Raw genomic sequence first — 144,179 nt, 5'->3', positions numbered from 1 at the left:
GACTTCGTTAAAAAAATTAATATAATTCTTATAACGTTAAAAAGATTAATATAATTTTTATAACGTTAAAAATAATATAATTTTTATTACGTTAAAAAGATTAATATAATTTTTATAACGTTAAAAATATTAATATAATTTTTATAACGTTAAAAATATTAATATAATTTTTATAACGCTAAAAAATTGATATTATTTTTACTATAGTAAGAAATACTATTATTTTTACTACGTTAAAAATGTTACTATTATTTTTACTACGTTAAAAATTTACTATTATTTTTACTACGATAAAAAAAATATACATGAGTGAAGCAAATTTAATATTGCTTATTTTTTTTAATAAATAAAAAGAAAATCATGCCATGGTATTGTATAATTTTACCTTTAAAAAATAAGCATTGGGGAAGCAAATAAAAAAATGATTATTTTTTTAATAAATAAAAGAAAAAGAAATTTTTTTATATAATATTTTCTTTCCTTACTTAATTATAAAAAAAATTTCGTTTTTAAAATCCTTAATTAATGTTTAATAATTGTAGTTGTATTATTGAAAATTTATTAACATCATTTAGCTCAAGTAATTTTGATGCAAAAAAATTGATTATTGAAAAAGGAAGACCAAAACTAATTTTATAAAACTTAAAAAAAGAAATCAAAACTTGCATCCATAATTTTTCTATCGATAAATATGAAAAATATTAATGGCTCACTAGATGTAAATTTTCTAATTCTCTATATTGTTGGTCATGCCTATTATTCCCAAAGGAAAAATATGTTTGGAATGATAAAGGATTTTCGGATATGAATAATTTTTCAAAGGCAGTTAAACGGCAAAGTATCAACCGCTCATTTGCAGTCGATGATTATATTAAAAACATTCGGCCAAAATCGTATTGAAAATATGATAAATTCGATGCGCAAAATATCAATCGAACAGCATAATTCTAAAGTCAAATCAAATAGAGAAATATTGAAAATATTGATCAACTAACTCTATGTTTTCTTGGAATTCAGGAGCTCGTATTCCATGGTGATGATGAAGAGGAAATTATATTGTATTAATTTATTTGCTCGCGGAAGAAAATTTACTATTAAAACATCATTTAGAAATAGTGCAGTTTTTATTGGACTATCAAGCAATATTCAAAAGATTTGATTAATTCTATTTCATATGTCTTACACCAAAAAATATTAAATTCGCCGAATTGTTAGATATTAGTAAATTCCAAATAATCAATTACCCAAAATATTTATTAGATAATTTAAATGACACTTATTCTCAATTTTTCGACTTACACAAGCTGGAAATCTAATTAAAGGTAGTGTTTTGGGATGTTCAATTTAGAAAGAAAAATAATGTTAATGAAATACTTGAATTTTTAATATGCACCAATTTGATGAAAAGTTTTAAAGTTTTTTAAATTATGCAAATTCATCTTAACTTTGGCTTCAACAACAGCATGTGCAGAACGGAGTTTTCTTTAAAAAGAATCAAATCTTATTGCAGAAACAGGATGACCCAAAATCAATTATCGAATCTATCTTTGATTTCGATTGAAAAAAAATTATTAAAAAATTTAAAATCTAGCGATAACTTTTATAATGCAGTACTTGATCATTTTACTCAAAAACGAATACCACTTATTTGTAAATCTTAATATTATTATGGTTTGAGTTTGACTAAAATAAAAATAAAATTTTTTTTTTGATTCCTTCCCTAATAGTAAACTTGACGCTTCGTCACTGCATTTGATTGATAAGTGTCAGTCATATTTTTTATAAACTTTAGTATATTGCCATTTTACAATATTTATTAAATATTTTAAGCTTATAAATTATAATGCCTAGAGAAAAATTAAATCCAATATATAAATTATTTATATATAGTATTATAAATGACACATCAAAATGTAATATTACTGATTGTCAAATAAATATGAAAGGCCATCATCATGGAGCAAATCTTGAGCGTCACATAAAAAGAAACCACCTAGAATTGATAAAATTAACAAAATACCACAATAAAAGTATAATAAAATAAAAATGTTTAAGATGTCATCAAGCCAACAGACGATGGAAGAAGTATTACGGAACAAACAATATCAGTAAAACTAAAGTAAAAAATAATAATCGATGCGTGAACTGAGTTGGTCACTTTAATGGCAGACCATTCAAATTAATCGATGATAGAGGTTTTAAAAAAATCTTGATCCTATATTAGAAGGCATGGGTAATATTAAAATTAATTTTCAAAATATTAAATCTAATATTGCAGAATAGCCTTAAATATTCAACAAAATATAATCAAAAAAATAAATAAGTTATTTTCTCTAAAAATTGACTATATTACTCGTCTAGACTAGTCCATTATTGGGATTAATCTTCAGTACATTCAAAAAGCAAAAATTGTTCTGATAACACTAGCAATGAAAGAAATTTTTGAATGGCCAACTGCAGAAAATTTAAAACTCATTTCAATTAAATTAATAAATGATTATGAAATCCAAAAACATCACATATATAAACTATAACAATTTAAAATGAGGCAAATCTTATTAAGATGGTAAATATTTATTGGAGGATAATGATGATGATCAAATGTCTGAAAATGATGAAGAAGAAATGCTAAATGTAGAAAATTTGAATGTTTCTACTAGTTTCACAGTACCTGATGAATTAACAATCAATCTTAATGATTCTCAATATAATATTATATAAGATGTGTTTCTCATACCTTACAACTAAAGGTAGATCATGCATTAAAATATTGCTCAGTTTCTAATATTATTATTAAAGCTACTACTGCCTGCAAGAAGCTAAAGACAAAATCGATATCAATCATACTAAAAAAAATTAAACTTAAAAAGACCTATATTGGATTGTCACAGATGGTTATCAACTTAGACATTCTAAAGAGATTGAATGAATTAAAAAATGTGAGGAATTATCAGTATCATACAGTGAACTTTATTTTACAGTTTGGGAATGGTAAGCAATAGGGTTGTTAAATATCCTAAAACCAATTAAAGTAGTTATCAAGAACATACAACTTGAGCAGCTAACTGTAGGGGGTTTTAATGGCATATGGCTAAATTTCCTTCACCCTTTGCTGGTTTAATAATAGATGGTATGAATTTTAGAAAGAAACAATTTTTAACAATGCCTTTTTGTCATGCCTACAGCATCTACAAGACAGGATTTTCACTGGATGCAAAGCCCCTCTAAAAATTCCTGCCGCCTTCTGCGGCGGTGTCTCTCTATTATTATTTTCACCTTTTTAATTTATTGATACACATTTCAGAGAATTAATAAAGGATAACTTAAATTTATCTATCTCTACTACCAACTATTAATATTTTGTGAATATAAAGAATTTATTTTTTAGATAATAAATTCAATTAAAACCTACATTATTTACAATGAATTAATTATTATGGCATTATGAGCTTGCTAAAATATCTAAACCTTTTAAATTACATTACAAAGGATAGCAGATAGTTTTATTTGGAAAACAATGTGTATGATTGTTTGCAATATATAGATTTGGTCGATGAATTGTATTATAATAATTCTATAATAAAAGTATTAAATTTTATAGCAATAAATTTTGTCCTATTTGATCTCAAAATTTAATAGATAACCCCCCAAAAAATTTATCATACCCCCATTAAAGCAGCCTACCCCCTCAAAAAAATAGGATGCAAACTGTTCCTACCTCTCCCGCTCATGTAGACGCTGCATGCCTATATCTAGATTTAAGGTATGTTTTAAAAATATTATATTATATAAATTTAATTGATAATTTTATTTTACTTTATATTTTCTTTTATCTATTCATAAAAAATAATATATTTTTAATTTTTATTATATAGATATAAAGTGCTTCTGAATGAAGAAGGAAAAACCGGCTAGAGAGCATGTTATTAAAATATGGCAGATTGGAGGATTCTGGTAAGATGAATCAACGCCTGTTAATGTATCATTTGAAGAAGATCTAGTAGATACTCTTCTTAAAAAAAACCTGTTACAAAAATAGGAGAATATTAGAAATATTTAATTAATTTTCTAAAGAACCTAGGTTTAATAAAAATATTTTAGACTATTGGAGAAATCAGAGTATCGATACCCAGAATTATGTAAAATGTCTGATATCATATTGATAGTGCCAGCTACCCAAGTTAATGTGGAAAGATGTTTTTCCATAATTAAAATTATACTATCTCCATATAGATGTAATTTGAGTGACGAATCTTGAAAAATATTAATGGTGTGGCTTAATAAAAAATTTTTAAGTAAATAAAGTTAAATGTTGTTCATGTTAAAATTAATGATTGATATTTATTTGTTATATATTTTTTTTTCTTTTTAGCTTTCACCTTTTTTTAGTGGCAAGCTCTTTCAACATCTCTTTCCACTTTCTGATATTCATGCTATCTCTTTTTATCTAAATTATATTTCTGATATCCCACCAGAGTATTCTTATCGATTCCATTGTAAACTTGATATCCCACTGGAGTATCAATCTCGACAAATCTCCCACCAGAGTATCGCTATCAAGGCCATTGTATCTTGATCTAACACCAGATTATCAATATAGCCAGATATCCCACTGGAGTATTCTTAGTGATTCTATTGTAAGCTTGATCTCCCACCGGAGTATCACTATCAAGTCTATTGTAGATTATGGCCCACGAGGTCACCATTATCCCAAAGCTGGTCAAGAGATTGCTATCATCCTTGAATGGCCCACGAGGTCACTATTATCTTAGAGCTGGCCATCTTCCATTTGGTTTATTGGACAAATATCCTAGCACCTGGCTGTCTAAGCCTGTAGGTGACTAGGGTGGCATTTCTAAGCTCAGAAATTCATCTTATCATATGTCTTTACACATCAATCATCGAAGAAAAACCTAAAAATTTTTACAGCTCATTATCAAGATTGAACCTGGTACCTCCAGCTTCAAGTATACATCATAAACTCACTAGGCCACTCCACCGATTATTTGTTATATTTATAGATTAATTATTTTTATATAATCTGCAATTAATAAAAATATGTCTTTTATTTTAATGATGAAATAAAAAAAAATATTCTTCCCTTTATGAATATGTGTTGAAACCGGTTTTTAGAAGTTCAAACTGAACCGATATTTTTATTTTTTACTAATTAAACCTGAACTGTTATTTTATCCTAACCTGAACCGATATTCGTTTTGGTTTGGATCCCTGATTATTTGTCCTCTAGTTGATTTGAATTCACGACTCAAATCGACTAACAACTTTGAGTTGGGGATCAAAATTATTTATCAAATAAAAATGGCCCAATTTCTTCCTTATTAAACCTTAATATGAAGCATTATATCATGGCATCAAAATCACTAAGAAATTATTAACAAAGTAATAGAAAAAAATACTTTTAAAAATATTATGTAAGAAAATGGGTATATCTATCGTCTTTAAAGAATTATATAAATGCTATTTAGCAGCACTTATCATTAGGATATCAAAATAGGATGTGAACCCTGACCCTCGTATTTTGGCTGAACCCGGACCCTTTTAAAAAGTGGAGGGTCCAAGGGTTCAGGGTGCTAAAAATTTTTAACTTAAAATTTTTTTTTTAAAATTAATATAAAAATATAATTTTTAAAAAATAATATAAAATTTTTATAATTTTATTAATTTTTAAAAAAATAATATAAAATTTTTATAATTTTATTAATTTTTAAAAAAATAATATAAAATTTTTATAATTTTATTAATTTTTTTCGTGGAATCTCCCTAAAAAATAGTCACTTTAAAACTATAATTGATAAAGCAAGGGATGTTGTAAAATATTTAAGAACTCCCACAATTGTTAGAATATTAAAATCCATGAAAAGGTAAATGGCAATTTTAGATGATTGCACAACACGTTGGTCCTCTATATGTATGATGCTAGAGCGATTATTAAGTTTGAAAGATTTCTGTAATGATTTTATCATAGGAGCATGTGAAATCATTTTGTCAGAAGATGATTGGAATAGTGTGCTGGTTACTTTAAAAATAACAACATTAAGAGTGCAAGCAGAACAATTATGTTTATCGGATTTTTATGGCATATGGTTAAGATGTCGATTAGAGTTAGGGAGATTAACAAGTTCTTTTTCAAATGAAGTATTAGAAAATATGAAAATAAGAGAGCAACAATATTTACAAAATAGTGTTGTATATGCTTCTATATATTTAGACCCGCGATATAAGGTTTTATTAAATAGTGAGCAAAAACAAATGGCTATAAACCATCTTGAAGATTTATGGCTTACCCAAAAACTCTATTATTTACAATACATTGGTGGTTACAACAATATCTACTGGTTGTAGCGATAACAATGATAATGATGATCTGGAAATTTTAATATTAGATAGAGAAAAAAAAATTAAATTATCATCTGATAGAAAGGAGCAAAAAATATTATTGTATCTTTAATAGAAAAGTTCTCGGAAGTTATGAGAATAAATAGAGATGCAAACATTTTAAAATTCTGGGAGGAAAATTCTTCAATATATCCAGAATTATATACCTTTTCAATCGTCATGGCTGTACCGGCGACACAAGTACAATAATTTATGTATTATAAAAATGACTATCTATTTTAGGTAAGCGTAGAACGTGGATTTTCATTGTTGACTAATTTACGTGGAAATCTGAAGGATGATATTTTAGAAGATATCATGATTGTGCGATTAAATATAATATTTAAAATATAAATTATCTCATTTCGAATTATAAATGTGCAATATATCCAGAATTATATACCTTTTCAATCGTCATGGCTGTACCGGCGACACAAGTACAATAATTTATGTATTATAAAAATGACTCTATTTTAGGTAAGCGTAGAACGTGGATTTTCATTGTTGACTAATTTACGTGGAAATCTGAAGGATGATATTTTAGAAGATATCATGATTGTGCGATTAAATATAATATTTAAAATATAAATTATCTCATTTCGAATTATAAATGTGTATATATTGAAGTATAATAAAAAATGAATGAAAAAAAGTCTTATTTTGAGTCATTATTTTTATGTTTCCTCTGAACCCGGGTCCTTTTTAAATTTATTACCAGACCCGAATCCGGACTCTTTTTTTTGTCGAAGGGTTCACATCCCTGGTTCTTGTGAAGATTCTTTCTCTACACTCAAGAGGCTCTTGTTGAGCACTGGAGGAATGAAAGAAGGAAAAAAGTTTGAGATAAGGCCATGGCCAGGTTCATTTTATTTTTAAAACTTATTTCTGTTTAGCCCAGGCTAAACAGATTTTGAACTAGGATATTTTTTGTTTGTTTTAAATGTACATATATTCATTGTGTACATTTTTTGGTACAAATAAATCAAATTGCTAAACTATGTAAATCTTAATAGCATCTTTCTTCTTGTGCTGCTTAGATGAATCTATCTAGGTGGCATTTAGAAAATAAGATGAACCAGAACACAGCCTAATGGCTTATGAAAAAAGTAAAAAACCAAAATTATTTAATTCATTTAATTAACATCTGCCTATTATATTATAATATTATTTTGGATGCTCATAATTGTTTGAATTTATAAATTTTCAATAAAAATGGGCAAAAATATTTCCATGATAATCTGACTATTTGTTATTCAAAAAAATATTTGCTACCCCAAATAAACAGCAAGCCACATTAACTGAAAATTTTTCAATAAAAGTGGGCAAAAATATTTATATGATTATCTGACTATTATATTTCAAAAAAAACTAGATATGCTTCTTTTTTTAAAATTTCTAGGAACTAGAGCTTTTTTTTTTAATCGAAAACCAGAATCTTTTATAATCCAGGTTCCAAACTTTAGTTACAAGATAATTCTGAAAAAAAGTAAAAAAAAATTTTTTATTTACTCCTGCTGGTTAGGTTTTGGTATATTTTTATACTTAGAATTTCAGGGTCAAGAAATGCATCTGAGATTGTATATTTACAAAAACATTTAATTTTTCAAAATAGTATTGACAAAACAAAGCTAAAATTGATACTCAGCTAATAAGAATATATATACATACCTTCATTGTATAAATAGTATTTGATAAAATGTATTTTCAAACAATAAATAGTTTATAGAACTTAAATATAAGTGTTTTTAATTATAATAAATTCAAAACTAAGGTGGTAAAATAATTATTTTTTTATAATTAGCCAGGGATCCTCAAATATTGATAAATCAAAATATTTTGCTTCTATATTCTTAAGTGTATTATTATTATGTAGGTCAGTTGTTTTGATTCTTTTGTTAGACCCTTTATTAAAATGGTTATAATCAGAATATATGTGGAAATTGTTATAATTTTTTAAAGGATACTGTGTTGGATAATTCGGAGTTAAAGGATAAGTTGTATATGTTTGGTAAGGAATTACCTATAATATATAAATATATAATAAAAAATTATGTAAATATTACCAAATTAGGTGCAATATAATTAATCGGTATTAAACTAGAGTTACCAATAGTATTATTAGTAGATGCTTTAATATTATTATAAGCATTGTAAAATGTATTAGACATTATCGGTGAAGAATAAATATTTGGATCAGATTTCCACACCTGATTGGTCAAAATATTAAAAATGGCGTAAATTTCAAAAAAGATTTTATAAATTTTTTTAAATATTTTTATTATTATTATTATTAATTTAATGATAATTGGCAAATATACATTTTAAATTCTTATTTATAAATTTTTTCTATTTATAAATTATCCAAAATATTATTTTATTATTGTTATTGACTATTACAAACAATTTGGACATTTATTTTTTCTTTAATTTTTAAATTTGTCTAAAAATTTGTAGGACTTAAAATTTTTTCGTTTATTTTTATTATAGCTAAACTACTTAAATTTCTTTATTATTCTAAAAGGAAATCGTAAAAAAAATGAATAAAAATCTCATTCCCCGTCATTTTTTAGGGCCTTCTACTAGTATAAGTATATTGTAAAACCACTTCGAAACTCTATAAACTATTTTTATTGTATACCAAACATCACCTGATAAAATCTAAAAGAACAAAATAATAATAATTGTACTCACTCTTTTATGCGAAAATCAATTGATAAAATATCCATAAATGTCACTTATATAACAACAGATACAACACGCCCCCCTTTCTTGAGAAATCAAATTGGGGTAAAAAATACATTTTACGCATATATATAAAATCAAAGTAAATGTCTACATATATTCTAAAAAATGATAAAAAAGAAAGGTAAAAATTATTATTTATTTTCAATAAATATTCTTTTTTTTTTCAGGAAGTTGTATATTTTTTCTTTGACCATACATAATTTTCATTGAGCTGTTGATACTCATTTTTTTTGACCATACGTAATAGTTGTCATTGCGCTGTTGATTATCATTGAATCTTAATGGCTAATGTGTTATAGCTTGATTGATCCATTGCATCATTGGCTAGTCATGATCATTCTATTTAAGCTAGGTATCATTTACCCAGCATCATTGTAATTTATTGGACAGAATATTACTGTTGATTATTATTAAATTTTAATGGTTACAGTGTCATAGATTTATTGCATTATTGTAGTTCATTGTGACTACACAGAATAAGTAAGTATAATTTTTTTTTAAATTACATTCAAAATGTAATCATTTTTCATTCCTTTTACATTATCCCAAATATATTTCTTCCCTATCAATCATAATCCTAAATTTTAAATATTAAACTGATCCAAATTGACAAAATTTTATTAATTACATCCAAAATGTAATCATTATTCATTCCTTTTACATTATCCCAAATATATTTCCTCCCCATCAATTCCTAATTTTCAAATATTAAACACAAAATTTCTGATCCCAATTAACAAAATTTTATTATATGATGAACTACACTACTTTTCCCTGGATCTTAAATATCAAAGCCAATTTTCTTCATTTCATTTATATAACTTTCAAAATTTAACACAAAATATTCTATTATTAAATAATGGCTATCTCCATTATTATAAATCCACATTTATATTCATAAAATCAATAATATTTTTATCAATTTACCTTTACACATTAATTCTCTATTTAAAAACAAACTATTTATGACCCATTCTTGATTATCAATCCATCTTTAACATATGTTATTTAATATATGGAATTACATATTTTTATTTCATCACCTAATCTCTTTCTTTTATTTCATTTATCAGTTTTTAAAATATTATTTACATATTTCATATGTATAATTTTCTTTTCACCATTTTTTATAAAAATATCAATATTATCATATTCCTTTTTTATAGTATATTTCAAAAAAAATTTATTCATGTCAATTATAATCCAAAATTTAAATATTAAGCAATCTTTTCTGCCCTGCATATCTTGAGGTCTGATTTTCCTATGACGGAATACCTATAACGCCATTCAATGGGTTTAAAGGTTAACAAAATAAAACTTACTATCAAAACACTGGGTTTAAAAACTAAAATCAAAATATTTTACCCATACCATATCCAATGGTACAAAGAAAATCATTACCATATCCAATGGTACAAAGAAAATCATTACCATATCCAATGGTACAAAGAAAATCATTACCATATCCAATGGTTCCAAAAAAATTTTTAACATCATTTAAAAAAAATTCTTTTAAACCCATGTTATTTTTAATTCACTCAATTAAGACAATTGAAAACCTTTTATACCCATACTTTACTTTCAATCTCATCATTTATTTGCTAAATATTAATTTTAAATAACTTATGATTTTTTTTAAAATAAATTATATTATAGAATTATAAACATATATAAATTTGCAAAAATTGCAAATCACATAATTAATTTTTATATTCTTTTCATCATATATAAATAAAAAAAAATTTCCAGACCTCAGATTTACCATTGTCATTTTCTCTTACTTCACAAGATCTGCTAATTTAAAATAATCGGGTTCGGGCCGGGGTTTTTGGACCTTGCACACCTCTCTTTCTTTCTAATTGGAATAAAATTTTCTTTTAAATTTAATATTAACTTTACTTTCATAATTCTTTCATCTTCAACCTTAACTTTACTTTCTTAATTCTTTCAACTATATAAACTATTCATATATATGAATGGGATATGGAATCATGTGAGATTCGGAATCTTGAATCCTTACGTTTTATTTGAGTTTTTTTTTAAATAATTTTTTTAAAAATTTCAAAAAAATTCCGAATCCCCATGAAAAAAAAATTCCGAATCCCCATGAAAAATAAAATAAACTTTTTCTTCACTTTTTTTCAGGGATGTGAACCCTTCGACAAAAAAAAAGGGTCCAGGTCCGGGTTAAAGTACTACAGGAATAAAATTTGAAAGGGCCCTGGTCCGGGTTCAGGGAACATAAAAATAATGACTCAAAATAAAAATAAAAATTTCAATATATACATATTCATAATTTACCAGAGTTGTTAAAGAATCTAGATACAAAGTATCTAGATATAAAAATGTGGTATCTGTATCAAGATAGATTTTTGATTAAAGTATCTGTATCTAGATATTATTTTAGAGGTATCTGTATATGTTTTTAGATACTTTTTAAGACACATTTTTATATACTTCTATTTAACGCTTTTTTATATTATAAATAAAAATACTTGAATGTAAAATTTATTTTATTTCATATGAGCATATAACTTAATATTAATATATATATTAAAAAATTATATATATATGTAAAATATTAAAACTTATATATAAAAAAGAATATAATATTAATTTAATATTATGTCCGAGTTATCAATAACAACTGATATTACAATCCATCTCAAGGAATTTACCATTTTTAATTGCAATAAAATTGGTATTTTATTTTATTTTATTTTATTATATTCTATTATATTAATTATTATATTAATTTTTAAGATTAATATTGATGAAATGACGACATTCTTCCATGGCCAATTTATAGATCACATTTTAAAATAATAACACAAAATAAAGAAAACAAATTTCTGTTAGTAAAATGTTTGCCATATCTACCAAAAAATATGCAAATTTTAGTTAGCATTACCTCAACTTGCAACATTGTAAAACATTTAAGGGTATAGATACTAAATAAATGTTTACAATTTTAATTTTAAATTTTAGAGAAAACATCAAACACTCTTAATCCAAATAAAAAACGGGAAGGAGAAAAAAATCTATTAAAGAAAATATTGGACTAGGCTCATCTTCCATTGATTTTTTTTCCAAGGGACCTCAGACTTTAACCCAAACCACTTTAGATGATTTAATAACTGATTTTATTATAGATAGCCTTCAGCCATTTTCAATTGTTCAAAATCCTTCATTTATAAAAATGATCAAAACATTAGCTCCACAAAAAAAAATAATTTGCCTACAGACAGTGGCTGTTACTGAAATCTAATAATTATTTATAATCATTTAATCATATATTATATTATTTTATTAATGATATATAATAATTATTTATATTAATCATATATTATATTATATTAATATCTAATAATCATTATTTTAGTTATATTTTGATAAATGTGATATCGAGTCAATAAATTTTTTAGATCATTTAATGAATTTTCACAATAGAATCCTAATTTAGGTTATTCAAACCTTATCTAAGAGTATAATAAAAAATGTATCTGTACATAGATATATTTTAAATTTATCTGCATCAAGATAACTTTTTAGAAGCTGTATCTGTATCTAGATAAATTTTTGTATCTGTATCTAGATCATTTATAAAGTATCTTTTAACAACTCTGTAATTTACAAATAAAAATTTAAAAATAAAATAATTTTATTCTCGCACAATCATAATATCTTCTAAAATATCATCCTTGAGATTTCCACGTAAAGTAGACTATATATATTAAAGATGAAAATTCACGTTCTACCCTTACCTAAAATAGATAGTTATCTTTATAAAATTATTGTACTTGTGTTGACGGTACAGCCATGAAGATTCTAGATAAGTTATATAATTCTGGATATATTGAAGAATTTTCTTCCCAGAATTTTAAAATATTTATATCATTATTTATTCTCCTAACTTCTGAGAACTTTATTAATAATGATGCAATAGGCATTTTTTGATCTTCCATTCTATCTAATGATAATTTAATTATTTTTTCTCTATCTAAAAGTAAAATTTTAAGATCATCAATGTTGCAATAATAATTATTATCAATATATTGTAAATAATGGAGTTTTGCTTATGCCATAAATCCTTAAGATGGTCTAGCCAGTTTTTGCTCAATACTCAATAAAACTTGATATCGAGGGTCTAAATATATAGAAGCATATAAAACATGCAATATTGTTGCTCTCAAATTTCCATGTTTTCTAATATTTCGTATAAAAAGGACTCTGTTTGTATTGTGCGCAATGACATATATGTCATAGATTGTGCGTTAAATTGTTTTACTTAATTTATAATTTAATTTTATAAGTAGTTTTATAATTAAATTTTACTTTTATAAAAAAATTAAAGATATTCACTTTATATTATATTTGATATATTATATTATTTAGTAATTTTATGGATCTATTAATAGTAGTGCTGTAAACATTTTTAAAAAAATCAAACGCGTTCGCGTTCAACGTTCATTGACAAAAATCGAAGGCGTTCACGTTCACGTTCACGTTCAAATTCCAAAAAAGGAACGCGTTCAAGTTCATGAACGCGTTCATACGTTCAAAATTTTATGATAAATTTTTTTTAAATTTAATTTGATATAAATAAATGCCTTATATTTTTCAACACAATATATTAGCCATGATAAAAAATAATAGTTTTATTTTGATAATATAATTATAAATACAATATAATAGAGCGATAAAAAAATAAATTTATAAAAAATTTTTCTTATTAATTTTTAATAATAATTGCTTTTCAAAATTTTCATCTGATAGGCATGAACGCTTGTCAGTTAATACAGCGTTAGCTATACTAAAAACTCGCTTAACAGGGGCAGATGAAGGGATTGCGGTGTTATACTTGATAAATAATTCTTTTAAAAGGGGGAATTTATTAAAAACATTTAATGTTTTATCCATTGTTTCAAAAAATTGAGCTATGTTATCATCCTCCAATCTGCCCTCTTCTTCCTCGTCAAAAAAAAAGGATACCTCGGAATTGATTTTAAAACAGTGAAATATTTTTGATATTTGGGCCATGGTAATTCTAATTCATCTAATATTGAATTTTGATTTTCAGAATCCGATGATGAAATATTTATATCCATGCAAATGCTAATCTATTAAATTAAAATATAAAATATTCAAATTAATAAACTTTAATCTTATCTTCTCTAGCAGTAGCACTATGGTACGTTAATTGCAATATGAAAGAGGAAAAAGTAAAAAGTAAAAACAGCTGATTAAAAAATATAAGACTTTTTTGTTAAAAAATTGGATTAAATATTAATTTTTCAAATAAATAAAAATATAAGACTTTTTTGTTAAAAAATGGGGATTAATATTAATTTTTCAAATAAATAAAAATAAAAAGTGTTTTTAAAATTGAACGAACGTAAAATTGAACGCGTTCATCAAAGAAAAGGAACGCGTTCACGTTCAAAGTTCGTCAAAAAAAAGGAACGCCGTTCATCACCTTTTTTCAAAAAAACGAACATCGTTCACTAAAGCGTTCATTTTGAACGCGTTCGTTTCACTAATTAATAGTAATCATAATAAATATCACTTTTGTCTTAAAATTTATCTCTAGTTTATATTTCATTTCTTAAAAAACATTTTTGTTTCATTTTTTTTATATATAAATATGAATTATAGCCAATAGTTTTAGTTTAAAAAAATATTAACTTTTACATTATTTCTTTCAAATTATTCTTTAAGATATATGCATACATTTTTGGGGAACAGGAGGTAGGGAGAGGACTAAGGAGGATATATTTATTAGCTTAAAATTATTCACAAAAAGTGATATATTTCTGAAGGAGGAGGGGTTCTTCTTGCACCCCCTCCCATTTGGATTATTACGCAAGAGGCTAAGACTGCATTCAAAGTGGAGACGGATCCGTTTTTTACATCCGTTCCGTCAAAAGTCAATCTCATTAAAAATGATATATATGTTCAAAGTGCGTCCGTTCCGATACCTTCCGTCTTAAAAACGGATCCGGCAAATTTTGAAGTCAAAACATTTTGACTTTTTGATCCGGCAAATTTTATAGAGCGTTATAACGTTACTTATAATTTTTTAAAAATGAAAATCAATATATATCATTTTTAATGAGATTAACTTTTGACGGAACGGATGTAAAAACGGATCCGTCTCCCCTTTGAATGCAGCCTACGTCAACTGCTAATTTATTTTTAGCCCTCTTTCTAAATTTTGAAAAAGGACTGAGCTCCTCAATCAAAAATTTTTAATATATTTTCTTAAAAGTTAAAACCGCTAAATTTGAATCTTTCTCGCTGTTGTAAAAATAAAATTTTATATATAGTCAAAAATAAGATTATTTTTTTCATATTTTTTATTACCACTTAAAAAAGAAAAGTAATTTTATTTTGTTTTTTATTATCAATGAAAAAAATTTTTAATTTATCTTATTAATAAATTTTTTTTCAAGTTTATAAAAGGTAAAATATTTTTCGGAAATAAAATATAAAAGGTAAATAAGAACGATACTAGCTGGAGAGAAAAATATAATAAAAATCTATTGTGAATCCGGTTTAAAATTTTTAACTTTATTTCAGTAGTGTTAACCACGAGGGCGATGGAACCCTAGTCCATTGAAATGTCCTATAAAATATAAATTATTGGCACATAATATTTTAGACATCAAATTTTCTTTAGAAAAATTGTAACCCACGCCTTTCGCTTCTGCCTTATTTATAGTATAGAATGAGGTTTGCCACTAGCAAGTAGCGATGATAATAAATAGCCCCACTTAAACAGGGTTTGAACTGATGATAATAAGCTAAACCAAATTTTTTAGCCAAAACATTAATTTTAGTCTCGACCAAATGTAGGATCAGCGTCTACATGACAGGATTTTCACTGGATGAAAACCCCCTTCAAAAACCTTTACCTACCCCCCTAAAAAATCACCACCACCTTCGGCGGAGATGTCTCTTTATCATTATTTTCACCTATTTATTTATTGATACTCTTTTCAAATAATTTATAAAGGATAAATTAAATTAATCGATCTCTACTACCAACTATCGTGTGAATATAAAGAATTTATTTTTTAGATAATAAATTTAATTAAAACCTCCATTATTTACAATGAATTAATTATTATGGCATTATGAGCTTGCTGAAATATCTAAACCTTTTAAATTATATTTAAAAGGATAGTTTATTTGGAAAACAATGTGTATGATTGTTTTCAATATATAGATTTGGTCGATGAATTGTATTATAATAATACTATAATAAAAGTATTAATTTTTACAGCAATAAACTTTGTCTTATTTCATTTCAAAATTTAATAGATAACCCCCCAAAAAAATTTATTCCTACCCCCATTAAAGCAGCTTACCCCCTACCCCCTCAAAAAAAATAGGATGCAAACTGTTCCTACCCCTCCCGCTTATGTAGACGCTGTGTAGGATAACTCAATCTTGAAAAAAATATACTCCTGCTACAAGGCTTACTAAATTTTTTCGTCTGTTATGATTGATTGGATTTTACAAAGTTAAAGGCAAGAAATGGCCCAATTTAATAAAGATTTATGAATGTTTAAATAAAAATTTGGTATTTTGTAATAGGTTGATTGTTAGGTTAATATTAATCAATCTACTTTGAAAGAAATAATAAATTAGGATATTTTCTTTAATAAGTTCTTCGGCTTACTTTTGCCAATGCACTATTTTTATTTTAATATTTTAAAAAATTAAATCATGAGGTACATGCTCACGTAAGAATATTTAAATATCATGTAGAAAAATATTTTAATTGGTTCAAGAACCAAGATGCTCTATTAGAAGATGCAAATCATGAGAATATGCCAAAGATTCAAATCTTTTTATCATATGAATTTGATCATGATAGATATTCTAGCAGTAAACAATTTGTGACCTTCGATTTAGGAGTCGATTTCAGATATATATCAAAGTAAGGAAAACAAATCATCGTCGGCCAGATAGAATTTTTTTTTAAAAAAAATACAACCTAAAGAAAATGAAAAAATGAATGATTTCAGGGAAAATTTTTAATTCATATTCTTCATGAAACATCAACAAAAAAAACAATTTTCAACCCAATCGGCTTAGCTTTTTCTAAAACCTTTACTAGAGTTTGCATATATTGTAATTAAAAAAAAGTTTAGCCTCTAACTTTAAAGAGCGGCTGTAATACATACCTCTTAAGGTCGGAAAAATGGGGCATTTTGGGAAAAACGCTCTCCCTTTAATTTTAAATATCTATGAATATAAATGAGCTAGAAGCGTCATCTAAATTTTTTATATAACCTAATGGTAGACCTTTAATATATTGTTAAAAAATTTATTATCAAGGTTATCCGGAATTTCCTTCCGTTCAACATCAATTATTACATATTACTATTTATAGTAAAAACATTCCAATAATTATTAAGAGAACCCAGTTTAGTAAAACCCATAATGGTTTCCACATTTTTCTTCAGCACCCATAAATCCAGGAAAAAAGTTACATCGTTAAAATTCACCCCCAATTTGGCCTTTCCCAAAACGGCAACTTCCGACCCATCAAATTGCCTCAATCACATGTTCTCACTTTCAATAATACCCTTCGGCCAAAAATTATAAAAATTTCCTTGGGACATTATAGAGATGCTCGCTCCTGTGTCGAACAGCATCTCTATGTTCCTATGGTCAATCTTCAAATTAACCCTAGGACACATACATTCTCCATTTAATCTCTCCGTCATTAAAATTTCATATGTTTTAATCGGAGGGCCATTGTTCATTCTATCTAAAATAACAATTTCATTAGTATCCACATTATCACCTAAAATCAACTCGGAATTTAGAGGTCTTTTACTGACAACCATGTTTCTTTTACCAAGATCCCTGGGACATTTTTCCCAACTAAAATTCCTGACATATCTTCTAAGGGAACAACGGACAATATTCCTCGGATACTGTTCCCACTTGAACCGATTACGCTTCCTTCCATGGGAGTTAAGAGGATGACTACCCCTTTTCATTTTATCACTACCATTATCACAATTTACATTATCATATGTTTGGTTATAACGATTTCTCGGGGTCCCAACCCCTATATGATTAACTCTGCAATCATATAGTCAATGCAAATTTTGAGACATTTCAATACAGTACATGGCCACGTGTCCCGGCCTTTGACACTTAAAACATAATCAAAATCTGTCTACACTGACCATTTTTACATTCGCATTTCCTATTTTAGATCTTTTTAACGGAAATCCCTCTTTAAATCTCTGCTCTGGGACCACGCAAGTATCTCTCTTGTGTCCCCTCCAATCACAACGGTTGCAAATAATAATTTCCCCAAATTTTTTATTCCCTAACAAGCCATTATTCTCCTTGTAACCACTCCCTTTATTATTATCATTTTGGCCACATGTATGACTTCACTGGATTTTTGCTCATCCTCATCAACGCATTGATGATTTCCTTCATCTCCCTTACTTCCTGGAGGATCCTACCTGACCTCTCCAAACCATTCCCAGCCCTAATTTCGTTTAAAACATCTTTTAGATTACTTTCCAAGTCTGCTATTTTCTTTACATAAACACCCGACACCAAAGTGTCCTTCTTCAAATTACAATATATTTCTGCCAGTACCGCGGTACCCCTTTTCATCAAAAATTTTAATATAATTATCAATACATACATTATTACCAATATCCCAATGTCGAATAATTAACTAAATCCAATTCATTAAAGTTTTTATACAAAACTTTATAACCTAAATCCTTATATAAGAAAATTTTATCAAGAAAACTATGCTCCCCACCATGCCTAAAATAATAAACCATTTGCTCATAAATTTTAAATTAATATCGCGACTCAATTAATCAAAATTAATTAAACGCTTATATGAAAATAAGAATATACAGGGTATGTATTACTACCAAAAAAAAATTCACGATAAAATACGTATCCAAGATTAGTACTTTGTCAAAAATTATACAAGATATAGTATGTATCAAAAAAAATTTTGTTTTACCTTTTAAAACCGAATAACTCCAAACCTTCAGATCTGCGTCACGAGCGCCACTGTAACAACCCTTACTTACCAAATCTTTATTCTCACTCTGCAATACACAAACTTTTATCGAAGAGAGATTTTTTATTTCTAACAAAAAATTACAATCTATTTTTTAAAGAAAATCTTTTCCAAATATATATATATATATATATAATATAACAATGATTTTACAATTCATAAAAAAAAATTCATTATTACTAAAAGAATTTAATAATTTCTAACAAATTTTTTTAAATAATTTTTAAAGGATTTTAATCATAATCTCAAGAATTTTATAATTTTTCAAGAATTTTATAATAATCATGTTCTTTTCAATTTTTATTTAAAAAAAAATACAAAACATTACTTGTTATACAAATTTAATTATTATCCAATCAACCTTATTTAAATCGGTTGATTGGCATTACATAATATAATATATTAATATATATATAAATACGACAGAGATATGGCATTTTAATCATGTCAATTCAAAATTCGTGATAAATATTTGATAAATCATTGTATAATTTAAGCTAAAATCTTTTAAATATTTTATGTATAAGAGACCTGCAATATGAAATTATAGCATCATTAAATGAATTAAAAGATTCTAAAGACAAAACACCTTTTCCATTGCCGATGGATTATTAACAAAAATTAAGGATGAAAATTTCATATAAAGTCTATTTATTTTTCGGTCCACTTTTGCCCGGGTTTCGGTTTAGTTTCATTAGCCAAGAAAATATTTTTATACGATAGGAGGTTAATTTTAATAAAAAAAACTTATTATTATTATTTAAAATGTATGAAGTTGGTTACCAAGGATGGTATCAAAAAATAAGCTCTGGAACAAATAAAAAATTTATTTTTATTAGATTGTATAAAATATAATAAAATCCTTGTATAAACTTAATATGTTTATAAATTAATTCAATTTTCTAGAAATTTTTGAATTATAGTCATTAGTTTTATTAAAAATCATTATCTCTTACCATCTTCCCAGAACGTCACTAGGAAAGGGCGTGGAGGGGCTCGGGCCCCCTGAAAAATTTGAATATCCCCCTGATCTAAAAATAATTTTTTTTAATAGCCTCCTCAATGATTTCTTTATAAATTTTTATCAAGTATTATATATAGGTTTGATTTTATTATTTGAAAATTAATAAGTCTATCTAAGTTTTTATTAAATGAGTGCTATTTTAATTAAATTAATATAATATTAATTATATTATTATAATGTCAGCTTGCGCAATCAAATTCTGTGTTAAAAATGGAATATCAATCATAATGTCTAAATATTGTCTAAATATCATTTTAGCATTAAGGATTGAAGCTTAATTGATTTTTATTTAAATTATTTTATAACCATAATAAATATAATCATTTATTAATTGAAAATTAACAAATTAAATATTGAAATTAGCCGAGTTCAAAATAACTTCAACAATATTATTTATTTTAAATTTAATTACCATACCTCTTACTAAAAATCAATGATATAATATCATTGCTAAAAATATAAGTATATTAATTAAATGATCTTTTACTCATTCATTACAACATTAAAAAACAATTTCAGGGTTCTAGGTGGCGGAATTCACCTAAATAAACAGGTAAATAAACCATATTTATATATATATTATTTTTAATTAAAAATTAATAAATAAAACAAAGCAATGTTTTTGTTGTAATTTAAGGATCAGATTGGCCAGGTTTAATAAATATGAGTTGAATTTTTAGAATAAGGATTTTTGTAGGATAATTTTTATTGGAATTATTACTATTTTTAAATTAATTATAAAGTTGATAAATAATTTAAGAATAAATTTTTCAAAATTAAATTTTTCAAAAATAAATATATAAAATGTCGACTTTCTGAGAGAGTAAGCGATTGTAATATTGATATAATTAGTTTGGCTGTGGTGTTAATATTAAAAGAAATATGAAGGATATATGATTATAATAATTGTTACTAAAAATGAATATATTTTAATTGTTACGTAGTTAACATAAAAAAATGAAATTTTTTTTAGTAATTTGTGAACGAATTTTAGCCCTATTTATAAAAGAAAATATAAAACATTTTTTTTAATGGTTATGTAGTGAAAATTAAAATAAATAATTTTGTTCGAATGATTACTGAGGTAATATAAAGAAATTAAGAATGTTGGGATATATAGTTATAATAGAATTAATGAAATTATTATTATTGTAAAATGAATTTTAACCTTATTTTAAAGGAGGTTGTAAGCAATTAAATTTTAGTATCTGAACTAAAAGTATAAAGAAATTTAAATTTTGAAGGCGTATTTGATTCATAAAACATATTGGTAATTTAAAAGGTTGCGCAAAGAAAAAAAATTTAAGAATGTTTTGAAATAAAGTTTGATGAAAAATTTTGAAAGTTTACTTATAATTTTAGTAGATTAGTTAAAAATTGTTTAAGCGAAAACTTAATACTATTGCATATCTGTAATAGTGTTTATAGGTCATATATTGTTGTAAATTCAGCGTCTTATAAATCAATCAGACCATGTCTATGAATTCATGATTAGCTAATTTTACTATTTCATCATTATCAAGAGATTAAAAATATGACAAATGTGGTCAGGTTAATTAAAAATTTAATTGTAAATTGTTTAATAAAGATTTTCCAAGGTTTTTAATGTATTTATTTATATCTATTATGATTAGTATTTATGTTATAAATATATTTGGAATGTATAGTAAAGAAGAAGTAATCTATTGTAATATTTTATCATATTATATATTATATTTTCCAGTTAGATATGATTATATATATATATATTTATGATTAATATAATAGGTGTTGTTTAACTTCCTAATGTATTATATACACATCAATCTATTAACGTGTAATTATATATGGCTATTTGTAATTAAGTTGCACCTTATGTTTAATTATACTGAATAAAATGTCAATGAAAACTGATACCTAAAGATATTTTAAATAAAAATAATTCTTTAATAAGCTTTACCACAGATATGTGGAGCAATATAAATAAAATTTCATTTATAGCCATTACTGCACATTATATTGATTCTTCTTTTACATTAAAAATATACTTGATATAAATCATATCCCATTTCCTCATACTTCTGAAGAAATATCCTTAGCTATAAAAGAAGTAATTGATGTATATCAATTGGAGGAGAATATACTGGCCTGTACTACAGATAATGCCAATAACATCCTAAAAAGCATGGAGATTTTGCAGAATATTTATACAAAAAATTAAAGGCTTTAGATGCTGTGCCCATATTCTAAACCTAATATCTCAGGAAGGTTTATCATATATTACAACTATCCTAGAAAAGTGTAGAGACATAGCCTTTTCTATAAATAAATCACCCAAAATAAATCAAGCATATGTACAAATATGTGAAAATAAGGGTATTAAAAAATTTTAAATCCCTTCTGTTATCCCTATTAGATGGAATAGCTCCTATTTAATGAACAATTTATGAGGTATTTACATTTTTATCCATTTATTTTTAAAAAATATTTAATTTTTAGAACATGGATGCTATAGAAGAAGTACTTTTTTTGAATTACAAACAATTTAAAGGGGTTTTCTTTACTGAGTGTGAAAAAGAAGACCTTAAAGAGGCTGTAGATTTTCTAAGACCCTTCTATAAAACCACACTTGATTTATCAGGATCCAAATATCCTACAGTTGGGATTTCCATGTTATATATGGAGAATATAAATAATGAAATTTTAAATAATATAAAAAAGAATAATAACAATACAAGAAAAGAAATTCTTAATAACATGCTGGTTAAAATGCAGAAATATCTCAAAGAATTATTTTGCTATGAATCATATGTCTCAACATTATTGGATCTGAGATTAAAACAAGTTTACATGCCTAATACTCTTAATAGAATTGAGTATATGACCAAATTTTCAAAATATTTAAGGAAAATAGAAAAAATACAGGAATAACGGATTCTCAGGTATATTTTTAATATTTATTTATTAAATCCTAATTTTCAAACATTTGTGCCAGGAAGAAATCAATGAATTTAGTTTTTTAGAGAGAATTTTATCCCAAAAAAAAAATTCAGAAGGGGATTATATATCGGCAGAAATCATTGAAGAAAATATATTAGAACTTCACACCTATTTGAATGAACCTCTTGTTTCATTTTAGGATGACATATAAGTATGGAAAGCCAATAGTGAAAGGTCTTTTATATTTTTTAAATAATCAATATAATTTATTATATAGATTTCCAGTCCTCTCATTAGCAGCTAGAAATTTTTTAGCAATTCAAGCAACATCTGTCCCCTGTGAACAAATATTTTCGAAAGCAGGAGATCTTGTCACTAAAAAGGAATAGGCAACAAAACAATACAAGCTTTGATTGTATGGGCTCTTGGTTAAAGAATGGAATAGATCTACCGCCTCCATTAAGCCCCTCTTCTAATTCCTTCCAAGGAAGTTCTACAAACAAAGACATTAGCATTTATTTAAATTAAATATTTGTATTAATTATTATATTATTCAAAATTAATTTTATATTGTTTATATAATACTCTTATATTTAATAAAATGATAAAACAAATTAAATTAGGTTAAAAAAAATATGTTTTTTATTTAGGACCACGGTCTGGATCGATCTTTTTTTAAGGACCGTGGTCCGGTCCGGTCCAAGGGTATCAGTCCAGTCCGGACCAAGGACCGGACCGTGACCTTCACTAGACAAAATCTTCAGGCTTTCGTATTATTCTGGATGAAATATTGAGTTAGCCGTTTTTAAAAATCGGCTCAAAACGAGCCGTTTAACAATACTAGTCATTTTTAATATTTATAAACTTATGTCATAGATAATCTCAACTGAATTTATACTTTTAATCATTTTAGTGTTAAATATTAATATTAATTTATGAAAATTCTTAAGGAATATTTATTAGAAAGCTGTTTTTCAGGTAGTTTTCTGTTATCACAGGTGCTTAATAGGAAGCCTGTCATATTTTGTTTGTTTTTCTAAAATATAACAATTTATTCTCTACAGTGGTGTCAAAATTATTTTTAAAATTACCTTCTATTTTAGCACTATCTAAATTTACATCCTTTTTTTTAGCTAACATTATCTAAAATTATCATTTTTTTAGCTAACTTAATCCAAAAATCCTTCTTTTTTTAGTCGTATAAAAAATATTCAAAATTTTGAGGGGGCTCTTCAAATTTTTTAGGTGCTCGAGTCCCTCTGCCCCCTCCCCCTTCCAATGACGCCAGTGATTCTCTATGATATCCTGATGTATATCTTAATATATATTTAGATACACCTGAATAATATCTTAATTTTTTATTACCAACTCCCTATCAAAAATTGTTATCACAGATAATATTTTATTGATTTTCTTTAAGTCTAAACTAAATAGGTTTTTATTTTTTCAAAAAACAACTATAAAATTTTAATGTTATTTTTAACAATAGCAAACATTTATATTTTATTATTATATTAAAGATCACCTAATATCACATGGTGATTATTTTTGCAATAATATAGCAATTTATATGTGTAATATTAACAATTATAAATGTAATATATAATTTATATTTAAATCCAATATTATTTGTATAAAAAAAAGTAATCGATCTTATTTCATTAATAAATTAATTTTTCATTTAGAATCAACCGACCTTCATTAATCTACATTAAATTATAAATAAAATAATAACCCATTTAGTTTGCTCAAGCTTATGCATTTTTTTAGATGAATGTATAAAACGGGAAATCATTTTTTTTTACCTCTTTTTATTTTATAAAATTTAACTTATGAAATAGTTTAAAAAAACATAATAATTTGAAATATTCATATATAATAAAAATTATTAATTGTCGCATTTTGTGTAATTTTAATTGAAATGAGAAATAATATTGTTAAAAATTTTATAAAGAAAAAGTAGAAAGAAGCATAATTTTTAAGTTAGAAAGAAAGAAAAAGCCAAAGGCCGGGCTAAAATTAATGGACCTCCTCCTTCTAGTTACGCCAAAAATTTAAGCAAGTTTACTCATCATTATTTCATTACATATACACTGAGTTTGAGTTTAGAAATAATAAAAATATTCAATTTATGGGTTAAAATTAAGGTTGCCAGATTCATTCAAATAAAAAGCAGGAGAATTTTATCATAATTCAAAAAAAAAATTTTTTTATAACAATTGGCATTAATTTTTTTTCCCGTGTATATTTCTTTAAAATTAATATGTCTAATACGCATTAGTATTAATAAATTATACGGAAGGCAATTATTATTTAAGTGAATTTTTATATATTTTAAGACATTTGTTTCGATAAATTTACAACTTGAAAACGAGTAACGTATTTTTCAATATTTATTTTATTACATAATATTACAACTAACTCTAATAATTAACAAAAAAACAAGACTATATATATCTATAAAAACAAATTAAACTTTAACAACCTAAAGTCATAATCACAATATACTTTAAAGTTAATGTTCAAATTTTATAACCTTTTATCTTTAATATCCCACAGTGATAATTTATACAATTTTAAAAGTTACAATTTCAAAGTTAATTTAAATTTAAATAATTTTCCTAATACAACATTTCCCTCTCTTTTAGTTTCCCCCTTCATTGTATCTATCGATCGTATCGTATGTTGAAGTTGTCACTAAGATTTTTATCCGTTTACGTCCATGTATCTTTCAGTGTTCATTACCAAGATTTAGCTAAAAAAAATTTCATTTTGTTTATATATATATTTGATAAATCTTTTTCGGTCTCAGATAATATTTCCGATTTTTGTTCCTTTTGATTTTGAACTTGACCTCGAACTTGACTTTGATCTTGAGCTTGATCTTGATTTCGATTTTATTTGACTTCTTCCCTCTCTAAAACTCGTTCGTCCGTTGTACGATTAGTTTGTCATTTTCGTTATTTTTTTATTGTTGCATAAGTAATTGTTGATTTCATCTTTTATCGTTGTCTTGCTTTTGTCACGTTTTATCATTGGCTTGTTTTCATTACGGTGGTTTGTTATGATCGTTTCGTCTCTTTGTTATTTGTTTGATTGCTCATTTGCCCTCCATCGTTATTATTATCATTATTATTAGTCAATCAAGAATAATTAGGAATAATAAGAATCGATCCAATCGAATATAAGAATATAAGAATCATCATAAAATGTTGATTATAGAATCGCGTTTTAGTATTGTTTAAATTTTTTATATTATAGTATTAATTTACATGTTATATTAATAATTTTGATCCATGAAGTAATTAAAATTTTATATTACGCACCTTTTTTATTTTTTTTATTTTAATTTGAATTTAACTCCTTTATTCATTAGTTTAATAAATTTTTTTATAAAAATTTCCTTAAAATCAAATTTCAAACTTATAAAAATAAATTTTATTCTCAACAAATTTATTCTCTCCTTCATTAAGAATTCTTTTATATGTTCAATTTTAATTTTGTCATCCTTTCTCCTAACACTACTCCTATTTCTTTTAACATTATTCCTACTTTTACACGTAATATTTTTCACTTTTTTTAAATTTCTGCATTTCCTAGAATCTTTATCAATATTAATTAAATTATTTATATTATCACATTTTTTCTCTTTTATTATTATTTCTTCAAATTTTACTATGTGATTAATATAACTACATATAAACGTTTCTACTATATCATTTTTTAATATTTTTACCGACGTAATTTCAAAATTTTTAGTTTTAATTTCTAACTTTTCTACAATTTTTGTTTTATAAATGTCTACTTTTTCTGCGTTAATTCTACATAATTGTCTCTTGTTAAACTCATTAGTCGTTTTCCACTCTTCATACGACTTACTATTAATATCACTACGAAATAAAGAACTATATACTATTTCTACATCAATTGGCTTATCCTTCACTATTTTTTACTTCTATACATTGATTGGTTTTTTTACTTTCACTTTATTATTTTTTATACTATTATATTTATAATTATTATCATTATTATATCGATACTTATTGTAATTGATATTATGATTATTATTTCTATTGTTAAATCTCGCATAATTATTATATTCCTTATTATTGTAATGTCTTTCGTAACAATTTTTACACTCATAATGATTATTATAATTATTCCCATAAATTTTGGTTTGCATTTTATCATTTAAATAATTATGATGTAATTTAGGTGTTTCTTTTATCTCCTTTTCGGCCTTATAGCCAGATAAATATTTTAATATTGTCATAGTTTTCTCAAAAGTTGCATCTCTCCCTGTTGGTAACCTTATGGATTCCATTAATACGTCCATCTCCAAATATAGACCTTCTGGAAGATTTTGAAGCAATACCTTAGCACTATTTTCAACTTCATATATCAAAAAAAATTTCTCCAATTCATTTATATATTTATTTACATCATTATCATATTTTGGATAGTCCATATTGATTAATATTTTAATTTACTTTAAGTTTTTATATTTATACGTCATATTTATTTTATATCTCTTACGTGTTTTAGAATTTATTAAATATGATCTTTAAGAATCTATTTCCATAATATTTTGTCCATGAGTTTCCACTTGTATCAATTCCATCAACCATTGATACCTAAATTTTTATTTATTTATTTTTTAGAAAAATTATAAAATAATTAATTTTTTATTCATCATACTACTTTTACCGCTGCCACCATAATAAATTATACGGAAGGAAATTATTATTTAAGTGAATTTTTATATATATTAAGACATTTGTTTCGATAAATTTACAACTTGAAAACGAGTAACGTATTTTATTCAATATTTATTTTATTACATAATATTACAACTAACTCTAATAATTAACAAAAAAACACGACTATATATATCTATAAAAACAAATCAAACTTTAACAACCTAAAGTCATAATCACAATATACTTTAAAGTTAATGTTCAAATTTTATAACCTTTTATCTTTAATATCCCACAGTGATAATTTATACAATTTTAAAAGTTACAATTTCAAAGTTAATTTAAATTTAAATAATTTTCCTAAGTATAATAAAGGAAGATTGTATATTATTTTTCTTAAAAATAAAAGTAAATGAAGGTATCACAAAAAAGCTCAAGGCGGTGATTGTTGAATCAAAAAAAAATGCAATATTGGGACGTTCATGGATCAACGCTTTCAAAAATATCTTGAATAAGTTCATAGCAAAAATTGATACAAGTTATAAGGATGAAATTAAAAACTGATAAAAACTGCGAATCCAAAATGACCAACAGACCAATTAACAAAACAAATGTCAAGCTGTATTTAAGGAAAGACGACCAACCTAAGATTATACCACCAGGGCGTGTATACCCTAAGCAAAAATTGATGTTGGGGGTAAAGAAATCTATAAATAGATACAAGAAAAATCATCGAGCCGGTTAGAGATGATCTATGAGCTAGTCCTATATCCGCCATTTACAAGAATGATAGGAGCATTGGGCTTTGTGCTAATTTTAAAGACACAATTAATCCAGCTCTAAAAGATTTTAAATATCCACTTCCACGAATAAAAGATTTAATTAAACTTTCGGGAGGATAGAAATTTACCAAGATCGATTTTAAAAACGCGTTTCTACAGATTCTCATTGATACGTTGCAGAAATCTTTTGACAATATCCACACACAAAGAATACTATCAATTTACCAGACTTCCTTTTGAGCTTAAGACCTAATCTGCAATTTTTCAACAAATTATGGATCAAATGTTTGGTGATATGAAAGATGTGATATATTACATCGATGATTAACTTATAACTGGAAATAATTATAAACTCATTTAAACTACATAAAAAAAGTTGAAAGAATTTTGTTAGATGGTTTAAACCTAATTTTTGTCAAAAGCTTATTTCTTAAAAGTGAAATCCTTTTTCTGGGTTATATCCGAACCCTGACAAGATCAAGGCAATAATAAACATGCCAGAACCAAAACAGCCGCTGAACCATCAACATTTCTGGGAATGGCTGGCTACTATTGAAAATTTTTAATCAACTTTGCAGATATTGCTGATCCGTTATACAAAATTGTTAGCAAAGAAAAATGGGCATGGAATTTAGAGCACTCTAAAAGTTTTAATGATTTAAAGACATTAATTAGTCTTCCTCCAACATTGAACTATTTCAACCCTGTGCCAATCGGAATTGCTACTGATGCATCTAAATGTGGTTTGGTAGCTGTAATGAAAAAGATTGCAAAGAAAAACCTATAGCTTAATTAAAAAAACTGCTTACTTAAAAAGATTATGTAACTTTATATATAAGACAAATATTTAGCAAGAAAACGCGAAAATAAATTAAACATTAAAAATATGATATAATAATCTTATTGATATATCATTCCAACATTGGATTATTCAATTTATTCAATTCGATTCTATTCTATACAATATTCCAAATTCTATATATTTCGATAATTCATTTATTCTAATATCCAATTTGATCAATTCTTATAATTCCTAATTATTGATGATGATAACAATTTGAAAATTTTTGCATTCTGTTAATCGAGATTGACTTTTTAAATTTGTATAACTTAAATTGCTTTTAATTTAAACATGTTAGCCTTTAACCATGTATTTCGTTTATATTGTTTTTTTTATAATACATATATATACCTTATTTTATATTTATTTTTAGTATAATTTTTAGTTTTAGATATATTTATAATAAATTAAACATTTTTTCTTGTCCATACAACACCACCGTTATTGATATATAACATATTCTTATTTTTGTTAAACTTATTTTTATATTGTTATAGAGAAATGTATATTTGAATGTTTAACTTTTAACTTATCTTTTTTATATTTTTGTATTTTTATATCATATGGAGCCATTTCTGATAAGAGATATTTTAAATATATAAAATAGAAATAATATATATTTTTAGTTTTTTTATATGTACATTTTTTATTAATAAAAACTTTTTATTTAAATAAAAATAATAAATTATTCTTTCATACTAGACATTCATTAAATATATAACAAAATGTGTCCGAGAAATTTTCAGATTGCCAACAAGCGTGAAGGTCAATATTAGTGTCATATTTTGTCGCTAGGTGCCCCCATTTTTGGTATTAGTAATAAATCACGTCATCTAACGTTTCCTATCATTTCATATTTATATGCCATATTTAAAAAATAATAGTGATTAAAATAACTCAAATCAAATACAAAATTATAAATATTCTAAAATCTATAGATACTGCTACAACCTCATATCCATACCATCATGCTACCCCAGCCTTACAGGAGAAAGTATCTGCAATTATACAAAGTAATATTATAAAAAAATATATAACTTCATATAAGATATTGATATGATTTTGGAAAGAGACAAACAACAAAAAGATGATGAAAGTATGTCATCATTTGTAGTTTCATTTTTGAATTTTTTTTATTAGTTTCCAATTTAAAATATGATCAAAAATATTTTTTTACTATTCTATATGGAGAGCAAAATATGCAATCTAATGAATGGAAAGACATGGCAGGGGTAAAGAATCTGAACTAACAGTTATTGAATTGTCCAGAAAAAAGAAGAAAAATAATCTAATATCTGTAGAAAATATCAAGATAGGAGAAAGTACTACCTTTCATATAAATTATAACTTTTAATTTAATAGAACAACTTAATTCTCAGGCAGAATTTATTGTAATAACTAACAATATAAATTCTAGTATTTATATATATTTTTTATTACCTTATTTTAATTAGCAAATAGAATTTTTAAGAATCCAAAGAAAATATTTTTTTTTACGAGAAAATAAATCCATGGCCTATTCAAATCTTTCAAATATAGAAAAAGCAGTTTGGATTTTATCAAGATTATCAAAAATTAATGGTTAAGATAAAATTAAAAACAGCAATTTCCATTGTCAAAAGGTCCATGAAGTTGGAACGATGTGAGGATCAATTAACATATGCCAATATTTCGAGTCTGATACTAATTGATCTTAAACCAAACATCAGCGGAATCAATGGTTAATGAGTTATAAGCAAAATAAGGAAAGTGTGAAATTTTGATTTGGCGGAACGACTTGAGGATCAATTATCGAAACTTATACCATTGTGTAGCCCGTTAATTGATCCTAATTGATCTTCTATCCGGAAAACAGCGGAATAAACCGTTACTGAGTTATGAGCAAAATAAGAAAGTGTTGGCACTTTGCCAAAACCGAAAATAAAAAGGTTCATGTTCTGATACTTGGCAATTATGTAGAATTCGATATGTAAGTTATAATCTCCAAACCGCATATCCGTATCATTAACGGTAACCGAGTTATAACTGTTTTAAAAACGTGAAGTTGGCCGAATTATTTAAGCTGGCAGAACGACGAGGATCTTTTCGATACCCCTCTCAATCCAGATTCGCCATTTCTTAGGTGTTTGGTTCCAAGATATCGGTAAAAAGTACTTCTTATGAGAGCTTCGTTTAGCCCATATGGTTTACAAGGCATGATTTTAGACGCTTGCGCAAAAACCATCAGGAGAGCCTCGTATAACGTCAGCTTACACTTTATCCTAATCTATGGGGGCAATGGTAAACAAGGTCTCTTAGATCTAAGCTGGAAGGATGGAGACTAACTATCTTCCCTAGCAAGTCAGTCCTTGACCCCACGTCATCAATATACCTACTATAGACTTAGCAGCGTCTACGTGACAAGATTTTCACTGGATGCAAACCCCCTTCAAAAATGTTTGCCTACCCCCCTAAAAAAATTCCCCGCCTTCGGCGGCGGTGTCTCACTATTATTATTTTTACCTTTTAAATTTTTTGATACTATTTTCAGAGAATTTATAAAGGATAACTTAAATTAATCTATCTATACTATCGATATTTTGTGAATATAAAGAATTAATTTTTTAGATAATAAATTCAATTAAAACCTCCATTATTTACAATGAATTAATTATTATGGCATTATGAGCTTGCTGATGATAGCAGAAAGTTTTATTTGGAAAACAATGTGTATGATTGTTTGCAATATATAGATTTGGTCGATGAATTGTATTATAATAATTATTTTATAAAAGTATTAATTTTTACAACAATAAATTTTGTTCTATTTCATCTCAAAATTTAATAGACAACCCCCCAAAAATTTTATCTTACCACCATTAAAGCAGCCTACACCTTACCCCCATTAAAGCAGCCTATCCACTACCCCCCTCAAAAAAATAGGATGCAAACTGTTCCTACCCCTCCCGCTTATGTAGACGCTGAAACTTAGAGATCAAGACCATTGCCGCTGACAACAACACTAGGCGGCACCCAGATTAATGGAAGTCTTTCGTAAACTTTTCTATTAGCATTCAGAGATTGGACGTCTTCTAGCCGCCCGAGTCCTCGGCGTAGTCAACAATTTCTCCTATACTATTACTGGGATTTCTATACTTTTATCACTCTACGCTTATGATAGACACTTACCTCGCCTTCAAGAAAGTTAAAGTTATCATTGGTGCTCTTCAGCATCCCATCAAGCTAAGATCGCACTCCGTAAACCCTGTCTACGTTGACGCTTCCAATGACTTCATCGTACTACTGGGGTTATGATAATATGTCGGTGTCCTTACCAAAGCAGCACTGCACTTTGGCACTCTATTGCGCATATATATAAATTAGTGATCAAGCCAACTAAGAGATATCCCTCTTCGGATTCAAAGCCTGTCGAAATAATAACAACCTAACGATTGGATGAAATCTCAATCAATTCCACATATCTCCTATGAAATATCCAAGGGTACTCAAGCCGAAAAATTTCAACAACATTAATTAGAACACAACGCCCCTACGCTTATAATAAATATATATCACGATTAAAACAATTTATACTGTTGTTGCCTTTTCTAATTAATATATTACTATTCGTACATATTATTATTCACCATTCCTTCACTATTATATTACATAAAAATCTTGGGGTTAAATTAAAATATAACGACAAGTACAAAAGCTATAAAGGCCCATATACTTGGCTAAATTAAATAATACATAATTTTTCTAGATAGCTACTTGTAATTCAAGATTACTAATACATTCTTCTAATATTTTTTAAAATAGTTAAGATCTATCAATAACAAAGGAATAGACTTTTATAAGAGTAATATAATAAGCTTTCGAGCTTAATTATTGACCTCGTAAATCGACAAAATTTAATATGACAGTGCATCCATAACTTCAGTGATAAAAATTTGACCTTGAAACATTTAGTGAGCTCATAAAAATATTTACAATCATTAAATAATGGCAAAAATAATAGAATGTCTGTCGCTGCACTAGATTTTGTTTTAGTGTACCATAATTTGTTTTTATTAATTTTGTTATTAACATTTACATTTTAATTTCGGCTATTAAACTTCTTAAGCACTTGTTATCAACTGAGCACTAAAAAATGATATAGGTTTTGTTGTAATATTCGTTAAATTTGTACTTTATATTTAATTTGCATAAAGAGTTCTTTTGGATTTATTATTATAACGCGTGATAAAAATATTATATTTGAATAGTGAGAACTGAAAATAATTTAAGTTATGAATATTATTTATAAAGAAGATTGAAAAGAGTATAAAAACTCCAATTTTTACCATTCGCATCTTTTATAATTATTAACTTTTTTGTATTTAATTTTTATTAATCTTTTTATTATTTTTACTTTTATAATTTTGTTAATTTGATAATGTTATAATTTTGAATAAAGAATTAAATTGATTTCGTGATTCCTAATTATTATTAATTTCTTTTTTATATATATATTTGTTTTCTATTTTTATTTTTAGGTTTCAAAAGCCGCACTTTCAACATTGGTGCCGAATAGTTTTAGGTTTTAAACTAGCTGCTTACAACAGTAATGCCTAAAATAAAGACCCAGGGGATTTAGATCTTCAGTATAATGCCAACCAAACTCCATACAAAGGAAAGAAATTCAAAACGGAAAAGGGGTAAGAAAAATATGAATTTGACAAGATGATATTTAAAATGTAGGTTGAAAAAGAGAAATTATTTTGATAAGATTAGGTTTATGTAGGAATATAAAATCTAAAATGAAAGACAAAGGTAACATTCATAGTAGATAAGATATAATTGTGTTTAGTTATTTAAAGGTGATAATTAGGAATTTTATATTTAGAAGTTACTGGTAAACTAAAACCATTGGAATTTTGAAACAAGAATATGATATTTTAGTTTTAGAATTATTATTAATTGATCACTAGAAATATCTATGACAAAGAAAAAGAAACATAAATTGCGAAAGTTAATATTTAACTAATAGTTGGCTAAGATGTAATAATTAAAAAATTCGGTGAATAAGATTAGAATATAACTTTATTGTTAGGAAATAGTTGATTAAATTCTTATTGAAAATTTACGTTTAACTTTTATTTTAAGGGCTGCGAGAGATAAAACAGCCTCAAGGATTAATGTGAATGTAGTATATTAGGTTGTAGATTAACCAAAAATCTTCATAAAGAGAAACGGCTTTTCGTCATTACAAAATTTATGCCGCAATCGAGCTCAATTAGAGATCGGATTTTTTTATTTTTTTGAATCATAAATATGATTTGAGATCAATTATGCAACATTATTCTAATAATAACAGAAAGAAAAACATGCTTTAGAAATATACATATCAGTTTTCAACAACGGTTGTCCGAAAAATTATAATGATTAGATTTCTTAAGTTCTTCAAAGACGTGGGGTGAAAACCATAGTGATTAGAGTTAAAGGGTTGTTCATAAACGTGAGTATGAAAACTTTTATGATTAGATGTCATTGATTTCTCAACAACGTATGTATGAAAAGAGATTTATATATTTCAGCAGTTTTTTTTTTAAAGACTTGAGTGTCAAAGAGTATTTGAGGAAATAAATACACAATGATTATTTTAAAAAAAAAAGAAAAGATTTTGATATATATTAGAATAGGATTTTAGATATAAATTTAATATAGACATGGCTGAAAAGAAGATGAGGATCAATAGCTAAAGGATGAGTACAAGTAAATTTTTCAATAAAAATATGGGTCTAGGCTTCATTAAGGGGAAAGAGGTGATAGAATTTGATATATTTATCTAATTTATTATATATATTTTTGCTACGTATTATAAATTTAAGATTTAGTATAATTAGATTAGAGGAGATAAATTTAGACATTAGGATAAAGTTGGTATATTTATATATTTTATTAGTATATTTGAAATAGATATTTTATTTTTGAGAATAAATATAAAAAGTGATAAAATATTTCAGAAGTTATTTAAATAGATTATTTTAGGTAGAAGTAGATTAGATGTGATTACCTGAAACCTTAAGATAAAGTCGATATCTCAGCAAAAGCAAACTGTCGTAGAAGACCCGGAAGTTTAAAAGATAGATACGATTACAAGAATTAGAGGCAACAACCAATTAATTACAAGAGAAAGTAGAAAACAAGGGAATTGTTAGAAGGTATGGTCAAGCCGTTATGCGGCAATCGTTATCGCTGACCAATATAGCCAATTATCACCGAGACTTTAGTCTAAGATACGGAAATCGACAATCATAGGAACAAGAATTCGTGAAGACCATCGTTTATCACAGACCAATCAATTGTTTATCGACATAAAGAGCTAAACGTGGATTACAAGTTAAGACAGATTAGCAAAAACAAAAGTTGAAAAAGAAACTGGATGTCATCGATAATCGTTCATCAAGCGTGGATCGTGAAAACAGGCGTTTATCAAGATCGTCAGTCGTCTACAGAAATAAAAAGCTGATCGTTTCCCAGGGTGACAAGCGACAGAAGATAGAATTCAAAAATTTCAAGCGAGGATCGAATACAAACGGTCGTTCAAAACCAAGAATACTAGACAAGAGTCAGCCTTCGTTAGAACTTAGAAGACAGCAAAGATTAAGAAGAAGAGATAGGGTGTATATATGAGGTCAGTAAAGTCGAAACCGAAAGAAGATTGATTATTCGCAGAATGTTGGGTGTAATTTAAGTGGGAAGTTGTTGTAATATTCGTTAAATTTGTACTTTATATTTAATTTGCATAAAGAGTTCTTTTGAATTTATTATTATAACGCGTGATAAAAATATTATATTTGAATAGTGAGAACTGAAAATAATTTAAGTTATGAATATTATTTATAAAGAAGATTGAAAAGAGTATAAAAACTCCAATTTTTACCATTCGCAGGATCTTTTATAATTATTAACTTTTTTGTATTTTATTTTTATTTTTATTAATCTTTTTATTATTTTTACTTTTATAATTTTGTTAATTTGATAATGTTATAATTTTGAATAAAGAATTAAATTGATTTCATGATTTCGTGATTCTTAATTATTATTAATTTCTTTTTTATATATATATTTGTTTTCTATTTTTATTTTTAGGTCTCAAAACCACCACTTTCAACAGGTTTCTTATCCATAATTTGTCAGGTCGAAATTTGACCTTGAAATATTTATTGTTGATAACTCACTTTCCTTTATTTTTTTTGAAATTCCGTTTGAAGAATTCGGAGGATCTGTTAAGACACTAAATATTGGCTTTAACTAAAAAATGATTGCTCGAATTATATATTTTGTCAAAGTGCCAAAACCTTTTTATTTTGCCTATAACTCACGAACGGTTTTAAAAGAAACTATTTAAATTAATTCTTTTTTTAAATCAAATTTATTATTATTTCTTTATATCTAAAAACATAGTATATATATAAAAAAAATTAATTTGAACATATTAAACAATCAACTTAAATAGTTAATATATATTTTAAAAATAAATAATATTCAAATAAGACTAATCAACATTCCCCCTCTTCTACAAAGAACAAAGCTTCTTCTCAGCAGTCATCGAGAGCTTGTTGTCCTAGAAGTTTTTCCTGTTTCGATTGTACTCGGTTTCTTCTTGGTTAGCGCATAAGTCTCAAATGTTCTCGTAGGCTTATTTCTATCACGTAGGTTTGATAAAATCGTTTATTAGAGTTGCGTGAGTTTGTACGTTTTTTGTAGGCTTGATATCCTTATCGTATGTTGTTCACATTTCTCAAAATTGTTATTATCATTAATCCAGTTGAATATTGGAATTTGGAATAAATCGGAATATGTAATTTGGAATAGTTGATCAAACCAAATATATGAATAATATGCACGAATAAAATTTTGAATTTCGGAACAATAAAATATGTAATAAGGAATGATAATTTATGGAATAAGGAATAAAATCCAGAATAAGGAATGATAAATCATAATGATTATTATATTATTTTTTAGGTGTTAAGTTAATCATAGCGTTTTATACTTTTAGCGTTTTACATTTTTTGCGTTTTACATTTTTTAGCGTTTCAATATTTAATTAGTAGCGTTTTAATATTTAATTTATTTTTATTTATTTTCAATCTCCGAGGTTAAAATATGCAAATATTATGCACATTTCCCTCTCTTAAAAAAAATTTAAAATTTCACACAATATTTTTCTAAAATAATGATGTTTAATTTTTACATAACCTTTTGTCTTCAAAAGCTTTATTTCAAAAACATTTTTATCATATTAAGTATTACTTATAAGGGTTATTTAAATCAATCCCTTTTAATTCATATGTTTTAATTACACTTTAATATATTTAAAATTAAAGTTTTATCTTCTTGTTTAGGATTTATAATGGTTTATATTTAATTATAGCTAAGAATTCATTTTTAGGATTAGTTGTTAATTTACAACAATTGGTCATCATTCAAGAAATCAAAAAATAATATTTCACTAAGAATTTAAGTAAATAATTTTTTAAAAGCTTTTTGTGTGTTCAAATATATCCATTATAATTTAACATTTTAGTGATTTTAAAAATTTATAACATGCTTTTATCCTGGCATAAAATTTTAATTTTTAATAACTTTTCTTCTTAGTCATCTCCATAGGTTACGCAGTCTCCATAGGTTAGATAGTCATCTCAGTAGATTAGGTAGTCACAATAGATAAGGTAGTCATAATAGGTAGTCATCTCCATAGGTTAAGCAGTCTCCATAGGTTACGCAGTCTCCATAGGTTAGATAGTCATCTCAGTAGATTAGGTAGACAATAGATAAGGTAGTCATTATAGGTAGTCATCTCCATAGGTTAAGCAGTCTCCATAGGTTAGATAGTCATCACAATAGATTAGGTAGTCACAATAGTTTAGGTAGTCATAATAGGTAGTCATCTCCATAGGTTAAGCAGTCTCCATAGGTTAGATAGTCACCACAATAGATTAGGGAGTCACAATAGATTAGGTAGTCATCTCCATAGGTTAAGCAGTCTCCATAGGTTAGATAGTCATCACAATAGATTAGGGAGTCACAATAGATTAGGTAGTCATAATAGGTAGTCTCTATAGGTTAAGCAGTCTCCATAAGTTAGATAGTCATCACAATAGATAGTAAATAGGTAGTCATATAAATAGAGTCATCTCAATGGATTAAACAATCGTCACAATAGGTAGTCAAATCAATAAATAAGGTAGTCATCAATTTCAAATTTAATTTAATTTATACTTTTTTATTTTAATTTTAGGCAAATTTTCTATATTTTATTCTTTTTTTTTTTTACAAAAACGTAACAGGGCGCCATAAAAGAAACAAGATGTTAACAAGTTATATTTATTCTAAATAAAAAAATTTTTTTTTTTACCTTTTATAATTTTGTAAATTTGGATAAAATTTTGACTATCGAAAAGAAAAGTCAAAAAATTTTATTTTTCCTTATATCATCTCCAATATCGAACGACGAATTTGATAAGTAATTCGTTTACTTTTTATTAAAAGAATTAAAGGAAAGGATATTTTAAACTTTTATTATTTTACTTTGTTTTATTTTTTTTTAAAAGAGAAAGAAAAACGAAAAAACGTACCACCGTAACCGGGGCACCATAAAAGAAACTATTTAAATTAATTCTTTTTTTAAATCAAATTTATTATTATTTCTTTATATCTAAAAACATAGTATATATATAAAAAAAAAGTTAATTTGAACATATTAAACAAACAACTTAAATAGTTAATATATATTTTAAAAATAAATAATATTCAAATAAGACTAATCAACAGGTTTATTCCGCAGGTATGCAATTTAATGATTCTGGAGGATCAATTAACGCTCTACACTTTGGCATAAATTTCGGTAATTGATCCTTACTTTTAAAAAATTTCGCAACTACACGTTTTTAAAACCGTTATAACCCGGTTACGGTTAGTGATACGGATATGCGGTTTGCGGATTGTTAATGTACACATTGAATACTACATAATTGCCAAGTTTCAGATCATGATCTTTTATATTTTCAGTTTTGGCAAAGTGCTAACACTTTCTTATTTTGCCCATAACTCACGAACGGTTTATTCCGCTGCTTTTCGGATAGAAGATCAATTAGGATCAATTAACGGGCTACACAATGGTATAGGTTTTGGTAATTAATCCTCAAATCGTTTCGCCAGCTTTAAAATTTCACACTTTCCTTATTTTGCTTATAACTCATTAACCATTGATTCCGCTGATGTTTGGTTTGAAGATCAATTAGGATCAATTAAGACTCTAAATATTGGCATAGGTTTTGTTAATTGATCCTCACATTGTTCCGCAAACTTCACGGAGGACCTATTGACAAAATATTTTTAATAAACCATTTTGTGTAAATTGTCTTTAATGTAATGATTATATATTTTGCTTATATTTATAAAATATATATATATTAATAAAGCTTATTCATGTTTGTCACAATATATTATATTATAAAATTAGATTTAAGCCATAGTTATAAAAAAAAATAATGTTAGAATTTACAAGAAACAGAGTTATTTAAAAAAAAACAATGTTAGAATTTATAAAAAAACAGGTTTGATTACAAAAAACAAGGTTGGTTTTAATAAAAAAATGTTAGAATTTACAAAAAACAAGGTTAAATGTTAGAATTTACAAAAAAAAATAGTTTTAAAAAAACATTGTTAGAATTTACAAAAAACAGATTTGTACAAAAAACCAGGTTAGTTTTAAAAAACATTTTAGAATTTATAAAAAAAAGTTAGTTTAAAAAAACAATGTTAGAATTTACAAAAAAACAGAGTTAGAGCCTATAATTTCCTTATTTACCCCCAAATGGGGGCACGCAGCTTAAAATATAATTATCAATTTATCCCTCCGGTGTAATTAAACTGAGAATTGAGAGGTAAGCTGAGAATTGAGAGGTAAACTGAGAATTGACAGGTAAAATTTATTTTTATTTTATAGCCTATCAATTTTATTATAAAAATATAAATAAAATTATTATGTAAATTAAATTTATCCATAATTAATTTTATCTAAATAAATAAAATAGAATATAGAAGAAATTGTAATTAAACTGAGAATTGAGAGGTAAACTGAGAATTGAGAGGTAAACTGATAATTGACAGGTAAAATATATTTTTATTTTATAGCCTATCAATTTTATTGTAAAAAAAAATAAAAATAAAATTATTATGTAAATCAAATTTATCCATAATTAATTTTATCTAAATAAATAAAATAGAATATAGAAGAAATTGTAGTCCATAAATTTAAAATATGTATAGAACAAATATGTTACATAGAAAATATAACATACATAATAAATTTTAAAATCATAAAAATATTTCCGATAGATGCTGTAATATATTAAAAATTTAGTTTTTAATTAAAAAAAAATATGAATTATAAGAGCATAATTCTTTACATTGGATTAATTTATTTGGTACAAGCTATATAATCATAAAATGAAAAAAATTTAAGTTTCCATCATTATTTTTGGAGTTATGATGTCAATTCTCAGTTTAGTCAAAAATTTTTAGATTTTTTGGATTTTAAAAATATTTTATTTTTATGACTCATTTTGTGTAAACTTACTCATATAAACATAAAATGAAAAAAATTTTAAGTTTCCGTCATTATTTTTTGAGTTATGATGTCAATTCTCAGTTTAGTCAAAAAATAGATTTTAAAAATAATTTATTTTTTTGACTCATTTTGTGTAAACTTACTCATATAAACATATAATGAAAAAAATTTTAAGTTACCGTCATTATTAGTTTACACAAAATGAGTCAAAAAAATAAAATATTTTTAAAATCCTAAAAAATCTAAAAATTTTTGACTAAACTGAGAATTGACATCATAACTCAAAAAATAATGAAGGAAACTTAATTTTTTTTTTATTTTATGTTTATATGAGTAAGTTTACACAAAATGAGTTAAAAAATAAAATATTTTTAAAATCCCAAAAATCTAAATTGTTTTCAAAAACATAATAAATAAAATACTATATGTGTGTAAAATAATTTTTGTTTAACTGATTCAGATTTAAAAACTGGCACAAGTATTTCATTGGCAAAAATAATGATGGAAACAAAATTTTTACATTTTATGATTTTATAGCTTGTACCAAATAAATTAATCCAAAGAATTATGCTCTTATAATTCATATTTTTTTAATTAAAAACTAAATTTTTGGTCTATTACGCCATCTAACGGAAATATATATGATTTTTAAAATTTATTATGGGTGTTATATTTTCTATGTAACATAACTGTTCTATACATATTTTATGGACTACTCTTTCTTCAATATTCTATTTTATTTATTTAGATAATTTTAATTTTGGATAAATTTGATTTACATAATACAAATACATTATTTATTATAATTGATATGCCACAAATGATTAAACATGTCTATTCTCAGTTTAACTGTCCATTCGCAGTTTACCTGTCAATTCTCAGTTTAGTTACATCCCTGCCTTCATATTGAGCAATGATAGATGAGGAAACAAAAGACATTATAAAAAAAAATTGGGCAAGATTTATTCAAAATATTCAACCTTGGATTTTATTTCCTATTTGCTATCAGTTTTTTATATTAAATGAAGAAGATATTGAAATTATTAATAATGAGGTATTTATTGTTTATTATGTATAAATATATTTTTTGAAGGTAACAACTATTAGGAAAGCAGATAAATTTTTGAAAATATTAATATCAAGCCCTTTTCTAAGTGTCCAAATATTAAAAGAAGTCTTTGAAAATGATTATATGTTCTTAATTGATATTTTATGATAGTATTTTATATAAAAAATCGAATGTTAGTTGTCAATTAAAATCATATATACCATTCCAAAGAAACATTTATATTTATAAAATTTTATAATTAACATCAGATGGCACAAATTTTGAAAAAAAACGAATATGTTTTAAAGTACCTTTATCATGCTGGGCAAAAAATTTTTTTGGCTGGACCTTAGGATTTTGCCATATAGAAAATGCCCATTTTATTGCTTTATAAATGTTAAATTTAATATTGAAAGTATAAAATTAGATAAAAATGACAAGATTCAATATAAATTGCTGGGCTAACATAAAAAAAAGGATTATTTTTGAACAATTACAAATATACATTATCCTAAAAAAATACACATTTAATAACTTTTGGTTCCATTTTTATTTTTGAGGATAGTTATAATTTATGCCAATATTTTCTAATAAAGGGTAAAAAAAAATTAGCTCTAAATATTAAGTACAAAGAAGTTAAAACCAAGGTATTTTAAATTATGACAGTTTTGGGTCAAATAAATTGAGAGTTGCAAACTTTCTTAAACAGTTCAAATATTTAATAAATTAGAATCCTTAGTAGAGATGAATCCAAATTTTACATCTGTTCTGTCAAAAATCAATCTCATTTAAATGTTCTTAGTAGTGTCTCAGATACATTCCTTTAAACTGATCTGGCAAATACTGAGGCCAAAATCTTTGGATCTAGCAAATGTTTAAGATAGTATACAGTGACAACAATTACTAAATTTTTAAAAAATGTTGTCTTATTAAATACACTACAAGGGGTAAACAAATAAGGATTTCTTATTAATTTATAAACATATTAGACTTAAAAAAGGAAAGCTTTAGATCTCGATAATTATATTAGAGTATTAAGATTATAGGGTTGGCAAAACTCAACCTTTGATGGGGAATTATTATTTCGTACTTTTGAGGCGGGTTGGAGATGAAAATTGGATTTGGAAATATAATATTTTTACAGATTTAATCAGGGATATAAATAAATCATTTTTTGATTACATGTTATTTCACTATGATTTTAGAATATTTTTTATAAGATCCTATTTAATCAGTTGTCCATGATAACTCCAATTATTGTTGCATGTAGTAAAATCATAACTAATAAGTCCATATAAGAGTTGAATAATATCTTAATTTCATCTCTGAATTGTAATATAAAAAATATTTAATTACATTTTATTTGACATAAAGTTTTTTCAAACAAATTTAATTTCCAACACAATAATTTCTTTTGTAATAAATAACAAAATAGAGTAAAACAAATTTTAACATGCTAGAAGTGGTTGGGATGCATATAGATATTTCGCCTATTGCTTTTTAATCAAAGGAATGCCAATAAGTCATCCTTTCGCATTACATTTTGCCTGCTTTTTTGTTTAAATAGCGCCAAAATGTGTCCTGCCCATAGTCTTCCTAAGGAGTGCCAATAAGCAGAGTTGGGCATGTCCTTCCGAAAAAGAATCTAGTTAAGATTCTTATTTAAAAAATGAATCTTAGATAGAGATACTTGTATCTCAATTAAAATATCAAAAAGGCAGAGTTAAAGTAGCATTTTTAGTAGCTATAGCTAATAGCGGCTACTTTTTTTGTATTATTTAATTTTTTGTGCGCTACTTAGCCACTTATAAAAAATATAATGAAGGTAAGTAAACATGAAAATTTAAATATAATATCATAATTAATTATAATTTTTATGATTTATTATTTAATTTTGAAATTGAAATATATTTTCAATTAGTAATTTATATTTTCATTTGTATTATAAACCTAAATCACGTATTAATAATTTAAAATGTCATTGCCTATGGATATCCAATAGAAGTGATTCAGACAATATTAATGAAATGGAAGATACCAGGGAAGAAAATGTTCTTAATAGCTATAATATAAATTTCCCATTGCATAGATTTGAAAATTTTTTTTAAATAAATATACTGGCTTCAAATTTATTTGTTTAAAATGTAAAAAAAATATTCAAATCAATTCAGTAGCTATAACCTCAAAAAACACCTAAAGGTAAATTGTAATTTTTTCATTCTAATAGTAGATTTTTACTATATTTATTGATTAATTGCCATCAATTTATTTACAGTACCGGGAATTCAATGTTGTATTCATTTGATAAAATATTTTTGCTTAGTTACATCATAAATCCTGAGGTTCAAAATTTAGAATACCTACCAAATGATTTTTCCACTCCATTTTCGATAAATATTACTACACATTTCTATTAAAAACTGGATGAATAATTTGTCCTATTTAATATGAATATAGAATATTTGGTGAAGATAATGCTGAAGATGAGATACATAATGATAGTGAACATATATTGGAAGAGGAGGAAATAGGTGATGATGCCATTGATATTAATAGTCTCACCCCAAACAAAGATGGCCCAATTACAACCATGAAGACTTCACTAATAATTTTTTTGAAATAAAAGATAGTATAAAATTCACTCGACGCCTTCTTTAAATCAAAAAAATACTCAAATAAGTATTTTTGATAATCTATCTTATTTTAAAAATATGTATATAAGATTTAATACTCCCTTGCCCTCAAGTCCTAGTGTCGAGAGATTATTTAGTAAGGCAAAACTTAAACTTTCTGATCGTCGCTCTAGACTTGGGGATGATAATATTGAAATGACTTTATTATTAAAATGCAACAAATTACCATAAATATTTATTTTTATTACATAAATTTTTTTATAATCAAAATTAACTATATTTTAATATTTATAAATGTTGATTTTTACATATCAATATCATTATAAGCAAAAATAAAAAATTTGTTTGTAAATTTTTTTTATAAAAAGTAGTTAAAAATAGCTAAAGCTACTTTTTTTTGACAAACAGCGGTATCACGCTACTTTTTTTTAACAAATAGCGATAGCGGTAGCGCGCTACTTTTATAAGTAGCGTTTAACAACTCTGCAAAAAGGTAAATGATACTTGTCTCTTTTGCTAAATGAGGGTATCTTATATACAAGATACTTTTATAAAATTATCAATTAAATTAGAATAGTTTATAAAATATAATTTTTATTATTTATTGGTGAAAATTTTACGCATATAATAAGAATGAATATTTACGATAATTAATAAAATATTTAATGAAAAGTTAATTATAATAATCAGACATTTAAAAATCATTTTAGCCCTTTCGTAGCATAGACAGGGAAAGATTAGTATTTTTAATGGGAGTTGAAATATTATTTGCAAAAGACAATAGAGTATTCTGCTTCCATCGCTCAGAAAGTGTAGAGTTTGATATACATATGTATTAAAAATAGTCTATTTTAGCTACTGTTATAGAAAAAATTCTTTCATTCATTTATATACAACTCTAAAAAATTGTAATTATAGTGCTACAATTTATCGGTTGCAAAATTTCGTGATAAAAGCGTTATCGCCCTCTGGTTGTGGAAACAACAGAGCTACGCTAGGATTTCCTCAAAAATCATCAAACTAGATATAATTTTGTTGGGAGAAAAATGAGGAGCCCTTAACACATTTAAGGGCAAGCCGAATGTACTTGTACGCACAACAGTCTGAGAAGTATTGTTTAAACGTCTATAGGCTAATAACAAAAGTTGGGCAAAACAAAAGCCTATACCACTACAATATAATTTAATTACTTTAAGGGTGGGTGGTCGCTGATTTTAAGTTTAAATTCTTTAGTGTAAGTTTTAATGATTACTATCGATATTGAGATATAATGTTCATACCAATTGCTGTTAATTCATTGTGAGAGCCTTGATTAAATAAAATAAAATACCAGTACAAATACAGTACAATACAATCAAAGATCAATAATACTAGATCTTTATATTCAACTTTGAAGATAATTCTCCATCATTCCGGAAAAACCCAGTTCAAAATTTAAATCAAGTAACATATTTTGATATTTTTTGAAAAGCCATTTAAATGTTTTCCAAGGAATTTCAGTTGCAAAATTAAAATATATCAAAAACACCGATAACAACTTATCTAAAACGAAAGTGAGTTAATTCCTCTATTGCTAAAAATACCTGAAATATTTCTAAAGAAAATTTTTGAAAATCTAAATAAAAATATAGATATATATAATTATCAAACTGTAAATTTTATTGTACAAATATATTTTTAATTTTTTTTTTTAAGGTTACGACATTTTTGTTTTTGTAAATTTATGTAAAATATTAAATGTTTTCACATGAATATATTTTTTAAAAAAATCCGAATTAAAAAATAAATTGTTTATTGAAACAATTCTTCAATGCTATATGATATTTCGTTGAGGTTGTTATTGAAACACTCGCACCTTTTAATCATGCAACCCATTTTGCAATTGCATAACGATGTTTTCCAGTAGTTTGTGACATTCCGGGAAGCCCCTAAATATTGCAGTTACATAAATTAATTTGAGGAGTATATGTGGTCACTTTTGATCTGCATCAGGCCTAATTTTTCAAGCACGGCCCAAAATTTTTAAAAATATTGCCCGACCCGAATTTTTTTAAAAAAAATTTGCCGACCCAGCCCCAACCCGAAATTTATTTTGAAAAAATTTACCAGCCCGGCCCGGCCCGAATTTTAAATAAAGAAATTAATTTTTATAATTACTAATAAACCATATATGTTATATGGCATCTAGTTTCTATAAATAAAATCAAATATTTTTATTTTACATAAAAAATTCAACATAAAATTGATAAATTTAGATATATTATAAAAAATTATAAGGCCCGACCCAAATTTTCTTAAAAAATATTAGGCGGGACCCAGCCCCGATTGTTTATTAAAAAATAGGCCCGGCCCTATGCCCGTTCAGGCCGGGTCGGGTAGGGCTCGGGCCTACTTTTGCAGATCTTTAACAAAAATAGTAAATTACCTATGATTGATATATCTTTGTTAGGAACTTAAAAAACATTTAATTTTATAGTTTTATATAGACTAGAGGCAATAAATTGTGCTGGTTAAGCTATTTTTATAGTAAACACATATACTCCTCAAATTAATCCATGTATACGTAAAATACATTAATTTTTCAGTTAAACTGCTAAAAATATTTAGGAGCTTCCTGGAATGTCACAAACTATATGAAAACATCGTTATGCAATTGCAAAATGGATTGCATGCAGGGTTGCCAGATATCACGATTTAGCTGTGATTCTCTCAATTTCATACCTAATTTTTTATTTAATCACGTTTTCTCACACTTCCCGCTTGTCTCACATTTTTTTAGTAAATTAAATTAATCAAACTTAGCCTCACGCTTTTTCTCACGTTTTTAAATTTTTTCAAAATATTTTTAAAAACAAATATAAAATTTTAAATTAATTTTATTTTTTTAAAGAATTATCAAGTATAATATGAATTTAAATAACTATATATTTCTTTTATGGATTTTATAAATCTTAGATAAAAACTCATAAAATTTTAAATGAAATAAATTAATTGTGGGTCGACTGTAAAATGTAGCATATGTGTATCACGCTTTTCGTGGAGAGTATGATATCATCAAACATATGAAATCTAACAAACATAAGCTGGCAAATGAACAATCTAGAACTAATACTTCCATATCATCATATACTTAACCAAATATTCTAAAAATGAAATCTTTTCCGTTATTGCTGAAACAACATTTATATATCATTCCATAAAAGATTCCCATCTGATTGTTCAAGCCAGCTATTTACACACTTTTCCCTGACTCTAAAATTGCATCAATATTTTCATGTGGCAGAATAAAAGGCTAAAAATAATACAAAATATTTTGGCACCAGAAACAAAGGCAAATATTATAAAAGATCTAAATGGCCAGTTTTCAATACTAACGGATGCATCGAATAAAGGTAATAAAACATTTCCCTTATTACTTATATACTTCAACAAAAAGAATGGAATAAGTGTTAAATTACTTAAATTTTTTTCGCCTGACAGTAAATAGACATATCTAGATGCTTGCTAGAAAATTTAAAATTCGCTGGACTTGATATTGCTAATGTAACGGCTTGTGCAGATAAAGCATCTGTAAACTTTAAGAAAAATCAAAGTATTTAGACGGAATTGAAAAGCCATAATAATAATATTATACCAATAGGTTGTATATGATTTTTCTGAAATATGATATTGGAGTATAGTAATTAAATGCTATAATGAATTTAGCAACTCAACAAAAAGAATTAGTAGAATGATGCAATTTAGAATAATCAAAATTATTCGCCACGTTCCAACACGCTGGCTTACATTAATCCCAACGATTGAGCGGATGCTTAAATATTATCAACCCCATAAAGAATATTTTTTATCATTATCAGCAATCCCACCAATTTTAAAAATATTATTTGGAAATGATTTTGCAGAGTCATATTTAGATGTTGTTCTTAACGGCACTTTAGTCAATAACATAAATTAACAATTAGAGTCGGAAGATGTCTTAGCAATATATATATACTCTCTTTTCCAAAAACTAAAGAATTCGTTAAATTTAAAATTCAACAAAATTTTTATGGGAGCATTTCCAAAAATATTTTACAACATAATAATGACGAAGAAAAGGCTCTTTAAATTTCAAAAATAAATTAAAGATATTTATAAAAAATATTATAGAAAAACGGCATGATATTATAGATAAGGGAAAAATCTTAGCCCTATGACATTAGAAAAATGTCCAGCATTTGAACAATTTAAAAAAATTGTTATTAATTATAAAATACCAAATATAGATACAGATATTCTCTTTAAAGAATATAATTTTATTCCTATTATGAAGATAAATTATCGAAAAACAATCAATGCCGTAGAAAAATGGATGAATTTCTTTTCTAATAAAAACTCACCTTTGATAGAGAAAATATGCAATTATATATTTTCTATTCAGCATTCAAATGCATCATCATATTCAGTCTAATGACTACTGCTTGGCGAAAAGAACGTAATAGATTATATTTATCATCATTGGAAGCTGAACTTATGAAAAATTATAACTATTCATGCAAAGAGTTTTCAGCCTACCTCTTCAGTGCATATGGAAAATCTTTATTGACTCTTTTAAAATTATCCATAAAATATAATAATTAATATTATGCTATATTTATAAACATGGGAAAATATTACATCATTTTATTAGTAAATCAATAATATTAATAATATTGTCTTAAAAATCTTGTTATATTAAATATAACATATTATTAGATTAGTATGCTATAACAAATACCATAACGCCTCCCCCCCGTTCCTCCGCATAAATATTACAAAATAAAAACTCATGTTTTAAGTGAAAAATATCTGGCAACCCTGATTATATATATGCCTTAATTTTATACTATTTACTTTTTTAAACCCCTTATTTAGCCTTTTAATTATATGGTGCCAGCCAGGCGGCAAAAAATGGAATATAAATTTGTATTACATGGGGATTTGGAATAAAAAATATTAAAAAAAATTAATTCCGAATAAAACGTGAGGATTCAAGGAGGATTCAAGATCTTGAATCCCCACGTTGGGATTCCGAATCCCACATGAATCCAAATACGACATATATATAGAATATTTAATTTATAAATATAACAAATAAATATCAATGATTAATTTTAATATGAACAATATTTAACTTTATTTGCTTAAAATTATTTTATTAAGCCTCACAATTAATATTTTAAGATTCATCTCACTCAAATTACATCTAGTTGAAAAATATACTTCCATACTAACTTGAGTGCCAGTATGATATCAAACAATTTACATAATTCTGGGTATCGATACTCTGATTTCTCCAATAGACTAAAATATTCGGTTCTTTAGAAAAATTAACTAAAGTATTTTTAATATTCTCCGATTTTTGTAACAGACTTTGTTTGTTACTATTATTTTTTTAATAAGACTCTCGATTAAAACCAACACTGTTTCACCTTCACTAGATTCTTCCACTCTTATAATAAAGTTTAATTCCATGTTATGCCATATTTTAATAATATGCTCTTCTAGCCTTGGTTTTTTCTTCTTCAGTCAGAAGCACTTGATATCTATATAATAAAAATTAAAAATATCATTATAAAATCTTATAATTTTTTATGAATAGAAAAATATATAAAGTAAAATACAAGGATGCGAACCCGGCAAAATTTTTGCCCGGATTCGGTTCGGTTCAGGGAAATATTTTTGAACCCGGGTTTGGTTCCGGGTTCAGCTCGAGTTTAAGAATTTTTGAATTAATAAAAAAAAATATTCTATATTTAAATCATAATTAAAAAACTAGACATAAATTTGGTATAAAAAATAAATTTTTTATTTTATTTATAAGCAAATATAGTTAAAAATAAAAAGCAAAGTCATGTATAGATTTAAAATTTTTTATTTAGACGTATTTCTTTAAATTAACAATATCCAATATAATAATTTTTACTTTGACTTGTTCACTTTCATTTTCCTCTAATTAATAATCTTTGAGAATAAGTTAAAAATTAAAAATAAATGACATAAATGAATTTAATTGTTTAAAATTTATCAATCCAATAGGAATCTTTTAGAATAAATTTAAAAAAATTTAAAAATGGAGTAAATGAATTAAGTTGTTTAAAATTTTTAACACTTCACTTAAATGGAAATTTGAAAATATTATAAAATGTCAAGTAAATTATTAATATTTGTATTTACAATTAAACAAATATCTTATAATAATTAAACAATACACTGAACCGGGTTGAACCCAGGTTTAAATAAAATTCCCGGGTTCGGTTCGGGGTTTTGAAAATTTTATAAAATGTCAAGTAAATTATTAATATTTGTATTTACAATTAAACAAATATCTTATAATAATTAAACAATACACTGAACCGGGTTGAACCCAGGTTCAAATAAAATTCCCAGGTTCGGTTCGGGGTTTTGAAAATTTTATAAACGGAGTTAAGGTTCGGTTCGAGTTCAAATTTTTTTCTCAAAAACCCGGGTTTTCTTCTCCGGGTTATTATTTATCAAGGTAAATAAAATTATTAAATTTATATAAGATATAATATTTTTAAAACATACCTTAAATCTATATATAGGAATAACAGGCATTGTTGTTTAAAAGTTGCTTCTCTCTAAAATTCATAGCATCTATTATTGAACCAGCAAAGAGTAAAGTAAAAATAGAGATTTCTAATTTAACTTTTAGCCATAAAAATCCCCTAAAGTTAGCTGCTCAAGTTGTAAGTTCTTGGTGGTTTTAGGATATTTATTAACCCTATAATTGCTTCCCATTCCAAAGCTGTAAAATAAAGTTCACTATATGATACTGATAATTCCTCACATATATCTTTTAATTCATTCATTCTCTCTCATAAGTTGATAACCATCTGTGACAATCCAATATAGGTCTTTATAAGTTTATTTTTTTAGTATGATTGATATTGATTTTGTCATTAGCTTCTTGCAGGGCAGTACGAGCTTTATTAATAATATTAGAAACTGAGCAATCTTTAAAAAAATTTTGTCACATATATTTATAATATTATATTGAGAATCATTAAGATTGATTGTTAATTTCATCAGGAACATTTGTGAAAGTAGTAGAAACATCATTCAAATTATATATATTTTGTATTTCTTTTTCAATTTTCAGAAATTGATTGTCATCATCACTATCCTCCATAACTAATTTTACCATCTTAATAAAATTTATCAGTTGTTATAGTATATATATGTGATGTTTTGATTTCATAATTAATTTATTTATTAAAATGAGTTTTAAATTTTCTGCAGTGGGCTGTTCAAAAATTTCTTTCATTGCTAGTGTTCACAACAATTTTTTTGAATATACTGAAGATTAATCCCAACAATGGATCTCTCTAGACGAGTAACATAATATATTTTTAGAGATAATAACTTATCATTTATTTCTTTGATTATATTTTGCCGAATACTTAAGGTTAATTCTGCAACATTAAGTTGAATATTTTAAAAATTAATTTTAATATTACCCATGCCTTCTATTAAAGGATCAAGAATTTTTTTAAAACCTCTATCATCGATTAATTTGAATGGCCTGCCATTAAAAGTGACCAACTCAGCACAAACATCGATTATTATATTTTACTTAGTTTTACTGATATTGTTTGTTCTTTTAATACTTCTTCCATCGTCTGTTTCTTTTTATATGACGCTCAAGATTTGCTCCATGATGGCCTTTCATATTTATTTGACAATCAGGAATATTATATTTTGTAGTGTCATTTATAATATTATATGTAAATAATTTATATATTGAATTTAAATTTTCTCTAGGCATTATAATTTATAAGCTTAAAATATTTTAAAAATGTTGTAAAATTGCAATATACTAAAGTTATAAAAATTATGACTGACACCTACTAATCAAATGTTATTGATAATAATCTTTAAAACAATTTGAATATAATTTAAATTTTTGCAATTTACTAGTAATAACTTACACATTATTTTATAAGCAAAAAATCATGAGGCTCGAACCAGTTCAGAGGCATTTTATCGGTTCGGTTCAGGTTCGGCTAGAAATATTTTTTATCGGTTTAGATTCGATAAAAATACAGGTTTTTAGCGGTTTAATGGTTCGGTTTGGATCCCTGCTTAAACCCGAATTAACTTAGAATTCTGATCCTGCGTTCATGAGCACCAATTTAACATTCTCAACTTAATCTTTAGTAGAATTTACTTACTTTCTTAAACCTCACTTTCTCTCAATTATAACAAATAATTCCTTCTTTTAAATTTCTATCAGACCTTTTATTATTTTTTTTAATTGTAGACCGAATAATTGTTACAATGAAAAATATTCAAAATAATTTTTTACATCAAAAAGCAAAAAAAAAGAATGATCAATGTATTCATCGAAAAGAAAAAATTATCAAAAAAATAATTTTGGTGACAATTATCAGAGGTTGTTATAACATGGGTGGGTAAATATTAATTATGAGCCGAGAATTTTATTTTTAGAGATGGGGGGTTGATTTTGAAGGGGATTTGCTTCCGAATTTTCTGTCATTAGACGCTGCCTACATAATATTTTATTATTTTCAACATGTTCCTTATGATTTTTTTTTTTTAATTAGTCAATCAAAAATGGTTCATTGGCAAAAGGAAACATAAAATATCCCAAGTTTCTTTCAAAGTAAATTGATTAATCTTAGCAATTAATAACCTATTTATTTAAAAATTTGGTTAAATTTGCACTATTTCCTGCCTTTAATGTTGCGGCTCAATCCTAACATCGAAAAAATTCGCTAAGCCTTGAAGAAAATTAGGCTAAGAGAACATTCTATAATTTAAAAAAAGCAGAAACGAAGGCGACATAAGATTTCTATAAAAATATTATTTTTTGCTTTGTTTTCTATATGGCTATAAAATAAATTTATAAATTTTGACGAGGCGGAGGGTCCAGCCTCTCCTCAAAATTTGACAAAGGGGCTAAAAAAAAAATAAATCAGCGTGTAACAGATCACATTCCAGAAAAATGTAAATACTGATCTTAAAAAATATATAAATTAATGTGGGAAGTATTTTAAAGTCTATTTAATTTAATTTATTCTAAAATGGTAAGCAATTGATACAGATTATTTTTTCTAATTTATTTCCTTTATTTCAAAACTTATATATAAATCAAATAAAATAATTAAAATTATTATAAAAATATTAAAACATAATAAAATTTATTTCTCAAAAGTCAAATAGAGATTACATTTTTAAAACAAAAAACTAAAAAAAAAGATTGACATTTTTTATAAAATATATATGTATATTATTTTTCAATCATTACAACGGGTGTATTTTAAAAATCCATTATTAGTTATAAAAATTAAAAGTAAATATAATATATTTAAAAAAATCCGGGTAGGGCCAGAAAAAAATTCCAGGTCATGCCAAAAATTTAATTAAAAAAAATCTGGCCCAGGCCGTGCATATGAACTGATTATTTTTATAAAAATTGGGGCTTAGTAAATTTTTATTTACCTTTAATAATAAACTATTTAAAATTTTCTGTCTAAAGGATACACTTGTTTATATTCAAAAATAAGCCCCCCCCCCTAGTGAGAAAACGTTCTAAGGGAGCACTTGGTGTGAGGACAACATTATATTTAATAAGATGTAATGAAAGAATTTCTTTTTAATTAGTTTAGATGATGGCCCATATATATTTTGTAAATTATATAAAGGTTAGCATTTTCATATGGCAATGATACATGCTTTCTTATAATTATATAAAAAAATCATGATTATCGCCGGTGTGGCCCAGTGGTATATGATATGCTTGGAAACCGAATGTCCCATGTCAATCCTGGTAAGGAACTAAAAATTTTTGGTTTTTCTTCGATGACGGATGGGTATATACATATGATATGATAAATTTCTGAGCTGAGGAAATGCCACCCCGGTAGACAGGCTTGAACAGCCGGGTGCTAGGATACTTTTCCAATAAACCAAATAAGACGGCCAGCTGAACTCGTGGGTCAGATGATAACGATTTCTTGGCCAGCACTAGGATGATGGTGACCTCGAGGGTCGTTCTAGCTCAATGTCTATTAAGTTACAATGACTTGATAACGATACTCCGATGGGAGATCCATCGGGATTGATATTCCGGTGGGAGACCAAGATTGGGATATCTGTCGATTTGATACTTCGGTGCAAGGAATAGTCCGGTGGGATATCTGTCGATATTGATTTGATACACCGTTGGGCGATCAAGATACTTTGGCCTCAATAGCGATACTCCGGTGGGAGATACAAATGGAATCGAACAGAAATAGAAATTAGATAAAAATAGATAGCATGAGTAATAAAGTGGAGATAGATATTGAAGAAGCTTACCACCAGAAAAGGTGAAAGTTAAAAAGGAAAAAAATATATATAAAAAGATCATGATTAGAACATAATCATTTCCAGGAAAGGTGGTCTAAATAATTTTGATATTAGTTTAATTTATTTGATAATTCTATATAATATTTCGCTAAACAAAAATTTTGTTACATCTATCTAACTAGAATTCAGTAGAATTATTTAAGATATATTATATGAAAATAATCTCATAGAGGGGTAATTCCATATATCGACCAGTGAATCGGTCGTCTATTTCAAAAAATGAATGAAACTTGGATTGTTTTAGTAATTTATGTTGTAAATATTAATAAAATCTAAATTTCAGAGCGCCAGCTCAACCAGAGATCCAAAGATAAACACCTTCAAAGTCGAAAATCGCCAAACGCATGATTTCATTAAATCTTGTTTTTTAAAAAAATATTTAAAAGTTATTAAATTTTTACATTGGAAAATATCGAAAAAAAATTCCAAGTGTTTTCGTATTCCGATAAAAATAAAAAATTAATATTATTAGGAAGGAATTTTTTTGGGGTGTTGATATTCTCTAAAAATGTTTATTACCTTTATATTAAACTATTTAATAAAAAAAATCTATATAGCTATTTTTGTTATTTTAATTTTATTAATATTTTTATTATTTCTATAAATAAAAAAATAATATAGATGGCGTTATTTTTTAAGTATTGGTACAATTTTAATCCTTGGATTCCTGAATATATTTCCAACTTTTTAAGTATATTCTTTTAAGGTATATTCCTGAATATATTTTTCGAATTATATAAATATATATATATAAACCACAATATTTAAATTATTCAAAATTTCTTTATTTTTTATAAAAATTATCCGAAAAATACATAATGATTTTCACTATCAATAATACAAATCTATAACTATAACTATAATTATTATTATAATTATTATTTCTTTTTTTACATTAAATAATAATAATTTTTTTCTACAATCAGATGTCTTCAATCCATCTAATTGACGTCTAATGAGAATATATATATATATATTATTTAGACAGTTATATCAAATTTTTTTTATAATATATTTAATTAAAATATGTATTATATTGGTATTAAAATATAAAAATCGTTTAAGTAAAACCATAATGATATCCTGGGGCAATAAGTAAGGAATCCCAATGATTATTAGGACGCTATATTTTAAAATATAATAGAATATCCTTAGGCGGTAATTTGTAGGTAAGTCCAGTCACTCTTATGAGGTCTAATATCGTTATTATTTGATTATGGGCAACCATATCTTTTCCTCAATTGTGGGGTAAAAGAAGGATGGTGATGGTCCATGGGGATGTAAAAAGGAAATATATATCTTCTCAGTAATTTCATTCTTTTTTAGTACTGTAGCTAACCACCAAAAATTTTCCGTCATAGTGGTAATATTCAAATCTAATTTTAGACTAAATCAAGAAAAACGAAAGATATGCAAATAACTTTTAAAATCAAGAAAAACGAAAGATATTCAAATCTACTTTTAAACAAAATCAAGAAAAAAGAAAGAAATCTCTATGCAAATCGAGACTATGTAAATGTAGATTAAAGAAAAAGGATATATAATGGAGAAAATATTATGCGAAAAGGACTTGTTTTTTTTAACTTAGATTTTATTTTTTTTAACAAAAATTTTTAGTATTTTAATTTTACTTTTTGGCTATGTTTTCCATTTATATTAATTTATTTAATTTTTAGTATATTTAATAAAGGATTCAAAACTATAATTTTAGTATTTAATTTTATTTCTATTTTATATTTAGGTTCCTAATCTCCTAATCAAAGTCTCTCAAGTACAACAATGGTGCAAAAACAAAAGAATCAGGTTCTCCTATTCAGTCTAATACAAATCAATGGATACAGTGGGACAAGGAGAAGTGTCAAACTGTATTCTAATACAAAAAAAATTCCAGAAGAACGTAAGAAAAATTTTTTTTATAAAAGTAGGAAAAATATTTAGAGAAATAAATATAAATTTATCTTTTAAAATGTATATTTGAATAAAAAAGAGATTTAGAGTTATTTTAAAAATATAGGTTGAAAAAGAAAAATTATTTTAGATAGCTCATTTAAATTTCGAACTAAATTTTGTAAATATTGATAAGATTATGATACAAAATTGTGTAGGAATACAAGATCTAAAATTAAAAACAAAGAATTTTAAAGGTAGCATTCATAGTATATAAAGAAGTTTGTGTTTTAGTTATTTAAAGGTGATAATTAGGAATTTTATATTTAGAAGTTAGTGGTAAACTAAAAACCAATAATTTAGAAGCTAACTGAGACTAGGATATTTTAGAATTATTATAAGTTATAAATAATTAATCACTAGAGATAACTATGATAAAGAAAAGAAACATAAATTGCGAAGATTAAAATTAAACAAATAGTTTGCTAAGATATGATAATTTAAAAGATTAGGTGAATACGATTAAAGACTAAGACGAATATACATTTATTGTAAAGACTAAGACGAATATACTTTTATTGTTAGAAAATAGTTGAATTGTAATTAAATTCTTATTAAAGATTTACGTTTAACTTTTATTTTAAGGGCTGCGAGAGATAAAACAGCCTCAAGGATTTGATATGTGAATGTAGTATAATATTAGGTTGTTGAGTAACCAAAAATCTTCATAAAGAGAAACGGCTTTCGTCATTAGAAAATTATGCCGCAATCGAGCTCATTTAGAGATCGGATTTTTATTTTTTGATCAGTAATAAATTTGAGATCAATTATGCAACATTATTCTAATAATAGCAGAAAGAAAAACATGCTTTAGAAATATATGTCCCTTGCTTTTCAACAACGTATGTTGAAAACTTTAATGATTAGATTTTATTTGTTGTTCAAAAATGTGGGTATGAAAACCATGATAGAGTTTAGTGGTTGTTCAACGACGTAGGTGTGAAAACTATAATGATTAGACTTCATTAGCTTTTCAACAACGTGTGTACGAAAAAAGATTATATATTTCAGCAGTTTTTTTATCAAAGGATGTAAACGATATAGAGAAGAAAATAATTAGATATTATTTTGCTTTAAAGACGTGAGCGCCCAAAATTGTATAAAGTAGGAGGAAATAAAGTTAAAATTTAAAAAAAAAAGAAGTTATATTTATATTTTGGGAAAGTATGTAGAATTTTTCTAGATTCAAGATTATCAAGAGAAATTTATAACCTTATACATTAAGATGGAGTGGACATATGATATATTCTATCTAGTTTAAATTTGAGAATAAATGTAAAAAAGTGATAAAATATTTCATAAGTCATAAAGGGTTAAATAGGTTATTTTAGGTAGAAGTAGATTAGATGCGATCTGAAAAGTTGAGACAAAGATCAAGTGAGTAAAGAAAGTCGATGTCTAGGAACTGTCGTAGAAGACCCGAAAGTCTAAAAGATGTATATGGTTAGAAGAATTAGATGCCAAGAACTAATCAATAATAAGAGAACGTTAAAAACAAGTGACTAGATGGAACAAATGGTCAAAACGTTCGTGCTGCAATCGTTAATCGCTGACTAATATAGCCAAGTCTAAGATACGAAAGACGACGATCATAGACAGGAATTCGTGGAAACAATCGTTAATCGCAGACAAATTATCGTCAATCGTTTACCGTCATTAGTCCAGAAACCGTTAAAAACAAGCAAAGACTAGGATAATTTACCAAAAGAATTTAAGACGGAAGATTATTAAAAAAGAGACTAGAAGAATTCATCGTGATAGCAGGCGTCAATCGAGTTCGTCAATTGCCTATAGAGATCGAGAGATAATCGTTACCAGGGGTTGACAAGAAACAGAAGGATTCAAGAATTTCAGGGTGTAATCGGATACAAACAGTTCTTAGTAGTGAAGAATACTAGACAATAGATAACCATCTTAGAACTTAGATTAGGTGGAGATTCAAGAACAGTAAAGTCAAAATCGGAAGAAAGGAGGTCATTCGCAGAATGGTGGGACTAATCTAAGTGGAAGGGTTTTGTAATTGTGGTAATATTCAAATCTACTTTTAGACTAAATGAAGAAAAACGAAAGATATGCAAATTACTTTTAAACATAATCAAGAAAATCGAAAGATATTTAAACAAAATCAAGAAAAAAGAAAGAAATCTCTATGCAAATTGAGACTAAGTAAATGTAGATTAAAAGGATATATAATGGAGAAAATATTATGCGAAAAGAACTTGTTTTTTTTAATAAGAATTATTTTTTTAACAATAATTTATAGTATTTTAATTTTAATTTTTGGCTGTTTTCCCTTTATATTAATTTATAATTAATTTTTAGTATATTTAATAAAGAATTCAAAACTATAATTTTAATATTTAATTTTATTTCTATTTTATATTTAGGTTTCTAATCTCCCAATCCAAATTCTCCTAATTGTGACAATAAACACATGTTTTGAATCCTTTAATATTGGTAAAAGACAAATTATCGACATTTGAGATATTGTTAATTTGAAAGTCCTCTTCACATGAATACATTTTTGATTTAAGTTTAATTAAACTCAAAGGAAATATAGCATGTATTTCCCGAGTTCCTGGAATGGGGAGAGCTAAATTGAATCTTTCTTGTAGTTTAATCTATTCTAAAATGGATTGTTCGTTGGTCGTATATATAAAATTAATTGATAGCATGTTTTGTTATGCAAACTGATATAAATCAACTTGTGTTAAAATGTGTCCAGAACTGGTGCGCTGAAGGTTTGAACGTGCTGCTAATCTTTTTAATGTTCCGCAAAGTCCATCATATGGTTCTTTTCCATGGGATGTTAAGAATGCCATTAGCTGCTACACCAAAATCTGATTCAGATAACACAGATTTATAAAATTTTTCCTGTTTTTATATTGAGTAGTTGATCCGTCAAGAGCAGTAATATATTTTACTGGGCTTTTTGTTGAATTAAACATTTTATCTTTACAAAATTTATATTCAAATTTCTTTAAATTAATAATTAATTCAATACACGTATTCGACACCTCTTCCTTTAAATCGCCAAATCCATTCTGAATGTACCATACAGGATAACTTGTTATACGTGATGACTGATTCTATGACATTGAGTTATCCCCATCTTTCGCGAAGGCATCTCTTTTGTTCCATAATGTCTATGCTAAAGTCTCTTATAACGATAACGCTCTTTCGATACTGATTCTTGTCATGATCCTAACGGTACCAATCTCTTGCAACCATAACCATTTCTTGTAATAAAGATCTTATACGATAACGATTTCTTGTATTTTTTGATCCAAAATAAAAAGTGGATCTCTAAACGAGCTCGATTGCGGCATGAATTTTTTAATGATGAAAGCCGTTTCTCTTCCTGAAGATTTTGGTTAATCAACAACCTAATATTTTGCTAAATATTATCCACTTAACAGTTAAACGTATATCTTTAATAAAAATTGTAACGAATTTCTTTTAACTAAAACGATCACTTGTACGTATAACGATCTCTTGTGACGAATTCCTTTTTACTATAACAATCTCTTGTGACTAAAACGACGAATTCTATACTTTTTCGAACTACAATTATTTTCCTGGATATTGATCTCATTCTTTGTCTTAGTGTCGATGGTCATTTCATACATCCCCTTCCCCCTTTATTTAGAATTTCTTCTCAGGTTAGACAGAATGTTTAGGTCCATCATAGTACATAAATTTTTCTGCACCATTGTTAGAAGTCGAAAATTTATAATGAACACGATGTCAATTTAATTTATTAAATATAATCAAAATCTTAAATAACATAAATAAACTAAAACGTAAAAATATAAATATAAAATTAAAGTCAAACTAAAAATTATAAAAAAAGGTTTTCCTTTCTTTTTCTTCTTCATATAACATTTTTTGTCTCTATATTTATACTACTAAAATTTACATACCATCGATATTATTTTTTATAATTGTCCTTTAATTTTCTTAAATTTTACCTTTCGATTTTTACAATTTAAAAATTTTATCTTTACAAAATTTATATTCAAATTTCTTTAAATTTATAATTAATTCAATAAACGTATTCGACATACCTAAATTTGGAAATATTCAACGTTAATATTACCTGTACTACCTGCCTTCTTTATGTAAAATCTAAAATACTTTTTGAAGCTTGGATTATTTTAATAACTAAGTCTGTAATACTTTTAGAAAGGAATGGTACAATTTCTATTTCATCATTCTGAATTCCATTTTCATTAAATGACGAATCAGAGTCAGAATTCATATTAAATTCTGTACACAGACAAGAAGGAATCACCCCCCCCCCCCATTCGAAATTTGTGCATTCTCAAAAATATTATTTTAAGCTAATAAAATTCCCTCCTATACACCACCACCCCCTTTTCACAAAAATATACACACTATAAACATTAATTTGAAAGAAAAATAAGTAAAAGTTAATGACTTATTAAAATATCGACTATATCAAAATTTTTTATAAAAGTGAAAAACTAAAATTATTTTTATAAAAAAATAACCTAGCCAAAGACCTTCAAAGGTGGACCTACAAATAAAATTTATGTGGCAAAAACTCCAAAATAGTGTTTTCCCCCTAGCAAAATCTAGGTTATGGGCTATGATTCTATATTTGTTTGATTCATTTATCTATATTAACTATATAAAAAGTCTTGCATATAAAATCAGATATATAACCAAAATTTTAAATTAATAAGTTTAATTTAAAATTAATTTACTAAATAATTTTTTTTTAATTTTGGTTGTTTTAATGAATATTTTTTGGTCATATAAAAAATTTATCAAAGTTCAAACATGTTGCATACCACTTTTGGCACATTCTGCATTGTTTTTTATTAGAATTCAATTAGCCAAATAAGAGTCACTACTGTATATGCTGAAAATATCCAAATTCTTCAAGATATAAACTTGGTTTCAAATAAATTAATAAAATTAAAGAATCATTGCTGTATATGCTGAAAATATCCAAATTCTTCAAGATATAAACTTTGTTCCAAATATTCATAAAATTAAAGAATCACTACTGTATATGCTGAAAATATCCAAATTCTTCAAGATATAAACTTGGTTCCATATAATTTCATAAAATTTAAGGATCACTATGTATATGCTTGAAAAAATTCAAATTCTTTAAGATATAAACTTGGTTTTAAGTAAATTAATAAAATTAAGGAATCACTACTGTATATGCTGAAAATATCCAAATTCTTCAAGATATAAACGGTTTCAAATAATTTCATAAAATTAAAGAATCACTACTGTATGTGTATATGCTGAAAATATCCAAATACTTCAAGATACAAACTTGGTTTCAAATAAATTAATAAAATTAAAGGTAAAATATAGAATACAAGAACTAAAATATGTTTAATTACACAACGTGTTCTAACTGTTCTAAAAACATTACTGTTACCAAAAAAATGGGGAAAATAGATGTCCTCTTTCAGGTGTCTCACCAATCCAAATAGACCTCGCTTCATATGGCTACCCTGCTTTAAGTAATGATATTTAACATGTTTTTGTTGCACTCTCCCAGCCTCTAGAATGCTCTACCAATAATTCTCCAATCCCAGACTGGATGAATGATCTTTTATATAACACACTACCCTCAACGATATCTAGGATTCATCGGGGAGTCAGAACAATTGCAGCCAGTAAACTTAATACCACTATTCAATCACTCAATAATAATATAATAAATGTTGCCAACTGGGAAAAACTTTTTGACTTCTGTTTTACTCACTTGAATGTTCCATCGAAATAGTTAAACCTAACAAAACAAATTAAGTGTCAGTTAATCAACCCAATCCCCAACAGCAATGCCTCTTCTTCTTCAATACCTACCTTTAATCATAACATTCCAGATTTAAAGGCTAAACTTATCAATCGTAAAATTAATGCCTGTAATATTAAAGCGGCTCTAAATCTAGCAGTGTCCGAAGACACCATATTCCTTGACAATTTGGACACTATACTCTTACTACAATCTATACATCCCCAAGATTTTAGTGAACTACCACCACCACCTCTAACCATTCCCACTCCCCTCTAACCGCCATAGAAGTTATTAAGGCAATAATCTCCTTCAGAGAAGATCCTCGGGAGGACTTTACGGTTTTAGAGCTATATACCTTCAGACCTCACCGAATCAACAACCACCAACACTGAACTTATACACAACATAACAACTCTACTTAATCATATTTTAAACGTCAACATACCTTCCTCAGTACATCTTATTCACGGTGCACCTTAATAGCCTTAAACAAAAAAGATGGCGGCATCCGCCCAATGGCCGTCGGACTCTATTTTCCGTCGAATTATATCAAAAATTATTTGTACTCGCATTAAAAACAAGCTCAACCAGCGATTGATTCCCCATCAGTTGGCTTCAACACACCTTCCGGTTGTGAAGCGGCCTCCCATGCCACGCGTATCCAACTTCACTCCACAAAAAACTGTCTACTAAAAGTGGATTTTAAAAACGCCTTTTACTCTTTTAAACGGGAACATTTCCCATTTTTTGCGACGCTTTTCTAGAATATTCTCACTACCTTTTTGCCTCTTATAACAAATCATCCTATCTTAAATTCAACAACACAATAATTGAATCAAGGCAAGGCATTCAACAGGGTGATCCCTTCGAACTCGCCCTTTTTTGCTTAGGTATCCAGTCGATCATTGAAATGATAAATTGCGAGACAAATTTGACCCTCAATGTTTGGTATTTGGATGATGGAACCCTGGCTGGTCCACATAATGAACTACAAAAAATAGCTCCCATAATAAATAATCTAATCTATATTACAGGGTTGTCTCCTAATAACAACAAATGCGAATTTTATTCACCAGATGAAATCTTTACCGCTCCTCATAACTTCACCAAGCAATCGAATATTTCAAAACAAAATTTCTCCGTAATTTCCACCTTTTACATAAAATCCTCAAAGTCCTTCCTTCCCATCAAGCTTTCTTCCTTCTCAAAAACTTTTTCTTTATTCCCAAATTCCAACATGCCTTCCGCTCTGCCCCACTTTTCTTATTCCCGGAAATTCTCACCCAAATAGAATCAACAATCAAAGACTCTTTAGAAGGCATCCTCAATATAAAATTCAGCCCTTTAAAGCAACATGATTGGGATCTTCCCTTAATACGCCACTCCGTTGAATATCTAATATCGAGTGCTGTGTCTAAGGAATCCCCATCAATTCTTTAACATTTATTATCGCCCATTTTAGTTGAAGAATCCTTAACTGTTGATCATCTTTCTCTCCCACAACAACTGCAAGTTCCAGAACTTTTACCTTCCTTGTCGGGTTATGAATGGTTAGAAGCTTTGCCCAGCTCAAACTTAGGACTCCTCCTAAACGAAGAATTATGCATTGCAATAGGTCTCCGTCTCGGTTGTAAAATACTGGCCAACTCTGCATGCACTTTATGTTCTCACCCCGTTGATTGTTTCAGACATCACCCCCTTCAATGTCGATTCTCGAAAAGTAAACACTCTCAGCACAGTGTAGTTAACGGCACCATCCGCGCTCTAGGCTCAGCTCAAATCCCCGCAACCCTCGAACCCTGTGGCCTCTCAACTGAAAATAGTATCCGGCAGATGGGCTGACCTTAATACCTTGGAGTAATGGAACTCCTTTAGCATGGGATTACACTTGCATCGACCGATTCGCTCCCTCGTTTAGTAACAACTCATTTGTGTGAGCGAAAAACTCTAAAATTAATAAATAAATTTCCCTAACCAATTGCAATCTTACCAATTGTTCCGACACAACCGGTTTTTTTGGCAATCATGCCCTAACCTTCTTCAAATCCCTTGGTAAAAAAATCGCGCCATCAATGGTAACCCACAGGAAGACTTCTATCTTCGACAGCGTGTATCTATTGATATATGCAGATCTATTTGTATCGCCATCCAAGGCTCCCTCTTTTGACCTCCTCCCTCCCAACATATAATTTATTATACTAATTATATACAATTTACATTTTGTAATATTTTAAAAATACTATTACTTTTAATTATTTACAAAATTTAGATAGAAAAAGAAATTTATTATAATATATAAAAATAAAATTAATCATTTGAATATATTTATAATAAGATTAAAAAGTAATTACTTACATTTCGTAGTTACATTACAAAAATATGTAACTAGTTACAGTATTTTTTTTACAAAAATGTAACTAGTTATTAGTAATAGAGCAACACTAAATTCTACCGTAAATTTGCAATATAATTTATTTATGTAAATTTATATTAAAATTTAACTTCTATTTATATAAAAAAAATTCATAAGAAATCGGTATTTGTTTTAAGATTATCTTCACCAATAACATTTAAAAATGATTTGTTATTCGGATCTTGAATATTGGATACTATTGTATGAGCTGGTTTGACATTTAAGTGAATGAAATCATTTTTATTATTGTCTTGATCATTATACATATTGAAACTTGGTTCTAAGTATGATTGCTCCGATAAAGACTGAATTCTATTTTTGTTAGATGAAATAGTATTTATTGATGAGGTGGGATTATTGGTCGAGCAAATAAAACTAAGTAGACTTCTTAATTTATCGTTTTTATAATTTTTAATATATTTTTCGACGTCGTTTCTTATGCCATCACCGGTAAACATGTATTTAATATGATATAAAAATCCACAAATCATATCGACATGTTTAAAGGCAAAATTATTATCGATTGAACTGAAGCTTGTTGTTTCCAATTTGTTATCCCTAAAAGTATAATGATTAATATTGCAAAAGATGAAAGAATATCTTGTTCAAAAGGCCAAACCCATTTCCGAAATGTAAAAGTTTCATTCTTTTATGCTACTTAGGAAAAATAAATTAAAGTTAAATTATTTTCATGTGTAGAATTTACAATATATAAAACTTAAATTTTGCCTTCAAAATTATAATCAAAAATGGATTTGTATTTTTTAGCTATATATATGAGGAGAAATTCAATTCATCAAAGATTTAACCAAAGTCCCATTTCTCTCCCACCAAATTGCCCTAGATCATAAATAACTATTCGTTTAAATATTTGATAGCTTTTGATTTATATCAATTATTTATTAAGAATATTTGCAATAGACTAATGATTAAAATGTCTTATCTCATAAAAGCTAGGCCCAACTTGAAAATTTGTGAACAATATAATTTCCACAAGATGGAGCATTTAAATTATTGATCTGTATTTTTATATAACAAAAGAGCGGTTTAATTTGCAACAGAATATGAATATATATTTTATAATATAAAATGATACAAATTAAAATTCATGTAAAAGTTTTTTTTTGTTCAACAAAAATAAGATTTATCTTTTCACAAGTTATTCTTAATTAATGAAATGTATAGGCATTTATTTTTATATTTTTAATAACCACAATATTTATATAAAGAAAATTAAGTAATATGAATTATAATATATAATATCGTGAGTTAAAAATATAATACTATAATTTTAATAAATTTTTTAATACGTTTTAAATTACAGAGATAATGTTAATATCTGTCTTTTTTTTATATTATTTTTATTCCTGTGATTACTATTAAATAGAATAGATGGCTTTGAATCAAAATGATTATTATTTTTTAAATTATGGTTTCCAATTAACAATTAAGCTCTTTTAAGTAAGTGGACCACCCATGCAGTTAAAAGAGAATTTTTTAAATAGCATAAGTTAGATCAGGAATTATGATCCCTTAGAATGCATTCACAGTAAAGAGTGATAGCGACACGACAAAATATTAATATGTGTAAATACCAATGACTATTCATAGTGAGCTTTTGCGACGCGAAACGACAATTCCGCTAAATTTGTCGCATTCAACATAGAAATCAAATTACAAAACATTTTGTTATTTTCAAAACAACATAACTATAATATGGCTGAAATAGAAAATTTACAAGTGAATTTTTGAAATGCTATTAAAATAATAATGTTATATATATATATATATATATTTTAGAAATAAATAAATATTATATTATATATTTTAAATAATTTGATATATATATATATATATTTTAGAAATAAATAAATATTATGTTATATATTTTAAATAATTTGTTATAGATAATCAATATAGAAACTTTAATTATATTATTATATATATTTAGCATACCATCAACTAGTAGGATCATATTTATCTTGCAAAAAATTAATTAAAAAGAGGGATATTGATCAAGGTAATTTACATTTGTAAATATATTTAGTACTTTAAACTAGATTTATTTGAGTAAATATTAGAAATAGAAAAAATAAAAGAAAGAAAATTATCAACAAACTCTTGGATCAATATTATGCTTGAGCAAACCCTTGCAAAAAATTAGAGAGGGGAAAGAAAAAACTAATTAAAATCATCTTTGATATTTTATTATGAAGGTGATGAATAAAAAATATTATATTGCATTGTTATTATTTTAATCAAAATTTTATCTCACATGTTTTTATTTTAAGACACATGATAACACAAAAAATATACTTTATTTTTATTAAATAATTACAAATTAATTATAATAACATGATAAAAATGGAGTAATATTGTTAAAATTTAATAGATTGATTATAGTTATAATTGCCATAATTTATTACTTTAAAAATAAGAAAAGGCATCTCTAATATCTTAGAAACTTATGAGGGGTTTTTATATGAGAATTCCATAAATAATCTCTATTTTGTTTAGGATCTTAAGTATCCTTGGGGTGGAGTTCTATGTTTTCTCTATCAAATTAATATAAACCTTAGTGTTGATCATCAATTTTTCTCCCACTGATGTGGGATTTTTAATAAAGTTTTTTTTTTTACCACTAGTTTTAATTTATAATAAAAGGTTTTTTAAATACAAAATTAGTTTATACAATGAAATAGGTTAATCTCATATAATTGTAAAACCAAGATTCTTTATAAGTTTTGGGAAAAGAAATCTATTTCCTTCTTTTAACATTCAGATTATTTTTTCTTCGCCTTTCCATATAACGATATAATAAGAGTTTAAAAAATAAAAATATGCTTGTCGCAACTACTATGAATGCTATGTCGCTTACGACACATCAGCTGCTTTGTGTCGCGTAGCTCTCTAGTGAATGCATCCTTATTCATTACCAAATATTAATTAAATTAATAGTTTCCTACATATAAAAACATTTTATTTCATCATTTTGCGAGAAAAGAAATAAATTTATTATGTTTAAAATTAAGTTACCTATATTATTTTATTTAACAAGAAAAGAGTAAATTTGAAGAGAACATATTAACTTTTTTGATTATCTTGTCAGAAACAAACGATATTATTATAAGATACATTATTTTCATTCTACTTATCGTTTGACAAAATAAAATTCTTGTGATAATCGAATTGTGATTTTTAATACCTAAAAATTTAAAAATAAATTAATTAAAAAGATAATATTTTTAATAATGATTTTCCCCAATATATAAAATATATTTTCTTGTTTTGGTTATTTTTAATTTACTAGATTTTGTAATTAATCTATTCTTCCAAATAAAATAAAAAACTTTACATAAATTTTAAATTTATATCATTTTATATTATAAAATATATAATCATATTATGTTGTAAATTAAACCGACATTTTTGTTATATAAAAAATATTCAAATTAAATTTTCTAAACTTTATTTTCTTAATATATATTTAAAGATTAAAAAATTATGATCATTTTCACAAGAATCTTTATTCATAAATTGTTTTTTTTTATCAAAATTTAATCAGAATTCATATTCTTACCTTCATATGTTTTTTTTTACATTTGAGCTATCGGACATTGAGGTTGAAATATTTGAATTCGTACAGGTCAATACCTTAACTGCGAATTCATTAGGGCGAATACATTTTAGCAAAACTTTTATCGCGAACCCGTTATAGCGAAACATTTATCGGTAACCCTTTATAGCGAATTTTTTACCGCGTAATTCTGAGGAAATTAAATCTTTTACTTAAAAATATTAACCTTTTGGGAATTCTGTAAGAATTACTTTAGGTAGTTCCAATTCTGAGCAATTAAGGGGAAAAAATAATTATGTTGTAGTACTAACCTACATATATTGTAGGCATTACATATTGGCTTAAACTACAGAATAAGTGTATGAAAAGTTTGGCAAACGTCATGCTTATGGCTGCGTCTCAATATTATATTTAGAATTAGTATTATAGAAAAGATAAAAAAATATCTAAAAAGATCGTAAAATTCAAATTATTTTGAATTTGAGATATCCCTTGTTTCACTTAGATGTAATTAATTTTTGAATCATCATTTAAAATTTGATAAGACAGTCTAATAGCTTAGAACTCTTGGCTTGTGACTGGCAAAACAGATTGATTAATTTTAACATATTAAAAACATTAGACAATAAATATTGGCGCAACCCAGATATCAATTTCGCTAATAAGGATATAGGTTTGTTTAAGTAATGAATTCAATTATAATATATTAATAAGCATGAGTTCCTTCTGCGTGTTTTATAAAATAAGACTTCAGTGTAAAGCATAGGGCAGGATAGCAAAAAATAAATTTTATAAACTTATTATGGCTAAAAGAAAATCAAAAACTATACCATTGAATCAATCTTGTACCTATTTTAATATATTATTGAATTAGTATGATCGCAAAAATAAATATTTTAAAATATATGTCATTAGATATTATTGTTAAAAAATTCGAGCGATTAAGTAGTCGATTAGTGACTAAATCGAATTTTTGAACCGAACTTGCATTATTGTATATGTCAGGTTAAAAATATAAATTGTAAACATGTAAAATTGGGAAATGAAAATAAACCATAAAAATTTTTGTCATATATGTCGTATTTCGCTCTTTATCGTTTTTTTAATATATTATTTTATATATATGTAAAATCATTCTCGTTCTTTTTGTGTGAATACATTATTTTATAACGTCATTATATTTATAATATTGGCGGAGTAATTTGGCTCCGAATGATAAGACTCAGAATGAGTCTTGTTATTTTGGGGGAGCGAATTATTTTGTTATTTATTTAATTATAAGATATAAAAAGGCCGTTTTTTAGGCAAAATAATTTTTATTTTTTTTTAAATTTAATAGTTTATTTTTCCGTTTGTGTCTTTTTAAAAAAAAGAAGTCTTTCTCTTGGGAAATTAAGTACTGTGAGGAACTTTAAAATTTTCTGTTTTAGTCAACGAATTTTATTCAACGGTTCGGCACAATTGCAATAATATAATCTTTATTTTTTTACAAAATAATATATTTCATTTATTAATTTTGATTTAAATAACAAATCATAATATTACAAAAAAAATTAAAATATAAAAATAAACAAAAATGCTTGTGTATTTGATATATTTATGTTTTATATGTATGGCGTAACATATCATTATTTTTACATTGTTTTATATTTTTAAATTAAAAATAAAAACAATATTACATATATATAAATATACCCTTTTTTGGTTACGCCGAAATGCCGCCGTTTAAGAAAATCACGCAGAAATTTCTTTCATATTTTATATCTTTTTATTCTAATAATTGGTCAACATCACTCTTGTAATTTTTTAATGTCAATCAGGATTTTGATGAATTTTTATTTTCTACTATTTTAAAATAATAATTATATTGACTCGATTTTATTTTATTTATGATTGGAAATTTTATACCCACGACCTTCTTTTCTGGACACATGATATCGGCGACGATAACGATAACAATTACGAAACTATTAGTTGTATAATAGACAATGAGAAGATAAACTGGATATAATAATAACGCAATAACTCGGACGAACCCAAATATCATTGGCACAGCACATACAAGATCTGCAGGACATACGATATTTGGCACACCGAACAACAAACAAGGAAGAGACTCTTCATGCAAACTTAACATAAACTCTCAATACTTACCAAGATATAAGGGTTATTATTTTTTGTTGCCTCACTAAATACCACTTAAGGATGCAAGTACATTTTTTTATATGACATTATTTTATTTTTTTTCCTTAACACTATTCTGCCGGAAACGGAACTAATACATCACCATTATTGTACTTCTTCCTTCTTCACTTTGCTAACTGGCTACATAGTGGTACCGTCCACTATAATAAAACGGGTAGACATCATGTAGGGGATCTATATACTAGTGAAAATACATGATGCACGCTTCAACTCCTGGTGGGTGATGAAATTGCACTGGCGTGGTAATGAATGAATGAATGAATTATATTGACTCATTATAGAATTCAATCAATCAAAAATCTAAAATCCAAAAGTTACCATAATTTTACATATCTTTTAAAATGGATGTATCTATATTTAATAATTCTATAAATAATTTTAGTATCCTAACTCTGGATAATAAAAAATCCATAGTCTGGAAATTTTTTGCAAAAGAATTAGAAAAATTATTACTGCTCTAAGATATAAAACTGCAGAAATTGAATTTGAATTCGAGGAATATCAAAGAAAATGTCTAAGTACATTAGATTTAACATCAGACATGTTAGATCTTGACAACATAGCCGAGTATCCGTTTTCAAATTGGTAAATCCAATGATAATAATAACAATAATTCCACGTATATGAAAACCTTAAAATTAAATGTCCCAAGCCCAACACGTTGGCATAGTATATTAATTATGCTAAAAAGCATATCTGGATTAAATAAGGATTTAATCAATAATGTTTTGAAAAGAATTGGGAAGCACTTTCTCAAATATGAATCTGATCTGGTAGAAGAACTATTAGCAATTCTTTCAAAATTTAAAGAAACTGTCGAATTTCTTTCAGTACAAAAAGGGCCTACTTTAAACTTGGCGTTACTTTTTAGAAGTGAAATTGACACATTTAATAGTAAATGATAGATAGTTCTGAAATTATTTCACTTAAGGAAAATATACTAAAAAAACTTGCGTTACGATTTCCGGTTTGTAATCTGCAAATAATATTATATAAGTATATTCTTTTATTTTTTATTTAAAATTATCTAGGTATTGGCTTCTCTTTTAGACCCAAGATTTTAAAAATTGTTAATTGTGTCAAAGTATTTAATAGAGCAAAATTGCTCAGCTTCAGAATTTATAATAAAACATCTTAAACTTATAGAGAATGATGATAATCAGGTAGTAAATATAACTAATGAGGATGAAGATGAATTATTAAATTCAAGCTATTTAACAAAATTGGCAAATAATATTCAACAAGTATAAATTATGATTCCAAGTTAGGCGGCTTCAAACAAGAATGCCACAGTTTTCTTGGAAAACGACATTCACAAGATATGGACGTTCTAAATTTTTGGAGAGAAAAGAAGAGTGAACTTCCCATTCTTTCCAGTCTCGACAAAAAAATTCTTTGCATTCCGGCGATAAGCACACCTAGTAAAGGTTTCTCTACCGCTGGATTGACGTTAAATTCATCATTATGACCCGATAATTTAAATAAAATAATTTTTATACATGATAATTATAAAATTACGAAATCGATTTTGGATTTATAATGAGTTTTCTATTAAATGAATATTAAAAAATATGCCGAGATATCTGTAGAATAGTGTATATTTATTTGTTTTTTTAAAAAAAAATTAATAAGCAATTAAAAAAATTTATGTTCCGATTTTATTGACGGCGGCTAAAAATCGGCGCGCGGACCGTCGATTAGATTTTTGAAAATTATGCAGGCCGCCGATAGTTTTGTCGGCGCACAGGTCTATATATAAATAAAATACTAAAATTAATACTCTTTAATAAAAGTTAAAAAAATTTGTCTACATATAAAACTAACTAGTGTTGTGATGATTTAATGAAACATGTTGACGATTAAATTAAAACCCATCCATATAAAAATATTTTGTTGGCAAAAATAATTATAAAATAACAAAAGGAGAAATAAAATAATTTTCAAGTTTACTTAGGGCTATAAATTGAGCTATGATAGATATATATAGTGCACCTAATATTAAAGTTATCCCAATTTTAAAAAATCATTCTTTAAAGAAAAATGACCAAGCACAAGCCACTTTGAGACTATATCTCCGGTTCTAGTAGAGTTAAGAGGTTAATATTTTGGATTCGACAATAACAACATTTCTATAACTTATATACCAAATTTTAGCAAAATCTGAGATGGCCAGGTTGTAAAGTAATTGATTTGATATGGAATGACCCTCTAATAGCTCTTTAGAAAGTAAACTAATATAATAATTAAAATTATTTTTAAGCTGCACTAATTTAATTTCAAGTAAAAATTACTATGATATAAGATTTTAAATAATTTCAGAATAAATTGAGCTTTAGACAAGATTTTTTTTATTGTAAAATTATCATATAACATTGAAGTATAAATATGTTCCTATAAAATATTTTTTTTTATAAATATAACAATCATGGCAGCATAATGCTTGATGTATCGGACAGATACCTTTTTTGCAGTGTCCGCAGATTGTTGTGGCATTATGCCTCACTTTTGATGTGCGAAACTTGCAAATAGTACGAATAGGGTGGGGTATATTTTTCCTTTCTTTCAATGGGTTATCTCTGATATGTCTATATATAGGTTCGTTTTGAATTATCATTCTTAATTTTTACAAGTAAAGTGTTCTAGTTTTAATGAAGAATGATGATAAACAAATTTTTTAATAAAAATTAAATAACAGGAGAAAAAATAATTATTTGCAAGCGCATCTAAATATCCTAATTTAGATATTTGTAAAAGGAGCTACGTAAATTGTAATATTTATGAATGTGTAGTTATTCCTCCAGGGTTAAGTATCTAAAATGTTCTTTGCGAAACATTTTATTTTTTTACTTTTATTCTACATCTATAAATCACTTTATAAATTTTAATATAAACTTTTTATAGAATTTAATTTTTGATTCGAATTGATTAATCAATTCGTAAGAATTTTTTTTTCCTTTTAGCTTTCACCTTTTATGGTGGTAAGCTCCTTCAATCTCTCTCCACTTTATTACTCATACTATCTATTTTTATATTTCTGATCGATTCCATTTGGATCTCCCACTAGAGTATCACTACTGAGGCCATTGTATCTTGGTCTCACACTGAAGTATCAATATCGACAGCTATCCCACGTATTCCTCACACCAAAGCATCAATATCGACAGATATTCCACCGGAGTATTCTTATAGATTCTATTGTAAGCTTGATCTCCCACACCGGAGTATCAATCCCGATGGATCTCCCATTGGAGTATCGTTATCAAGTCCATTGTAGATTAGATACATTGTGCTCGAACGGCGCCCGAGGTCACCATTATCCTAGCGCTGGCCAAGAGATCGTTATCATCCTTAAATGACCCACGAGTTCAGCTGGCCATCTTATTTGGTTTATTGGACAAGTATCCTAGCACCCGGTTGTCCAAGCCTGTCGGTGACCGGAGTGGCATTTCTCAGCTCAGAAAATCATCTTATCATATGTCTGTAAACATCCGTCATCGAAGAAAACCCGAAAATTTTTAGTTCCTTTCCAGGATTGAACCTGAGACCTTCGGTCTACAAGCATACTTCATACACCACTAGGCCACCCCGGGGATTCAATTCGTAAGAATACGAATAAGAAATTATTCGAATTGTAGGATACGAATAATACAAATATTCGATCCACTCGAATACGAATAATACAAATATTCGATCCACTCGAATACGAATAATACAAATATTCGATCCACTCGAATACGAATAATGCAAATATTCGATTCGTATTTTGGAAGGTATACTTGATAATAAAAAAACCTGAAAGTAATTTGACCTAGTTTTTATAGTAGTTTAAGATTTTGTTATAAGGAATATTTCAAGATTATTGATTTGATATTTTTTTAAATATTTGCAATTTGTTGAGCTTGGAGGGTATGGAGTAATTCCGGACGAAAAAAGAAAAAATTGCTTGAGCCAACAATTATGTAGAATAATGAAATAATATGGGTATGAAGAAGAGATCCCATTCATAATTATTTTTGAGAACAGTTTTTCACAATTTTTGTGTATTTTAAATCGAAAAGTTCAAAATAGTGTCGGTTCCTCCTATATTTTTTTGAACAAGTAACCGTGTTTAATATTAGGTAAAGATCATACTTTCTTTTTAACGTAGAATTCTGATATTTTTGTTGCAATTTACAAATAATCGACTTATAATTTTCAATGGATAACATCTGTGTGATATGAAAAGTTAAAAAATAGCAAATATGAAAATTGTCACTTTTCTATGGATAATCTTTACTAAATTTTAATTTAACATGATTACAATTTATATATTTACTCATTTGCTTCAAAATAATGAATTATAATTGTCACATTTCTATGGTTCATCTTCACTCAAATTTTAATTTACCATGCTTATAATTTATATTTTTACACATTTGCTTCAAAATAATTGAAAAATAATGAATATGACAATAAAAACCAAAATTAACGAAATATTTTATTGGTAATGGATAGGTAAAAAATGGAATAATTTTTGATTTTTTAGAAGATAATTAAAATATTTATTTATAAATCAGTTTTAATTTATAACCAAATATCTATCATATTCAAAAACAAAACTAATTAAATCTAAATTTGTATTGGTTTAATCTTTTTGTATAAATAATATAATAAAAATGATTTGATGATATAATAAAAATATTGGTAATTTAACACATTTCATTTTTAATAAATTTCATGCAGAATAAAACTTTTATAGCTTAACAAAAAAAATATTTTTTAGACGGGACTGGACCGACGGTCTGGTTTCAATTGACTTAACCCATCGAACCTGTCTCATTTTAGAAAAAAGGAGCAGACCGTTGCAAATACTAAAGCCGACTAAATGGATCAACTTAAGTCGACATGCCGATTTCCTCTTAGACAGTCGTAGTCAGAAGAAGTCGACTAATTAACAACATTAAACATATCGCGATAATGAAATTCTCTATAATATCTTCGTGAAATAGTTATCGCTATATTGTCTTCGCGATTTAGGTTTCACGATAATGACTTCGCTATAACGCGTTTATTGATTTGCGATAAAAGTTTCGCTGTAATGTATTCGCTATAAAAAATTCGCAATATTATCTTCAAAATCTTCCCTAATGTGGATTCACGATAATTCGCGAAAAAGTGTTGCACAAGTTTCACTGAATTGACATAAAACCATTTGAATTGACACATTCTACACTTACAAAATGTCTTTATTGATGTTAAATAATACTCTGGACAGGGCAGAGTTAAATCATCTTCATTTGAAGAAATAAGTATTATTGACAAATATTCTTTATAAATAGATTTAATTAACATGCTATGATTGAATCAATAGTAATTAGATTAACAATTTTGGCTGTATAAAATTCAATCCTTAAAATTAGGGGTGTACCGATACCACTTTTTGGAGGCTGATCCGATCCGATATTCCAGATATTAAATTGATATCGGCCATTACCGATCCGATATCATATCTAATTTTGTATTCTGTAAAGAAACCAATGGTTTTTTTAATATACTTTTTATTGATATAACATCTATAATTTAAGTATACCATAATTTGTCATTAAACATATTATAATGATCAGTAATAGTTTATATTCAATTCAATTGCAATTCTAAAAGTATATAAAATATTTTTATTGTTAAATAACTTTTATATAATAAGTAATAACATTAATCGATATACATAATAAGTAATAAACAAATATATTATGAAATTTGAAAAAATCTAATATATATAATCCCTTAATCAAAACATGATCGTTTTCGTATCTTCCTAATGTATTTAAAATTTAAGGAGACTATATAGTGTAATGTTATTTTTAGCTCTCTACGAGGGTCGAACACAAGCCTCCCGTTTCAAAGTCGTATGTTTTAAGCATGCACCAACTTGTATATAATTAAATTTAAAATATTAATTAATAGCTGATATTTTAAAATTCTGCCGTTTATTACCATACTAGCCGACGGGGTTGTTGGGTAATTATTAAGTTTGTGTGTATGGTACTAAATATACTTTATTAATAAATTTTATATAAATATTAAAATTTAGGAGAGAAAGAGGTAAAATTGTTGCAATGTATACCGTGAGAATGTATTAGAAATATCAAAATTTAAATTTGTGATTGAAATCATATTGGATAAAATTTAAAATAGAGAAGCTTTAAGATTTTTGAAAATTAAATATGGGTTATACATTGGCATGTAATTTTTATTTTGCAGACTAGCCAGGCCTGATCAAAAAAACAAGTCCCATGCAACTTTCATAAAATTTTGCCATTTATTTATTGTAATTTTTTAATAAAAATGTCTTAAATTTAAATTTAGAATAAAATTTAGATTTGTGATAGAAATCATATTGGGTAAAATATAAAATAGAAATGCTTGAAAATTTTTTAATTTTAAATTTGGGCTAGAGATTGGCCTGAAATTTTTTTTGCAGATATCGCCAGGCCTGATTAAAAAACCAAGCCCATGCAACTTTCATATTCTAATTTTATTTTTAAATGAATTATGACTTTTATATATATTTTATTTCAGTTCTCAACTAACAAAATTATTATGGTCTTTGGCGGCCTTGAGAAAATTTTCCAAACAATATGGTTTTCAGAGATTTACCTATCTCCAGGCTTGGAAAAAAATTATTATGGGTTGGCCAGGTTTGAAAATAAAATTTCAGGCCAATGTCTGTTCCATATTTAAAATTAAAAAAATTTCAAGCATATCTATTTTAAATTTTATTCAATATGATTTCTATCACAAATTTAAATTTTATTCTAAATATAAAATTAAATTTAAGACATTATTATTAAATTACAATAGAAATAAATGGCAAAATTTTGAGAAAATTACATGAGACGTGGTTTTTTGATCAGGCCTAGCTGTGTCTGCAAAACAAAATTTTGAGGCCAATAAAATTCAAAAATTTTGAAGAATCTCTATTTTTAATTTTACCCAATATCATTCCTATCACAAATTTAAATATTGATATTTCTAATACCCTTAATGCTCACGGGTTACATTGCAAAAATTTTACCTCTTTTTCTCCTAAATTTTAATATAAAACATATTTAGTACCATATACACAAACTAACTAATTACCCCTCAACCCCGTCATTCTTGACGGGTTATTAGCTAGTATTTATAATAATATTTAATATATCGAAGATTTTTTTTTAGAAACACCAAAATTTCCAATTTATCAGAGAACTTGCGCCGATAGTAAAACTGTCAATATCACCAGCTATTATTATTAAAAAAAATATACATATACATAAAAATGGATTTCTATTTTAATTATAAAAATAAATGATTTTAGATATAACTTTTTTAAAAAAATTTATAACATTTAATTTTTATTAAAGACGCCATTTTATATCAGATCGGATCGGAAAATTTTATAATATTGGCCGATAACCGTATTTTAAAAATGGGAGAAATATCGGCCCGATCCAATAAAAATATCGGTACAACCCTATTTAAAACGACTACATTAGCTTCAATAGCAGTTTATTTAACAAAGAGCTATCCTAGATTTTTTTTTTACTTTTTATTTTCCTCTCGCTTAGTATCAAATTTGTTCTTTATATAGTTTTTTATATCTGTTTTGTTTTAAAATATTTCATATACTTTGTATATTCTATTTTAATTTAGTTTAATATGTAAATTTTTAAAATATTTTATATGAATTCGAAATAACAACAAAAATAATATATAAAATTTTTGTTGGTTGATCTTAATTCAAAACTCGGCTTATATTATTTACAAAAATATTAAAAACTCACTCCTCTTAGGGTGGCATGTTCCTGCTTTCTTTTAGTTCTTTTTTATATAAAATTCTATATATTTTTTTTCATATAATTTGTAATATACTCTTATTTGCTTTTTAATATATTATTTATTTTGATATTGTTTTATTATATCTTATTTTTAAATTGAAACCGTCTTTTAAATAAAATTATTCGAAAATAATGATTATAATTTTTCCATATTTTTTTAAGAAAAAATTTAAAGTAACGAACAACATTTTACGTTTTCGTTACTCAAAAAAATAAACCCGTTACTCGTTTCTTTTTAACGAATGAAGTTACTTTTCTTAAAAAAATGTTCAGCACTATTTTGTATAAATTCCAAAAATAACATTATATTTGTCAATCGGCTATTTATTTTACAAACGATCGTATATATATATATATATACATATTCTATTTTAAAAGATCTGGTATTTAAATTGGAAGGATATTTAAAAAAATAGGATCCGACCCAGTAACGGTTTGTGAGAAAAAGCAAAATTACATCTCTAATAAATGAGTTAGCGTTAGACGTTATGGATTTTTTATGTGTTTTATTAAAATATTAGATAGAGTTGTAATTTTATCCTTATATACAAAAAAATGATGATTTTGAAAAGAGTATGCGGCCTAGTCTACTTGATCACAATAAGACGGTTCTGGGTTCGAATTCAGCAAGGTCATATTTTTTTCTTAAATCAACTTGGTGATTCCGTCCATGGGGGGATAACATATAGTAGATCGGACTCGAGCAAGTAATTTCGTCAATATATATTAAAAAATAAATGAATCTTATTGCTTTTTAAAATTTTGGTCGTTGTGTAAAAAATGATCTAACGATATTATTACCCCAAATAAAAGGATAAATAATATAAAAAAATGGCTTACGAAATGTTTTCAACGATATTTTTCTGTTGCAAGTCATGATAATAATAATCGACATTTTCTAAAATTTCATAAAATTCGATTGTTAATTCGAGTAAGCATCTGGTACGTTCAAGATGAAACCGTTGCAAGAATGGCCCAATCAAATGACACAAATATAGATATTGATTCTCTGATTTAATTTTTGGTTTAAGCCTTTCTCTAAATTATAATATTTAATAAAAATTAGTAAGTTATTACTATACCTGACGAATTTAGGAAGCATGCTCAATTGACCTATGTTAGAATGAAGCCACAAGGCGTGGGCCAATTTTATAAGACAGCAGCTTTTAGATTTGATCCAATCAGGATTATTTTTTAAATGAGCAGGTAATGTTGTGTTTTTTTTACAATTATATTTAGAAGAAAGGTTATCGAAGTCATAAAACTTATTGCGAAGAAATTTATTTGGAAAAGAATGCGTGTTATTGAATTTGCCTTTGAAAATCGAAAATTTAAAAATAGGCGATATAATATTTTCTTCGTTCGTTTCATATGGATTAGAATTTTCAGATTTAAATCGCTTTTTTTTGCAAAAGGTTTCGTTTAATTTGGTTGATGTAAGATTATTTCTGCCATTATCACTCAATAATACCTCATCAAAAATATCATCAAATATAATTAGATGATCTTTTCCTTCACAAAATATCATTTCCATTTGTTCTTCTATTTCATTATATATACCAGAAGAGTAACTGTCCTAGAATTAAAATAAGTTTTAAAATAGCATAATTTTTTTAACTGGTAAACCAACTAATGTTAAAGCTATAGCATTAAACCAATGTTGATAATCGATTTCAAAAAAGGGCACTAAATGATGATTTATTATAAATGTATTAATCAAATCTTTGGCAATAGTTTGTCCGTTAGCAGGAAGAGATAATAACTCTATACATATTACATGAATGTAATGTAGTGTTTCATTTGAAAATTCATTAAATCTCCAATCAAATGATGGAAATGGCGAATTACTATCTAAAGCTTTAAAAATTTATATAAGAATAAATAGCTATGCATATATTTATTTTCCTTTCAGAACTGGGTTCGAATATGTAAAAAATTGAAATAATGCCTTAAACTAACCCTATAAAAGATAGAGTTTCAAAATAACTTTTTAAAAATTGGTCCAATTCAAAATTTAATTCACGTTAAAATAAATATACAAAACATAAATAAGTTGTTTTTATATAAAATTTATTTAAATATATATACCTTTAACTAATCGCTGATAAAGATTTCTATAATAATCTAAGGTAAATAATACCTTATTATTATTATTAATAGGGTTATTATTAGCATGATCTCTATAAATGTTCAGAATATTAGTATTCGATTGAAATTTTGCAAGATTGTTAAGATAATTATTAAATTCTGTTGTTGCATACCATTGTTTCGGAATAATACTATTATCTTTTGAGGTATATGATATAAAATATATAACAATAATCAATGTTATAAGTAACACTGCTAACTATTATGGAAAAAAACTGGAGCGGCTACAAAACTAGGAATAGAGAGTTGCTTAATTTTAAGATGAAGTAAGGGGAGCACTCCTTTAATTTTAATGATAATTTTTATAGGGCACTTGGTGTGTATATTTATATTTCGTTAAAATAAACGTAATATTTATTTTTATAGACCATTTTTTGGTCTCTTAGATAATTTATTTAAGGAAATTTTTTTTTATATTCCCCATCTATTTATATATCCCCAAAAAACATCAATTAAAATTAACCAATATTATTTTTTTTAGAAATATTCATCCAATTGTATTCTTTATTTCGCAACCTTCAACTTATATAATCTCATTTTCATCATTTCAGCTTTAATTTAGACATATCTTTATTTTAGGCGTATACAATTAGTTATTCAAGTGTGTAAATTTTAGAAATCTAAAAAGGACAAATTTTGTAAAATAAATAAAATATCATAATAATATACAATTCCAAATAGTGTCTTTTATTTTCGGAGTTCAGATCTTTCAAATAAAATATCAATTTAATACTTAACAAACATATAAAATATTTTCCTTTTAGAGCTACTAGAATTTATCCCATTAAAATTAAAATTTTAAGCAGTCATTTATTGAGTTTATATATGAAAAACATAAAATAATTAAATTCATATTACTTACAAATCATATTTTTTTTATTCCATATTTCACATAATATATTTGGCCTTTATTCTAAAAATTTATAGAATCTTGGCAAAACAAAAATTGTTATCTGCATATAATTTTTTATAGTTTCATGGTTAATCTACTCCTCTCATTTGAATAATGATTAAAAAAAGGATAAAAATGAAGCAAGCTATATAATAGTAGTTCACTACATGGTTCATGGATTGGAATATATGAGAAATATTAAACCCATATTTGGCGAGGCGCAAGTTTTGCATATTCGGCACATCAAACAATTCAAAGTTGCAAAATTTGTCGAACATTAACATTTAAAGAAACATTTTTATTTTTAGAAAAATCTATAGACTTATCTAAATCTGACCATTCGGCAATATTTTTAATTTCCATCTATTGGAAACATTCCAATTCTTTTAGAGGTTTTGACTAAAGAACAAAATATAAAATGCTAAGTCTATTCATTGTATCTATTACAATTTTTTGTCCATTAATATTTGTTTCAAATATTGCTTTTACTTTTGATAGAATTTTTTTTTTTAATTTTTCTTTCTGCTAACAAATAATTTAATGATTGTACAATTCAATCAAAGACTTTAATGGACTGGCCCGCAGCTCATGGGGTGATGAGTTTAACATAATATTTTCTAACATGCCTGGGCTGGCCTGGGTTTTTTAAAATTTATTTTAATGGGCTTAGGCCTAAAAAGTTTGATAAATTTAGCTTATTTAATCATTCTTTTATTCACCTTATATTGCAAATACCTTTTAATGATATATTTTTACAGCTATATAGTTTTTATTGAATATAAAATTTAATATTGATATGATATAGTATAAAGATAAAGTATGAATCAATAAATGACTACTTTTGATATTGTAAAGACTTTTAGGGCTTAATGGGAATTAAATAAATTATTGAGTTTAGGAGAATAAGGAAAAATAAATAATCTTTAATAAAAATTATGCATCTCTGGTATAATTTCGATTTCTTAAATTGCATGAAATACTGATTTTCAAACTGGCATTTAAAAGTTCTAATATGAATTAATTCGCTTTTAAAGAACAATATTCTTTACAATAATTAAAAAAAAGTTCCTAATTAGTATTTAATATTATATATTCATTATCATAAATGGACATAAAAAATTTTATTACCACATTTGTCGACCAAAGCATTAAATATAGCCTTAGTCAATTTTCCCTTGACAATTACACCAGAATGTTCTAAATGCGAGTTATTATCGATATTATGAAATCTTCTCTCGTTGAAATAAAATAATGTAGAATAAAGATAGCTTAAGGGACGTGGGTGATAACGGTACAATTCACTTAAGCGATCCAACAAGGTACCGAGCGATTTGTACATTCCAGGTAACTCCAAATAACGATGTATTAGTATATCTATAATCTAATAAAATATAAAGATCGTTAATTATTTTAAAATTTTACTTTATTTGAACTCGATTAAATGCGAATTTATTTTTCAAATAATGAATAATTACTTTGCATTTTTTGGGTGATTCCACGTCAAATAGACCAAAAAAACGAGATTTTCGACCGGAAACTTTGCATGTTAGTTATTTATGTTGTAAATGTTAAGATAATCAAAATTAGAGTGCTAGTTCAACCAGATCCAAAGATATACGCCTTCAAAGTCAAAAATCGCGAAGTGCGTGATTTCTTTAAATCGTGTTTTTTTTAAAATACTTAAGATAGAGTTACAAATTATATATCATTTTATAGCCTATAAAATTTTACGTTGAAAAATATTAAAAAAAAATTAAAAAATCTCAAGTGTTTTCTTATTTCAGGTATAAATACAAAATTAATTAGGAAGGGATTTTTTTTTGGTGTTAATATTCACTAAAAATGTTTATTACCTTTATATTAAACGATTAAAAAAAAATCTCGATAGCCTTTTTGTTTTTTTAATTTTATTTGAATTTTTATTATTTTTATAAATAAAAAAATGTAATATAGATGGCATTATATTAAAATATTTTTATAATATATAATTTTTAATAAAAATATGAATAGTATTGTGATTAAAATTAAAAAATCAATTGAGTATAACCTAGAATGATGTCCTGGGGCGATATGTAAGCAGGCAGCACATACAGATATTATTTTATTTGGACGCTATATTGTAATATTTTAAAATTTTGCACACAAACAATTATAAAAAAAAATACCTCTTGTTTTAATCTTATCCCATTTTGTTCTTATTAATAGAATTTCTTGAGACGATAATTTCTAGGTACGTGTCCTGTCACTGTAATAGGATCTACTACTGTAATTTTTTGATTAATGGGTAACCATATCTTTTCCGCAATTGTGGGGTGAAAGAAGGATGGTGATGGTTCATGGGGATGTAAAAAAAATATATATATCTCCTCAGTAATTTCATTCTTTTTTTAGTACTGTGGCTAACCACCAAAAATCGTCATAAACAATGTTAAGAATTCTTTAATATCGGCAAAAGACAAATTATCGACATTTGAGATATTGTTAATTTAAAAGTCCTCTGCATATGAATATATTTTTGATTTAAGTTTACTTAAACTCAAAGTAAATACAGCATGTATTTCCCGAGTTCCTCTAAATTGAATCTTTCTCGTAGTTTAATCTCTTGTAAATTGTATTGGTCGTTGGTTATATATGTAAAATTTACTGATGGCATGTCTTGTTTTGCAAATTGATATAAATCAACTGATGTTAAAATGTGTCCAGAATTGATGTGCTAAAGGCTTGAACGTGCTGCTAATCTTTTTAATGTTCCGCCAAGGCCGTCACATGGACCTTTTCCATGGGATGTAGCTGAAAAATGCCATTCAGCTGTTACACCAAAATCTGATTCATGATAACACAGATTTATAAAAAATTTCTGTTTTTATATTGCGCAGCTGATGCCTCAGAGCAGTAATATATTTTGTTTGGTTTTTGCTGAATTGATAAGTCAAAAATTTTATCATTTTTGTCTGGTATATATGTACTGCAATAACATTATTGAACAGTGTCTTGGATTATAAATGCATAATTTTCAGAGAAATCAAAAATTATCATAAATTCATTTGGTTGTAAAAAATGTTTAAGTTTTGGAATATATGATGATTGATTGGTAGCGATGAGAGGAATCAAAAAATAAAATAATCTGATAAATTTTCAAATAATAACGATAGTAGATCCACAACAATGAAAGGATATATCTACAAATTATGGCCTTAGGAATTTCTATTAATAAGCGCGAAATTATAATAGTTTGAATATAAAATTATAAAATATGTTTATTTTACAATATAGCGTCAATAAAATAATATCTGTATGGGCTGCCATCTTACATATCGCCCTAGGACATCATTCTTGGTTATACTCAATTGATTTTTTAATTTTAATCACAATACTATTCATATTCATATTTTTATTAAAAATTATATATTATAAAAATATTTTAATATAACGCCATCTATATTACTATTTTTATTTATAAAAATAATAAAAATTCAAATAAAATTAAAAAAACAAAAATGGCTATCGAGATTTTTTATTAAATCGTTTAATATAAAGGTAATAAACATTTTTAGTGAATATTAACACCCAAAAAAATCCCTTCCTAACAATGTTAATTTTTTATTTTTACCGGAAATAAGAAAACACTTGATTTTTTTTATATTTACCAACGTAAAATTTTAAGGGCTATAAAATGATATATAATTTGTAACTCTATCTTAAGTATTTTTTTAAAAAACACGATATAAAGAAATCACGCAAAATCACGTACTTCGCGATTTTCGACTTTGAAGGCGTATATCTTTGGATCTGGTTGAGCTAGCACTCTAAAATTTTGATTTTCTTAACATAACATAAATAACTAACATGCAAAGTTTCATTCATTTTTGAGATGGTCGGCCGAATCATTGGTCGATTTCTCATGGAATTACCCTTTTATAATCTAAAAAATATTTGTTGCATAAATAGATATGTAAATTGCAAAAATTAATTTTGAAAATTCTTTATTAAAATACAGAATAAACTAGGAATGTACCAATATTTCACCCATTTTAAAATATCGATAATAGGACAATCAATTTTCCGATATGATACGGGGATGTAATTATTACACATGACCTAGAGGTTAAAGAATCTAAAGATTTGTCAGATACAGAGAATTGTAAATTTATTTAATTAAGATATTTTTACTAATACATTATTTAGCTTATTCTTCTGATGATGATGATAATTCTGAGACTTATGATTCAGACTGGAAAAACTATTCGTTTATTATTAATTTATCGTCTACTTTTAAATTTTTGTGCTCTCCCTAATTTAACAATTTTATATAAATATTTATTAACCATTCCTACTTCCTCATGTACAGCCGAAAAGGTCTTGAGTAAAATTAAATTAATTAAAAAAAGACTTCATAGTACCATAAAGGATCCATTTCTTAATAATTTACCATTTTATTAATGAGAAAAAATTTATTTAAACAATTAAATATTGATGAAATTATAAATTAGCTTTCTCTTTCCCTAATTTGTCTAAATTATAATTTAAAAATAATATTTTTAACGTATTTATTTTTTTTTACCATTTATTTATAGGGGAAATGTGCCATAAATGGCCATGTTTGAAGACTGGCCACCACCCCATTTTTTTGTTTGGTGAAAAAATTACTAATTTAGATTACCGATATTTTATATAAATATTATCATTAGGCAGTTAGCATTATTCACTGGCCATGTAATGAGTGGCCACAATTCGCACATTCACATATTCGTATTAAAATGAAAAGCTCTTGCAAAACAACATTTGGTGAAATAAAATGATGAATAAGCTTAAGAATGTTTAGTAAAATGATAATTAAGATATTAATTATAATATTATCAATAAATAGATGTGGTAATAAATTGAGATTTTAATACTAATTAAATTAGTGTATAATTAATTTTTTATACAACTAAAAAATGTAAAAACATTAACATAGGTCTTTTACAAGTATTTCATATTGTATTATTTCATATTTATAATAAAATTCTTAAATAATATATTATGACCAGTTAACACATAGTATAAAAAAACAACTTTCACATAATCTTTTTAGCTCATAAAGTATTATACATATAGTTTTGATTCGAATTTTATTTTAAAGATTAATATTTAGGCTACACATTGATATAAAATTTGTTTGGTTAAACATAAATTTTAATAATTTTTTTTTCAAAAAAGCAAAAACATGGCCATTCATGGCACATTTCCCCTATTATATATTAAAGGATGCAATAAAAATTATTTTTGAAATTTATGGGTGTCAAAAAAATTAACAATTTTTACGGGTTGGGAGGGGGGGGGGACTTTTCAGGGGGGTATTCTGCTTCCATCTCTCAGAAAGAGTAGGGACCACTGATTATATAAATAAGTGATTTATAAATAAAAATATTTTATATACTTTTAGAATTGCAATTGAATTGAATATAAACTATAACTGATCATTATAATAAATTTAAATGACATATGTTATGGTATAATTAAATTATAGATACTATACTAATAAAAAGTATATTAAAAATTAAAACCATTGGTATCTTTACAGAATAAAAATTAGATATGAAATAGGATCGGTAATCGGCTGATATCGATTTAATATCGGATCGGCTTTCAAAAAGTGGTATCGGTACACCCCTAGAATAAACTAATTTTAAGATATATAAATTCTCCCACGTGTTAAATAAAAAGGTGACAATAAAAAATTATAAAATAAAACATCAATATATTCCAATGTACACACGGCATAAAGTTCATTTAGTGTTGTTAAAGGATTGGACCTCTATTTACCAAATCTCGAGACTTATATAATTCAGGCCGTTTTTAAACACTAATTTCATTCGATAAAAAACGTTAGTTAATTAATTGGTTCTAGGTTACATAGAATAATATTTTTTAAAAAAATGTAAATTCAATACCGGAATCAATCTATAGTATATATTGCCGAAAAGAACAGGAAATCCAGAATTTGTTTTAAATGTCTCGCTATTGTCACATTCCCCATAATATCTAATATAATTGTATAAAAAAATTATAATTGATATTTTATGATTATTATTAACCGTTCTGGATATTTAATTGTAAAGTGCACGTGCTTTTTATGCCAATCTTGATAAACCCAATGGTTATGAGGATAAGTTATAAGAAAATCATTATATCGTTGCGATAGGAAATCCGGAGGTTTTAATAACAATAATTGCGCTATAAATAGAGCCATTTGTGATGATATATTTTGGATGTTATTGCTATTAGAGATGTTGTGGGAATCTAAAACAATAATTTTTAGATATTAACTAGTATATCTATCGCAATATAGTTAAATTAGATTCTCTATTATTCGTAAATCTAGCAATAATTGATAAATATCTTTGCAAAATAAGGGTCTAAAAGGGATGGATTTATTTTCAATAGCAAAATAAAAATTTTCATTATTGAAATAAACTTATCCAGTAATTTAAAATTAATATACTGATCGCCGAAAGATCATTTTTAAAAGGATGTTACCTAGTGAAAATATATCGTCGCCTGAGAATTAGATTATTCCATCTCCACTTTATCTAATTTTACATAAAGTGGAGATTTTTAAAATTAAGTTTCTATTGTTTTTAAAGGATAGTTATCCTTATATTGGCTATAACTTATTTTATAAAATTTAGGATTTTAATTATGTAAATAGAATTGTATAATTACAAAAAATTCACTTGTGAAAAAAGTTATTTTAAACAAAAAGTGGATATGGAATAATCTAATTCTCAGGCGACGATATCTTGAAATCATATAAGGTTAATTTATTAAGAGCCTCATTATGGAGAAGTTGAATTTGATATTTCAGACCAGAAATTTAAAAGGGAAATGTTAAAAATGAGAATGTTATCTTCTAAGTATATTCGATAAAAATTATAATATAGACAAAAGCCAGTCTTATTACATTTCAGAATTATCCGCTTCGAATAAAAAAAAATGAAAATTTAAACAAGTTTCAACATTAATTTGAATAAATTTATTACCACTAAACTTGTTAGTATTATTAACGCTAGGGTTATCTTTCAATATTAAAACCAAAAGCAGTCGATCTAAAGGTATCAATCCCTTAACCCATATTAGCTCATTCAAAGATTCAAGATATTTAGAAACCATTAAGGCGTTTTGATTATGATTCATATTATTATTTGTAGCTGTATTAGAAGAGACTTTTTGATTATCATCTACAGTTGGAAGCTTGTTTAAATAATTTGTTGAAGATGTGGTGCAATTTGAAAATTCGGATATCAGATATTCAGCAAATAATCGAGTTAGCAATGATATAGATAAAAATAAATTGTTTGATTGTGAATTTCCAATATTTTCACAGCTATATAATAGATTTTTGATGGCTTGACCATCATAATCTGGCATGTCAATATTAGGATTGATATTGGTATTTTCACCTGTATTCACCTCTAATTGTTTTTTATTTAATTTTCGTTCTACACCCAATTTCCATACCAAACACAATATTAGGGCTTTAGGGGAAGAGTAATTATCATCCGCAAGTGATGTGTTTGTCAGTAAAGAACTTAAATAATTCGTCACATCTGCGGTTGTATTTACAAAATCTTAAAATTTAAAAATAAAACATATTAAATTTTTAAAAAAATAAGTCATTACTGCCTTTTTACATTAGCTTAGATTGACAATGAAAAGTCCATAATTACTATAAATAAATCATTAATTTTAATAATATACTGGCAATTAATTATTAATTAAAACTATGAAAATATTCAAATATAGAGAATTGCAGACTAGACCAAAGGGCCGTAAGATTTTATTATAAAATAAACACGGGCTGGAACTAAAAATATTTTCGTTACAAAACCTGGGCCGATTTAAAAATAAATATATTTAAATTATATTAATTAATTAGTTAAATGTCTAAAAATCCTATCACGGAGCGTTTAATATTCATTTATTGCTCATATTTACAATTTCCCTTTGATATAATTTATAAAATCATTTAAAATAAGGAAATTTTAAAAATTATAAAAATCGGGTCGAGCTTAAATTTTTTAAATGCGGGCTGGGCTTAAAATTTGAACCTTTTACAGGTTTCTGAATGACCTATTTATAATATATTAATTTTATTTGCATGAGTGAGATTTTTTTTTATTACTAAGCATATTTTTGAATTCTTCGTTTATATATTCTTTGAAATTTGATTTGCTATTTTTTGAATTTTGATAAAATTTACCTAAAGATAATGGAAAATGATATAGAGTATGATTGGACCAATTGTGGGGAGTTTGATGCATAATAGTATTCATGAGATCATAAAACCTTAATTTTAATATAAATAAAGTTTAAATATGAATATGCAATTTATTAGACGCTTAATATTAATATAACATAGGCGTACCAAAAACTTTCCTAAGGGAAGGGAGGTGGCACTTTTTAAGTAGCATTTTTCCTCAAAAATTTATTGAAAGGATTCAGGCCCATTAGTTGGAAGCCTTTTTTTATTATCAATTATGAAGAATATGATTAACATAATAAAGGCTCGATATTAGCATATTTTATGGGAAAATTGTAAAATCTTTGTTAAGCAAATGTTTTGAAATATACAAAGTCGAAGCATATAAAGAAGTAGCTCAATATCAATTATGAATAATATGATCAGCATAATAAAGGCTCGATATCAGCATGAATTATGAGGTATGAAGTTCGTCAAAATTGAAATCACGTTTATCTCACCAAAAAAAATGAAATTTTTAAACTCTAATCAGGTAATATACTTAGAAAAGATATGTAATTATATATTTTCAATTCCTTATTTAAATGCGGCCTCAAAGAAAATTTTTTAGTTTAATGAATGAGTCTTGGAAAAAACTCGTTCTTCCCTCACATTGGATTTATTAGACGCCGAATTGATGTTAAAAGTAATTTGATATGAATTGCGAAGAGTTCGCGAAATTTATTTCCAAAGATAAGAAACTTTTAAATAAAATAGATTTTTCCATTTAATATATAGATGAATTTAGCAAACTCACTTTTCGAATATGATAGGTCTAGATGAAATACTTTTCCTACCCATGTTAATATATTTGATGCTGGTTTTATATTTTTTCCTTTAACCAATCATTGCATATAAAAATTTTGTTTATAGTTAAATCCATTTTAATATTGTAATTTATAAGGTTAGTTTTATGATTCCAATAATGATTTAATAATTTATTTGGATAACTAATTTAGAAGTTATAACAATTTATAGAAAATTATTTAAATAGTCGTTTTTAATTTTATGTTTTCGCCATTGTTTTAAATGGTCATAACTAACATAGAGTTAAGGTAATTTTGCATTTGAAAATCTGCTAAAACAAGATTAAACTTTAGCTTTTTATAATTATTTTTGAATTCCAATTGATTACAAAATTATTGATTTACATGAAGAAGAAATGGATAATTCATCCATACCGATACCATTTGAAAAATTGTGAGAAACAAAAAATATTATCTTTCAACATAATTCTTTGGGTAATAAATTTACAAAGTAATTTGCAGGTAATTGCGTACTTTTTAGTTAAATGATATAAGAAAAAACCTCTTTTAACAGTTAACTAAAAGGAGAAATGATACAATTTCCCAAAGAAATATATTTAGACCTTTACAGAATGGTAAAAGTTGTTTTTAGCAATGAATCTAAGTTTCAAGATTTTAATTACATAGTTACTGTATGAAAATGAAAATTACCATATAAATTTATATCCTGAAGAATGAATCATTCTGTTGCAGGTAGAGATAGTTATCGTTTCTCTCAATTTATGAGTCAAATAAACATGAGTGATTTTAGCTGATAATTCGTTGCAAACTGCGTTAATCCTGGTTGTTGTCATTTTTGGATGCCCCTTAATTTAAGGTCAATACGAGCAGTAAGGGATAAATTAATTAATTTATATTGTCTCTGATTGTTTCTATGCTTAGCTGAAGTTTATCAAATCAAAAAAAAAATTCCCTGGGCAATTGAATTTCAAAGGGGCATTTGAAATTAAAAAATAATTGTAAAAAACTAAAGTTTAACCTTGTTTTAGAATAAAAATTTCCTCTCTAACATTAGTTATGACTAATGCTGTAAAGCAATGTCAATGGTGAAAGTAATGTAGTAATTGTCATAATTGTTGTTTTTATTATTATTATATTGGTATATATTTTGTTTGTTTGTAAATTCATTGTATTTTTTACATGCGCAAATATCTGGTTTGTTAACATAAGCGCATTGGTTTGAGTTTAGATTGTAAGACTCAGGATGAGTCGTATTATTTTAATTTTCAAGAATTATTTTTTGTATTTATTGAATTATAAAGTATAATGTTTAAAAGAAGCCATGTTAAGCAAGGATACATTATTATTGTTTAGAATTTAATAAAATTATTCTTTACGGTATCGGATTTAGTCTCAACGGCAATAACTGGCGCCGTGACCTAAAGAGTAAGTTTTAATTTTTATATTTATTTAGGTATTAGATTGGATGAGCTGTAGTATTGAAGTGCATATTTGTTAAAGGCACAGGGGTTCTGTGGAGTAATATTTTTTTTGGTGGAAATACGGTGGAGTACCGTGGTTGTTTTTGTTGTTAAGGGCACAGGGTTTCTGTGGAATAATATTTTTTTGCGGAAATACGGTGGAGTAACGTGGTTATTAAAAGTGATAGTAAAAAATTGTAAAGTGGGTTACAGTGTGGTTAAAAAAGTGTTAGGTATTGTTGCATCATTTCGGTATTGATTTTATTTATCATATTGTTTAACTTTGTAAATAGTTAGAATATTATTAGTTAAGTTAATTATTAATTTTTTATAGGTAATATTTTGAATTAGATTTTTTTTGTTAGAATGTTTAATTAATTTAGAGATAAAAAAAAACAAAAATTTTTTTTCAATATTTTAATTACATATTTTGAAGGGTTTTAAAGTAACGAAATATGTAGAGGTACAGTAAAATATATTAAAAGCGGTGGTGGTATTGATGATATGGTTGGGAAGTTTGTATTTCAGCAGGAGAGTGCGCCGAAATAGGAGTATTAGGATACGGGGGCAGACATTGTTAATTGAAGGGCATAACTGTGAGGAGGATAGATATGGAAAGGTAATGTGGCCTGTGCAGGAGATGTTGCAGGGGTGGGCAATTGACTTGTGAATCGATGAGGATGGGAAGGATAGGGAATCGACACGGTTGTTTGCTATGGAAGGGTCGAGGAATAGAAAAATGTTGTTATAAATATAGGGTAAGAGGGTAAAGCGCCGTAGACTGTAGGGATATTAAATGTTTTGAGTGAGGCCACAGTGGTCATACTTCGAGTTTTGTATGGCCCATGGTGTTTGAGGGGCTGGTTGAGAAATAAAAGTATATGATATGGGAGTTGTTTTTTTTGGAGGAAATGGCCCAATGTGATTTTGAGGGCCGGTTGAGAAAAATTGCCCAATGTGGTTTGGGGGGCAGTTGAGAAATGACTCAATGTGTTTTGGGGGCCGGTTGAGAAGAATGGCTCAATGTGTTTTGGGAGCCTATAGGAAAATGGCCAATATGTGGTATGGAGGGCGGTTGAGGTCCGGAAGTGGGGGACGGAGATGAAAGGGCAGTGAAGGACAGGGAGATATTTTTTATTTTTAAGTTTTTATCTTTTCATAATTATTGAATTTTATATAAGTATGTACTTTCTTAAATTATATTGTATATTCCCCAATATGTATTGTCCCTCAACAAGTTGGGCTAAATAAATATAAAAAATATCTTGTCCTGATTATCAAAGTTAATTTTTATGTAAATACATATTTTCACAAAGTAATTAAATCCTACAGTATTCGAGAGAGAATATATATCTTATTTCATAAAATGTTATATCGCTGATATTTTATTTGAGGAATTTATTTTTTTAGAAATTTATTGGAATCTAAGATTCGAGTAAGGAGAGTAAATAAAATTATATATTCAAAAACCTGTATCGAAATATTTTTTTGTAAATGTAGTAGGGGAAGGTGAGTAAAATTTTTAGGGTTTATATGTCATGAAAACACGAAAAAATAGTTTTAAAGTTTTTGTAAAAAGGAAATAGTAATGAAATATAAAAATGGTTTAAGGTAAGCGTAATTGATATATATAAAACGTTAAAGAATTTATACCTTTTCTTTGTTAAAGTTGAATAGGAATAAAAGCAGTAAGATAATGAAAATTGGATCAGATTTTTTTAAAAAAATATTTTTTTAGTAATTGAGAAAAAATGTGATTTATGATAGAGGAGTGTTGAGATTGGAAAGGGACTGGAATATTTGTTTTATAATTAAGTTTTGATAAACCAAAAGGAATATGAAAAGTATTATTATTGGTAAAAAGTTTAAGAAAAATATGTTTTTTAAAATTAATTTTTCTTGTAGTGCCTTTGATTATTTATTTTGAGTTTTTTTTTAAAAAAAATGAGGAATATTTTTACGTTGTAATATAATACTTAAATTTCTTAATATAATGATAGGGGTTTAAAGATAAGGTTCATTTTCTTTTAGTGATAAGAGAGATTTGGGGTAATTATGTCAGGGTTTTAGGTATTTTGTGGACGATGAATCTCATGGTATGGTGATAGTAAAATACAAACTACCCCGTTGACTTATCGAAAGAAGGAAAAGGATTATGGAAATATTGCTACGACCAAGTGGTCCACTGAAAACAAGTACTATTGTGAAAAGTATGGACGGGAGTAATGCAGCAGTCACAGCAGGGGCAGTACGGTCGTTTGTAAGGGGGGGGGGAGATGTCAAAATTGGTGTTTTTTAATTATTATATTGGTATATATTTTGTTTGTAAACTTATTATATTTTTATCATGCGCAATAATCTGGTGTAAAATACATTGGTTTGAATTCAGATTGTAAGACTCGGGATGAGTCGTATTATTTTTATTTTCAAAAATTATTTTTTGTAATTATTGAATTATAAAGTATAATGTATAAAAGAAGCCACGTTAGGCAAGGATTCATTATTATTGTTTTGAATTTAATAAAATTATTCTTTACGGTATCGGATTTAGTCTCAACGGCAATAGTAATTAACGTAGTAATTAACGGAGTTTATTCTTTTTTAGGAAAAGAAATGCCATTCGTTACTTGTTTGAAAAGTAATAAGTAATGCGTTTTATTTGAGTAAAGGTAAATTACTTAAATTTTTTCTTAAAATATATAATTTATTTTATTATGTTTTTTTTAAATATAAATATTCAGATTAACTACCAAAGTTCTTCATTTTTATTTTATTTATGTTGAATTTATAGAGTCAAGATTGATAATCAGATTAGTATTGAATCAATCAAGGATGTTAATTTATATTCTCCAATAAAGTTAATTTATAAAATATATGTCAATAGTAGAGGAGACCAGGGCTAGGTCGGCGCAAGGGGCTTGTCGGTTCAAAATATTTTATTTTAAAACCAGTAAAGTTTAAAATTTGAAATTTAGTTCTAAAATAGAATTCTATAATATCCATAATTGGGGATAAAAATAATTTATAATATTTAGCTATTTAAATTTTTATCCGATCTGACATGTTTTTGACGTAAAGATTACAATATTTTCACTTAATAATATTAGGTTGTATTAAAAAATTAAAAGTTTAAACATGACAAAATGAACATTATATGAAAGTTAAATATCTATTTTAATATTTGGGAAAGTTTCAGATTGATATATAATGCTTAAATATATGTTAAGATCAATTAGTAATATTACCACCATTGAGGTTAGAATCGTGGCTAGTCGGCGCAATCAGTCAATTTTTATTATATTATTATGGTACCCAAATATATATGCAAAATTCAAAATAGTAAAATTTTTACTAAAAAAAGATTATGAAGAAACTATAACACTATATGAAAATGATATCTCATTAAGAAAAATACCATTTATTACAGGTTAAAATATAATATTTTATAAATGTAATATATTAAATAATAATTAATTTATAAATTTATTAATGTGATAGATTTTTCATAATACATTTCAATTTTAATATAATATCAGACCTAAATAAATATCTTGCAAACTAAAATCTTCATATACATATTGTGACAGATAATATAATATTTTATAAATGTAGTATATTAAATAATAATTATTATATAAATTTATTAATGTGATTGATTTTTCATAATACATTTCAATTTTAATATAATATCAGACCTAAATAAATATCTTGCAAACTAAAATCTTCATATGCATATTGTGATAATATATTATATATTGTCACAGATATTATATATATTGCATATATAAATTTTAGCCTGATAATAAGATCAATTATTTAAATTAATTATATCTAGCAAACAAATATAATATATATATTTTAATTGACAATATAATATGATTCAAATTAATACATTTTATTAGATATGAACATTTTAGCATATAAATTTTAGCCTGATAATAATATCAATATATTTAAAATGAATTATATCTAACAAACAAATATTTATATATATCTATTTAAATTGATAATATATTATGATTCAAATTAATTCATTTTATTGGACATGAATATTTTAGTAATCAGATTATATTTAGCCTGATAATAAAATCAAATGATGTTATATATTTAAATATAGAATTAGATAAATTTTGAGTAAATTTATTATTAATAATAAATAAAAATTAATAAAAGATGTGTGTATTATATGTAGACAGGATTATAAAGTTTTCATAATTTTGAAGATTGGTTTCAATGTAGAGTGGTTTTCTGTCAAAAAAGATTGTTATTTTATTTGTTATAATTGTAAATAGAATATTATATAAATAAAGTATCATAATTATATATTAAAATCTGGGAAAAATTTTTTTGTCCCACAAGAAGCCTAATAAACCACTTGATTCGACTAGCTACATCGATGATCCGACTAACCACGGGTTCGGGGCTACTAAGTTCAAAAAATGACTTAAACCTTTCTAGAGAAATAATTATTAAATATTTAAAAAATATAACAATATATATTTATAGGTAGATGTTTAAGGTACCTATTGGTATTTTGTAAGATCTTATATGATCAATATTTTCGGAACTATGATGATTTTGACAAAAATTGCGCCGACTAGCCCTGGTCTTCCCTAGTTATTTCTTGCTAAAGGTTATTTAGCTATGCATATACCAGACTATATTCTGATAAAGATAAATATTTTTTGATGAGAATCTAAATGAAGATTCTAGCGAAAATGATCACAAGTGTTTTAATAAATAAATATAATCTTCCCCTTCTCTGCGCCAGTTGAAGGTAAAGCGAAAGCTATGTTGAAGATTAGGAACTCTTGTTTATCTATCAAAATTTTGAAAATCAAATGTTCTTAAAAATAAATAAAAAATGATTACAAAAAGGTATTATCTTTTAACAAGGTTTCCCATTCAAAAAAGGAGGTTTGATCAAAAAAGAAAGTACAAAAAAGGAAAAGGTCCAATCAAAAAAGCTAGTCTATCAAAAAACGAAAAATCACAAAAAGAAAAAATGTCAATCAAAAAAGGAAAATTCCCATTCAAAGGAAAGTAGTTATTTTTTTAATCCTTTTCCTTTTTTCAACCTACATAAGAATTTTTTGATTTTTTTCTCCTTATATTATTATTTTTTAAACTTCACTTGATTTTTATTTCTCTTTGGCAATCAATTTCCTCTCTTCTAAATTTTGGAATATAGGTCTCTCTTTATTTACAAAATAATTTTTTTGCATTCTCCTCAGATATTCCTCTCTCTCCATGCTCTATAAAACAAATTAACCCGTTATTAGAATTTGGTTTCTGGTGGATTATGCCCATTTCCTTTCTATCGATTCCCTAATTGTATGGTTGTGATAAAATATTATTCATCACAAAAGTCATATTCATAATTTTCTTCAAAATGATTTGATATTTCATTTAAAAATGGCTTAAGTGTAAAGCGTTGTAGGGAAAATCAAGAATCTTGAATCTGAATATTCCTGGAATCGTGAGAACAGTTATGATACTATTTGTCTTTATCCCTTGGACATTTAAGATAGCTTTTTTATTTATTTGTGAATATCCATATAACCGCCTCATTAACATTGAAAACCCGTCCTCATCAATAAAGATAAATTTTACTTTCATATAGGCTACATCCACAAACCAATTCATGTATTCTTTGCAAATCTCGATATTTGATTGTATTTTTAAAACTATAACTATATCCAAATAGTGACCTTGATACCGTATTTTTTGATATTTCTAAATCACATCTTCCTTTAATCATTTCACATAACTATTTTAAGGATAAAGTGCAATCCAAATTTATACAATCTAATAAATATTCTTCATGTTCTTGATTTAATTCCTTGCGGGCACGTAAGCCTCCTTTGGGTAAAATATTTAAAAAATAACGACTTTTCTTTTTATGATTGACATTTTTTTCTTTTTTGAATGGTAAACTTTATATATTATTTTTGTATAATTTATTTTTATTATGATTAGGAAAAAATAAATAAAAAGCAAATATATAAAGTATTTAGTATTTTTTAATAAATGGGGCTATTTTTATGAATAGCGACTAACGGTTCCTTTTTTCACAAGGCAACGATTAACGCGATCCTAATTTCAAATGTAAAACGCGTTTCTTTTTGGAAGTAATGTTTATAGCACTACATTAATTATGACCTGAAATACGAAATTAAAACGGCTTTGTTTTATAGTAAAAATAATTTCCCATAAATCGTCATAACTTCGAAATTAATAGTGATGTAAACGTTACTTTAAAAAAAACGCGTTACTAGTTACGGTTGATAAAGGAAAAGTTACCTTAACGCATAAAAAATACTAAATAATATATATAAATTTTCTTTTTATTTATTTTTTCCCCGATTAATAAAAATATGCGAAAATAATATATAAGATAACTTCTTTTTGTATTTTTAACAATTAAAATTTTGAGCAAATAAGAATTGAGCTCAATACAGCCTTTCGTTGTGCTAAACTAAGTTCAACTGGTGGAGAGGATATAAGCGTTGTATTATAATTAATAAATAAAAAATGTAATATGGGGAATTTTATTAAAAATATTTTAAAAATGAACTTTATTTTCAAAAAATCTCAATAGATCATCTTCACAAGAATCTTCATTCAGATCCTCATCACCTTTTCTTTTACTTTCATTAGAATTTTAATCGGAATTTTCATGTTTTTTTAGATTTGAGCTGCTAGACATCGAAGTTGAAATATTAGAATTAGGGCAGAATTTAAACTTACAAAGTATAGACTTAAGTTCCCTTAATTTTTTATTTCGGTAAAATGTTTCATACTGATACCAGGGTGACATATTATTTAATAAATGATAATATTAGAGAATATAGATGACTATATTATTTCGTAGAAAATAAAAACTGAAACGCTCAGATTTTTTCTAATTACTCAGAATCGTTTTTTTGGTCGATTTGACATGGAATGACCCCCTAAGGAATTGGTAAATGCATAGTAACCCTTCTAAGTTCAACTTCCTCTTTGATGGCTCGTTTAGGGCAATATACATTTTACATACGAAGAACTGAAATAGATGTAAATCTTAATCTATGAAAAAATTAGTTATAAGTTATATTAATTAAAAAATGATAATAAAATATCTGAATTCGAAAAAAAACTATGCAAATGCATATTTAAGAAAATTTGACAGGGGGGAAAAAATCCTTATTTGCCTACGCCTATGCTATATAATTAATATATCATATATAACAAAAACCATGTTCCAGACAAATTTTCATGACCCCCCGTGAAATGAATAGCTTTGGCAAGCGTTAATACCAAAACTTTATTTAATTCTTCAGAATATGTCGATATTATATTTTTGTAATCCCCTTGAAATCTTGAAATTTGAGGCTGAATTTCAAAATTATTCAATCCACTAACAATATGTAAAACTAAATTCTCCATACAGGAATGCAATTGAAGCATTTGATTGATATTTAAGTTGGAAATTCCATTTACTCTACAAGCGGCCATTGAGAGATGATACATTAATGAATGCAAATAGCTAAGCATTTGAAATCTAGGTAGCAAATATATTTGATAATATATGACGATTCAACAATATTGCTAATTATTCTTAAATGAGAATAATTATGAAAATAATCAAACACGTTTCATGAATTAATAATTTTGATATATGAATTTAAAAATTGGAACAAAGTAGTTTTCAGGGAAATTTCAAAAATAGCATTATGTAACAAATTTAAATATTCATTTCTCAATTAGTATTTATCTAAATTAGAAAATGATCAAAAATAGGTCTGGGATGGAATGCAAATTCAATATTAGCGCCATTGAGACGCGTTCCGTCCAAGTAACTTCTTTGGGGTGCGTCCGACAACTCGTATTACAAATAAGACAAAAAAGCCAGAGTCATTTTTTTTACAATTTAAAATTATAAGAAAAATTTTAAAAAGTATACTTCTTAAAATAAGTATTATTTATTCATACATTATTTTATTATGGCGAGTTTATTAATGGAAGAAGATAGTAAGAATGAACCTATATAAATCAAAGTGGAATATAGTGTTTGTAGCGGTCCGGTCATTCTTCTAAGGCCGGACCATTAAGGCGGGTGGGGCAAGACTGTAGGACCGTCGATCCAATCAGATCTAATATATGCTAAGCAGGATAAAAGTTAACGTATCTATATACAAATATCATCAAGGTGTTTGCTGTTACATATAACTATTAAAAACATTTAGAAACACGTTTGCTCTCATACATGACTAATGCCACACCTATTATATTAAGAAACAGATATTAAATTTATGATAAAATACCAAAAAATTTATGGATTTCAAAATAAAATATATTTTAAGTTTAAAAAATTGAATTATCTAAATTAAATCTCTATTCTCTTATCTATAGATAAAAATGCAAGAGAACAAAAAATCTAATATTATAACGATAAAAAATGATATAGCAATAAAATTTTATCATTATCAACTTCGTTAGTTCACTCTAGAACCCATAATGTAAGGAATGCAAAGTAATATTATTGACCTAATGTAATAAATTTTTCTTATGATCTAAAATAAATAAAATTCTAATACAATGTCATGAGCTAAGCTACCCAGTCATCACCCTAGTACACATACATATGATCATTATTCCAGTAAAATTATCATAAGAGGAATATGAATGTTGAAAATATTTGTATAATTCACTAATGTTTTACAAATTTGGTTGATTTTTTTAATTTGTACTATTTTCTAAATAAATTGTTATTCCTTAAACCTCTAAGTTATAACTATTTATAGATATAAATCTGACCATAGTAATAACAATAAACAATAAAGCTAAATCATTTAACAATTATTTGAAATTAATAATGAAACGGGAAAGAAAAAGTAAACGATGGATGAGATATTATAAAGTGTTAAAGTGCAACCTAATTGAATTGTGTTTCGTTATGGACAACAAAAACTATTATTTCAAAGAAAATATTCATTTTTGATAACTTTGGATATAATTGAACTACAAATTTTTTTTATAACTTATTGGTAGGCCTATAAAGTAACATAATGTTAAATATTGTTGTAATATAAGTCAAAAGCTATGAAATATTTATGTTTTATATTTAAAAGAACACTTATTTTAGATATGGAAAAGTATAAATTGGGGGGGGGGGGGTAAATGCCATTCCACTAAACCTGTGCCCTGTCAAACTTGAAATTTTGCATATTTATTAACTAATACTATAACTATAAATAAATAAAAATTTGAGAGGAAAAAAATATTTGATTTTATGATCCTTACCGGTTTTTGATATTTAAATTGTTTTAAACATTATAAAACATAAAAGGTTCATTATTAAGCTGTATAAAGTAATTTAAAAGACGCATCTAGCTCAATTATATCAAAAGATATCCAAAATTAAAAGGAGTCCATTTTGCCCATAACATTTTTTAGACCGACTAAAATTTTATTTTTCTTAGTCCGACTAAATGCAAATTCAGTAAAATATGAGAGGGTCAGGTTGAAACTTACGTTGATTTGTCACGGAATTCACCATATATAATATTCGATTCGCTAATTCGAATTGAATATGAATAAGGAAAATATTATTTGTAAAAATAATTTTATAATTTGATCAAATTATTTATAGATTAATAAATATCTAATATATATAATCTTCATAATTTGATCAAATTATTTATAAATTAATAAATATCTAATATATAATCTTCATAACTGTAATATGATCGTTTTCCTATCATCTTAAAGTATTAAAATCTAAGGAGATTATATAACCTAATAATAATTTTTGGCTAACACAAGATTCGAACCCGGAAAACTCCGTATGAGAGAACGCTTTGCGGATGCGCTACTATAAAATATTATGATTATGTATAAAAATACAAACGATGTGTACTAAAATTAACAAGATTTCGATAACCATGCAAATTGACAATGGCACTCATCATCCTACCATGACATGCTACTATCAAAGTCAGGGTATACAAGACCATGTTTGATAGCAATACAATCAAAGTTATAGTATAGTCAGGGTTAAAGTTAAGGTGAATTATGAAGGACCCAATAAAATGAGAGGCATTTTTTAAGCTCCCTCCGGTTATCGAGTCAAAAGCACAAATGTCTGTCCTTGGCGCAATAGTAATTATAGCATCACATTTTTTTTAATAGTTAAGGAATTTTTATATTTATAGTTTTCTTTTGATTATACTGAATTGTTTAGGAATAGATTAATATTCGAGTTAACGCAATTGTGGCGTCTTAAGTGAGAATTACATGATATACTTTATATTGTAAATATTAACATTTTTACATTGAACATAATCAAGTTTTTGATATTTATCATCCAAATGTCTTCAAAATTTTCCCATATTATGCTTCTACCCAAATGTGGCATACAATATATATACCATTCTTTATTTGATTAAAAAAAATTACATCCATATTCATATTAATTGTTTTATTTTTATGTTAAAAATCTAATAATAAAAAAATAATAATTAATTTGAACCTGAATTTTTTTTAAAAATTTTATATTATTTTTTATAGAATATATTAAAGTATATATTAGGGCTGTGCCGATATTAAATATAGGACCGGATCGGCACCGATATTTAGCGTTTTCCAAAAATATCGGACTAGGCCGATACCTGTAAAAACCGATTCGATCCGATCTTTTTACTTTTATTTTTTTTGTAATTTTATGAATATTTATTTACATTAATAATATTTTCTAAATAATTTTTTTTAAACAATGCAAATGCAAAACACCTCTTAAATTTTATTTATTTTTTTAAATAGATTTATAGTATCTTAAAAGTTTCTTTATAAAAATAGAAAGGAACCCAAAGTTTTATTTATTTTAAATTTCTTTAAATAATAACGCCAATTTTATTATTTATAATTTAAATAATAGAATTTTAAATATGATATCTGAATTATGGAAATATTTTATAAAAGACAAAGATAATTTAGCAAAATGCGTTATTTGCGGAATTCTAATTTCATGGGGAGGAATATTGAAAAATTCATTTAATACTACCAATGTCCGTAAACATTTTTTAATTATTGTAGAAATAAAAAAAATTAAATTAAATGCATAATTAGATTTGCATAAAAAATATTGATCTCTTAATTACATTTGGTTCAAATGGGGGTGGTGAAAAGTCAATATAAATATCGGATCGGGTTTGAACCAATATCGGAAAATATGTGGATCGGCATAGTCCTAGTATATATTTATAGTACCTTCAATAATAACTAGTGATGTTAAACGGCTCGTTTTGAGCCATTTTAAAACGGCTAACTCAATATTTTGCCAGAAAATATTGCCTAAGCCCTGAGATTTCGCTAATAGACAAACCTTTGTTCCTTCTACAAACAAAATCTGCAGGCTTGGGTAATATTATTCTAGATGAAATATTGAGTTAGCCGTTCTAAAAATCGGCTCAAAACGAGCCGTTTAACAACACTAATAATAACAAACATTTGGAAATATATGAGTCAGTAGCATCACTAGGGGGGGCAGGAGCACAAGCCACCAGAAAATGTTTAATTATTTTTTGAGCCCCTGAAGTTGTAAAGGTGTGGATCAGTGGTCGAAAAATGAGATTTAGTTAATACCCAATTTTTTTTACTAAAGTTATCCGGCATAGGCCTGTTTAAATTTTTTTAAATACAAGACTAAACCAAAATAAACAACTATTTATAATCTTGGAGAGTGGTTATAGAAACACTATATTTTACCCACAATGACCCATAAAATTTAAAGACGTATGGGCCGTGTATTGCAGACCACTGATGTGAATATACTTTTTTAATCTATTTCATAATATCTAATAATGTCTTGCACTCAAATATAAAAATATTTTTAAAATGACCTAATAATTTTATCTTGCTAGATGAGGGTTTTGTAGAGCTGTTTAAAATATTTAATCATTATTGAAAATATATTTCTTATAACACTTCGCATCGCCACCATTCTTTACAATTTTATATTAAATTATTATTTTTGCTTTTCCCCAAAATAAAATATATTAAGTCGCTTTTATTTTTTATGAAATCGACAAAGTATGCCTTCGATAATAAGGTATGTAAATGCTCTCATCTAGCAATTATAAATTTTTTAAAACATAAATTACAAATTAAAAGTAAAAGTATGCAGAAGAAAAGATTTTTTATTCAGCAATAAAGACAATTTTTTTTAGATATTATGAAATTGCTACATCAATATGAGCTAGGTCTTATTGGAAAGAAAGAATATATGAAATATATATGACATAATATTTCACAAATGCAGCTAAAATGCGTGTGTTGAAAATCTATAATCGTCAAGTCGTTAAGTATAAACATATTTTTTTAGAATTTTTCTTTCATATTTTTCCCTCTCTTTGCTCCTTAAATAATCCATCTCCCACTTTCACACAATGGGGAGTGACAGCAATGCCGACTAACGGAAGCTCTGGTGTTCAGATGAACATTTAATTGATAATGAGCTAGATAGTTTCAGTGTAAATAAAACCGGAACTATTTGACGTTTTTTACCTCATACTTCGGAGCAAGTGCATTTTGGCTGTCCTGTATGAACAATATAAAAATGTCTCAAGCGGGATGTCTAAACTAAACCTAAGCATCTGGCAGCCCTAATATCTATAATTTTTCATAGTGATCTTATATTATAGTTTTTATAACAAATATATGAAGGTTTTGTATGGATATAATAAATAGTCAATAAGGTATCCAATAAAAAAGAAAGGCAAAATCAAGATTAAATCATTTTTTCGGTAATAAATTATAAAAAAGAGATAAAAAATTGTAGACGAAAAGTTAAATTTTTGATTTATCCATCATCAAAGGAAGGAGAAATATCTGATTCACCTGTCTCTTGATCATTCTTGGAGGGTTAACAGCTAATAAATAAATTTATTTGCTTAAGAAATTGTGCAAAGATATTTATAATTTACATTTAATAATATTTTTCTAGTGGATGAATTATGAATTTTTAACGTTAATTTTCTGCTTATATTTTGATGCAAAACGAGGTAAACTGATCTATTATAGACTATGTTCATTTATCTGGATAGAATAATTTTTACAAAATTTAATCCTTTTATTTGAATTTCAAATTAATAATAAATGTTAAATTATCGTATCATAATATTAGACAAATTAAATAATAATTTTTTAATTTGTAGGAATCCGAATAAATTATTCATTTCGCATAAATACGAATATTAAACTAATTTAATTTGAATTTTGAAGTTTTAGTTCAATGTCTAACTATTTTTACAAAATATAACACTGGATGGATTAATTGGCCTTTTTTCCTTTTAAATTTTATATTAGAAGTAATTTTTGATAACGTAAAACGTCTTTAGGATATATCCCAAGGATATTTGATCATAGTAGGCTCCGGAGTCAGGGCAATAAATTATATCAAGAAAAAATACATGATTCATAATTTAATTCATTTGCTTCTCATATTTTCAATTTCTCCTTGAAACTATTAACTAAAATTATTTAAAATTATCAATTTAAAAATTCGGGCCAGGTCTTAAAAATTATTTTTTTAAAGCCAATCCGAGTTTAACAAAAGCAGTTTTATGGTAAACACATTTTTAATTATACTTGTAATGAGGTTGTATGTAATGTAATCTATGGTTGAACATTTCAAGCAGTGAAAAAACAGCGGACCAACATTGATTTTTAAAGATGTTAGGCAGAAGATGAGCTAAATAAAAGTCAAATTATAATAATAAATTTAAATTTTGCTAACTAATAAATCCTTTTATTCCAAGAGATTCAATTTCCATATAAACAAGTAAACGACTATAAGTCTCAAGTAAACCACAAGAAAGGTAAGTTGTATTTGATTTTAACTGTAATGTTTTCAAAATACTTGTAACAATATTGTGGATCAGGCTATAAATATGTTCAAATATAAAATTCATAATTATTCTATATGGCGTGGTCAGATTATCCCCTAAAAAATTGACTTAAAAGTCTAAGTTTAGCCTCAACTTGATAGATACAATTTTTTTAGAATTAAAACTTGGCTAAGCCGTTTTAAAGCTGGCCAAAGTTAGATGGTTTAACAACACTAAAAATAAGTTATATAATATTTAAAAAAATTTGTAGTAAAATACCAAGTTTTTATAATTATTGTTTAGTTGAAATATAAAAAATTACTTTACGATTTAAGTCAAATTGGCCACACCTTTATACTATACTATATAAAAAAATTATTTTGTAATCAAGAGTCGAATTCATGATTCGAATACTTGAGTATACCAAGCAGTTAATAACTTGAGTTCAAGATATCAATCTTCTAGCATCGAATAAATTGATTAAAATCGCTACAATCTGATTTTTTGCAATTTCAATCTTGCACAGGCATAGCCAAGATTTTCCTAAGGGGGGCTTTTCCTTTATATTAATATGTTTAAGGCCCCGCTTTATGCATACTTAGATCGAGTCATATTTTTCAAAAATAATTTTGTCTTCAAACTTTTTCTTTTTTTTAAATACATTTTTTTCTAAATTGGAGAGCAGTTTTTAGGTGATAAAAATCATCTTTCGTTTTTGAAACTGCATATGATGGTATATCTTTACAATAAACATGGTTTCATAAATTTTTTATAACGATTCTCCATTAACTGTGTAATGGGTGCATATTGTAATATAACTATAAAAAGAAAAAATTTTTTTCAAAACCAAGTCTTCGGTCATTAATTTAGGGGGCATCACTAGACTTCACAGTTTGCAGGATCTCAATAGGCTCTCAAAATCCAAGATTCTTTAAAAATTAACATATTTATCATTTTTTGCTTCAAAATTTATATTTCCAAAATTTGACGAGGCTCGAGTCCCCGCTAGTGAAGCCACTGATTTCAAAATATTTTTTTTAAATTATTATAACATTTTATATATTAATATTTTGGGGAGAGGGGGTTGAATGGGATAAGGAAAAAAGGAAGATAGAAATTTTATTTGCTTAAAATGAGATTTACAAAAACTATCAAATTTAAATAAGGAGGATATCCCAGTCTTTCCCGTTGGTTATACTTATGCAATCTCATCACTTATTTATCGATGCTGATTCGATTCATTAATTACTGTGCTTCATATTCGAAATGGCCAATATTATGATAAAAATATATTTAATTAACAATAAGTAAAATTTTTAAGTAATCAACCTCATTTTGGCATGAACACTTAATGAATCTAAAAATTGCATCGATAAGGGAATTGTCATATCGTTTCTAAAAATATTAAGTGTGGTGGGGGGATTATGATTTATTTGCGGACCTAAAATAAATTCCACTATTTTAGACATAGATAATGTGAAATATTCAGCACTAGTGCTAAATGCATTGCATAATAAGGGATGTATGTAATTCGTTATATAATTATCACTTTGTAATGAATTATTTGTTGAACTGTTGATATGGGATAAATGTTCCGGGTTTGGGTGAAAATATATATTAGTATCAATTTTGTAAATTTCATCATCAATTATTATATCATATTCATAAGATGGATCATTAAAGTAAATTGAAGAATTGATGTTTAGTGAATTAATCATGTTCCAAATTCCTTGTATAAATCGAGCATGTATGGAGAAGGCAAAAGGTATGGGCCAATTATATGGTGTTTTTGACGCTATATTTTAACGAATAAATTATATTAAGATATCAATTCATATTTTAAGTTTCAATTTTGATGTGAAATTGTAAATTAATGTAAAAAAATTTTCTTAGTGTATATTTTATAAACTGGGGTCTGCCCGTTTAAAAATTATATTTTATCGGATAGTGGTATAATTTAAGGGTTAATGAATAAAAATTCTTTTAAGGAAAGCATGTTCTGAAACTTGGAAGGGAAAAGGAATGCAAAATACCTTTGTTCTGGGTCCCCGACATGACATACTATTAAAACATAAAAAATCTCTGTTCAGTTTATTTAAACCTATCGATTGTTCGTATAAAAAATTATTGGAAACCTATAAAATAATATATCTTTCTAAAAAGTAACCTGATATATCTTCACCGATATTCAAGATGTTATAGTCATTGTTTTGGATTTTTAGGGTCTTGTCTTCTCCAAATTTAAAGCAATTAATATCATTGAGATTCAGAGGGTCAGTAAAATTTTGTTCTTTATAATCATTTTCAGCAGCCGTATGTGATTGTCTAAATTTTTTAGCAATATGCATCCATATACAAGCGCCAGACATGTATCTTACACTAGTACCTCGCTTGTGATTGTCTTTAAAATTGTTTGTATTAACTGACAATATAAGTTTGGGTATAGGTAAGGGTTTACTAAGATTCCCTAAACCTGTATCTATATAGTCAGGTGATTCTGGGTAAAGTAAATTAAATAAAGGAATAAGCGATAAAAACTCCTGAGCTTGTGTATTTTGTATGCTACCCGATATGAATTGTAATAATAACCAAGATAATTGATATCTGGATTCTTCAAATAATTTAAGAACGCTGAATGCTTTATTTAGAGGATTGGATTCAAGACCATGTCTTTGCATATAAATGGTAAGTGTCATATCAATTTTTGAAGTGAGATAATCGATTAAACGTGAAAAGCTACAAAATTGGAAAAGTACAAAAAAGATGACTTGGGATGAAAGATGCTGCCATATCAAATGATAGGGATTGAAATAATTTATTGAGTCATAATTATTTAATTTAGCTATTAAACCAATATCTTTTTCATAAATTTCTAATAACATAACCTCCAATATTATGTCAGCAAGCGCTTCTTCTAATAAAGGACATCTTATTTTATGCTAAATTTATATGAATACAATAATGTATTAAACAAAAAAATTATTGATATTATTTTTATCCTATTTCTAGGTATCGAGATTGATGAATATTAAGACTGCACCTATTTTAATAATGATATTGGCGTCAGATACTTTGAATTAATTTTCATAAAAAGATCCGATATCGATTTTATTTTAAAGAATATGGTAGGTAATATCGATATAGAGGTGGTACATTCATGTATAACTAAGGGTTTTATATAATATTTATTATAAAAAATGTATGAAATATGTAATACTTATTATTTGTTTTAAATAAAATATTCATTATTTAGGATTTTTGTGAAATAGATATTTTATGATAAATATCTAGAAAGGTATGATAAAAATTATTAAAAGACTTACAAGATAAAGAAAATAAAAATAGGAACAAATCTCAATCTAAAATTATCAAAGACAATGGATAAGTAATAACAGATCCATTTATTAAAAACTAATCAAAATATATTTTCGAAATGATTATATTTAATCAACTTTTTCCATTAGTCCAATTGAGAATATTTCTCAGAAGTGATGAATCCGAATATTTTTGATATTTTTTAAAAAATATTTGGGGAAATTTTATATAAATTTTTTTTTATCAAAGTTGAGATTAACATGAATACTATATTAAAACTTTATTATTATCATTTAAAATATAGAATTTATATAAATTTTGTAAGGCTGAGTCCTAAAATTTATAAATTAATGATACATGCAAGGATGTGAGCCCAAATCCGGACCCTCATATTTTGGCTGAACTCGAACCCGGACCCTTTTTAAAAGTGGAGGGTCCAAGGGTTCTAGGTGTCATAAAAAAATTTTTAATATAAAATTTTTAAAATTTTTAATATAAAATTTTATTAACTTTTTTTGTGGAATCATTTAATTTATCTTCACGTTCTTCTTTCAATTTTCTTCCTGGACTTCCATTTTATTTAGAGATTGAATTTCCTTAGTGTAGGCAATTATATTTTATTATGTAAATTTTTTAATATGTTATGTTATAGAAATACGTTGATTATTTTTAAAATGAATTGTGTAATAATATTTTAATTTAAATGATAATGCAGAACAGGTTGATCTTCAATTTGTATGATGCTAGAACGATTTAGTTTGAAAGATTTCTGTAATGATTATATTATAGGAGAAGTAGTCATTTTGTCGGAAGATGATTGGTGCCAAATAAAAAACCTTACTAGTGTATTAGTTCATTTACAATATTAAAATTACAATCAGAACAATTATATTTATTTGATTTTTATGGTATATGAATTAGATACCGATTAGATTTAGAAAAATTTAGTCCTTTTTATACGAAATATTAGAAAACATGAAAATTCGAGGGCAACAATATTTGCAAAATAGTGTTATATACGCTTTTATATATTTAGACCCTCGATATCAAGTTGTATTGAGCAAAAACAAATGGCTAAAGACCATCTTTGGCATACGCAAAACTCCATTATTTACAATATATTGGAGGCTACAACAATATCTACTGGTTGTAGTGATAATAATAATAATGATAGTATCATTGATGATCTTGAAATTTTACTTTTAGATAGAGAAAAAAAATTAAATTATCATCAGATAGATAGAAAGGAAGATCAAAAATGTCTATTGCATCTTTAATGCATTTATGATCAATTTATACTAAAATCAGATATCTGTACCCACTTTTTTAATTTTCTTTTTGAATTGAGCATTTTTGACGCAAAATTCATTTAAAATGCAATAATTGGTAATTTTTTAATATTTTTTATTAATATTTATCTTTTTTAGATGTATTTAAGAATATTTGTTTTTTTAATCAATTTATATCAAAATATATGATTTTCAGTACCTTGAACCCGTAGTATGGGCAATAAATAATAATGCCAAATAACAAATAGGATATAGGAGAAGAATTATTTTTTTTCGCGCTTAATTTTTCATATTCGCGTTTAATTTTTCATAAAGCGAAGAGAACGAAAGCCACAATAAATAAATATATTAAATGTAAGCTATATTAAAAAAGATTTTATAAATAAAGGTAAATTTAAAAAATATAGGTTGTTTAAAAATTGAGTAAGGATTTTATAAAAAAAAATGTATAAGGAAGGTTTGCTGCAAAAATTAAGATATTTTTTTAGTTGTAGGGATCATTAAAACCGAAGTTATAAACCTTCAAAAAGTGCTAAAAATGACCTTTTTGGCCAATTTAACCTAAAATAAATAACAAAACCTGACGTGCTAGAAAAAAACTGACAGCGGATTTAGAATATGCATAAAAACTGTCTTAAAACATGTTTATTTTATTTTCTCCCAAAAAATCAAGTCGAAATTTGTCACACAGTGTTATTATTGAATTATGAGTAATTTAAAAGAATAGCTCAAAGATATGACCCGGCCGAAGGTGAGGGAAAGAAAAGCTGGCCGAAGGTCAGCCAAGGGGGTTTGAGGGCAAAGCTCCCCAAAAAATTTCCCCCCTATAGCTGGATACTCCACTGGTTGTTAATTTTTTTTGATATTATTAAATTTTTTATTGATACAAGACATTTAGTATAAAATTGAGATTTTTGTAAAAAAATATAAAGAAATAATTAATAGGACTAACATTAAAGATGACACATATTTAATCATCCCTTTTTTTGTACTATTAAATTTATAATAAATTGCAGTATTAGATACGCGCCGAATTGTCGTGCACCGAGTTTTCCTCGCCGAAATGATGTGATACCATTTAGAACACTATTATATCTTTACATTAAAAATAGCTTCGGTTATTTTTTTCTTCAAAATTAATAAATTTATTTATATTTTTTAAATTAATTCTTTATACTTTTAATCTTAACCGATACGTAATGATGTTAATTATCCTCAATTTAAAGAAAATTAGTTTCATTAATTAAAAAAATTATCTACATTCGAAACCCATATGGAAAAAGTTATTTTTTCATTATTCCTTTGTAATTTTGATTTATTTAACATTTATGATAATATTAAAGAATTTCAAGATATCTTATATCAGATCGGACCAATTTTTTGTCTTTTTTATATCGATAATTTTACGAACGGGCCCCATAAAATGGCATCTATATTTAAATTTTTTTAAATTTACTAATAAATTTATGTATAAGTTAAAAACATTCATATAAAAGTAAAGTGATTAAAACTTAACTAAGTAATTAAAATATGTTAAAAAAGTAATAATATATCAGAGACCTTCAGAGGTACCATTTGTACGGCCACGATTTTTTTTTCAAAATTTTTACGGCCCGGCCTGGATTTTTTTATAAAAATTTTAAAACCCGACCCGGGTATTTTTTTTTAAAATAATTTCAGGCCCGGCTTGAACGGGCTTAGGGTAAGGCCTACAGGTCTCTGATATATATAATTAATTCTTAAATTTCAAATGACTATTATTTTATTTCTATTATTTTAGCCATATTTGTTATCTTCGACAAACTTGCCCTAGCATTCTTCAAAAATTTAGGGTCACAAATCAGCAAACTAACAGAAGAACATCGAGAGAGGTTTTTTCTTCGATAAAGGTTGGCCATAGCTATCCTTAAAGCGAACTACATCATCTTTCATGGTAGTTCGCAAGCCAAAGAGCTATCCTAGACTATTTCTACTTCTTATTTTTTCTCTCGCTATACTATCTCCGGTCTTTATTGTTATTTTTTAAATTTTTTGATTTTTAAATTGAAAATGTATTTTAAATTTTTAATTTTTATTGTTGGTTTTAAATATAAAAATACATTTTAGAAGGTTTTAATTTTAAAAGCTTAAGTCATTTTTAAAAAATTCTAAAAATTATATTGATTACACTTTCTACATTAGGCTGTGTCCAAAATGTTTTGAGAAAAATCTCAAAATTTATAAATTTTCGAAAATTAAAACTTCAATTATTATTTTTAAAGTTTTGTAAAAATTAAAATAAAGAAAAACGAAAAAAACAATAAAAATATAAAAAAACGAATAAAATACAATGCTAGCAAATACTTTTTAATATTATTTTATGAGTTTTTTTGTAAAAATTACCCAAATATATAAATTTTTGTAAATGTCGAAAAATGATTTAGAACCCTTTATTTTTACATTAAAAATAGCTTATATGTTATTTTTTTGTTCAAAATTTATTTATTTATATTTTTAGATTTTGGACATAGCCTTATAAAAAGGCTTTTGGAGCAAAAGAAATTGCAACTTAATTATATAAATAATTAAAAAAATAAGTTAATTAAAATTTGATAATAGTATATTTTTTAAATATAAAAATTAAAATTTATCAAATATGTATAACAAATAAATCAAATTCGTGCGATAATCGGCTGATATCAATTTAATATCGGCAATATTGAATGACTTCCATCAGGTGGTGTCAGTACACACCAAATAAATTCTATACCCTACCTATAATAATATAATTTTTTGGTATCAAGTATCAATGGTAAAGGATAAAATTTAAGTAAAAAAAATAAACCATGCAAAAATCAATATCGGATCAGTAAGTTCTGATTGGCAAATATCGGATCGATTTCGCTCAATGTATCGACAGCCCTAATGAATATGTTAAAAAACTTTAAAACTTTACTTGTTTTTTTAATCCCAATATATTGCAGACCAAATCTCTAGAATAAGGTTGTTTTAATATATATTTAATCATATAGCTTTGAGGAACTGAATATTGCTGAGAAATAAATAAAAATTATACTTAACTTTTAATAATTTTTTACAATTGAGTACGGTAAAAATCCTCTGATAGGAAATTTAAAGGTATTTGAATCTAATCGCCATGCAATATTAGTAGCTGATGAATATCCTAAAATGGGATAAAAATTTTGACGACCTGTTAAAAAGAAATATGAGTTTAACAAACGATATTAATTTTATTATTTGAACCGGATATGGATACAATATGACCTAAAGATTTGTATATATTAACATATTCATAAAATGATGATGCTAATGACCAATGAGGTAGGGATGATGCGAAATTAAGATAATGTTTTTCCAAACTTAATAACGTATGGTAATCAAATGAAAAACTGAGGGTTGTTAGTTTTCTTAGTTCGTTAACGACAAGATAGGATGGCAAAATCGTGGCTGATATATCTTGATTTAAAACAATATCAAATATTGTTCGTATTGCTATAAACTGAGATGCCATATCTTTATGAATAATTTCCGGGATGAGATTATATTTTTGGAATATTGGATTGATTATATCTCTAACTCCCTTTAAATTATAATTTAAACATGTTGTGAACATTAAAAAGAGAAGACCTATGTCATATGTTGTAATATAGTTTTTAAAATATAGTTATAAGGATTGGCGATACCGGGAGAGGGTAGGGGGGGGGGGGGGAGTGTTCCTCTTCAATTAAAAATTCATAAAGTTTTGCAAATAAGATTTCAGGTAAATAAAACCCTCCTGACCCCCCATTCCAAAAATAAATCATTAAAATAAAAATTAAATGAAAAAATACGAAATTATATATAAGATTTTTTCCTGATGAACTAAAATACAATCTATGCTATTTAATATATATCAGAGTAGTTATTATCTCTTATTCTCTTGATTAGATTTTCAATAAAAGATACTTTTTTTAAAAACATCGCCTGTTACTAAATCGTGTTGACATTCTTGTAATCTACTTTTTTAATGTTTTATCCAACATCTGTGACTATTTGAATATTTTTTAAAATTAAATTTTTAAATTTTATTATTTTTTGTAATAGTTTCGCCTATATGATGTTTTTGGTACATCATAAAATTAGCATTTATTAGTATTATACAATTTCTTCAATATTGATCGGTCTATATATCAAATGTGATAGCATAAAATTTTGATCTAGGGTAAATTTGCTTTTATGGATAGGTAAACATTAACATCAATAAGGTCGTGTCCTGGTTCGCCGATACTTATTTCTGTTTAGCCCCTGCTATATAGATTTTGAACTAGGACAACATATCTAGGTGTGTTTTAGGTGTTGTACTAATAAATATCATGTTATTTTTATAATTTTTAGGTACAAATAAAACAAAGATAGGTTAATTACTATTACATATATCTAAATAGCCTCTTTCTTTATAGGCTGTTTAGAAGAAGCTATAAAGAAGGCTAAAGAGAGGACTATTTAGAAATAAGACGAACCAGGACATAGCTTAAGAGCTGTTCGACGTCCTATCTTGCAAATCATGAATTTTATAATATATATTTTTCAGATAAACATAAGCATGGATGTTATTTCAATATTCAAGGAATTAATTCTATCCTTACCAAATGCAGAATGTGATTTCAAATTTTTAAGGAACTAATTCTATCAGTGGCGTAGGTACGGGGGTAGTTTTCGGGTTTAGACCCCTCCCAGAGCAAAATTTTTTTTGAAATTATACGTTCAAAAGATTTAAAAGTGATTTTATATGAATTATATTTTTCTGGTTTTGATGTTTGTGGAAGGATATTATATTACTAAATATAAATTATTCTGGATAGTATTATTATAAAGTCATTGAGAATAATCTACTAAATTATAATAACATATTATTGATGCATTTAAAAAAAATTTATTTATTATATTATCGAAGATATGGTTATGATTTGTAAAATAAACCCGGCCGAAGGCCGGGCAAAAGGGCCGAAGGCCCGTCAAAGGGGGTCTGGGGACGAAGCCCCCCAGCTTTTATATGTATGGACCCCCCCTAAGGAAAATTCCTAGCTACGCCACTGAATTCTATCCTTAACAAATGTAAAATATGATTCCAAAATCTTCAAGTTCTAATTTAAAGAACATTCGATTGTAATATTTATTATTTTATATAATTAAATTAAGTAGCCTGTTATTAATTTATCTTATAGTGCGCACAAATTGAGCGTTTATGTTTTGCCGTAATTTTAAAATTAAAAAAAAGTAACGCGTCCATTGTTTAAATTAGGTTGACTTTTTATTAATATCCCTCGATTCAAAATTTTAAATAAGTTCTAAAAAAAAGGATTTGTCTTTGAATTATATTATTATCTGCGTTCTTATTTCTTTAATTTCTAAATATTCCTTTTTAAAATATAATTAAATTATTTATATTACATTTTATATAATATTACAAAACGAAGAATAAAAAAAAGTATTGAAAAAGCAAACCTGTTTGCGTTTTTTTAAATAGGTTGCTAACGCCAAACGGTAATTTTACCAATTTGCACGGGACCATTTGAAAAACATTATTGGCGCTTAAAACGCAGTGCTTGAAAAGCTCAATTTGCTCGCACTATTAGATTGTTGTATTTGATAATCTTACTAATTATAGTAGATACATAAAATAAAAATCCTTATATCATAGATATGAAGTTAATATTTTTTAGAATTTATTTATTTCGATGAACGTTTTGTCTATCAACGTTGAACACGTAGATTTTTTTAGAAATGATTATAGAAACATATGGTGATCCATAACAAATCAACATGAATTTCAATCATCCTCAGATTTTTCTAAAATTTCAACTAGTTTGCATATATTATAACTAAGAAGAAAAAAATTTTAGCCTCCAACTACGAACATCGGCTAAGATGTGGGACTCTAAAGGTCAAAAGAATGGGGCATTTTGGGACTCCCTTTAGATATTTTTGAATGTAATTAAGTTAAGTGTCATTTAAATGTATTTATATAGCCCAATGGTAAGTCTTTAAAATTATATAATTTAAATGTCAAAAACCGGATATAGAAAAGAGGAAATGATTATAAAATCAAATCAGCATTTTTTTCTTTCAAATTTTTTTTATTTATAGCTATAGGATTAATTAACAAATAGGAAAATCCCAAGTTGGGCCGAGCATAGGTTTAGGAATATTTGATAAATCATTAATTGTAATAAATTTAGGATAATAGCTTTTAAATATTTTATGTATTTTAATAAAAGATTGGAAAAAGTGAGGAGAGGGAAGGGGGACTAGTAAATTTATGTAATATATTTACTTCATTCCTAAAATTCACAATTTTTTTTATAAACAATAAGAATATATTTAATTTAGGATACAAATGTTGTGAAGGTCTAAGAAATGTATTTCCTTGGATGATAACCAGGAAAAATTATATTAACAATTAACGATAAAATTTGCAGTATCTGTCGTAAAAAATTAATTGCTACAACCAGTATCACAATTCCTTCAAAATACAATGCTGCCCTTGAACATCTAAATGTTTCATTACCATTAATGAGCGAGACATCGAGGCGCTCAAAGGCGTACAGCCAGTCACTTATAGGCAATAGATACCTCATCTGAGATAGGGTAAGTATATTTATTGTATAATCGTATATATATAAAGTGCCTCCAAATCGTGGAAACATCTCTTTGCAGCAATAGACATTCGGGGATATATTTGTTTGTGATAATCGCTATTTTATCTAATGGTGGGAATATATTCGCGGTAATGCATACATGGAAATATATTTTCAGGGTAAGACATTTGAGATGCCCTTTGTGGAAATGATATGTAAGATGTAACAATTTGGCTCACTGAGTAAACAGGCACTAATAAACTGTTATTTTTCCCCTAAAGTCGGAAACCACTTCAAAATCCATTTGCAAGTATAACAGACAATAGATCATTTTACGTAGGCCAGGAAGATAATCTACTAAACCAATTATCCATACGTCAGCCTCATGTTGCCAAATAATTAATAGGCCTATTCAAAAACGAATTGATTAGTTTGAAATAATTCATATCGAATAGTAACAAATAAATTTGAATAAATAAAGATTATCATCTAATAGTAATTATTAACCTAATTAAATAAATTCGAATATTAACGATTAATTTGAGTTTAAAAAAAATTAAATATCAATAAAATTGAATAAAATAATTTATTATATAATTATTTTCAAAATATATGAAATTGCGTTAAAGATTGACTTAACTAACGTGAATCTGCAAGTTATCGATTATAAAATTACGGGCCAACGAACTGAGGCAAGCCATAACTAAATTGAATTTCTCAAATCCGCAAAGACATCTTGGATAAGAAAATTATTGTTAATATAGCCCAAATATGAGGCATATGGTAGGATAGACGCGTTCTAAAGACCTCAACTAGTTTTAGGATCAACATGATGAATAAGAATATGAAATAATATCATTTTATTTATTTATCAACAAAAATGGAATAATTTTATACATAAAAATAACAAAAGATCACCTTATAAAATATTTTTTTACATTTACAAAAATATTTAAGAATTTTTGGCAAATTTTGAAAAATCTTGTTTGAGAATTTTCAAAAAAAATATCTATCATTTTTAAGATTTTTAATTAGTTATTAATACAGAGCAGTTTGTAAAACTCTAGTTTCCTTACATCATTTTGAACTTTTTAAAATATTACGCCTTTTTTAATATCTAAAAATAATGTTAATTTTTTAAAATTTATTTTACCATAAATTATTATATAAAACCTAGCATAATTAATTAATTAATTGACCTAGAGGAGCCATATGGGAACAATATGAATAAAGAAACAGATAAAATGGCTGCTTGAATCATTGAAGCATAATAACATGCAAAAGAGGATCAACATCTCCATATTTCATTCCTTATTCACCATCTGAATAAAAAGAGTAGTAATTTTTTTAAAACTTCATAAAAAATTTTATCCATAAAAAATAATTTTAAAGATAACTAACTCTTTATAAATAGTAATATGTAGGCACTTATCAAATCATTTCAAAATGATCTTGTTCATCAATACACTCAATTACAGATATGCGTAATACATTTTCAGAAAAAAAGAATAGTTGGTAAAGAAAATAATATCGTAAAATAAGTTGATAAATTTTCCATCTGATATTTAGATCAGTTCAAATCAAGTCTCATTGGAGTAGCGATCATTTTACAGAATTTTATACTAAATAATATAATAATAAAGAAATAAAAATTTAAAAAAAATTTCTATCAATATATTTTCATGTTAATTATTATATATTAAAAAAAAGAAAAATTTGGAATCACAAACATTATTCTTTTGAATACAAATTGTAATTATTCGATTTATAGGTCTAACATAAAACAATAAAAATTTCTACCAACAAGCATTCCATTACAATATTGTTAAAATAAACTATGAATTGATATATTCGATTCCAAATAAAATACTATTGGAAGTATAATGATTTTTTTTTAAATTTATTACATACAAACAACATAGGTCCACCATCAAAATTTCATATATCTAATATCATAATTTTAAAAAATATATACCTTATAATCCATCTGATTTAGATATTTAAAAATTACTGTAAATGTATCACACCAAAATTCATTACATTGTAGATTTAAACATTCATGGTTGATTAATGTAATAAAAAATGACCTGTGAATAAATATTAAAATTCAATAAATTATATTATTAATAGATAGGTATATCATATCATTTAAGTATATCAAGTGGCTCATATGATTTTAGAATCTATAATTTAATAAAACATTTAATCATCATAGACGTTCATTTTCTACTAATTTTAATAATATTTCTTTAGGACCAGCCTAAACTGCAAGTTGACCTAAGGCCAACTGAATAAATTAGTTCGGTCAGGCCTAACAAAATAAATAATTTGAGTAGGGTCAAAAGAGGACCTAAAAGATTCAAATTTTTTATTTTCTATAGAGCCTATTTTAAAATATAAATTGCAACCTGGGACAAATTGTTGTAAAGAAGGTAATGGCCAAAAATGGAATTTTTATTCATTTATCAATCGTTTTTGAAATTGTTATCTTAATCTTAACTAATATTATATCTACATAATAAAAAAAGGGTTAATTTTAAGATATTTATTATAGGGCTGTGCCGATATTAAATATCGGATCTGATCGGAACCGATATTTAGCGTTTTCCAAAAATATCGGATCGGGCTGATACCTGTAAAAACCGATCCGATCTTTTTACTATTTTTTTTTGTTATTTTACATTAATAATATTTTCTAAATAATTTTTTTTTAAACAATGCAAATTTTTAAATAGATTTATAGTATTTTAAAAATTTTTTTATAAAAATAAAAAGCAACACCCAAAGTTTTATTTATTTTAAATCTCTTTAAATAATAAAGGCAATTTTATTATTTATACTTTAAATAAAAGAATTATTTTAAATATGGTATCTAAATTCTGGAAATATTTTACAAAAGACAAAGATAATTTTGCAAAATGCGTTATCTGCGGAATTCTAATTTCACAGGGAGGAAATAAAAAATTCATTTAATACTACCAATATCCGTTAACATTTTTAAAATTATTATAAGAAATAAATTAAATGCATAATTCGATTTTTGAATAAAAAATATTGATTTCTTAATTACAGTTGGTTCAAAGGGGGGTGGTGAAAAATCAATATAAATATCGGATCGGTTTTGATCTAATATCGGAAAATATCGGATCGGATAGATGAAAAATATGTGGATCGGCACAGCCTTATTTTATTATTAAAATTCTTTTTAATATAAAAATCTAATTTATGATAGAGGAAAAAGGGTTGGCAAAATTTTGAAAAAATCAAAAAAAAACTCGATATTTGAATCGAATACTAATATTTCAACCAGGGAAGCACATATTTTCACCTTAGTATAATATTACCTTAAAGTAAAAAGTTAATGCTAAGAGACCGGGTCAGGAAATTATTGAAAAAAATATATATTGATAAGTCATGAGCTAATTTGATATTTTGTCAAATAAAACGACCACTATCAGTCAAAAATTCGATATGCGCATACTATTTTTAAAAAATCTAACAAATCATAAAGTGAGTCGGAAAGAAAATTATTCAATATTTTCTAAAACTAATACTATTATGAATATCATCAAATAAAACTGTATCAAAAAAATTTTTTTTAACTAATAAAATAATGGTGGTTTATTATTTTTAATTTTAGCTACTGTTATTTCCCAATTGGGTGCCCTGATTATGCGCCGTCGACTCACGTCGTCAATTTTATCGACGCCGAGCGGCCAGGTTTGCCGCCGATTTTTTTTATGGCGACGGCGCGGCGTGCATAATTTTTAGAATGCTATTTAATTATTTATATATTAAATTATTATTTATTGAATAATAAATTATTATTTATTGAATATTAACATTAATAAAAATTAAAATATGAATTGTATCCTATTGGCGTATAATAAAATAATGTATATCATTTACATTCATAATCATATTTCAAAATTACATATACATTCATATATATTAAAAAATTTTATGGACTTAGACGTTTATTTATATTTTTTGAGTACTGACTTACTAAATTAATTATATTAATCTTTATTTTGAAAGTTCAAATTTGTTTCATTTAATATTTTAATGTTTTTTAAATAACTTTTTAATGTATAAAACAAATATAAAATCTAATAAGGAGATTGGATTTAAGGTCATTTGATTCTATAAACAATAAAGTAATAACTGAATTTCTAAAGGTTTGAAATTTAAATAAAACGATTATTAAAAAAATAAATTGTCTAAAAAATTAAAATATGATATTTGATTCTTCGTCAGAATTGCCTGATAGGACAACCATTAGTCAAGGTGCACTAGATATTGTTTATTTATCTATAAAGGCGCATTTTTAAAACTGATTGATTTTGGATCAAAATTCTCATCTATCACTTTTGATTTATTCTTAGCAGAGTTGTTAGACGCTATTTTTAAAAGTAGCGCGCTACCGCTATAGCTATTTGTCAAAAAAAGTAGCGCGCTATTCAAAAGTAGCTTTAGCTACTTTTTATAAAAAAAAATTTAGAAACAAATGAAACAAATTTTTTTTATTTTTTTTTTGCTTATAATGTATATGTATAATAAATAATATATAAAAATCAACATTTATAAATATAAAAATATAGTTAGTTTAGATTATAAAAAAATAAGCAATATAAATAAATATTTGATATGGAAATGAATCATTATTAATTAGGATTACTTCTGTATACTCTTTTATAAAAGTATGCTCTTCATCGTTAATATATTCAATTTCAACAAGATCACAGAGATAATTAATCTCTAATCTTCTTTCCTCCAGAAAAAAAGCGATAGTTTTATTGCTTGGTATACAGAATTCCATCTTGTACGATTAGGGGTTAATAAATACCTCCCTAATTTTTTTTTAAACATGTCAGAACTTTTAGGAGATTTGTTCTGCTTATTCCATAAAGTTTGACATTTATAAAATGTCGATCTTGACGCCCTATCATTTAAAGCTCCTTCAGCATCTACTGTTGCTATCAAATTTAAATTATGACAGGAGCATCTCTGATGGCTGGGCAACATTGTGGAGTTAGTTGAAGATCCTATAGAATATTGATTAGATTAAAATGTATTATAAAATCATTTAAACCTTCTTCTAAGATCTCATTAATATCATTGGCATCAACACCTATTTCCTCCTCTTCCAATACATGTTGACTGTCATTCTGTATCTCATCTTCAGCATTATCCTCACCGAATATTCTATATTCATATTAAATAGGACAAATTAAATTATTCATCCAGTTTTAATAGAAATGTCTAGTAATATTTATCAAAAATGGTGTGGAAAAATCATTTCTTAGTATTCTAAATTTTGAATCTCAGAAATTATAATGTAACTAAGCAAAAATATTTTATCAAATGAATACATTGAATGAATTCCCTGTATTGTATATAAATTGATGGCAATTAATCAATAAGAAATAAATATAGTAAAAATCTAATCGTCCATGAAATATTCAATAACCATATCTTATTAAATGTTAGATTAGCTCAATGACACTGTACAATAAAATTTAATGAAATAATCCACCTCTGTTTTATATTTTATTAGTTAATTTCACTAATTTTATTTATAAGTTGATATAAATTATGATAATCATAATATTACTAAAATATGTGTGTATTTAGTTAATAAAAATTCTATAAATAATGTGAAATATTAAAATACTAAATATTTTATAGATTAAATAATAACCATTCCATTCTGATTAATTTACTGCCCAAAAAATCATAACTTAAAATAAATATTATAAATAAATTTGTGATATAACCTAAATGACTTCAGGTAGTTAGACCCATTATCAGTAACCATCTTGCAAACTTTATTAAGAATCCTAAAAGACTTGTAGATGTCAATAATTTTATTTGCAAGTACGTCATATGTCTGGCATCCTATAATCCTTTTAAGGGCTAAGGCTACAGATCTTCTTTTTAAAGTCCTAGGGTCTAACCAATGGCCTGTGATTCCCAAATAAGCTCTAAAAATATTTAATCAGATCAATTTATAAATATAAATAAGTTTTTACCTTCTGTTATGTGTCCAACTATCTGCCGTGGTACATACATAAGATATATCTGATAACTCTACTATTAGAGCATCTTTCATTACTTTGAAGTTGTCGGCTATTTTATTCATAAGTGTCTGGCGACATAAAACTGGCCAGGGGATAAAGTTTTAATCATCATAGTGATGGATTATCAACCAAGGACAATGGCTGAACTGTGTCAATAATAAAATCAACAATTACTTTATCAGCCAATTTTTGTGAAATATTGGCATGTTTATTATCAGTTAATTTGGTTTGGATAGTATTTGTCTTTTTGAATGAAGATTCTCCTATACCAAAAATTTTTATATGTTTCTCTATTTCCTTATAGCAATTGGCGTGAACAGTCTAATAAAATAAATAATATTATAATGTAAAAATAAAAATTTACCTTTAGGTGTTTCTTCAGGTTATAGCTACTCGATTGATTTGATATATTTTTTTTACATTTTAAGCACAGGAATTTGAATCCAGATTTTGTTTTAATATTTATTTTAAAAAATTTTTCAAATCGGAATGGGAAATCGTTATTAGAGCTATTAAGTACATTTTCTTCCATTGAATCTTCCATGTCCGAATCACTTTCAAGGATTTGGATATCCATGGGCGATGCCATTTTAGATTATTAACACAGATTGAAAATATAAATTAAAAATTGAAAATATATTTAAATTTCAAAATTAAATAATAAATTATAATTAATTATGATATTATATTTAAATTTTCATGTTTATACTTACATTCATTATATTTTTTAACAGCTACTTTTAAAAAAAGTAGCGCGCTAAAAAATTAAATATTTTAAAAAAAAGTAGCGGCTATTAGCTATAGCTACCAAAAAAGATAGCGCGCTAATTTAACAACTCTGATTCTTAGGACATATACTTCGTAATTTAATTAGTTGATGGCATAAAAAAAATTGTCAGAATTTATATTCTGATTAAAAAAATTAGAGAAATCATTTCGGCCCTCAGATATCAAGTAGCTGATTTGGAATGTGAAATTAAAGATGAGAATCTTAAATGTCGGCAATCAATTTATGAGACAGACCATATTTTGGATATTAATGATTCTGATCTATGATGAACATTTTGATATCTCTGGTGAGGCTGATAATATAAATTGCATTGCACTAACAGATCTAATTAATATGAAAATCTTTAAAAAATTGTCCTACCCATTAATTGGCTAGAAAGTATCGGTAGTGTTAACAAGATTCCTATAAATAATGTTCTAAATAAAATAGGAACAATCCTTATAACTTTATAATGAATGGATATGAACTTTACACATTTATAAATCTCAGAGAATCGGTGGAATTTCTTTCCTCCCAAAAGGGACCAACAATAAATTTAGAATTATTTCGCAGTTAAATAGAAACTTATACAAATCAATAAATTTGATTGCTCAGATATCATATTCCTAAAAGAAAATATGCAAAAAAATATTGCCCATAAGTAACCAATTACCGAACTTCAAGTAATTTATAACTTTAGAGATGATAGAAATACAGAGTGAGATTCAATTTGAAGATAATGAGCAAACATTCATATATAGCTAAAATAGCTCGTAAACTTTCCCTTCTAAGCAACGATTATAACATTAGAAATAGAGAACAAGACTACCCTATTTTGGTCAGCCAACATAGTTTACCAGAAGAGGATGCACTAACATTTTGGATATTTAATCCTTATATGGTTGTTTTAACAACTCATTATCCTGAAAATCAAAATTATTATAATACTTTCCCTGACACATTTCAAATTTAACAAATAATGAGACTAATAGCAATGAAGCATTTATTTTATATCTTCACCAGGGCTGTGAACCCGAACCCTGATATTTAAATGAACCAGAACTTTGAATCAGGATTTTAATGTAATGTTCAGGGTAGAGGCCTGCAATGAGCGGGGGTTTTTAGTTCACAAGCCCGCCCATCCAATATTTTCAAAAAAATTTAACCTGCCCAGTTTAAAAAAAACCTGCGGCCAGCTCATTAGTCTAAAATACGCTACCCGTCCGTTTAAAATTTTTTACCCGTCGGTCCATTAAATATAAAAAAAAATTTTAATCTAAGGTGCCCATAGATTAAAATTTGCTCGTTCTTTCAATTTTTTAAAATCTAATTTTAAAAAAAATGATTCAGTTTCAGCGCTACACGCCTATAAAAAATTATTATAATTTAGGACTTTGCTCTATTAAGCATAAAAAAATATTCAATTTAAATTACGGATAAGGAATTTATTTGATCTAATAAAATATATAAGTAAAAAATACAAATATAAAATTATTATTTATTGATAATATTTCTAATTATAATACAAAAATATTAATGGATCCACATTTTCTGGATTCAAGCACGTTCTTTTTTGTTCCAAAAACCTTGCAATGCTAATTCCTAGTTCAAAAGAAGCACTGGTTGTTGGAATAATATTTGCTAGGTAATTTTTTTAATAAATCTTTTTCTTGTTTTTTCCACCAAAGTAGGATATCCGTTTGAAGTATATCCTCTACTCAAGTGAGATATATAAAAAAGTGAAACCATTAATAATAAATTTTTATATTTTATTTTTTATCATCTACATAAAACAATTAATTATTTTCTTGCTGAAAACTGTGATAATTATATTAGTCTCCTTGGCCCATAATTGTCTTAATATGCAGGATCTAAATTACTGGCTCCACCTCTCTTTAGTGTATCACTTTCACATTACACCTACCCATAAACATAAAAATAATGTCAACTATTTGTAATATTTGTGCAAAATTAATCTAAGTGACAATGGCCAATCTTTTATACAAACATATAACGTGTCCTTCCTCTCAAAAATCTCCAATTAATAAAATTATAACAATATTCAAACCTTTATTAAATATTACTGAGCCCCATGCTTCTCAGATTAACAGATTTTCTTAAAAGATTTTTTGAATGGAAAAAGAGACCCACCTTGACAATCTACCCAATAAATCTAGAAACCTAATTTAAAATTTTATTACAAGACTTATCACAAAAGTTAATGACAACTTAAATTGCTTAAATATAAACCAAAGATTATAATGATAGATTCATCAAAATGTTATGGAGAAACAGGTGAGCAATAAATGTTCAATCTCATTATGATATTATACAACGGCTACCTCCTTTGAACCCAAAATCTGCTCTTCCGGGCTGAAACTTAAACATCTAACAAATGAAGGTGTATTTTATGTTCATGGTCCAATTACTAACAGGTGTCCTCATTCAAGACATACATCTCTTTCCCAGATCGCTTATTTACTTCCCAGTCCAAGAATCCCAAACCACACATCTAATACCTCTTTCGCAGACAATTTTCTCAATACCACAAAATCAAGTATCATATCCAGAATACCCAAAGGAGCGAGAAGTTGCCAAATCTCTCAGTGACTGCATATCCTCCCTTCTGCAAAATTTTAACAAAGAAGAAAATGGTTAAAATTCTTTTACTTCAGTTACAACACTTTTAAAATACTGGACAAATAAGTCCAGAAATCCTTAACTCAACAAATAAAGGATGCCAGTTTAAATATCTATACCCGTCTTCAAGATACCCAAATCTATGCACATCCAAAAAACAAAAAAAAGCAACCCCATTTCAGCAAAAAATTTTATTGATCTCGAAGAAAATAGACAGTCTTAACATTAAAGGTGCTCTCAAACTTATTTTCACCAATAATACTCTTGCTGATTTCTCCGAAGAAACCTTCAGCAAGCTATGCTGAAAACACACAAATTCAATCCTAACACCAATAATTTCTCAACCTAACACGCATTGTGCAGCAGATTTCACACAGGAAGAAGTAAGAAAAGTAATCTTATCTTTTCATCGCGACTCAGAGCATGGACTTGACGGAATTAGACCAATCTTCTAACAGGACATCACAACTCCCTTGATTTACACACATGTTTCAATTCTCACCAAAATTACCAACTTATGCAATAAAATCTTAAATGGAGATGTCCACAGTTTTATAACCCCCTTACTCTTTGGTGCCAGACTCATCGCACTCCAAAAACCCAACAAGGATATCCAGCCTATCGCCATTGGTTCAACTTGTCGCTGATTAGTAGCAAAGTTATTCTTCTAGAATCAAACACAAAGCCTCACACATCCTCAACCCTTACCAATTGGGCGTAGGCGTGCCTGGTGGGCGTGAAGCAGCAATACACTTAATAAGAATTCATCTCGAAAATAACCCAGCAAACGAAACTTTAGAGAAAATCGACACGCATACAACACTCTTTCTCGCAACTCCTTCCTACATTCAACTTGTTTCCTGTTTACGCCAAATTCTTTTCCTCTCTACCATTCCAACAATCTTACAATTCAACACGAAAAAAATACTTTCAGTTGAGAGCATTTAACGGGGAGACCCCTTTGGATACCTTCTTTTTAGTCTTGAATGCCATAATAAAATCAATAAACTCTTTATGTACTATCATGCGTGGTACATCGATGATGGAATTTTGAGTTGTTCCCGCTGTGAAATTGACAAAGCAGTTAACATAATTCACGAAATGGGCATAGCTACTGGACTCTTGCGTAACCTGAGAAAATCCAAATTCTTCCAATTAAATTCAAATGCTCCTAACACTTATGACTTCAAATTCACAGCACTTGATGAATTAACACATCTAGGATCTATTGTAGGAGGACATGGGGGCACCTTTCTTCACTCCACTCTTGATAGCATCCTTAAACTGGAGGACACCTTTACTATTCTTCCTTCTCACAAGTCATTTTTCTTGTTAAAAAATTTCTTTTTTATACCAAGGATTCTTTATACACTCCGTTCAACACCGATTTTTAAATATCCTTTTAACCAAAAAAATAGTAAACCTCAGATTCAACAAAACCGCTTGGGCCCAAGCTTTGCTACCAACCAAATTCAATAGACTTGGCATTAGATCTCCCTACGACTTAGCAATAACCTCTTTCATATTGAGAAGCCTCTTGTCAAAGCAAATAACCAACGTCCATCGTTCTAAAGAAGACTATTCCTTAATTGAGGCCATAAATATTTGGAAAACACTGATCAATGTTGACTCTCACCCCCCCCCCTCCCACAACCCGTAGACAGAAGGACTGGGACGCTCTTGTAGTTGCTTGCTGCGTTGAAAAACTCTTATCTACTGGGCATGAGTTTCTCGAGGCCATTCCTTCTGTCAATCTTCAACTTCAACTTTCCTGCAACGAACTTACTCACGCCATCGGTATTGGTCTAAACTGCACCATCACCCACCCTCATATCTGTTCAGGTTATAACTCGTCCATTGACATGAATGGAAGCCATAGTTTACATTGCCACTCCTGCAATGGTCGATTCATAAGAAATACACAATGTAATTCAATCATCCAACATGCCTTGAAATCAACTCAAATACCATCCATACTAGAACCCCAGGTTCTTTTTAGATCAGATGGTAAGCGTACTCGGGGGATCACTCAAAGGAGAGGCCAATTATTAGAATGGGACTATTCATCTATACCCTGGCCCCATCTAACCAAGCCATCATCATTGACCAGAAAGAACAATTCAAAATCTCCAAATACACAGAAATTTCAAATGATCATTGTTTTATTCCTATTCCTATTATTTCAACTACACTTGCCATCTTTAGCAAACTTGCCCTAGCATTCTTCAAAAATTTAGGATCACAAATCAGCAAACTCATGAACCCCTCGAGAGGAATTTTCTCTTAGACAAAGATTGGCTATAGTTATCCTTAAAGCGAATTACATCAGCTTCAATGATAGTCTACTAGCCAAAGAGCTATACTAAAACCCTTCTACTTCTTATTTTTTTCCCTTGCTTTATAAATTTAATAGTATATTAACATATTGATATTATTGTTTTATATTAATAATAAATAAAAAAAGTATATTATAATAATCCTCAAAAACGTCAATCAAATTTAACCAATAGTGTTCTTTTAAAAAATATTAGTTAATGATAATCATCATAGCACTTTTAAGCCAATAGTAATTCCCATGTGATTTGTACTTCAATCTATTGCTTGGTTTATAAGATAGCAATTACAAATTTAAATATATAGATGTGATGATGGCACTTTCAGAAAATTTTTAAAATTAATAAATAATTTTTAATTATTTTAGAGTTAGAAAATCAAACATTTTAGATTGCACAATAATATTTTGAGAAGCATTGATTTCCAAACTGCCTTGGCTCATCAGATAGTAAGCACATAAAATCAAATGTCCTGCAAAATCTGCTATTTTTTTCAATTAACAAATTTATATATCAAATGTAGGATCAACCCTTTCTGCCACCTATAAGCAAAATCTCCAGACTTACATAATATTATTTTGTAAATCTTAATATGATCATTTAAAAAAAAAAAAGAAGAATCAGACTTTTTTAAAACCCTAAGAGGGAGAACCAGAATATATAATTTTGGAAAAAAATATAAGCTAATAAATTTTCTAATGAAATATAATTTTGCAAATATGAATTGAAATAGCTTGAATACATTAGTTGTTAAATGGCTTAATTTTAGATGATTTTTAAAAATGGGTAACTCAATATTTATTTTTTAGAAATATTTTATACAAGCCTAAATATAGTGCTCATAGATGCATGCCAGAGGGGTTTGGACATCTTTAGAAAAATCTTGAGGTTTGGACATCTATTAGAAAAATCTTGAGGCAAACAATTTTTTCTGGAAAAAAATATAGTGGTTTTTAAAAATTGGTTCAAATGAGTATTTAACAACATTATATATTAATAAATTTACTGAAATTATATATTTATCCTATTTAAGCATATATATATTACTTAAGAGTATATTTTTTCAAAATCCAGTCTTTAATTTGATATTTTGAGAATCTTTCTAAATTTATTGCTTTAGGGTCATTTTCAATCAGTAATTTTAAAAATAAACGAATGTTTTTAACAGAATGTGCCTTTAATTATATAAGTTAGATTTATATCTAAAATAAATACCATAATTTTAAGAAAAACATCTAAATCAATAAATTCATCGTTCTGTGCAATATTAGGATTTGATAAATTTTCTTTTAGATAATGTATGGGCTGAACATTAATATATATCAAACTAATTTAATAAAAAAAATTACCAAAAACGAAATTTCGGCGTTATTCATTCTAAGTTAAATTAATGAAATATACTGCGTTTTCCAAAATGAGACGACTTATCAGAGATCACGTTACCAGTCAAATCTCACACATTGATAGGACACATGATAACCTATATCAAATTTATAACGTTTGTATGTCACTTTTTATTTTATATTAAAATTAAGCGGATTATTTTTAAATTTTAATTTATTCACGTGGTCCTTTATGAATGGTATAATAACACTAAAAATCATTTGATTGGCATAATAACACTAAAAATCTGGCTTAAAAAGAATCGCATTTCATTAATTAGATCAAACCAACTAAAATATTTAATATATTATTTTTGTAATTATATCCAAATGTAATTTAGATGAATTTGAAACTAACATTCAAAAAATATTTATAAATATTTCAAAATATTAACTATTATTTATCCTATTTATATTTTAAAAAGATAGAACCTTAAACTATATAGTAACAGCACAGCGTTTGCATGGCCGGTGTTATGAAGGGGGTGTAGGTATAGTTTGCATCCATTTTTTAAGGGGTGAGTTATCTATTAAATCTTACGATGAAATAGGGTAAGCGATTATTAAAACAAACATTTTTAGCATCAAACCCAATTCATCCTTTCTCGATTTTTTTAATTACTTTTTCTTTCCTTGTTTCTTTCTGGAGTTCAACTTGACCAAAATTTATATCAAATAAATTTATAGCTCTAATTTTAATGCATGTGTGACTCAATAGTTACTGGAAGTCTTAATAATGTATCAGCCGTTATGTTTTCTTTCCTTGACTATTCAATTTTAAAATCATATAACATTTTCCATGCCCAGCCCTTTAATCGCTATTGGATATTTTTGGTATTATCTTAGTCATCAAATATTTTTTCAAAGGTTTGTGATCTGTTTTCAATTAAATTTTTATCTTAAAATGAAAGTGATGTGTATTAAATTGTTGTTTTTTGTTATTTTTTGTATGATGTTTATTTTTATTATTATTATATATTTTTAGATTAATTTGAATAATAAAGGCTGATTTTGATTTTTTACATTACAAAATAAAAGTATAAGAAAAACTCGTTTCTGTTAAAATACATTACATAAATGGCGCAATCTATTAAAAGTCTAACGGATTCAAACCTGTGTTACAAAGATTGGTACAACTTATTTCAAGAATTTAAAAACACACAACCAAGTTTAACATCATCACAAGAAAAATCTCTGTTATTAACAACAATAGGGTGTGATACGTACAAAATACTGGTAAATTTATGTGCACCTGATAGTCCGGGAAAGAAAAAGGTATTAGAAATACATAATATTTTAAAAGCATTTTCATCCTAAACCTATTATAGTAAAGAGATATAATTTTTATCAATATAATCAACAAAATGATGCAAAACTAATAGACTATATACAAAATCTAAGAAAATTAGCAACGACTTGTGATTTTGGGGAATATTTAAATACTGCATTAAGAGATAAATTTATATTCGGAATAAAAAATCCAAAAATTTTACAAAGATTACTGTCCGAAGACGATATAGACATAAATAAAGCTATTCAGATAGCTACTGCAGTAGAAACAGCAATAAAAAATACAAAATTAATACAAAATGATGAAACTAAAATCGATCATTTAGAAGAGGAACATAATGATAATATAAATAAAATTAGAAAAGTTAATAATGATGATGATAAACAAACAAAATCATATAATACTAATGATAATGATAAACAATTAAAATCATATAATAATTATAATGCGAGCTACAAAAAACCAAATCCATGCCACTCCTGCGGCGGAAACCACAGAAGGGAAATTTGTTTTTTCAAAAATGTCACTTGTTATAAATGCAACAAAATTGGGCTCGAGTCTGTAGAAAAGAAATAGTGAATTTTATTAATAATAAAACAAACGAATATAATCCAGAATTTTGGGTGGATGTCAAAATAAACAACAGCGATATAAGGAGCTGGAGTCAGTATAATTAACGAAATAGATTGGAAAAATAAACTTAATCATCCTGAATTAACAAATTGCATGCTAAAACTTAAAAGTTATACAGGAACCAATATACCACTATTAGGTCAAACTGTAGTAAAAGTACAATATAAAGGGCGAACATTAGAACTACCTCTCATTATTACAAAAGGATATACCAAAAATCTAATTGGAAGAAATTGGATAATTAAATTTCCCAAAATACTGAATTACCTGAAAGGATCATACAAATATATAATATTAATATCAAAATGAATTTCCTCAATTATTTACCAAAGAATTAGGCTGCTTGAAAGATTATAAGGCACAAATATATATGAAAAACGAGAAACCAATTTTCTGTAAATCACGTCCCGTACTATACGCATTAAAAGATAAAGTTGAAGAAGATTTAGATGGATTGCAAAAATAGGAGTACTAGAGTTCAAAAGAAAGATAAAACATTAAGAATTTGTGGGGATTTTAAAAGAACTATAAATCAAAATATTAATATTGATTCATAACCAATACCAAGAATCCAAGATTTATTAGCCAATTTGGGAAAAGGAGAAGAATTTTCAATATTGGATCTCTCAGATGCCTATTTTCAAATTAAAGTGCAAGAAGAGTCTCAAAGATATCTTGTAATCAATACGCATAGAGTATTATTTAAATATACAAGACTACCTTTTGGTATATCGTCTTCTCCAGCAATATTTCAACGAGCCATCGAGAATTTATTAAAAGGTTATTAAGGAATAGCTTGTTATTTAGATGATATTATAATAACCGGGAAAAATAGAGAGAAACACGAAACAAATTTAAAAAAGGGTACTAAAATGTTTAGATGAAAATGGAATCAAGCTAAAAATAGAAAAATGTAAATTTTTCAAACAAAATGTCGAATACTTAGGACACAATATTTCAAAAAACGGAATTACAACTACCGAAAAAAATCTGAGGCAGTAAAAAATGCACCAGAACCAACAAAAATTACAGTCATTTCTAGGGTCAGCAACATACTATTCAAAATTTATTTTGAATTTTGCAGCCAAAGCTAAACCATTATACAAATTATTAGAAAAAGCAGTTTTTTGGAAATGGAATAATGAATGCAAAGATGCGTATAAAAAAATAAAGCAAAAAATAAGTAGTACTCCAATATTACAACATTATGATCCAAAATTACCCAATATATTAGCAACAGATGCATCATCTATAGGAATTGGGGCAGTAATATCACATATAGAAGGGGGTAAGGAGAGACCAATTGCATTCGTTTCAAGAGCACTAAATGCAGCTGAAAAAAATTATAGCTAAATTGAAAGAGAAGCACTTGCCATCATATTCGGGGTTATAAATTCAAAGAATTTATATATGGATTCACATTACAAACAGATCACAAGCCATTAATGGTTTTATTTCATCCAAAAAAAGATATACCCACAACATCAACTGCCCGAATACAAAGGTGGGCTTTATTATTAGCCAATTATCAATATGAAATAGAAGTCAAAAGTAGTAGGCAAATAGCAAATGCTGACATGCTATCTAGATTACCCCTAAAGGGAACTCCAATATCAAAAGAAGAAGTGCTAGATCAAATACATGTTGGAGAAACACCTTTAAATGCAAGCGAAATTGAAAGAGAAACAATGCGACATGATATACTTTCTAAAGTATACAGATATACAATAGATGGATGGCCAATAAACTATGATGCATTTAAAGGAGTATAGCCAAAGGAGAGAGGAAATTACAACTGAGAGAGGTTGTTTATTATGGAGAACGAAAATGATAATACCACAACAATCCCGAAACAATGTGTTGGACATGATACATCAAGGACATATCGGAATTATAAAAATGAAGATGAGAGCACGACAAAACGCGTGGTGGCCTAATATAAGCCAAGATATAGAAACCTGGGTTGAAAAATCTAGAGAATGCCAGGAACAACACGATATGCCTCAAAAGACAGCAATTCAAAATTGGCCAAAACCACCAAAAGCATGGCACCGAGTACATATTGATTATGCTGGACCATTTCAAAATCATTATTGGTTGGTAGTGATATATGCTAGCAGTCGCTGGCCAGAAATAGTTCCCATGACTAGCACTACAACCGAAAGCATGATAAAAGTATTAAGAAATATTTTTGCAAGATTCGGATTTCCCAAAATAATCGTTTATGATAACGGATCCCAATTCAGCAGCAAAGATTTCAATGATTTTTGTAAAAAAAACGGAAATCAATTAGTGCACGGAAGTCCTTACCATCCTCAGACAAACAGCATGGCCGAACGTTTAGTTCGAACTTTTAAACAGAGTATGAATAAAAGAAACGAGAGGGATTTAGAAACCAGCCTAGCTATTTTTCTCTACAATAACAGATATACACCAGGAACAAAAACTGAACAAAGTCTCGCTGAAATACTACTAAAATTTAAACCTAGAGGATTGTTAGATCAAATTTTCTAACGGGGAAACAAAAAGGAGAAGTTTGAATACCACAATCGAAAATTTCAGATAAATGAAAAAGTTTAGTCGCGCCTTTACAATAATAAAGAAAAAAAATGGGAATAAGCCATTATTAAAGGCATACTCGGATCACAACGTTATGAAGTAAGTAGTAATTTATTATTATATGAAAAAGAGGAAAACTAGATCATTTATTTTTGAATATATTAATTTTAGTCAATTTTTTCGCGTAATTGATGAATTTTAATAAATTTTTTTTATAAAATAATTTTTATTATAATTTTTTCAAAAGAGTCCACGAGAAATAAAAATAAAAGAGTCTACTAGAAATAAAAATAAAATAGTCTACTAGAAATAGAAGTAAAGGAGTCTACAAAATGTGGTGCCTTAGCCTTCAATATAAACTGGGACACAATGCAACTATATTATAAATAAATAGGATTTTTAAGATAAAAGGTAAAAAGTTTTTTTTTTGAATATATTAAATGATGTACATTTTTATAATTTTGATATTATTAATTATATTAAGTTTAATATATTTTCTAACGTTTAGCAGTGTTAAAATATTTATAATAAAAGTTTTAATAAATTTTTTATAAATTTGTGAGTAAAGAATAAATGTTTAATTCTAAAAGAAGTATAAAAACATATAATTATGTGGAAATGGTTCCACAGAGAAATAATTGTATTATAGCTGTAGTAGTGATATGTTTATAAATAATTGGTATTATGTTACATCGGAAAAAAATAAAAAGAGTTATAGAAAAATATAGAATAAAAATCACGGAGGAAATTGAAATGAAAAATAATGAAATTGAAAAAGGAAAAAATGAAAGGGAATTAAAAAACATTAATGAAAATGAAAGAATGACGGAAGAGATATTAAATTTAAAAGATGAAATATGGAAAATGTTAAAATTAATAGTAAAAAAGAAATAGATAAAGATGAACATGGAATGAGAGATGATAAATGAAATAATTTTAGTCATGGTAAATTGTGAGAGAAGGTATGAAAGGGATTTCAAAAGAGAGGATCGAATGAATGGTAAGGAATACGATCATTTTAAAGACTATAATACGCCAATGAACTTACAGAGAAATGAAAAGGAAAGTTGGGAAAAAGAAAATATTTCCGAAATAAATTTAATCGTCCAAAGATTAATATGCAATATGTAAGATGTTATTCATGTGGGGAATTGGGGCATATAAGTAGAGATTGTGTGCAGAACGGTACAATGTTTAACAAGCAACCGATTAAATGAAATAGATGTGAAGGAGTTGGACATAGTAGTGAAAAATGTTATGTCCCGACGTATCGTATTATTGAAAATAATCAAAGAACAAACATTTCAATGTGAAAGAATGTGGAAAAATGGGACATGCTAAATAGAATTGTTATGTAAGAGAACCGATAAATGGGAAGCATTTCCGGAAGTGAAATACTTAGCACCGGCATCTAATGTAAGAAGGATACAAAATAATGTTATTTTGAAAGAAGGTAAAGATGAAAGTATGTGTTTTAAGTGCAGGAAGGAAGGACATCGGGCTATAGAATGTCGGGAGAGGTGACTAAATGATAGCGAAAATAGTAAATGGAAGGTATTACATTAGAGAATGAAAAAATTTTAGTTCGGTGGAGATGTAGAAGTTAAAAGAAATTTAGTAGATAAAAGAAATATAAATTTGGTAAATGGTGAAAATATTAATAATTATAAAATTCCTATTTTAAAATTAGAGGGCAAAAGTAAGAAGGATAAATGTCCTCGTAGAGAGATATCTATGCTATTAGATACAGGTGCTGCGATATCGATTGTAAGTTATAAAAATTATTGTGAATATTGGCCAGAAGAGAATATAATTGAAGTGGAGATGATAGTTAAACAGTTTGATGGATCGGAAATAAAGGTTTTAGGAAAAATTGAAGTACCGTTTGTGATAAATGGTATAGTTTATTATTTAAATTTGTGGATTGTTGATAAAAAAGTGGAGACGATTATGGGGTGGGAATGGATTGTTAAGACGGGTCCATTAAATAATTTTTAGGGTATTTTTTCAAATGAAATTAAACGAGATGAAATGGTTGAAGTTCAGAACGTTGAAATAGAAAATCAAGAATTGTGTGATATAAAAAAGATGAAATCATTGGAAATGGTATAATGGGTTATCGGGAAAGTGAGTTTGTAAAAAAAAATATGTCTCAAACGCAGATATTTCCAGTTAAAAAAAGAAAGGTAAGATATACTGAGTTGTCGTAAAGTGTTAATATTATGAAAAATGACAAGCCTAGAGAGGTAAAAAAGATAAATACCTTGTGGGAAATGTATTAATGAGAGAAATAATGATGAAATAAAAATAGTCACGAAAACAGAAGAAATAGAGGAGAAAATTATTAGTCAAGAAATGTGTAAGGAACTGGATAATGAAAAGAAAGATATACCAGTGTTATAGAATTTCCCGGCAAAATTGATAAGAAAAAAAGAAAAAAAAGAGATTAATGGAGGGGAAGGAAAGGAACAATTGTCGAGTTTGGAAAATTGGAGGCTTGCAGTGGCAGTTTTAATGAATAGCTATAGTAAAATATTTGAGGAGAAATTAGGGTGTTTAGTGTTATGAAGTTGATCTCCGGAAGAGTTCCATTTTAATGGAGGGCGGAAATGGAAAAAGAATTAGATAATTGGGTGAAAGATGGAATTATTTGTCCTACTGGGTACAGTGAATGGGCTACTCTGTTGGTTCCTGTGAGAAAGGCTAATGGAAAATTGAGGTTATGTGCCGATTTTAGGGTTACATTGAATACTTGGGTTGTAAAGGTGAAATATCCGTTACTTCGAATAGAAGAAATTTTGGCCAGTTTGAAAGGCGGAAATATTTTTCCAAGATTAATTTTTCGTGTGCATATTTGCTATTACCGATGGCAAAAACGACTAGGAAGTTGTTGACGATTACAATATTCAAGGGATTGTTTACGTTTTGTCGATTACCATTTATGTTAAGTGTATCAGCCCCTAATTTTCAGCGGACAATAGCTGCTATTTTTCAAGGTTTAGAGGGTGTTTTTTATTATATGGATGATGTTTTGGTTGTAGGAATAACGGTGAAACAACATGATGATAGGCTAGAAGAAGTATTTATTAGAATTCAAAATAAAGGATTAAGGCGAGTAGTGAAAAGAGTGTGTTGGGTGGGAGTAACTGTAGTGACATATTTGGGTCATAGAATTAATGGAATGAAGGTTAAACCGTTAGATAAGAATATGTTGAGTATTGCGAATTAGAATAGGCCGACCAGTAAAGTAGAGGTCCCGTCGTTTATGGGAATGGTAAATTATTATCATCGGTTTATATCGAGTTTTACAGAAGTAGCTGCTCCTTTATAAGAATTATTAAGGAAAGGGGTACATTTTGAATGGAAAAAGGAACAAGAGATTGCGTTCAGGACGTTAATGGAGAGAATTGGGAAAGAGCCCATTCTAGTGTGTTTTAATAGTGATCTAGTTTTGGCTGTAGATGCATGTAATAGAGGAGTAGGTGGGGCGATGTTTCATTTGATAGATGGAACAGAAAGACCTGTTTTATTTTTCTCGAGAGTGTTTCGAGAGGTAGAAAAGCGGTATTCAGTGATAGAACAGGAGGCTTTGAATGTGATTTTTGGATTAACGAAATGTCGTGAATACCTTATAGGTAGGAAGTTGTTTTTACAGATCATAAGCCCTTGATACATTTATTTAAAAAAGATAGCAAAGAGTTGATGTTATCGCCTCGACTTCAGCGATGGTTTTTGTTAGTAGGAAGTTTTGATTTGGATTTAAAATATCGAAGGGGAAAAGAGAACCAGTTACCTAATATTTTGTCGAGGTTAGGTGCGGGCGAAAGTTTGGATGAATCGGTGGTTTTGAAAATTGATAATCGGGAAGAATGTCTTGTGCGTAAGGTAATGCGAAGTATAAAAGGTAGCTCAACGACATGGAAAGATATACAAAGGTTACAAGGAAAGATAGAGAATTAGCGGTAGTTAAATTATGTCTAATGGGAAAAAAGATCATGGAAAGATGATGATAAAGTTTTCAAAAATATTGAAACGGAATTAACTTTAGTGGACGATTGTATTATGAGGGGACCCCGAGCTGTTATACCCCGGAAATTGAGGGAGAAAATTTTGAATGTTATACATGCGGGTCATCAAGGAGTTACTCGTATGAAACAATGGGGAAAAGAATATGCATGGTGGCCGAAAATGAACGTGGATATTGATAAATTGGGAAAAGAATGTGAGATTCGCAATGCATGGTCTGACATGCCCCGTAAGGATAAAAATAGTACATGGCCAAAAGTTGTAGAACCAGGAGAGAGGGTTCATGTTGATTTTTTTGAATATGAAGGAAAGAAGTATATCTTAAGTGTAGATGCGTTCTACAAATGGATAGAATTTGAATAAATTCATGGGTTAACGGCGAATATTGTGAATAAACATTTTAAAAAAGTATGGTCGAAGTTTGGTATTCCGAAAACTGTGGTATCGGATGGTGGACCAGCTTTTATCAGTGAAGAATTCAAGAGATTCTGTGAGAAAACGGGTGTATATCATGTGTTAGCGCCACCGTATTATCTCAGTTCCAATGGACAGGCGGAACGAATGGTAGCGACGGTTAAAGGATGGTTGAATAAAACAAAAAGTGGAAAAGGAAAAATGTGGGTGAATTTGTATTATAATAATGCGATGGGTAATGATGGTTTGTCTCCGGCCGAAAAAATGATAGGTCGGAAAGTTAGGATGTTTTTGGATATGTTAATACCCAGTAAAACTGCTGTAGTTGTAGAGGATATTGATAGAAGGGAATTGGAATATACTGTGGGACAGTTAGTATGGATTAGATTATATGGAAGTTCAAAAAAATGGGAGAAAGGTGTATTAATAGAAAATTTGTGAAACAAATTAAATAAGATGAAATAAGATGAAATTTGATGATAATAGTGAAGGTGTCAGGCACAGGAACAATTACGGAAGAGAGTGCATAGAAATGGTTGAAAGAGGAAATTGTAAAAAAGGAAAATATTAGGAAAGTTCTCGGTTAATAAAGACGTAGATTTCAATGGTTTCAATGGTGTAAATAATCGTGTACTCAAGAAGCAATCACTGTTCAATGTAAAGAGTCTTGTAATCAAGAAGCAACCATTGCCCACGAACATCGTATGTCCAACGTAAAAGAGGAACGGCACCATGTTAGGATGACAACAAATTTATGACGCATACTACGAAAATCGACTAAAAGAAAGGAGGATAGCAATGTTAGAATCGACCCTTTAAAACAATACTGAGATGAGTATTATTGAAGATCTGATTAAGTGTATGAAGCGATAAAGAAGAATAAAAGACATATATAATGTTTTAAAAAAAAATATGTGAATCATTTATTGAATGCTTATACGCTGATTAATTTTTTTTGCATAGTGATATAAAAAATATATATAATTTTGCCCAGTATTTTTGTTAAGGGGAAGTGTTGCAGTATTATGTTTATAATTATGTTAGTAAATTTTTATTACAATAATGTCAAGGATATATTGTATTTTTATATGAAAAAGAGGAAAACTAGATAATTTATTTTTGAATATATTTATTTTAGTTAATTTTTTACGAGTAATAAGATTGTTGTTTCATTGCGAATTTTAATAATTTTTTTTTATAAAATAATTTTTTTTTATCCTGTCGAAAATTATAATTTTTTCAAAATAGTCTACGAGAAATAAAAATAAAAGAGTCTACTAGAAATAGAAGTAAAGGAGTCTACAAAAATTAGAGCATTGATTAGTTAAATTTGTTAAAATATTAACTATAATATATTCTCTAACTGTAAAATATGTCTGTAAAAGTGGAATTTTACCTAGTAATTTGTATCCAATTCTATATAATAGAATATCAACTATATGGCTACTTACTTTTTATAAATAAATTTCTTATGTTTGTTTGGAATAATTATTACCATGCTATATTAATGTATATACAATTAATTTATTATATTTTATATAAACTAATAAAAATATATTTCATATTTATTCCAGGCTTATTTTTTTTTATTAAAATTAACCTCCTATCTTGTAAAAATATTTTATGACTATATATAGACTAAGGTAACCCAACCGAAGGCCGGGCAAAAGCGGGCCAAAAGCCCGCCAAAATGAAATCTGGAGGCTTCCCCCCCAGAAAATTTTTAATTCCTTCCCCTTAGGAAAATCCTGGCTACGCCTATGGTACTATTAATACTTTAATTCATGCAGCGAGAGGCTATACCATGTAAATGTGGTAAATATCTTTCTTGATAATTCAATTGGTTTTTAGGAGTTGGTATCCATCGAATCGCATTTTCCTTTGCTGGACTTTTCCCAATTCTTCCCAAATCCGACATTTTTTAAAATCCCAATTTTCTCAAATTTTTTTCCAATTTTCTAAAATTTTTTCAATTTTACACAAAATTTTCCCAAATTTTCCTAATTTTCTCAAATTTATAATTTTTCCCAATTATATCTAAATCCCAATTTTCTCAATTTTACCCAATTTTCATAATTATTCCTTTCTCAATTTTCCCTGATTTTAAAATTTTCCCAATGCAAATTTTCCCAATTTTTTTAAATTTTACTTATCAATTTCTCCAAATTATCTTAATTTTTATAAATTTTTCTATTCTCCCAAATCCCAATTTTTCTAATTTTACCCAATTTTCATAATTATTCCTTTCTCGATTTCCCCTGATTTTAAAATTTTCCCAAATAATGCCAAATTTTCCCAATTTATCTCAATTTTCTCCCAATTTTCTCATTTTTTCATAATTTTCACAATTTTTGCAATTTTCCCAATTTTTACCAATTTTGTCAATTTTCCCAAATTTTTTCAATTTATCTCAATTTTCCCATTATCACAATTTTTACCAAATCCCACATTTTCCTAAATTTTTGCAATTTCCCTAAATTTTACCTATCAATTTCTCCTAATTAACTTAATTTTCAGATATATTCCCAAATTTTCACAATTTTTCCCAATTTTACAGAATTTTTATAATTTTTTCTTCATTTTTGCAATTTAACCAAACTTTCACAATTTTCCCCAATGTAACATACAATGTTTCCCAATTTTTCACAATTTTGCATTATTTTACAGAATTTTAACAAATTTATTCCAAAATTCCCAATTTCCCCAAATTTTTTTTCCTAAGTTCTAATTTTCTTAAATTTTACTTATCAATTTTCCCAAATACCAATTTTACCAAATCCCAATTTTACTCAAATCCCAATTTTACTCAAATCTCAATTTTACTTAAATCCCAATTTTACTCAAATCCCAATTTTACTCAAATCTCAATTTTCTCATATTTATCCAATTTTACCCAAATCCCTATATTCCCAATTTTCCATTCCTCCCAATCTTCCCCAATTTTCTCAATTTTTCCTAAGTCAGTTTTCTCAAATTTTCCCAATTTTCGAAATTTTCTAAATTAGACCATTTCAGTTATCCAACAGCTGTTTTCTAATAAAAGTAATTAAACTCAAAATGAAATCGAAAATTGGTATACTTATTCTTGAAGCCAAAACCTTTTTTAAAAAAATAAATAATGATAATAAAAAGTATGAATTATGTGGATAAAACCTGAAGAAAAGCGGCACTAATTTAAACCAAATTATCACATTTTTTTCAAAAATTAGTATAAGGAATGAGTCGATGTTATGATTGAATGAAAAGAAAATCTATATAATACCTTCAAGAAATACATTTGATAATCAATGAATAATGGGATAATGTGATCTTATTCAAAACTGAATAATTAGGAAATGATGATATAATACATAAGTAATTTATTTCATGAAAAGGGAATGATATATATTTAGGTTATGATATGTAATGTGAAAAATGGAAAATTAAAATTTAATTTGAACATTAATTCTCTCAATATTCTAATAATGTAATTTATCTATTGGAAATAATTCTTGTATTCTATTCTATATTTATTTTCATATTATTGATGTGGCAATTCTAGGGATTCAAAATAGATATGATTATTAAATTTATAACTCTTTTATAATTATAATCTAACTACTTACTTTATTTTTAACTTCTTTCAAATTTCTTAATTTAAAATATATTTTTCTCTACTCATTCATTTAAATATACTTCCTAATATTAAACCAAATAATATACATTAATTTAATTTACATTTTAAATTAATTATTTTTTATCTTAATTCCTAAATTTAATTAAATACTGTTTCTCACTTAATATCTTATTTTAATAAACTTTTCTTATCCCAAATAATATTTTTAACCACCATTAACATCATTTATTTTTTATTTTTAAAAAACTCCATTTTTAATTTTTCATTAAACTTTTTACAATCCCAAATAATATTTTTAACCACCATTTTTAATTATATTTTTTTATTAAAAAAACTCCATTTTAATTTTTCATTAAACTTTTTACAATCCCAAATAATATTTTTAACCACCATTTTTAATTATATTTTTTTATTAAAAAAACTCCATTTTTATTTTCATCATCATGCTTTTTATTACAAATTCAATTTCCTAAAAATATTTAAAAAATAAATAAATAATAAAAAAATAAAAAAGTTTTTTAATTTTAAATCCACTTTATTTATTTTTACCCTATTTTTCCTCTTTATTTATTTTTACATAAACTTACTTTCCTAAAACACGTATTTTCATCTATTATGTTTATTATTAAAAATTTTTAGTAACTCCTTTTGTCCACCATATTTTTAATATTCATATTTTAATTTCTATATCTTATTAATTATTTATTTATTTTACCTTCCAACAAATAGGTGATACCCAAATAACTATATTTTATATTTTTTACTAGTGTTGTTAAACGGCTCGTTTTGAGCCGATTTTTAAAAACGGCTAACTCAATACCTCATCCAG

General features: G+C 26.4%; 2 protein-coding genes and 1 long non-coding RNA gene across 3 annotated transcripts; 1 reads left to right on the top strand and 2 right to left on the bottom strand.

Moving 5' to 3' along the window:
* Positions 1-65,442: 65,442 nt before the first annotated feature.
* LOC135928694 (mediator of RNA polymerase II transcription subunit 23-like) lies at positions 65,443-130,922 on the bottom strand. The gene is made up of 22 exons (XM_065465151.1): positions 130,779-130,922; positions 130,645-130,734; positions 130,477-130,604; positions 119,583-119,694; positions 114,234-114,570; positions 114,068-114,180; positions 113,926-114,021; positions 108,554-109,325; positions 107,716-108,181; positions 106,296-106,441; positions 106,148-106,250; positions 99,756-100,061; positions 90,253-90,338; positions 89,033-89,620; positions 88,088-88,292; positions 87,944-88,034; positions 83,139-83,391; positions 81,059-81,256; positions 80,589-80,827; positions 80,053-80,546; positions 79,811-80,008; positions 65,443-65,890 (listed from the first exon to the last, which is right to left on the bottom strand). The coding sequence occupies exons 1-22, from the start codon at positions 130,803-130,805 to the stop codon at positions 65,443-65,445; spliced, it is 5,496 nt and encodes a 1,831-aa protein (XP_065321223.1). The 5' UTR covers positions 130,806-130,922.
* On the top strand, positions 118,843-119,265 carry LOC135928956 (uncharacterized). Its single transcript, XR_010572424.1, has 3 exons — positions 118,843-118,942; positions 119,022-119,139; positions 119,177-119,265. It is a non-coding gene; the product is annotated as an uncharacterized LOC135928956 (long non-coding RNA).
* LOC135928061 (uncharacterized) lies at positions 122,366-124,127 on the bottom strand. The gene is made up of 6 exons (XM_065464392.1): positions 124,052-124,127; positions 123,640-124,008; positions 123,489-123,591; positions 123,385-123,447; positions 122,700-122,812; positions 122,366-122,652 (listed from the first exon to the last, which is right to left on the bottom strand). Exons 3-6 carry the CDS (start codon positions 123,491-123,493, stop codon positions 122,366-122,368), a joined length of 468 nt encoding a protein of 155 aa, XP_065320464.1. The 5' UTR covers positions 123,494-123,591; positions 123,640-124,008; positions 124,052-124,127.
* Positions 130,923-144,179: the final 13,257 nt, after the last annotated feature.

The sequence above is a fragment of the Gordionus sp. m RMFG-2023 genome, chromosome 4 (genome assembly GCF_954871325.1).
Source record: "Gordionus sp. m RMFG-2023 chromosome 4, tfGorSpeb1-WG-v2, whole genome shotgun sequence".
NCBI classification, from domain to species: Eukaryota; Metazoa; Nematomorpha; class Gordioida; order Chordodea; family Parachordodidae; genus Gordionus; species Gordionus sp. m RMFG-2023.
Note: the sequence above shows the minus strand (reverse complement) of the source record. Positions and strands in the feature narration are given on the sequence as shown.

What these genes read in the sequence shown, in the direction of transcription:
- LOC135928694 (XM_065465151.1), bottom strand. Translation starts at nt 130,805, where the DNA reads ATGAATAACGCCGAAATTTCGTTTTTG. An exon ending in TTGAAAAAATATACTCTTAA is followed by an intron (nt 119,695 to 130,476) that starts GTAATATATATA and finishes ATTTATTCACAG; the next exon opens with GTCATTTTTTATTACATTAA. An exon ending in TGCTTTGGTCGACAAATGTG is followed by an intron (nt 81,257 to 83,138) that starts GTAATAAAATTT and finishes ATACCTCAAAAG; the next exon opens with ATAATAGTATTATTCCGAAA.
- LOC135928061 (XM_065464392.1), bottom strand. An exon ending in AACTACCTGAAGTCATTTAG is followed by an intron (nt 122,813 to 123,384) that starts GTTATATCACAA and finishes ATATGAATATAG; the next exon opens with AATATTCGGTGAGGATAATG. An exon ending in TAATGAGATCTTAGAAGAAG is followed by an intron (nt 122,653 to 122,699) that starts GTTTAAATGATT and finishes AATATTCTATAG; the next exon opens with GATCTTCAACTAACTCCACA.